General features: G+C 43.8%; 5 protein-coding genes and 1 long non-coding RNA gene across 8 annotated transcripts; 2 read left to right on the forward strand and 4 right to left on the reverse strand.

The window, feature by feature from the left end:
- Positions 1-2,574: 2,574 nt before the first annotated feature.
- Positions 2,575-8,096, reverse strand: RCHY1 (ring finger and CHY zinc finger domain containing 1). 2 transcript variants are annotated; one of them, XM_052813063.1, is made up of 9 exons: positions 7,976-8,096; positions 7,761-7,880; positions 7,499-7,614; positions 7,312-7,390; positions 6,757-6,801; positions 6,595-6,653; positions 5,580-5,606; positions 5,183-5,303; positions 2,575-4,123 (listed from the first exon to the last, which is right to left on the reverse strand). In XM_052813063.1, the coding sequence occupies exons 1-9, from the start codon at positions 8,033-8,035 to the stop codon at positions 4,118-4,120; spliced, it is 633 nt and encodes a 210-aa protein (XP_052669023.1). In that variant the 5' UTR covers positions 8,036-8,096; the 3' UTR covers positions 2,575-4,117. The 2 variants fall into 2 exon arrangements, with proteins under 2 accessions (XP_052669023.1, XP_052669015.1); XM_052813055.1 differs by having other exon boundaries at positions 2,575-4,175.
- A 1,042-nt stretch (positions 8,097-9,138) lies between these two features.
- Positions 9,139-25,761, reverse strand: CDKL2 (cyclin dependent kinase like 2). Its single transcript, XM_052813075.1, has 13 exons — positions 25,457-25,761; positions 20,523-20,717; positions 19,440-19,618; positions 18,423-18,535; positions 17,968-18,107; positions 16,832-16,920; positions 16,193-16,319; positions 15,022-15,296; positions 14,459-14,549; positions 12,994-13,105; positions 12,766-12,872; positions 11,937-12,029; positions 9,139-10,287 (listed from the first exon to the last, which is right to left on the reverse strand). Exons 1-12 carry the CDS (start codon positions 25,622-25,624, stop codon positions 11,970-11,972), a joined length of 1,656 nt encoding a protein of 551 aa, XP_052669035.1. The 5' UTR covers positions 25,625-25,761; the 3' UTR covers positions 9,139-10,287; positions 11,937-11,969.
- Positions 25,762-28,295: 2,534 nt separating this feature from the next.
- LOC128153627 (uncharacterized) lies at positions 28,296-30,100 on the reverse strand. Its single transcript, XR_008239031.1, has 2 exons — positions 29,921-30,100; positions 28,296-29,397 (listed from the first exon to the last, which is right to left on the reverse strand). It is a non-coding gene; the product is annotated as an uncharacterized LOC128153627 (long non-coding RNA).
- A 122-nt stretch (positions 30,101-30,222) lies between these two features.
- AP1AR (adaptor related protein complex 1 associated regulatory protein) lies at positions 30,223-50,170 on the forward strand. 2 transcript variants are annotated; one of them, XM_052813081.1, is made up of 10 exons: positions 30,223-30,435; positions 36,153-36,201; positions 37,717-37,743; positions 38,607-38,632; positions 39,515-39,611; positions 40,397-40,495; positions 43,716-43,777; positions 44,825-44,898; positions 45,894-46,022; positions 49,264-50,170. In XM_052813081.1, exons 1-10 carry the CDS (start codon positions 30,359-30,361, stop codon positions 49,527-49,529), a joined length of 906 nt encoding a protein of 301 aa, XP_052669041.1. In that variant the 5' UTR covers positions 30,223-30,358; the 3' UTR covers positions 49,530-50,170. The 2 variants fall into 2 exon arrangements, with proteins under 2 accessions (XP_052669041.1, XP_052669042.1); XM_052813082.1 differs by lacking the exon at positions 40,397-40,495.
- A 3,659-nt stretch (positions 50,171-53,829) lies between these two features.
- On the reverse strand, positions 53,830-58,537 carry TIFA (TRAF interacting protein with forkhead associated domain). Its single transcript, XM_052813095.1, has 2 exons — positions 58,278-58,537; positions 53,830-55,112 (listed from the first exon to the last, which is right to left on the reverse strand). Exon 2 carries the CDS (start codon positions 55,090-55,092, stop codon positions 54,529-54,531), a length of 564 nt encoding a protein of 187 aa, XP_052669055.1. The 5' UTR covers positions 55,093-55,112; positions 58,278-58,537; the 3' UTR covers positions 53,830-54,528.
- A 3,299-nt stretch (positions 58,538-61,836) lies between these two features.
- ALPK1 (alpha kinase 1) lies at positions 61,837-116,611 on the forward strand. Its single transcript, XM_052813108.1, has 14 exons — positions 61,837-61,944; positions 77,430-77,662; positions 82,452-82,606; positions 93,004-93,202; positions 95,230-95,289; positions 96,880-96,966; positions 97,680-97,756; positions 99,344-99,439; positions 99,965-100,069; positions 100,493-102,539; positions 103,329-103,482; positions 104,570-104,732; positions 111,359-111,545; positions 112,170-116,611. Exons 2-14 carry the CDS (start codon positions 77,542-77,544, stop codon positions 112,364-112,366), a joined length of 3,648 nt encoding a protein of 1,215 aa, XP_052669068.1. The 5' UTR covers positions 61,837-61,944; positions 77,430-77,541; the 3' UTR covers positions 112,367-116,611.
- The last annotated feature ends 819 nt before the right edge of the window (positions 116,612-117,430 follow it).

Raw genomic sequence — 117,430 nt, forward strand, 5'->3', positions numbered from 1 at the left:
CCCGCCAGCGCAAAACCTTAGAGACACGTAAAAGTCAAGTCACTGCCCACGTCCTCCACTTCCAGCAGCACTTTAGACGTACTCAACATCTCACCATCTTCTGAAGGCAACGGCTGCCAGGTGCTATGAAGCCAGGCTCGAGCCCCATCCACCCAGGGAGCACAGACAGTACCTACGACATCCCTGTGTCACACAAGACTTGCTTGTGAGGAACCCAAAAGAGTGTTTTATCACCGGGTTACAGAGCAGCAGAAGGTGGGGGCACCTCTGCCATCAAGCCAGAGCACTCGTCACCTAGCCGGGGATACTGCCACGCTCATCTGCAGAGACGGCCTGCCCTGGTTTCGGAGCCCACGACAACTAGACATAGCTCCCCAACCTTCTTCGGAGCATCCATTCGCTAGTGGCTTTTTAATAGAAAAAGGAATTTATCGTTTGTTCCTTTTCCTAGCTATGCTGTATGCCCTCCGCACATCTCCATGCCATCTCTGCTTCTCCAGCCACCGCCCAATTCCCAGCCCCTGTTACCAGCACTGCCTATGGAAACGGTGTCTAACCCAGTATTTGCCATCAGTGGGCTTCTCAAGCGTCAACTAACAGTGTGCTCAAGGGATTTTTTTCCTCTGCTTTGGGAGGAGAAGGACTAGAACTGCTTTAATAATACAGGAAAACAACATTCCTCAGATTCTTCTCAAAGACATCATTTGACATCACATTTTTATCCCATTTACAGTTCATTTAACCCTGCATGTCCTTTTAAAGCCAGAGGGAAGTCACTTCTCAAGCAGTAACACTCAAAGCAAAAAAAGCACCTCGAAAATATCAGGCATCACCTGAACTTTTCTTACCCTGCTTCTTGGCAGCCAAAACCACCCTGTCAAGCTGCTGGCAGTCACCACCGGGCTGGAGCTGTTTGGGCAACAGTAACCTCCGAGCAAGACCCAGTGCAGCAGCAGCAGCGGTGATGGTGGTGATGGGATGAGCTCTGCTGGCATCAGGTACCCAAATTCCCCTGCACGCCCAGAGCTGCTGCTTCCTCCCCATTAAAAAAAATACTCTGCATGGCCCCGTTGCCTGAGCTGGGTATGTCCCTACAAGACCACAAAGCTCTGAGATGACAACTCCTTCAGGCTGATACGAGCCCCACTGGCCCTCAGGGGCTTACCTGGGAGCAGGTCTCTGTCCAGGGAGGGTAGTGAAGCCACCAGGTGACAGCACACATTTGGAGGGTGCTCCAAAGCAGCAGGGAGTCTTGCTGGCAGCTTCAGCGGAGGAACCAAAAGCGTCATCCACAAGCAAGAGAAGAGACCTTCTTGCCATCTACAGAAACTTTAAAGTCAAGCAGGGATGTCAGCACCATGGGAACACCACACTCCGTAGGCTCGTGGCAGCAGGGATTCACGGTCCCATAGTCAAACCAGCCCTTTCCCCAGGCCGTGTCCCCTCGGAGAGACGCTCCCCAGGATGTCCATCTCCAAACCCCACTCATGCAAGCATGGGTGAACACAGCAAAAAGCCCAGACAAGCTTCTTCTGCACTTGAACTTCTGAAGACAACAAAGTCCCCCCAGGTTCACTCATTTAACAGCAGCCCCCAGGGGGAAACCACCACTTGGCACCCAGCACAGCCCACAACCCCCCTCCCCCCCAAAAACCCCCATCTTTTCTTAGAAGCACCCCCAAAGACAGGGAAATGCTCCAGCAGACTTACTTGCTCCCTCACCAAACACCCTACTCCCCCCCCCCACACAGCCCCCAGACTATTTAAGGGGTCTGGATGAGCTGATGCAGCCCACCTGGCCCCACACATGGTTCCCCACCATGGAACTCATCCCAATTACCATAGAGGGTGGAAAAAGCCAGCCTCAACCCACACCGCCCACTCTGCCAACCACGTCCCCCCATACCATAGTTCGGATGGGGCAGATCTGGGGTGGGAGAGCAGCGACATGGGCTGGGACCTGAAGAAACTGGTTTTGGCAGCTGTTCTGCTCACTGGGATAACACAAACCGCTCTGGTTTCACTTTTAATGGGGCCTCCCCTCCAGCACAGAGGCATGCTTAATTTGCTGGTCGCCCCTAAAACAGTGCTGTGAAGGAATAAGGAGACAAACAGCGTGGTGCTGCCCTGGGCTCTTGCCAGAGAGGTTCAGCAAGGCAGGAGGGGCTCTGCTATATCGGATTTAAGTATTTGTTCAAAAAAATTTAAAGCATCTCCCATCTCAAGGGTAGGTAGCATGACCTCCCTGCAGAGGGACGGGAGTGCGAGTAACCGCTGGTTGGTGTGACGCTGTGGCGGAGGTCAGGTCCAACCTGCTGCTCGCAGCCAGTCCCACCACAGCAGGCTACTGCCGCTGGAGTTTTGGCCACCTCGGAGGACAGCGAGAGGCTCCGGGCCTGATCCGGCACCTGACCACGCACACAGCAGAAACATTAGGACTGCTGTTTTCGTAATAGAGACCCGGGGGTCATGCATCCAGACATATAACCCGCCTCTTCCAGCACTGAATCATAAGTTTAAACTCAGCTGGGAATTTCCACAGAATACGTGTGTAAAAGGAAAGCACATCACACATAGCGTAATTTGTTTTAATAGAGACGTTATTTTACATTTTTTTATAGCAGTGAGAAAAGTGCTTCAGAAAAAGATACTCCCGTAAAGGCAAGCTACAGTAACGCTAGCATCCCAGTCCTCGTATTTCGTACATAGAGGGGCACAGTCAGATTAAGAAAAGCTGTTGTTTTACCATAGAACAAGGTAAAAACAAGTAATTGTACGGTGAAGAGTAACTGGGCTTTTTTTTTTTTACTTCATTATTGGAAACTATTTGCATGTTCTGAAATTCTCAGAACTAAGAACTTTCTGCAATATTTAGACTGCAAAACACTGTGGGCAGGCTATTACATGAAAAAGGGTGGGAAGGTTTGTTGGGTTGTGTTTTTTAAAAGCACTCCTCCATGCTCCCCCCCCAGTGAAATCAGATACTATTAAAAAAACCCCAAACCACAGAAAATTGGTCCCTGCACTACTCGAGTGCCTCTATGAACTGCTGTTACTTTAGCAAACATCTCAGGCTCAGCCCAACTAGTTGGCCCAATGTCAATCCTGACAAGACAATAGTATGTGCTTCACTTATGTGCTTAACCATCAAAACATCAAGCTACATATATGCCTAAAACCCTACAACACCTCGGCCTTTGTAAGCAAATAAAGCAAAATGAGGAAGAAATGGGTGTAAACATGACTGCAGCTGGCAAAGGAATCCGAGTGAAGAGACAGCACGTCAAATGGGTGTCCTGGGGAGAAGGGTGGCCTTGCGGCTTGAATTTTAGGCCGTTCATCGCACATATGCGAGCAGGCCAGCCTCGTTTCAAAGTGAATTCTGTACGGGTGCTGTGTGTGCGCACGTGTCGACAAATCAAGCCAAGGGATGCAATTTCTGCAAGCTCACCCTCTCCAGACACTTGCGCCGATGGCTCCGAGGCCCTAGAACAAACACATCATTTAAAAGGAACAAAATGTACTCGCACAAAACTTTGCGGATGTCAGCTTTATGTAAAGAGGCCACTCTCAAAGCTACCAATTTTCTCCAACAGCTGCAATCAGAACAGCTATACCTCCACCTCCTGTTATGCTCACAACCTTCAGCTGCCCCAAAACATCTTCTGCTGTGTCAGCTGCTTATAATTTCCATTGTGCATCTCATTAGTTATTCTTCTAGGCTGTCCCTTCTCTGACACAGTAAATGGCTCTTTTAAAGGGTGCCATTGTCTCTAGGAACTAACCTTCATCGGGCAGCACGCTGCTCGATGGGGACTACCCTGAAGGGCCTGACTGCGCTGTGCCCCAGATACTACGGAGGGGGGCACAATTAGCGAAACTCCTTTGCACCAGCATTAATTAAATCTTGTAACCATTTCACTGCTGCCATGACGACTTGGAATAAATTTTTACTGACAAGTGGTGGTTTGTTTTTTTTTTTTTAATAGATGGTCTCTTCCATGGCAGAGTCTTCCTCATCCAGCTGAATGCAGCACCTATCTTGGTCACTGCTCCTCCAAAGGCAGTCGGCATCTTCCATCTTGGGCAGTATTGTAGGAGTCACAGTTTTTGCACTTCATGCCTAGGAGATGGAACTGCACTGTAGACCGGGCATTGCAGTCATTGCAAAGGATCTACACACATAGACAAGAGAGAGAGAGTCTTTAGCATCAGCAGGACACTCAACAATGTACTACAACCATGCTTCTAGCAACCACAGAACTGGTTTGCAATCAGGGGACAAAGCAGAAAATATCTTCCTTTAAAAGACAGTGGGGTTAATTTAACTTTTCCATTTGTAACTACTCAGATCACGCTGTATAATCACAAAGAATTTACTGTTAGTATAGGAAGGTGACTCCTTGCATAAGTCAGCAATAGATACACTTTGGCTTCTTCTCCATGTAGGAAACTACCAGAGAAACCCTCAAGTGAAAACGAGAGCAGATTAACAGCAGCTAGCAACATTAACCAGTCTGCTGTGCAAGACAGGCAAGTAAGCCTTCCTCTCAAAATAGGCAGTAAAGAGATTTTTTCCAAGTATCCTGACTCCAAGAGTTGGTAGGATGGGTTGTCTAAACTGTAACAGATGCAACTAAAACATAAATGACCAGTGCCGTTGAATTCGGTGCTACCTGCAAATAGCAACCAGTTTCACAGTTCTGAGTTAATACAAAGAAACAGGAAGAAAACAGAAGTCTCTATGTGCTAGCCTTGCACAAATCAATAGCTGAATATTTTTGCAGAAAACCCACCATGGTTAGTCTGCAACATGAAGCTCCAAGCTGCTAAAAACCAAATGTTCCTGGTTTTCCCTATGACAGCACCTAACACTACTGGAGAAAGCAAGATATTTCCAAAGACCAAGCCATTTCTCTGTTGTGTGAAACTACAACACTAACAGGTTGTGGTTTTGGGGTTGGGTTTTTTCTGGAGTGCAGGTGGGGGGGTGTGCTTTTTTGGTGTGTTTATAAACCCAGCAGATGAATACTGTAAGCCTACACACGACGTTCCTTCCTCATTCCCTAACTGTCAGGTTGACTTCTGATCCAGGACAAGTTTCTAGTGCCCTCTACTGCCAGTAACGCAAAGGCACAGACCTGCCAAGAACAGAGACATGGGCTCAAGTCTCATCTCTTACCTCCACCATCATGTTCTGATACTCTGTGGGCATAGGAGTCTGTGCTACTTCATCATCCAGCTGACGCCAGTACCTTGTCATATCTAAAGCCGAGTGCATGCACAAAGGACACCTGTAACCTCTGGCAGAAAGGAAAAAAAAAGTCTAGATCAGAAGACGGAGTGGGGCCATGAAATGAGTCTACCCAAAAGGACAAGTTTCATAACATCCCAGTCAAAGAGAAAGACTACGAATCGAGGAGTTCTTGCATACAGAATTAGAAATTAAAAGCCCATTAACACTTTAGGAGTCGCCTTTAAGTTACTAAATACAGGATTGGCATCACATTCTTTGCCTCTTGAAGTAATCTGTTTGAACTACAACAATATTAAGAGAAGAGATGTTTAGAAATACTTACTCCTTTAGCATGTCCTCGTAACATGTTCTGAAAAGAAAACACAATGAGAAGTTTAGTAAGAAGAATGCAATTACTGACCGGTAACACACTTGGGCTGAACAAAGGGAAAAGGCACACAGCTATCCCCAAACCAAAGTTAAAAAATACCCTGAGTCCAAGTGAGAAAAAAACTTCCCAGCAAAATCAGTGAGTACTTAGGCAAAAATCTGGAAACAAAGCACATCTGGTTCTATTCTAAGGTCTTCTAACCTAACACAAGGGGACAGAGTCAATGCTGTGACAAGGAATGTGTGGTTCAAGTTTGCTGAAAAAATGGAGTGTGATGCATCACAAGGTAAGTTTAAGACAGACAAAAGTTGAACAAAGATTGAGTCTGGAGAGACCTATGTCAAACACAGAGACCGTTCTCTTAGCGCACAGAGACAACAGGGGAAAAAACAAGAGAGCCAACAGAGTAACAAAAAGCTGCATTTGTAACACCAGACACAAGCAGAAAGGGAAAATGGAAGGGAAACATGTAGTAATTATTCCTCCAAAGGCACCAATGCTATATATCACATCACTTTAAAATCCCAATAGAGCTAGCAGTTTTTGTAGCACAAGAGAGCACTCCATTGTCTTGGGGGCTCTCTTAAGGAAAAAAATCTAAAACTTAAATGATGAGCTGCCACCAACCTCTTAAAACCATTGTCCAACTGCTTTCTGCACCAAGGAGGGACTTCTCTACAAGATTCTTGAAATTTAAGTAGTAACAGATGGAAATTCAGCATGGGAAAATTTAGAATGAACAGTACGCAGGCCCCTCCGCCACCGCCAAAGTTTAGAGCGGAAGGAAGACAACCTTTCTAAAGAAAGTCTTTCCTGATGAAACAGAGACTATCCCCTACCGTGTGGGTCCCTTAGAAGCCATCTGTAAGTAGCTGATACAGACTAACCAGGCCCATAGTGACGCTGAATAAACGCCACACACAAGGCAGAAGCTATTCCCCTTTCTCAAGTATGTGCAATGCTTTACCTGTGAAGGAGGTGACCGCAGGGCAGAACATGAGCTCCAACACGAGAAGTATGAATATCCTGTTTTGAGGCAGGTATCAGACAAAAGACAAGAAAATTTAATTCAAACACAGTCAAAAATACAGACACACACAAACCCAAGAAATGAAAAGAAGCAGCTCACCTCCAAACATATTGGACAGTCCTGCCTGGAGACATTTTCAATGCACTTTGCAAAGACAAAATAAAAAAAAGTTATTCTACTGCACGGACATCTGCATTTTTCTAAATTCCAAAATTCCTTCAGAATGGTAAGATTTCCGAAACGTTACTGTTTACATTTAGTTTGAAGTTCTGAGAATTAACAGGTGGCTTAGCACCTTAAAAACCAAACAGCTTGAAAGCATACACAAGAAAAGGGCTCCCAGAACTCCCGCAGCGGCAAGCAGCCCAGCCTTTCCTATACTGCAGCCGGAACAGCAGCTCAAACTTACACACTGTTAGATCTGCAACCAACAGCTCCTTTTAAAAGGAGTGAAGGAGACCAAGATGTTTATTTCCTACAGCTTCAACTGCTAGCGAAGCCAGCCCTGAAGTGCTCTGTGTTGCTGTTAGGTGCACTTAGAGAACCTGCCGCTCCCCCTGTCCATATGGCCTGGGAGGGAGCCGAGGCACTATCAGCTTTCATTTGCAAGATGTTTTCTTTTTTAAGATAAGGAGTTAACCGGTGTATTCCTACCTTGTGCTTTCCTCGCAGACTCAAGCTTAGGCATAAGTTGCATTTCGAACAGTGGAAAAAATCCTCTTTTGGACCAATCCTGAGGAGAAAAGCGTCACCCCAAGGCCGGTTCCCTCCTCTCCGTTCCCCACCCGGGCGGGGTTAGGGGCAGGGCCCGGCCCGAGGGTCCCGCCCGCCCCTCACGTACCTGCAGATACCGCACTCGGCGCAGTGGTACTGCTTCTTGTCGCGGTCGAAGAGGTGGCAGATACCGCAGTAATACTCGCCGAAGAGGCTGTGGCAACCCTCGCAGCGCTGCTGGGCCTGCCGCCGCACCGGGGAGGAGAGGAGAACCGGGGAAAACGGCCGTTAGGTGCGGGACCGACCCCCCGCCCGCCTCAACATGGCGGCGGCGGCGGCGGCGCCACCCCCAAAATGGCGGCGCCCCCGGCCCACCCCACCGGACCCACCTTCTGCAGGAGGCGGCAGCGGGTGCACTGCACCTCGGCCACGCGGAACCGGTCCAGCCGGTGCCCCTCGGCGCCGTCGTGGCACAGCCGGCAGGCGTACAGCTTCCCGCAGCACGGCGCCTGCGAACGGTACGGTACGGCACGGCACACCCTCAGCGCCCGCTCCCGGCCACCCCCGCCGACTGACCCTCCGCTCTGCCCCGCCACCGCCTCACCTTCAGCAGGCAGCCCCGCCGGTAATGCTCGCAGCCCTCCTCCTCCCCGCCCGCCGCCATGGCCGCCCACACCTCGCCCGGCCCGGCCCTTTCGCTTCCGTTTCCGCCCCGCCGCTTCCACCGGCGCCACGCTGCCGTCCCCGGGCGGCGGAGGGACGGTTACCTGAGCGCCGGGACCGGTCGGGCCGCCTGCCTGCAGCCGCCGCAGCGTCTAACAGTGCGGCTCGGCGCTGTCAGCGTAGCTCCCCTCTACACTTAAGCCTTGCTTGCTCCCCCCGCCACCCCAAACCTTGCTCGCTTCCCCCTCCCTTAAGCCTTGATTGCTTTTCCCCCCTCCTCTCCCCTTAAAACCTTGCTTTTTTTCCCCCCTTCACCCCTTAAACCTTGCTTTCTCCCCCCCTTAACCTTGCTTGCTTTTTTCTCCCCCCTCCCCTTAAGCCTTGCTTCCTTCCCCCTCCCCAAACCTTCCTTTTTTCCCCCCATTCCCCTAAAACCTTTCTCCCCCCCCCAATAATAAACTCAGAAATCATCTGATGCGCCACCATAGGGGAAACCAGCCCACAGGTGGACAGCAGGGAGGTTTCCCCCGAATGTTTTCCAGGAGGAGTTGTTTGCTGTTTCTGAGACAAGGACCCACCACCCACGGGTGCTGAGGCTGAGCATCTCAGTGCTCGTGCCGGGAGAAGCACCCAGCCCCGGTCGGGGGCTGCTCCGTCCCCTGGGGCTTTGGTAAATTTCCCATCGGTCAATTTTAGGCAAGTAGCTTGGTTGCATTTGCCCACGGCTAGCTAAATGACTGCTGTGGCCAGCTGGGAATATTTGCTACGGGTACAACTGGGCTACCCCACAGCAGTTCGTAGCAGCAAAGAAAAAGCAGGGCGACGGGAACGTAACAGAGCTGTTGCCAGTAGGTCAGCCCAGCTGGAAAAGTAAAGGGCACACTGTATACGCAGTCAGCTAGGTGCTGTCCGGATGCTGCTGAGGGACATAAGGAACTTGTGCTTGTAAATGGCTGCAAGAAACTTGATGTCAACTGTTAAATAAAAACTGATTCAAAAGTCCTATTTCTAAATGCAGGCAATGCCATCAATATAAATGAGCAGAAATAACACCAAGTCCAGGGAAGACTAAGCAAGCACATCTCATTTGTAAGCACACACTAGTACCAAGAAATCTGGAATTTGATTATCCTTTTATTTACAAATTTTAACGTAAGTGTCAAAACACAGCATAGCCACAAAGTTCTAAATAAGATGACATTCATACTGTATTCTGCCACGGTAAATCGATGGTAAAGGCCATATTTTGTGTAAAGACAAGTTCCAAAATTAACTACACCGTACAGGGGTGTGAGCTGTGACAGCAGCCTCGAGCTGCCAGAAGAGAGAGTTGTGAGCAACGCAGGGACACCACAGAACTGACTACAGCCAGCTTGAGGGCAGATAAGCAAAAATGGTCTCATAACAGACCCAAGATAACGGCGATGCCATCTTTCTCCACAAGCCACTGTCAGTTTTACACTTGCATGTCCCGAGCCCCAAGGAACCTAAAGGACTGATGACTTAAGGGAGTAACTGAGCATTCATAGAAACCATTTCACATGCCACTTGCTACACAGCTCAGTATTTTACACTGTTATTCTTCCTTCACCATTAACAGCAGCCAGACATTCACCCAGCGTGGCCAGACAACAGGCCAAGTTAAACACCCTAAAAACAACCACCCAAAGACTGGGGCATGAAAGCATGGAGGGAAAAGGAACCTAACACAAGATCACACATGCTGCTGAGCCTTAGCAAGGGTTTCAAAGGAACAGTTGGGAACATTTACACATTTAAACATTGTATTTCTTGCACAAACATTTTCTTCACTCACATTTTTGTCAAGGCAAAGGTGCTTTCCAATACAGATCAGGTAGCCCACCAAAACATGGCAAATTCAGCAGCTATCTACTCTCTTCATTTAAAGAGAAACCCTCAAGAGGGCAGCAGTTAGACAAAAGAAAGCCCAGCTTCCTTCAAAATCCTCCAAACCAGCTTCTACCCTTGTCACACAATAACCACTGTTTTTCTCTGAGCAACCTCAGATAAGACCCGGCCCTAGGCCAGAAAGTCAACGTTTCGCGAGCTGTTTTGCATGCAAGAAATCCAGCAGCAATGGCAGCGTGAGCTCTGTCCTTGGACTGGACCTGAGCCTCTTCCCATGGCAGTCTGCTGGGCTAACGAGAGTAAGGGATCCTCCTCTCTCCTGCAGAGACCTTGCAGCTTTAGCACCCGGAAACTCAGGTGGATTGTTCCCACTGTTTCAGCCACCTGCATCGAGGAGAAAAAAAAATGATGTTATGGATGGGCTAACAAAACCAGAGGTAGTCCGTGACGATATGTTTCCTTTATTTTGGTTTATTACATGTCCTTACTTTGCTAAAGTTGTGCACTTACACATCTGTGCTTCACAGATGAGACAACTTTAGTAAGGTTTCTTTTTCCCCCACTTCTATTATCAGGATTGCTTCCCACCCCAATGGTTTTTCTTCTTTCTTCCTAGTAGCATTAAGCCATCGCATCACGCGAATGTAAGTGACAAATACACTCATATAGATAACGAGCACGTCCAGCATTGGTGCAGAGATTTCAGAGTCAGCAGCTGCTCCCTATCCTCAAAAAGGAAACACCAGAGCCCAAAAGAAAAAAACTAACGTGCACGGTATTGCCATGACACGCTCATGGCTATCTGTAACTAACACCGAGTAGGAGAGGAGGGAGGCTGTGGTGCCTGGTGGTCCCTGCGGCCACAGAGAGAATCCCCGGAGGGGCAGGTATGTGATCACATCCAGGCTGGCAGCACCAGTGTACCCAGAGCATTGAGTAAAGCCCACCTATGCAGGACACAAGGTTCCAATAGAGCCAGAGAGATTTTGGAGCACAGCCCTGAAGAACCTTCCAGAGCACCTTGTCTCCTTCCCTCTTTATTCTCCCCAATTTCTCCCTCTGGAAGGTACAGTCCCCGTGCCCAGCCTCAGTGAAAAAAGAGGGGTGATCATGAGAGTAAAAACCCTCAGCTAAGCACTGCATTTCTAGCTTTCAAGAGCACAAGACAAACTCCAATACATAGAGCAGACTCCCAGGAAGATGCTGAGCACAAGATGTAACAATACTCCAATAGAGAAAAGCAAAACAACAAACAAAACCACACATTTTTTTCTATGAGTTTTCTTTCAGACAAACCGAGTGACTGAAAGAACTGCATGTCTTTCAATGGACAAGATGAGAAACTATTAAAACATTAAAAGCCTCAGCTTAAAACAATCTGGAATGATAAGATACAATGCTACGTGAAAGTGCAAATAGAGTGGCACAATTCAAATTTAATACTTCAATCTTAAGACAAGTCAACCACAGAGCCAAGACTCCTTCTCTCCCAGACTCCTATCTCGTACTTGGAGAGCACTGAGGTATCACAGCTACCTTAAAATGCATGACATAGTTACTAAAAATTTTCCCTCATGTTAAGCTTGACAAGCCCCCCCAAATGCTTTTCTCCCTTCTTGCAAGAAGGTCCATTTTCTGTGATGCACTTGACAATGCTGTACATAAAACCCATTTCTTCCACTCCTCATGTGAAGGCAGCCAGTTTCCCCTTTTTGTTATTCTGTCAGCTTGCTCAACCCCCAACTTCCTGAGCTGCTCAATTTCCAATGCCAATGCCTAGCACCTCAGCTCAGGAAGATGATTTACCTGCCACAGCCAACTTCAGTATCTGTAAAGAAAACTGCACGCTGCTCACAGTAAGAAGTCTGTCATAGCTAGGTGTCCTAACTGAGAACGTGAAGCGCAAAAGATTTTCCCATTGCACCTCCCAAGTAGGTAAGTGTTCATGAAACTATCCATTTGAAAGACATGACAAGACCACACAGCAGAAATTAAAGCCACCAGAAGGCTGCACTGCAGAAATTGAAGCCTACCTTTTACAGGCAGGTGTGATCTTCTCCATAAGGCTAGTGCTCAACTCTGGGGAAGCTGGCTTCTGATGCATCGGGCATCAAGGTCCCTGACAGCTGTAAATTGGGAAAGAAAGAAAGAAAAAAAAAAAAAAGAGGGTCAATTTCCAAGCGTAGTATAAATAGAACAATCAGAAACCACCTTCTAGGGACATACGCGATGCCAACATGTAACTTAAAACAAATCTGTTCTTTGATAAAATCAGACTTTAAAAATGCTTCCCCCCTCGTCCCAATACAGTCTGCCAATTCTCAACTGGAAGCAAGGTAGCCAAAGTGACTGCCTATGGAATTACCTACCTCTCAAATGACATCTCCATGTCACTGAGAAACTAATCTTTAAGAGAGTTGCAAGTTTTCCCCTTCTCTCCCTAGGCCTGGCTTCTACGCTTTCTCCCTCCCTACTGCACTCAGCCCCTCAACATCTAACACAGCCAGAACAGTTCTCCTCAGAACACGTGTCCCTCCTGGTCTCTATTCAACTCCGGTAAATCAGGCCTACTTGCACCTTGATCCAGCCAGCTAAAATAGCAACAGTTCATGCTGTCTGTCTTAGCAGTGAGAGTCTAGTATTTAGCTAACCTCAGAGAGACAAATAGAGGCCCATGTTTCATCTGCCACCCTTCTCTCTTCCCCCAGCGTAAGGCCTCAGGTCCTTTTACTTAGACAGTTAAGAAACCAAGGCAAGTTCTGCTTCTGTTAAGAGTCACACTGGAAACGTGGGTCACGCTGTTCAGAAAGTCCCGGACCAAACAAATACAGAGCAGCACAAACTACTTTATTGCTTTGTTACCTGCTGTGAGGCCAGACTTGGATTATGGAGGTCAATAGCAGCAAGGGAGGGGACACGGGACTCTGAAACGATTTTATTTTCCTTTCTCAGAAATCTGGGATGCCACGCTGCAAAACATAACCAATGCATACAATGTTAAGGAAGCAAGAGCTGACTGTTGTAACGCACACCGCTTCCTGCCACTTATTTAGTATCCAGGTTTTATTTAGAGGACATCAAAGCTCATACCTTCCACTCCTCTCAGTTCAGGGAGATGATTTAGTTCTGGCAAACGCACATCTGTCTTGGAGAATTCCCATTTTTTCCTATTTGCCTGAAGGATGTTTTTTTCATTAGTCACCTGTAATCAAAAGGCATAAGTACCAGCTCATGAAAATGTAGAAAAACGAAAGCTATTTTCAAGCTTAAAAATGCACCAACACAGCAACGTTCGGCTATAGTTGGAACTTGCACAAGAATAAAAGAAAAGACTCTAATGCGTGTGAAGGAATCCATTCTGCTCAAGTGTCATTTATACATTATAAACAAAGGAACAGCCACAGCAAAAAAACCCAATGTCCTGGTTTCAGCTGGGATAGAGTTAACTGTCTTCCTAGTAGCTGGTACAGTGCTATGTTTTGAGTTCAGAGCGAAGAATGTTGATAACACTGATGTTTTCAGTTGTTGCTCAGTAGTGTTTAGACTAATGTCAAGGATTTTTCAGCTTCTCATGCCCAGCCAGTGAGAAAGCTGGAGGGGCACAAGAAGTTGGCACAGGACACAGCCAGGGCACCTGACCCAAACTGGCCAACGGTGTATTCCATACCATGGGACGTCCCATCCAGTACAGAAATGGGGAAGTGGGGGGCAGGGATTCGCCGCTCGGGGGACTGGCTGGGTGTCGGTCGGCGGGTGGTGAGCAATTGCACTGCGTATCATTTGTACATTCCAATCCTTTCATTATTGCTGTTGTCATTTTATTAGTGTTATCATTATCATTATTAGTTTCTTCTTTTCTGTTCTATTAAACCGTTCTTATCTCAACCCACGGGTTTTGCTTCTTCTCCCGATTTTCTCCCCCATCCCACTGGGTGGGGGGGAGTGAGTGAGCGGCTGCGTGGTGTTTAGTTGCTGGCTGGGGTTAAACCACGACACCCAATCATCTAAGCGAGACTGCTTTCAGAGAGACAAAATACAACACTTGGAGAACGGCTCGGATTAGTTATCTGTAAAAAGGCAAGTGTTCCTGCTGGCAAGGGAAGAATATTACCTAGGTAGTGAGTGCAGTGGAAAGCTTCCCATTTCACTTGTTTTAATTTTCAATTTTTAATGCATTTATGATATGACTAAACAAGGCCCTGACCATGTTACATCCAGATCTTCAATTCCGCTTCAGTAGCGCGGCACACAATGTCTACTTTTCCTGGCCAGACAGGAGGCTATGGATATATTCCAAGTCTCACAGATATCCTGTGTTGGACTGCTCCCCTCATTTAAAATTGTCCTCTGACACAAAATATGTTTCATGTAAGATAACTATTAGCAAAGCATAGCAGACAACACATCTATAGGTAAAAAAAGGGGTAAAGAAAATAATCTTTCTAGTTGGGAGTTATGGTGAAGGCTGCAACAGATGGGATTCTTGACAATAAAACACATACTTGAGTTCAGAATTTGTTTTTGCTTTGCCAAGGGGGAAAGACAGACGACTTACCAATGTCAAGCTTACACTGTAATGGCCTGCTGGAGAATGTTTCCGTTGCTTTAGAAATGGGTTCAAGTATTTTTTACTCTTTTCATCAACTCTGTAATCAAAAATGCCCCAAACTTTGTGTGAACCGGGGTAACATGGTGCATATACAAACAACAAAAGCAAGACATCCAGAAACACTATCATTAAATGCTTGGAAAGAAGGCTTACAGGGAGAATATCCTTTGTGAGCTCAGTTAACAGAGAAGTTTGGTCCAAAGAACAAGTCATGAGTCAAAGAAAGGCCAGTGTCACAGCAGTTGGCAAACTCTTGCTGTTCAGTAGAACTTTGCCAAATGCAGAAACACATGGGCCCCGTGCCTGCGCGGACACACACAGCTGCTCGAGGTGAAGCTGGGCCTTCTGATCCACGTACAATCCTCCACCCAAGAGCTGTTCCTAGCCGTGTCCTGTCCCAAACCCGCATGTCACATACCCACGTCATCACCCTGCACCTCTCTCAGGACATTACAGTTCCTCGGCAAGAGGGACGATGGATACGAGCTCTTCTAGCTCTGCTCCCATACCTGTAATTAAGGTTCCCAGGCACAGGACCCATCCCAACCGTGGTGGGAGAAAAGTTCTGGTTGATGGGAGGGATAACTATGCCTGCATTCTTGGCATAGTCCAAGCTGCTGCTGGAATCTTTTAGGCTGGTTTGAGGGCTTATTTTAAAGGGGTTGATCGCACTGTCGTAGAGGGAGCTCAGGTTGGAGGATCGGTCTGCTTTCTCTGCATCAGCTTTAGAGCGCTTCGCCTTTAATAGCTTTGCATCTCTGCTCTTTGGGTCAATGCTGAAATCCTGTTTGGGAAAATAAGCATCATCTTTCTCTTACAGTCATGTTTAAAAAGTAGCTTAGAGCAGTGCCTGCGGGGAAAAAACGGTCAAAAGCCTAAACCTGCATGATTCTGCAAGGAGCTGATGAGATGGATTTGTTTTTACTAGAAAACCTCTGTTTTCCATTAAGCAGGAGGAGACCCGTCAGGATTCCAGCACCCTCTACAAATAAGTCACCTTAAAATGGGATTGGAAATGATGGAGGAAGAACACCCTTATCCTGTGTCACTTCCAACGAAATGAAATAAGAACTGAGCCCAATGTCACCTCAAAGTCACTCTGAAGCCTCTGCTCCTTAATATCTGATTGAAAGCAAAATATATAATTTTGGAGACAGGGCTTTAACACAGGTAAACAGCAGCATACAAGCATGTTTTCATGATTCAAGATGACTTATGCTTCCCCATTGATTCTCCCTTCAGCTCTGTATTTACCAGTAACTGCATCACAATGTAGTTTACCTGCAAGGGACTGGCCAAATAGCCACTTGCAGACTGTTGAGCCAAGCACGAAAGCAACCCTGCAGCAGCCAAACAGCTAGAATCAAAGGCACAGAACTTCTACACAACAGCCTGCAGGCTGTATTGCACTGAGTGTCAGAGCTGTGCGGGCACAGGCCTAATGTACTGCCTTGAATCAGGCGACAGGGTCTTCAGCACTGTTTTAACTTACAGTGGCCTCCAAAGGTGAGCTTCTCTGGCACGTCACACTTACCTAGTCTTTATAAAAAAAAAATAAAATGGAAAACGATGCTTATATTTTTGCTATGAACTTAAACTGCTGCACATACTTATATAGTGATTTTAAAACATAAAACAAATAAGAAAAAATACAGGTTTGGAAAACAAAGATGGACCAACCTGGACACCAATAATTTTTCTTTCTTCTAAAACATCATCTTTGTCCCTTTTGGTGATTTTTGATTTTTTTTGCAATTGATGGTCTCTGGCATCTTTCTGAATCTTCAATTTAAGCTCCTGAGCAAATCTAAATTCCATATGGGGGGGGGGGGGGAAAGGGCTTCTGTTAATCTCAGTATCATCATCAGTTGGTGTTCAGCCGAGGCTCCTATAGCCTTTTAAGTAATCAAACAAACCATGCCTTTTTAACTGAGAAGCCAACCAAATATGATGTATCCATTAAAATAAATACAATCTTACAAGCACACGCTTTTCACATTACAGCAATAAAGATGTTTATGTCCCAGTCTGGTGCAGATGCAGACAGTGAATACAGTGTAAGACTATACTACCCAATACAGTGTGACACTGGGTGCGCACACTGATGAATTAATGTCATAACAAGGTAATGAGGCAAACATGCCGCTGCAATGTGTTTTCCCTTTCAACCGTTCTCCTACTTCCACGAAGGCTAAAACCAAACAAAATCAAGACATTCAGCAGCTGTCAGCTCTGCAAACCCCGCGTGCAATCTTCAAGCGGAACTGCTTAACTTACTTCTAATATGAGCCTGCTTTGAGCAAGAAATGAACCGTTTACCTTTCAGCAAATCCATCCTTGTTAAAGAAATCGCACTGCAAGAGTTCGGCACAGGATGGTCTTTTGTCTGGATCAATCTGCAAACACTTCTGTCAAATCAAAAGAAACATTAGAAGGCAAATACATTAGAAATGAAACAAAGGATTTAGCATTTCCGACTGAAGTCAAGAAAAAAGCTGCAAAACTTCCCCTTCTAGGGCCTGTTATATTGAGATGGGCCCAAGAGACACCAATACCGAAGAAGATTAATGTTTGCTGGCTGCTTCCATTCCAATCACTAATGCTCACAAAGACTCATTGCATAGGGAATACCTGTCATACAAACAGATCACTCTGCTCTCAGTAAACCTCCCTTGTTTTCAGTTACATTTGTTTGGCTAAGGCTTTAGAAACAGTTTTGATCATCAGACATTTCAAATACGACCATGTCGTTTTTAGGTTGTTTTAGTTACCCAACATATCGGTGCTCCAGACCACTGTGTCAAAGCACAAAAACACTCCCTGGAAGGATTCACCAGAATCTATTACAAAGTTGTAGGCTTCCTAATTCTCACATGGTAGACACATAGCTCCAAGAGCATGGCGCACGTTGGGATGACATCCCATCCAAGTCTACTTGCTTGCAGTACCTCCACCAGCAGGTAGAGGGAGGGTTGGCAGAAAACACTATCCACACAGCTCTGCTAGCAAGTAAGAAGTCGGGGGCTGTGTATCATCTACATAGCATCCACTTAGGTAGCAGACAAGGGGCAAAACTTGTTGGGAGACCTTCCAAAAGATCAACTGATGCAGTGAGTGTACGGAGGACACTTTCAACACACAAGCCCTTCTTCACCTTTCAAATCTCCTTGGAAAACTTAGTGGGGCACTACATACTACAAATCCTCCCTGGAGGATATAGAGTGATTATTTTGGCTCTGGAGATGACTAGCTTAGTCTCCCCTGCCACCCAGGATGGTGGCTGTTGTACCCTTGCAGTCCTCACTAAGCTACCAACCCAAACAATTGCTCATTGTACAGGTAATTGAGGGAAAGCCAGTTTAACAGCCCCAGCCCTTTCGTAGGCTGTATTCACTTCCCCAAGGCGAAGGACAAGTAAACAGAGAAATGTTCATAGTAAACGATCAGTTAATTACCTTGGCTAAATCTAGTACTGCAGCAGAGAGCTTGGGATATCGTTTGTCCAGAGATTCAGCCTCCTTCACTTCAGGCAACCTCATGCCAGCAAAAAGGGGATTTTTATAGAATAACTCTTGGTGTCTTGGAATTAAATTACCTGGAATCACACAAACAAAGCAACCACATGGAAGAACTACAGAACAGTCCCATGAAACATTTGAGAGGCTGAAATACTGGGTCAGCACTACTGTAAGAGCTACAGTCTGGGTCACTCTCTTTCCACCTGTGCGCCATGAATTGATGCTGTACTCGCAAGCTCCTAGCTCCCCCTTTATAAAAGGCGCTAAGAGTAGATGCTCTCAGAAATACACACACCACAGCCTTTCTCCTTGCACCTTACTTCCCCCTGTCAAAATGTATTTCACTCCTTCATTACTAAGCAGGCACTAGGGGCCCAACAGGCATTTCTTACCCAGGCACCTGGTGATATGGTAGAGCTGGTCAATGTCTGAATCTCCAGGGAAAAGGGGCTCTCCTGTAAGCATTTCTGTTATCAGAGAGCCAATAGCCCACACATCCACAGCCCTGGAAAAAAAAAAAACAAACAAACAACACCCCAGCTCAGCACAGCTTCATTCGTCTCTGATCTAAAGTCTGAGCCAGGCCAGCGCATAGTACATCTTCAGCAGGTTAGGAGCCCTGAGGGCAGCTCTGCTCCCCGAAACAGCAAGACAGCTGTTTTTCAAGCTTACAAGTGCTCTGAGGAATGGCAAGGATTCAGCTCTTGAAGCAGACAAATGCTAGCAGAAGCCTGACAGATGTAAAATCAGGTTCCAAAAACTAACGCTTTAAAAATACTAATACAACATAACACATTAGTAGATTCTTGCACTTCAGAGAGCACAAAGGTAAGCAGCTCCTCTTTCTGCAGGCATCCGCTCTTCAAGCATATTTGCTGAAAATTAAGTAATACAGGGACATACATAAACCCGCACAATTGTACTAACAGACCTGTGAATAACACAGTTTTAAGTTCTGACCAGGTTTTGTGGCACTGGGGATCCCATTAAGAAAAATCTCATTCATCCCACCTCCTCCCTCCTGAAATGTCCATCTAGAATTGTTGGAGGGACTTTTCTGTCTTCCCTCCATGACTCCAACTGCACAGGACTGAGGTCTGTCATAGCCTCCCCCAATACTACCACTGGCAACTGAAAAGCTCCTATAGACAACAGACCAGGAATGCTGAGGGCTCTCCTCACCTTTTCAGCCACGAAAGCCTAGCACTGGCAGTAGCTAGCTGCAGAGTGGGAAAGAGAAGAGGAAGGCTTAAAACTTTACAAGTGAATAACCAGGGAATGCTGAACAGCATCCCTTTAACCTGTTTGCCAAGCAATAGTCCCCTGCCTTCCCAAAAACCAGAGCATCCCCCCGCCCCATACTCCCCACAAGCCCACAACCCTTCTGCAGCCTTGCATGCCAGTCTTACTTGCCATATTTGATATCTCCCACCAGCAGCTCTGGAGCTCTGTACCATCGGGTTGCCACGTAATCTGTGTAAGCTTCCCCTGAAGCTGCTAAGGTACGGGCAAATCCAAAGTCACATAGTTTTACAACTCCTGACTGGGAAACTAGTATGTTCTCTGGCTTAATATCCCGATGTATTATCTGCACAGAGAAAAGAAAGTCAAGACAAATAAATTCCCCATTTCTACATAGTAAAGTGACTGGCTCACCAAAAATAGTAGCTTTCTCACATCCAGGTAGAAAACTACATTTTTGCAGGCGTGGGAAACATACAGAATCTGTAAAAGACAGCTATGTGCACACAGTCAATGAACAAGTGCCGACCCAAGTACACAGGTGAACACAGAACCTCTAATTTTTGCACACAGAAGCATTTATTTTATGTATTGCTCTGCATATGTTCTGCAGGTGTATTTAGTGTAGGTATTTTAACAGGCACACTTTATTATGCTTGACAATCTGTCCTTGACCACAAGTTTAAAAGCTGTAAGTATTACAAGGGCCATGGGCATGTCCTGCAGTTAAACTTGAAGAGTATTTTAGGAATTCGTAAGAGACACAGTTTCCCAAACATAAAAATAAATAAATAAATGCACGTGTGTTTATATATAGAGTTACACAACTATGATTAAATTGGCAAACCTGTTAGAATTCAGTCGGGAACAAAAACCTAAAAATACTGAAGAGAAAAAAGCAAGCCTACATGTTTACATAGACACTATCGGAGTCAAACTTTTTAAAGAGAAACTGGTTATCTCCCTCTGCAAGACAAGCCAACCTATAATAAGGTGCCACCAAGTATTGGATCCCCATGGACTTCTGGACCCTTCCTTTGAAACACACTCACAAATCAGAGATAGACTACTGGATTAGCTGACATCAAGCTCTGACATTTTACATGAAATTCAGTCCAGCCCTTCTGCCCTGCCTCTTCCTTTTTGGCAAAAGCTTTATTTTTCTAAGTTTTAATATATATGAAAAATATAGGCTTCTGTATCTATTCATTCAAGGTTAACTGCAGAGCTGACTTCTTATGCATACTTACATTATGACTGTGACAAAACGCTATTCCTCTCATAATCTGAAATAAGTATTTCCGAACCCTGCTGTAGTCTAGTCCGTTTGGAAAGGCCTCAAGGTCATCAAGCACCGTGTGATCCACAAATTCAAACACCAGATACCACCGTTTCTTCTTTTTACACACTTCCAGCAGGTTCACGAGATTCTCATGCCTGAGTTGCTGTTATAAAACAGGAAAATATTTTATGAGAGCTTGACAGCATATAATGGGTAAACTACAACCAGGTACTTTCAACCGCAACCCAGCCACTGCACTGCCCTGGCATGCTCTTCTTGTCATGGCACTCACATTCATTTATTCTTAAAATCAGCTCACTGATATTTTTGAACAGGTTTTATTTTACCAATTTTATTTCATTTTTTTTAACATTATCTGGAGGATTTCCACCACCTCATATATGCAGACACTTGTTTTTGTAACCTAAAAATAAATAAAACACTGACTAAGGACATTTCTTCTTAACGGGGATGCTGAAAACACACTGTTGTTTTGTTGGAAAAAATCTCATGCGTTCTGCTTCTCACAATATTCTCCTCACATAAGAGGTGACACTAACTCGTGCCCTGATCTTGACAAGCTTTAGAGCAAGCTTATGTTCCACATCAGAGAAGTCTTGAGGAAGTAAAAAAGAAATCTAGATGAACATTTGAGTGACAAATGAGGAAGACGTGAGAAACAGCAGGCACCTAACCACATCTCCCACAAAGACTTGCCATAGCAAAGGAAAACCCAGCGGTCCCTGAGCTAGCAGGAAAGACAAAGCAGGACGGTTTGTACTGGGAAGTTCAGCATTCTGCCAAGTATGTCTGACCGCTGCGAGAACAACAGGGCATTTAACCATGACTGGTGAGCTGCAGGGACTCCTTGCTAATTCCCTGGTTTTGCTTACAAACAGCTCAAGCAGCAATAAACACAGCTTGTTCCTGTAACATTGGGCTGTATCTGTGACTCAAACTCCTTTTAGAAGTATTCTTATCAAGGTGACCAAGTAACACTGTGCTATCCTGCCTATTCCCTCAGGGCAGGGCACAAGGAGCAAGGCTAGCTACCTCTTCAAGACAAGATTCAAAGGATTGCTGAAGACAGCTCTCAGCTTTCTGTTTTAAGAAAACTTTTTGCCTCTCCCAACAATCCAAAGCTGATTCGTCTCTTCTCTCCCACATTTCCAGGAAGTTTTACTACTCTTCTCTGTCATTCCTTTCTCTAGGTCCTCTTTTTTAAAATCTTTTACATCCCCATTTACAAGAAAACACAATCAGCTGCAATGCTTCTCTGTTCTACCTAGCTGCCAGTTCATCGCTGTAAAGGCAACTAGGCCTTAAGCCTCATTGTTTCTAAGACTATTCGTATCAGACATATAACTAATGATTAGAGATTGCTTTAGATGTGATTAATAGAATGCAGGTGCTTATAAAACAATATGGATAAACTGCTTATTTGTCCTATGTGTAATCCCCACCACGGCTGGCTAAAACCCCAGTCAAGCTGAATCAACACAGGAAGGATCATAGATCTTAGACCTAAGACATGAGACTAAGCGATTAACTTTAGAACAAGATAAATTAATAGAATAGCCTGAGTGATTTTCAGAAATTCAAAGGTGATCTTTGATGTGTAAGATGATAAGTGATTGTGGTGACCCAAGACCTTCTGCCTACGACCACCAACTTCAGCAGAACCGGGACACGAGAATTGATGAGATAAATTGATGAATGATAACGACATAGGAACCAAGATCAACTGGAAAATTACAAAGAGTTTGGACTGGGACAATGGGTGGTAAAAGGTATATAAGACTGAGAAATTTTTGGAAGTTTGCCCTTCACTGTGCTGGTGGCCCAACTCTCAGTTGTTAATAAAGCAAACCTAGAGAAACCCATGACTGAAAATCCTTTAACAATCGCCAACTACTCAGTGTATCTTAATTTTTTCTAATAAGGCTGATAGACTTTTAAGCTCCTACCATACCCAAAGCATTTCTGTTGGCACTGCCAGCTTATACACATTTACAATAACTAACGTGCCAGAATTCAAGCACATTGAATGGATAAAAGGAAAGTTCAGAATTCTTACCTATAATAGTATTAACAATTAAACAGCTTCTATTAAACTTTGTCTAGTGGATTCAGACTGACAATTGCCAAGGATTTGAGGAGGGTGTTTTTTTCCCAATATTATGCAGAGGGGGGGAAGCTGAAGACAGAAAAAAACCCTGCAACTTAAATGGAAAAATGAAAAAAAAAAAAAGCTACTGTATTTTCTAGCTATTTTGTCATCAAATTCTGACCAGCTGAGAATCTACCTCCAATTCGTTACACATTAGTAACACCGGTTTACCACACACCACTTGAACAAAACAGACCACGCTACAATGCGCAGTTATTTATTAGCTTGGAGCCTGGCAGGGAAACATCACTGGAGGCTGCCTAAAGGCAGGACCATAGCCCAGGGATCACGACCAAGGAAGATACAAAAGGACTGCATAGCACAGGGACTTGTAGGGGAAATGCTCTGCCAGTCCAGAGGGAGTGCCAGCCAACCTGCGCCTGGGTCTGGCATAGACGCAGATTTCTTAGAAGATCTGAAAAGTGAAGATTTTAAAAAACATGATCAATTAGAAAAAAAGCTATTTTCTCAAGAATAATTCCTTCCCAACAAAGGAGACCTAAAGAGGTTTTCCTGTTTTCAGCCACAATTAAATTTTTGCCCAAACTCGAGAACAAGAGGAAAAAAAAAATATTAAAAAATAAAAGAATTAGGTTCACAGGGAGCATGCAAGTGAAGAAACTACAGAAAGATTAAATCTCTAGGTATTTATTTTCACTGTGAGAGGCCACACTTATTGAGCTATAGATGGAAATGTTCCCCTTGCTAAGTTTCCATTTACCCAGGAAAACAAGTTAATTCCCAACACACCTGGGAGGTGGTACGTGCTTTGACTCAGTAACTAAGCCAGCCTGGCCAACAGATCGGGTACCATCCAAACTCACACCAGTCTGTTTACAGGAGTTTGAGGGGAAAACACTTGGAGCTGCTGGCTGCGTCTCAAGCTCCGACATGTACATTTCTATTAACTCTAAGGGTCTGTAGCTCTTGCAGCAGTGGCAGAGATCACCTTTTTTCCTACACAGCACAGGGACTATAGTCTGGCAGACTTGCAAAGAGACACTTGTGGCAGCCAAGAGGAGAGCAGACAGGCTTGCACGTATTCCCTCCTCCAAAACGCCTCGCATCAGAGGAAAAGCCTAGATGCACTCCAGCTACAATAAGACTTTCCTTCATTTCTTCACCAGACTGATCACCTGTGTCCCAACGTTTAAAACTACCACGTGTGCCCATGCAGAGACAAGCACTCTTCTGTGCATACCACCTGTGGCACAAGGGAAGAAAGAAAATGCTTGCAACTACTGCTGGAGGTTACAGTGGCAAACACAGGGGCTGAAGGCGGTCAAAACAGCAATCAGAACAACAGATGTATGACCTGGCACGGAACGTCACGCTGCAACCTTGGCATCCTATTCACAAAGCAACGCAGCAGAAAAAACTGACAGTGAAAGAGTTTAGGAACTTGCAAAAGCTTCTGTAGGAAGAACAAAGCCAAGAGAGGAAGCAGAAAGACCACATGACAAAACACTGAAGAGCACACACATAAAATCCTGTATATCTAAAGCTCTTGAGTGTTTTCCCAGAGTATCTACAGCCCAAATCATGCACTCAAACAGCAAAGGACATTATTCCAGGGGGCTTCAGCCTAGGGGCTAGCAGTTGATTGATAAGGTTCAGGGAATTTGATACCTGTTCTCCTCCAGCCTCTCGCTGGCAGTACAAACCTGCCGGAAAAGTGCCATTAATAAAATAAAATTAAGTAAAACTTTCCTCAAAGCATTTTTCTGTATCAAGTAACACCAGTACCCAGTCTGATTAGGCACACTGTCACACATTCAGGTCAACATTCACCTGCAGGTTTTAAAAGTTCAGCACTTCCTTACTTCGCAGCAAATTCACAGCAGCAGGGTACTCGAATTTGGTACACAACACAGGGGGACACAATTACCACCAGGAGGGAATGGAGACCTTATGACTCCCTTCCTCGTACCTTTCCCTGCTGAATACAGGACACATAAACAGACTAGATTCTAACGAAGCCAGGTTTAGCCAGACAAATCCAGCACAGCACTCAGCCAAAGGGAAAAGCTACTCTACAAGGCTACAACTCAAAAACTAATCTACCATGGCTTGGCTGCTCATGGAAATACAAACAGGGCCCAATCAAGTCTCTTTTGGTTTGGACTTTGTTAGTTATACTTTATAAATCATGGTCAGAAGCAACTGTGTTTCCCTTTCAAAACTGACCCAGTGGCTTAAATTTACACCTATCCCATAACTTCACTGGATAAACACCCCTTCTTAAAGGGCTATTAAGAAGTCTTAAGAGGCAGTTTCCTCCCAAGAACTCACCAACTCCCTACAGGTAGATCTCACTCCACCTTTACTGCAAGAAAAACTCAGACCACAGACATGAAGTTTCCTATTCTGCTCGAACAAGACATTTGCTCTCATGAAGGTATTTAAAACACCCGACTAAGATCCAAAATACGCCGTGAATAGGCACCTCACGCACGGCAGAGGCTGGACCCGCAGACCGCTGCTCTCCCTCCCCAGAGAACACCCACGCTGAGCTACACCGTTCCCCTCGCCTGCGGCAGGACAGGTTGTTACAGCAATAACTACAGGAGCTTCAAAGTAAAGAGATCACGGCGGGCGTCGTCCCGCGACTCCCAGCTGACGAATTTAAACACAAAGCCATCAAAAAAGCCATCGGTTTGGTCCGACTCTGCTGCAAAACGCGGGCCCGCTCCCCTCAGCTGCCCCCACAGCCCCTGCGGCTCCCTGCTCACCTTCAGCAGCTTGATTTCCCTCACGGCGATCTTCCTCACCACCGCGTCGTCCTCGCTTTCCAGGAACTTCTTGACGGCGACGATCTGCCCAGTCTCCTTGTTTCTGCACTTGGTCACCACCCCGTAGCTGCCTTCCCCCACGAGGCCCAGCACCTGGTACTTCTCCATGGCCGCAGCTTTCCCCCTGCGGAAGGCCGGGGACCGGAGAAACTCCGCTAAGCCGCGGCCGGGGTGGGTCGAAGGAACCGGGGCCTCAGGGCCCCGCTGAGAAACGGTGGCGGGCGCGGGCCCGGGCCCAACGCACCGTCACCAGGGCAACGGCCTGCCGTAAAGGCGCAGCCGCCGCGCGCGCAGCCCACCTGTCGCAACAGCCGCACCGGCTGTGAGGGATGGCGGGCTGCCCTGAGGGATGGCGGCCGCAACCGGCGGTACCGGGAAGCGGCCGGCAGCCCCCGCCCGCTGGCGGCGGGTGAAAGAGGGTGGGCTGGCCGCCGTGAGGGAGGCAGGGCGGAGGCGGGATCCTGAGGTACCGCCTGTCCCTGACCCGGCGAGGTTTATTCGTTTATTATTTGCTAACGGCCCCACCTCTGGTGTGTTTGTGTCAGCCCCCTGAGGGGGGGGTGATGTCAAACCTGACCGGGCGGGAACGCCACTCCTCTTGCTGGAGGATGTAACCCCGATATTTTACGCTTCTCTTATTAAAAAAATTTGTAACTTCTGTGGAGAAGTTCGATGGCTCTTCTCAGCTAAGGCCAACAGCAAGGTTCGGGTGTCAGCTACGCGAGATTCCTTGGCTATTAATAAATCATCAACATAACTGTATCAAAACAGATGTTAGTTTTTTTTTTTTAAACACAACATCCTGCAAATCTTTTACTAGAATTTTAGAAAACTAGCAGAGGACCCAGCGAAGCCCTGTCTGTTACCTGTCTTTCCCGAAATAAATGCAAAAAACCCATATTGAGAGCCCAGATGAATAGGTCTGCTGATTCAAGGCAAAAAAAAAAGCTGCCCCTGTATCTATTAGACAGGGGTAATTATGTTCATTAATTAAAAGGTTCAAGACCATATTCTCACCAGAAGAAGGGGAAAATATTTTGTTTTCAGTAGTGACTGCACCATAGGTCCTTTTTTGGTCGTACCCCTCTTCAGTGACCTGGTCATCCACGATAATTACAACAGTCTCCCATTCCTCGAGGCCCATCGCTCCTAAAATCCCCTCCTCTGCTTTTGCCTTGAAGACCTCCGTGTCCCCGTCCCCTCAGCCTAGGATCGCTATTCCATGTTGGGCCGAGGTACCCGGGGGACAGGAGCAGCCAGCAAACAAATTTGTGAGTTGATGGCACGGAAGATGCTGGGCTCCTTCCTAACAATGCCAGCTTAAGGGAGCGCCCAAGACGTGCTACTTGGCTATAACGAGTAAAAAGGCCTTATAAAACATTTTCCCTTGAGGTTCTTTTCTTAAAGCCATCAAGACACATAAAGAACAAATGATTAAGCAATCTTATATTGGCATGGAAATGCGCGGTGGGCAGAGCGCCAAGATAAAAAACCAGTATGAATTCACTTAATGAATATTCTGTGCCTGAGCAGCTGCGTGCTGTTGCAAGGCAGTTTATGTTGCTAAGAACGTGGTGATGATAAAGGTGGAATAATTGCTATCAAATCGATCTCTGTATCAGTGCCCTTGCTGTGCATTTTATTTTAAAAATGTGGCAGTTTCAGCACGTTACGTGCAACTTAACACCAGGCGTGAAGGTAACCTGTTTCCTTCAATAGGGGCTTCTTCTAGCAAAGTTGAAGCACGCGTGTGTGTTTACCGACCGAGGCTTAATCCAACCTACTCTTGCTCTTTCCACTGCACACCAGTGAAGGAGACAGCGACTGATGTAGCCACCCGTGACGGTGAGTCTTTCGCTCACGTCGACTTGTCTTGCTCCAGTCAGGAGTGGCATGGCAGGATGCGTGCCAGAGAAAGCAATCAGAAACTGAAACTACAGAAACAAAAACATTCTGTGTGGATATTCCCGAAATAAAGGTGCTGTGTTAGAGTTGGGGGGGGGGGGGGAAGAGATGAAAGCATCAGGGAGGAAGGAGTAGAGACCAGCTGTGTCTGTTCAAAGGACTGCAAAGCTGTGTAACTCCTACCCCATCACGTCGCTAGGAAAATGTCACACCCCACGGCCATTGTGCAAGGGCTGAGCCACTTTCCCTTTTCTGCTTTTACCAATCAATTCCTCGACATTTCTCTCCTCAGCTCGGTGGCCTATATTGCACAGCCTAGGGTACTGCAGAAGAAACGGTCTCCAATTGCTCTGGAGAAATTTATGAACACCTGTCAGGTTTGACTACTGCAACATTTCTCTTTGGGAGAGGAGCAGTATATACCTTGCCAAAACGCCAGTTCCCTGGAAAATACCATCATGAGGCATCATATATTCCAATAATACTTTCTGAAACCTTTGTCATATTTCTCAAGTCATGTTGATATGCGTCACCTTCTGTAATTCATTTCTGGTTGTTTTTATTTCTCCTTCCCTCTCACTCTCACTTCCTATATGCAATCACTGTAATGCACCTTTCAAGGCTGACCTCACAGTTCCAGAAAAAAAAAACAGAGCTCAGTTGGCATTAATTTATTATATTCCTCCCACCTTCTACTGCTTTTCATTATTGTAGGAAGTGCCTTCTCTGGGACCTGGCATCTGTTCAGCACTGCTAATAGATAGCTAACGTGGCAACCAATTAACTCTTCCACTGCTGAGATACCACTTTGGGCTTCATTAAATTAAAGGCCACAACCACAACCACACATGCATAGCAGACGTCAAGAACTCACTTTTGTCAGTGCAGATGGCTCTTCAGTTTAGTTTTATTTTTAACCATAGCAAACAATATGGAGAACCGGCTTTTCTCGCTTATGTACAGTGTCCAGTGTCAATGGGATCTCTATTAATCAGAGATTCCAGCTGCCTCGCTGCTGTGTGAGTAATGCTATTTTTTTCCATCAGCAACTAACTTAACGATGACAATGATTTCTTTTGGCTATAGGTTGCTTTGGGGTTTGTTTTTTGAGTGATCTTTATTTTTATATATGTAACATCACTGTTAACTTACGATGACGTGTGTCGGTGTGGTGCTATAATTTAAAGCCAAAGAGACTGAAGGTGGTGAAGAACAAGTGAGGTATCTTGCTAAGCCATATAGTACCCATGCTCCAGATATGTTTGACAGCCTGTTGGCATCTGAATGGCACTGACCGAGTTCAGTCTGTATAATTTGAGAGAAACCCTTTTTTTCTCTCATAATGTGATGCCTATAGCCAACAGAGGCCTTGAACTGGATTCCTCTCCTCAAAAGTGTAATTACTGGTGATGCTTTTTCATACTGGCCTTTGGAACCCTGAAATATTTTTCTTCATTTAAATGTAGGCTACTGTTAGCTCTTCTGATCTTGCATGACCACAGGAAAGGACATCCACCAGGTTAATAAAAAAGGGGCGGAAGAGTTTTAAAGTCAAGAGCTTGAAGAGCTTTCTTTTTCTGAGAATTAAATTGGTAGTCTTATAGTGAACACAGCCCTATATCTAAACCAATGAAAAACTGGATAGCTTCATTTTCTAAGTATCTACAGCATAAGTTAGATGTTTTCAGTATTCTGAGCTGAGTGCAACTGATATGTTTTCTGTCAATGTGGATTCTGGATCCTTTGAATGTGGGGCAATGGCATTTCTTTTATACATTGTTTACCTTTTTATACCAAATACCAAATGCTGTGTGCCTTCCACATTGTGTTTGTCTTGCTGTAGCTCTCAGAAATGTTCATCTAGAGAATGTCAATGCAGTCTCAGTTCTGATTTTGTTTTTCTATTTTGCTTGCCAGAAATCTTCAGAGATCATGGTCTCTGCCAGAATCATCCATCGTAGTTCTTGTAGTTAAACCTCAGGAAGACAAATAACAATAGTCCCTGTCGTTTAGATGCTGGGTTTTAGATGAGTCACACAAACAACTAGTTACTTAATATTTTTGATAACGAAGTATCCAACGACTTGAGGAAGTTAGGGATGAAGTAGTCTGGTGCCCCGAATGATCTTTTAGGGCTGAAATTACAATGGTGGGGTTTGTTCTTTTTTTAATTAAGGAATTTTTGTTCGCATACAAGCTGTAGTGAACACATGCCAAGGTAGAGAATTTCACAGTATTCCCTATTTCTCTTCACCGCACAAAATGGAGGGGAATAAAAAAAAAAAAAAATCACACCTGTGGCATGTGGTGGTGAGGACACAGTTGATCATGAGATGTTGCTGCCTTCTTTCCAAGGCATTTTTGTGGTAAACTGCCTTATTTTTTTTACCCATTCCGTTCTCCCAGACGACAGAACCTCAACACCAGCTTCGGTTTCACACAGGACCTCTCCCACCTAGTTTACACCCGCAGAAGACAACTCAGTCACCTCCACCTCACCTTCCCGTTACGTTTCCTCCCTTGACACGACCCCTGGAAGGGAAATAAATACCTTCGGCGACGGTCCTCAAGGAAAAGAGCCTTCAAAACTTCCAGGTTTGACGGGAGACGGTTTTTCCTCTCAGCAGTTTTTGGGCGGGCACCGCCTTTCTCCTCAGCGCCCGGGAAGGGGCGGGCCGCCGCCGCCGCCGGGGGCGGTGCCAGCGCTCGGGGCATGCGGCGTCCGCCTCTGCGCAGCGGCCGCGGCCATGAGGCTGTCGGCGCGGAGCCTCCGCCCGCCGCCCGGCCCTTTGTTTCTTAGGGTCAGCGGCTGTCCTTCTTCTCCGCCCTCCTCTCTCCTCCTCCTCCTCCTCCGCCGCCGCCCTTGACGGCAGGGGCGGTTTGAACCGCCTGAAGGGAGGAGGAGCAGCCGCCGCCGCCGTTGCCGCCCAGGATGCGATGGGGAACTGCTGGGCTCAGTGGTGCTGCGGGCTCTTCTTCCGGAGGGAAGCCGGCCGGCTCCAGCGAGGCGGAGGGTAAGCAGGCAGAGCGGCTATCCCTTTCCCCTCCCCGGGGCGGGGAGGTGCTGGGCCCGCCCGGCTCCGCCTTCCCGCCTTCCATCCCTCCTCCTCGGCGGGCGGTGAGGAGAGGCGGCCGAGCTTGGAGGGCCCTGAGGCGGCTGGTCCCCGTCCCCCGCCGGCAGCTTTCACAGCGGGACGTGGGTTGTTTTGTGGAAGGAGAGGGGGGTGACAAGGCCGGCGGGCTGCCGCGGTGCCCGGTGTGGGCTCGGCAAGGAAGGTGAGGTGGGTCAGTCAGTGAGGGGGACGGCCGCCACCTCATGCGGGGTCTGGGTACAGCCGGGCTGCAGGGCAGCCCCCTTCGCCGCCTCCCCTCAGGAGCAAGCAGCGCGATTAGATTGAAGGCGGGAGAGAGAAGGAAAACGCCTAGGTAGCCTCTGTCTTGACAGCTCGAACTGATGAAACGCCGTCGAAAGGTCGCTCGGCTTTGTGCGGCTGATGGTAATAGACCTCCAGGGATGGCTTAGGTTAACTGGCTGCGGGGATATTCTTACTCCTCAGTCCTTGTCCAGGGTTGTTTTTCCAGAAGCAGCAGCTTAGAAAGATTTCTCAGGTCAGTTGCCAAAATCTGTGCTGGTGGTTGTGTTTGTGCGAAGATGGAAAACCACCATCTTTTCTGGAATATGATCTTGTGGTGTTGTCTGTGAGTCAGAGGCTGAGAGACTGTTGGGATAAAGGGTGACTGCTACAGAAGATCTGGAGCAGAATGGTCCGAATAAACTTTCCTGTATCATGTAAATGTGTAATCCATGGTTTGTTCTGCAACAACCAGTTCAAGGAAAAGCAGTCTACAAACAGGGGAAGGATACGTTACCTGTACAAGAACTTGGTTTTCTTCTGTATGCTTACAAGTATTTGATGTTTCTATGTCACGTATTTTTGACTGATGTATTAGGATTGAAGTCGTTCTAGACAGATATGCTGAGGCTTTTACATGTTGCAAACTCATGGCCTCTTGTTTCACATCAGCTGTAGCAGGCAATGTTCTGCTTGTCCTGAAGACCTTTTAGGAATACTTTTCAGAGAAATGGGCAAAAGACCAGGACAGCATGTGTGGAGTATACCCGCTTGTATTTTTAATATTCTCTAGCTGAGGGTCTGAACACCTGAAATGCCTGGACAGCTGGCACTTAACTATCTGTTTCTTGTACCATACCTTGAGAAAAATAAGTAATACTTGAAAGGGTCTTGCTTCATGTGTGTTTTTTGCTGAGTCTCTGCTTATAGGCTAATACCCTTTTTTTAGCAGTCAAGGGAAATGACGATAAGTCTCTGGCAACGTGGACTTACTCTGTAAATTTTAGCTTTGGTTGTGTGGTCTCTTTGGTCTTTTTTTCCCACCCCCCCAACTACTTTTTATTGACTTATTAATTGACTTATGAGCACTGGATAGGAGACAGACTCCAAAAAGGCACACGGTTGTCTTGGCTATAACAGCAAATTCTAGCTACATGGTTATCTTTTATCTTTCCCTCTGGTCTAAAGGGACTATTAGCTATATTTTTTGTTTGTTTGTTTTTTTTTCCCTTGTATTCTTTTTTTTTTCTTGTATGTTTGCAATACTTTGTTACCCTTTTGTATATTAATTGGTGTTTGCGCTGTCATCTGTCCTAGTACTTGGTTTTGGTACCTGTTTGATTCGTGAAGCATCGTTTATGTTAGCTTCCTGCCGCACCATCTCATAGTCTCCAATTGGTTTTCAGCAGATGGTTGCTGAAGTTACTGGCTTACTCGCCAGACTTCATCGTGTGTTTTGGTGCCTTTCATGTAACTACTGGCTTACTACTTGCTTGGGTTTTAGAATGGCAAATATGAATGCTGATGCACAGAATTTTGAGAAATGCCATTCTCTTAAATGGCAGGAAATTAATGAAGAAATTTTTATGAGCATACTCTCAAAGGAGAAGTTTGTTTGCCATGATGGCTTAGCTACTCATATGTGCACGTATTGCTTCTGTTAGTCCAATATCAGACTGTCCTTACCAGTGAAATAAATATTCCTGTCTGTTGTTGTGATGTTAAACTGTTAGGTACGTTTCTTCAGGTGTTGCATAGCCTGTAGTGAAAGTCTTAGAAAAATGGAAAGATAGTACAGAAAACAGACTTTTCCAACTCAAGGGGCTGCAACCTGTTTGGATTGGCTTTTGAAGCCTGAACCTGGAGTATCGTATACAGGGATCAGTTTATGAAAAAAAGATCGGTGCTACCTCTTGCAGACATGTGCCAGCTATCTCAGATAATCTTTGTTTTCTGTGTATGCTGGTAGTTTACAGAATGGTATTGGAGTGTTGGGCAATTAAGGTATTTTCCTCTGCTGTGTGGTGGGAGAGGCAGGGATTTGTATTAAAAACAAAACTGTAAAATGTGTCTTATAAATTTTGTAAGTTTGCAAGTTAGATTGCCACCAAATTCTGCAGATTTGGCTACTTGTGGAACAGCATGATGTAATAATGTAGCTTATCAAGTTAATTGTGATTATTTGAATTATTCAGATTCTACCCCCCCCCCACCCAAACTAGTGCTGCAGTATTCTTAGATGCTCCAAGATTTAACTGTAAGAAATAAACTCTGAATTAAATAATTCAGTATACAGTTTTTTAGCAAGTGATTCCATATCCTGCAATATGGAATCCTCCATATCCTTTGCTTAGAGTTGTGCTTAAAATCTTGGAGATTTATGTATGAATTGCTGCAATGATTTTAGAGTTCATGTTGAGCATGTGTAGAGAGAAAAGCCAAAACCTTCTTTAGTGTAGTATAAGTTTAACTTTCTGTAAAAATACAAACATTTAGTTGGTGTTAAAGAATTTTCAAATGTGGGTTTATCTAGGTTTGCTTTATTAACAACTCGGAGTTAGGCTACCACCGCAGTGAATGGCACACTTCCAAAAGTTTCCAAACCTTATATACCCTTTTGCCACCCATTGTCCCAATCCGAAGTCTCTGTAATTTTCCAGCCGAAGTCTCTGTAATTTTCCAGCCGATTTTCCGTTCTCATATCGTTACCATTCATCGTCTTATCTCATCCCTTCTCCATTCTCATGTCTCGGTTCTTCTGAGATTGGTGGTTGTTGGCAGAAGGTCTCCGGTCACCATCATTACTTATAATCTTACACTTCAAAGGTACCTATGAATTTCTAAAAAAACTACTCAGGTTATTACATTAATTTATCTTGTTCTAAAGTTAATCACTTACTCCCATGTCTTAGGTTTAAGATGTATGATCCTTCCTCTGTTGATTCAGCTTGACTGGCTTTTAAGCCAGCCATGAAGAGGGAGTCTCATAGAACAATTAAGCAGCTCATAGATATTGTTTTATAAGCACCTGCATTCTATTAATCTTCTCTAAACCAATTTCTAATCATTAGCTATATGTCTAATACGAATAGTCTTAAAACAATAAGGCTTAAGGCCTAGTTCCTTTTACAGTTGGTAATTTTTTATTACTTTTTTTAGGGAGTGTCCTTATGCTTGGGCTGAAGTAGTTTTGCTCAAAGTACTACAAGCTGCAGACAGAATTAGAAAGTAGGTCACAGCTAGTTTGTCACTATATTCGACCATAAGTATTCCTCTTTACTCCTAGAGGAGTGTTTAAAAGAAGGGGGGGGGGGAGATAAGAACAAATATAACTTGTCTCTAGGTTATTTATTTGGTTAGTTTGGGAGGGGTTATCATGTAGCAAAATTGAAACAATCTTTTTTGTCACTAGTGTAGAAAAAGTAATTTTGACTCATGCACTGGTTTTAATAGATTAAGTGTTCATTTTTAGTGACTACTTTTTCCACACTTAATCTGTAAACATTGGTTGTTTATAAAAGATGATAACATGACTTTGCATAAAAGGAGAGTAAAGCATATATATGTATGGAGTGCTGAAAAGTTAGTCTGTTAAATAGCTTTAGATCTTTGAAGATTGATCTGATGGTCTCTGTAAGTCCTCTGGCCTGTTAGCTGAACTGTTTTCTTTAGTACTTATCAAGCCTATATGTTTCTCAAGTCTGTTTTAGAAAATAATGAAACAGTAGAGCTTAAAGGAGAACAATAAAAGCTATAAGCATTTTAGTAGGTTACTGTTTTATTTCCATTGAAGCTATTGTGTATGGGGGTGAAGCTGATGGGTCTTCTATTTCTGCCCATAATGACCTCAGTCTTCCATAGTTGCTCTGGGATTCAAGGGCTCAAACTCTGGCATAGAATTAGGTCCCCTGTTATTGAGTCCCTGTTCAGCAGGTAGCAAAAAGTGTAGATCTTCCTTGAAGTGTCATTGCTGTTGGACTATTTGTAATTACATGTAGTAAGCTTGCATTGTATTGCCTTAGTTTTCTATAGGTTCACTGTTCAATTCTTGCAACTAATCTGACTGCAGCTCATGCATTTATAAAGTTGAGCATAATTTAGTTAGCGCCTGATGCCGTAAGCTGCAATTATACTTTTGTTAACAACATAGATAGTCCTGAAACAATTTTCCTGTAGGAGTTCTATTAAATTAGATTCTTAATGGTATTGGCTCCTGCACACCACAATGTTACACAGAGGGGAAGCAGTGAAATTACTTTAAGTGTTCATGCCACCTGTCCCAATTATACTTGCGATGTAGTGCATGAATTAAAGTGGCCTTTCGCCTCTGGTTTCATAGCAATGAATCAACTTGAAACAATTTTTTAGTGGCAGCTACGCACTGCAAGATACACTGCTCTATAGAAGGAAAGGTTGTGCAACAAGTTGCCAGGGAGATGTACTCTAACTGACTTCTGAAGAAAGATAGGATGGAGATGTAACATGATAGGATTAAAATAATTCAGGCTTTGGCCGGTGTGTTGCTTTTAGTGTAGTAGAAGTAGGCGTTGGTTGCAACTACGGAATGATCTTTTGTGCAAGTATAGAAATGCCTGAGGCCCTGGGTTTATTCCTGATAGCAGTCAGGACTTGCAACTGGGAACTCTGGTTTTTAAAATAGTTCGATGACATGGATGTTGTGCTGAAGCACCAGTACATATTTGAAAGATCTTTTGGATGATAGCCAAACCTCTTTCACTATGTTAAAACGTATTCAGGTAACTTAATACGCTTGGTTTTTGTAGAGGACAGTGTTAAGAAAGTTAAAGAATCAAGGAGGAGACTGGTTCCCTGTATAAAATTTCAGACTGTAAATTATTTTTTATAGTTGAAAACTATTGTCTTGACCTCCTTGTAGACATTTTTCTCTGAGGTTCAACTTTCTAGCTGTGTCCAGCTGTCAAAATAAAATGTTTTGTTTAACACTGATGTTGTACAAGGTGCTATGTTGGTAAAGAGTTAAGTGCCATGATGAGCACCAGCGTTTTCAGAAATTGCCTGGAATAATGTTTTTTGAGAAAAATGTATTAAAGGTATTGCAGAACATGCTAAATATCTGTAAATGTTAAGTCCAGCATCCTGATAAGTGATTTCTTCTCACTTGAAGAAGGTGTTTGTCTTTTCTTCAGTTCTATAGAAGATGTTTACATGCTTTTGTCTCTTTCCGCTCTGGTAGCGATGCAGAGCACAGGTTAATGAATAAATGTGTTCAATACATGAAGATTTTAGGTTTATTTTATAGTTAACATAGTTCAAAAGCTATTTAAAATTATCAGGCTTGTTTTCCTTGTGCTGTGAATTGAAGACTGTCAAATGTAACTGTAGACTTATTTTTCCAGATCAAAGTATTTTAGAACATGTTCAACAGGAGAACATTTCACTATAGAGGTGAGTGCTTACGTTCTAATGATGTAAAAAAAAAAAAAAAAAAAAAAAAAAAAGGAAAAAGCTGAATTCTAGCAATGCCTTGAACACTTTTTGCAGTTTATGTACACTGAAATATTCTGGTTTTTATAGTACTTCAGAACATTAATGTATCATCTCACTTTAATCTGTCACTCGGAAAGAAGAGATCTGATACTCGGCACCCGAGCATTCTAGAGTCTGATTGTTGCACCTTTCATCACTGCTGTGTTGGGATTGATTTTCTTTTCTGCTTGTATAAGTGCAGGGTATTTAGTTCTTGGTTGCAGGATCATGAATCTGATTCTACAAAAAGCTACAATCTGATGTGGTTACTTTATAGTTGCATTTGTAGTCTGCTTTGTTCACTACAGAGGTCCTTTCTCGGCCACCGAGTATCACCCCTTTTTGCCAAGGGTAGTGTAAGGTTAATTTGTATAAGTTGAGATTCTCAGAATAACGTGGCTTACTTTCTCTGAGTGTTCCTTACAGTCTAGAAGTCCTAGACCTTTCAGACTGCCCCCATTACTGAGAATAACCTTAGTAAGTGTAATCACTGCTTTGGCTTTCAGAAAAGGGGGCAGATGTGGGGGAAATCTGTTTTAGCGCACAACTTCCAGTTGTGAGAGAGTGTTCCTGCAACAGAAATATGATAGGGAAAAAAGGTTCTGTCCTCCTCCCAAATTGTTATTCATATTCTGCTTGCAGCAATTAGTCAGTATACAGGTCAGTAAGGAGTCTTGCTGTAGGTACTGACCTCCGTGTGTGATGTACTGACTACATGTAAGATGACTGAAAATAGTATGGAGAATTTCCTGCTTTGTTTTTATGTGATAGTTGGAACTTCTGCTGGATGAGTTTGGGCTTTTTTTGGCTTCCTATCATTAAGCATTACATTGCCTTTATTGACCTTTAGTTTCTTACGTGTAAAGCTGGGACGGAGGTGGTTGTTGCTTGCTTGTTTTTAGACTTCTGGGTAGAGAGTAACTCTATTTTCTGTAAATTAAATACATCTTCAAATACTTTTTGATAAGCATCACAGTTGCCGTGCAAGGTAGAGGTTAATGCACTATACTCCTTACATTTTCTACATTTTTTAAATTGGGTGCTTTGGTGTATGTCAGAGCCATACCATTAGTTCCACTGCTTGTATTATAATGCTTCAGATATACAGAATTATTAGCAATCTTATAAGCTAATGAGATGTCATTTTTGTCAGGGCCCTTACATAAGTTGTAGTGAAATAGATGAATGGTTTTTAATTTTGACTCTTCTCCCTTTCGGAGAATGTAATGTTTAAGAAAAGAAGCATTGGTAAGAAGATAAGTCCTACTCTCATACTTTCTTTGAAAGTAGGGGCTTTCCTAGATGGTATTACAGTCCCACTGTCATCATTGGAGTAGTGTTTTACAAGACAGATTAAATATGTAACCTTATTTGCTCTATGTGTTTAGTGATTTCTTGTATTTAATTGTAAAGATTGTTTCTTTTTTTGTGCAGTTTGAGAACCTAGTGGAAAGCGATGAGGTAGGTACCTGGATCATAATGTGAAACCTGCTAGTACAACCCTTAAAAATGGTTCCAAGATCTGTCTCTTCCTCCCACTTTATGCTATGTTGTAGACTTAGATGGCAGGATTTTTTTACTTTGAGTTTTGCTTGCTCTAGGAATGAATATTTAACATTTTGGGAGAGGTGAAGACCTAAGAGAAGAGAACTGGTTGGGGGGGGAGTATGGGAAGTAACCCTTTCAGGAAGAGAGCACTATGGACATTAGGAAGGCAAAAAGAAAAGAAGAAAAAGAGGGGAAAAAAAAGTAGGGGGTGGTAAAGACTTGAAGGAGGATTTGCTCCTGGTATAACTCTTATATCAAACTCAGCAAATGCTTTTTATCTGAGAACATAAATGGACCTGGGTTGCTTTTGCTAAGGAAAGTTTTGGGAGTGCTCTGTCTTTACAATTATGGGTAAACTGGCTGAACACTACTTCAGAAAAATAGAAGTTGGCCTTAAAACCTCACTCTTACAAATTTAATACAGCTTGATAATGGGTGGGACAAACACCACATTTTCAATACCCTGCCTTGTATTTAAAAACATGAGGACTAATAGTTTGCTTCCTGAAATATACCACCGGAATATTTATTTTCAGTTGGAAGTACTTGTTTTACTTAGTCAGCCACTTCACTTGATTGCATAAGAAGATTTTTTTTTTTTAAATTCCAAATTAAACCAGGGGATTTCGGCCCCCACCCCCCATTGTAAAACCAATAGATGAGAGAAGCTATGATTTCATATTGGGTTTTTTTCCCCATCTTAAAATTGATTGATTGATTGATGGGATTCTCAAGAACTCAGACTTTCTCTTTTTTTTTTTTTTTTTTTTTAACAGGGGGAAAGCCCAGGAAGCAGTCACAGGTAAGACTTTGACTTTCAGGACCTCTCCTTCTCTCTGCTCTCCTACTGTGACTATTAAATTTTTCAGAGTTCCTGTCAAAACCCTTTCTGTCTTTTTAGAGTATGTGTCAAACTAACCTTACTGCTTAAGCACATCAAAACAGTTTAGATGATAATGCATCATGGAAAAACTACTCAAGACAGTTAAAACAGTATGTTGCAAAGAGAATCTTTATTCTTGTTCCCAGGGTCTGCATTTGAAGTTATACGGGTGTTAGTGCTACAATTCCAGTGAATTTTTTGTGAGCATGTTAATATTTATGTAAGCAGTAGAAACTTAGAAATGTGCTCTATGTGAAACATACAAAGGCACTGAAGTGTATGCTTTGGTTGTCTAATTCTAGACATGTTGTATTATTTAAATTTGATAGTTCCCAAAATGTTGTTCCTTGTCAATGGTCCCAAAGAAGCGATAGAGGAAACCTTATAATTATTATAATCCTTTTGCAGTCTTGTTTGTTAGATACATAAGAGTAGGCAACAGATGAAAGGGGAACAATTTACAATTAGGGGACCACAAGAAGTAAGGAAAAAGTGACATTAACACGACAATGATATTAACTATTCTATTCCAGTAGTTCTGTTAGCAAACAATGTTTTGAAAATATGCTTTCTATAAAGATACGAAAAATGCTTTGTAAGAGTAAGGAGAGACAGCATTGTCTTGACTAAACTGGAACTTTGGAACTCTGTCCTCAGGAGGAGGAGGCCAAAAGTACAGCTTGTTGAATTTGCATTGAAGGACCAGTCAAGAAAGACTATATGGATATGTTTAAGTGCAACTTAGGGTTGTCATGCATAAATAATAGATGGAGCCTTTTTGTGTTTCTCCCATGCTTTTAGACCTCTGACTGAGGAAGAAATAGCTGACTTGAAAGACAGACATTATGACTCCATTGCTGAAAAGCAGAGAGTTGTTGATATGAAACTTCAGTCAGAGGTAAGCAGTTAACAATGACTAGTATGGTATGGATAGTTTTTCTTTTAAAGTAGTTAAGATAACCATGAACACAAGGAGATTCCATTCACGTGAACGAAACAATTGGGTTTTGTTCATGAGTTGGTATTTTTTAGTCTACAAGATACACAAAGAGATTGCTGTGCATCAAAGTTAGCGTCAGAGATTGCTGCTTTTTAATAGCCTGTTAGGTGAAAAATTGAAAAATGAATAGGCTGGCTCTCTGACTGAGATCTGTTAAATTTGAAGTACTATTATTGTTTTTTTTTTTACGGAAGGCAAAATGGGGAGTATACTTGACTCAGCTTTTCTTGTGCCCAATTTTTCCAGAGCTTTTCTTAAGGAAAAAAAACCCATAATTTGTCGTTTTGTTTTAGTGTGTTGCAGCAATTAATGGAATGTGATGTGGAATACAACGTAGAAATTGAGACTGATTTTTAATAAAGTACCAATGAAATATGCAACTGAAAAGATTTAAGTCTTTCACTATGCAGTTCGTAATAGAATGCAATATGCATTTACAGCAATTCACTAGTAATGATGTTTATTCAATAGGGTAATGTTTAGTTATCTAAATTTCTTGGGATGTTTGGTGGGGGGAAGCTGTTAGATTCAGTTAATGAAGAAAAATGTTTTAGTATAGTCAATTTTATTTTATTTTTATTTTCTAGTAGCTCTTCTTTTGTTTTATTGAACTTATGGTTTTATTCATAGGAAGATAGATAGGTTCTGCTTTTGTTAACCATTACTATTTTGTTCATATACAGTTAGCCTTACAAGAGGAGAAGTTAAGACTAGAAGAAGAGGCTTTATATGCTGCACAACGTGAAGCAGCCAGGGCAGCAAAGCAGAAAAAGCTCTTGGAGGTGAGGGGAAAAAGACCCCAATATATATCAGAGCTTCTGTTCTGTTTCTATGTATGCAGACTTTCCTAACATCCTTTACATCTCAGGAAACATAATGAGGAAATTGCTTTGGCTTGTAAATTCCAGTAGAGAAAGAAATACATAATTTGAAAGTACAGCTGACTGGAACAGCTGAAAATGATCAGAATTGTTTGAAACAGCTTATGTTGCCGAGTATAGATTTTGAATGAGAGATGTATGATTTTAATCTATAATTAGCTTAATAGACTTCTTGCATTATATAGAAGTTACTGATCTTTAATGTAAAGTGTTCTGTGGTGGTTTCCTAGTTAAAAAAAATGAAATTAAGCACACATTATGACATCATTTAGGCTTGTAAAATGTCCTTTATATATTTGTGCACTTAATTGTTCCTTCTCTGTGGTTTGTGTTAACATGAAGATATATGTTTCCAAGTCACCTGAATTTACTGTTGACCCTGCTTTGAGCAGGAGGTTGGACTAGATGACCTCCTGAGGTCCCTTCCAACCTGAATTGTTCTATCATTTTGCGATTTGTATGTGTAGTAGCCAAAGTCCAGTAATGACTTAACAGTAGTCTTAATTTAATATATCTGTGCCTACTTTCACATGTCCGCTGTCCATGCTTTTGGAGCTTGGTCAAGCAAAACAAAAGCCACGTTATGTTTTCCTGCTTTTTTGAAAACAGATGCTGTTTTGTATCCTGATAACATTTATTACTGATGGTTTTCATGTTGCAGTTCAGAGAGTTACATATTATCAGTGCATTTAATATTTTTGCCATCTTAATAAGCTATTAAAGTACGTGTTCTCACACAAATTTCAGGTTGCCAGAAATGTGCATGTTAAAAAGAACTTTTTCACTTTTTGCTATCTGTTCATTTGTAAGGTGTATGGCTGCAGTTGTAGCATGGTCAAGGAAACAGTCCACTAGACATGTGATATGTGTTCAATTAGAAGTAAATTTTCAAAAGTTCAGATTTAGACTAACTGAAAAAGTCTGAAACCTACAATAGGTATAGGGGAGATCTGCAACGCTAGTGTATTGTCTATATTCAGAAGAGAGTGAATTGAAAATTGTTATTTCCAGACTGATAGCGATGACTGAGTTTTCATCTAATATTTATGTTGCTAAGTATAGGTCTCATTTCACGTTTCTCTTTCTATCCTCTTGTCATGTGGTATGGGAAGGTTAATTCTTTCTGACCTTTTTTGCTTGCTTTTTTTAACACATTTGGTCTATATAAAGTCAGCAAAAGTAAATTTTTTTATGGCTTTAATTGTTTTTTGTAGAAGTTCTGTGCAAAAAAAGCTATTTTTCTTGTCTTTCAGTATTTTTAATATGCACCTCTTTTAGTCAGGACCTGAGATAGAATGCATTATAGAGCTTTTAATTTCTTTCTCTTGTAAAATTAGTACCACTTATCTCATTTGCAAACAACTCTGCCCGTGCCCCCCCCCCCCCAACCCATAAGGATTGTAAGGATTTCTAAGGAAGCATTTTTGTATAGATACGCATCAAGCATTTAACCTTTCTAAATAAACTAGAAGCCATTTTTGAATACATAACTCATCTCTTTGCTGTTTGTGGGCAGAAGTCTTCTAAATGAGAAAATGGCTTTTTCATGGAAGTGTTGCATCTGTTTAAAACTAATTTGGGTTGCTGATGTTGCCCTACTAAATGTCAGGGTTTGTAACAGTGGAGAATTTTAATATATGTGTATCCTGGAAATTAGTGCTAGATATTTGCATGTGACCTGGCAAAATGGCTAGATAACTTAAATTGGATATTATGTGGGTATATACATCTTAAAAGACAATTGTTGCATATGTCAGTAATTGATTTTTACAGTCTTGTTAACTATGTTGGCACCAAATTCCTGTCTCTTTCTCCCTGCGTAATTAAGTCTTCTCACCTATAACCACCATTATGTGTGATATTTCTACTTCTACACTTCCCATTTCCTTACTGATTTGAATCTGCTTATTCTGATACTTATTTAAATACCTGAGGTGGAAAGCGTGCCAAGAAACGAAACCGTTGTCATCTTGGGATTGAAAAATAGTAGTTGATCCAATGCAGTTCTCTCGCAAGACTATTTACCCAGTGAAGAGCAGTTCTTAGATGAAGTTAAAGTTGACATGAAAAATTCTGGTTTTACCCCTGCTTTTCTTTTACAGGGACAGATCCGTTAAGGCTGAGAATAGATTTTTCAGAAAAATACAGTAGCTAGATACCTCAGACTTGTCTACAGAACTAGCTCGTTTGTTTTTATCTTAGTCCTTGTCAAAATCAGTGAACAATTACTGCTTCATAACTGATTTACCTTTACTCACATAGTTGATGTGCCCAGTTTTTATGCTCTCATTTTTTCAAGGCAGAGAAAAGAAACTTGAGGCAACTTAAGTTGTTTAAACCCTAAAACTTAAGCAGAACCCTACTTCCGCGACATCTGCTGTTCCTCTTGTAACTGCAAAATAAATGCCTTTATGGCTTGTGTCTTGCATTTTTCATTCTGTTTTTGCGTAGCGATACCATGAAAGCTTTCTACCTGAAGAGTGTAGAGGTATTAATACTTTTGGCCCAGCAAGGCAACAAAGCTTTTATCAATATAAGATAATATAAATGAAGCACTTAGTGCTGATACAGATGACCAGAGGAGATGGCAGTATTGCCATAAGTACGGGGATAAAAGGACCTGTAGGAAGTCTTTCTTTTTAAATGGTAGGCTGACTGTTCTGGTGCACAGAGCAAAACAAATCAAACATAACCCAGGTGTTAGTTGTGCATTGAAAATACCTGTGGCTTAAGACAAGACAATAGAGAAGAGGACAGGTGCAGTCATGAATGAGGTGGTGTTAACATGTTTCTAGACAAATTGATGCTTTTTTTTTTTTTTTTTTGTGGTGCATGAAATAGGTTAAAAAGTTGAGAGCTCTATTCACAAAGCTACTTTCTTTTAAATGGACAGATTTCTGAGATTAAAAACAATACCACTTGCATGTAATGGTCCCTTCAGTATCATAAAATTTGATCTTTATTTGAATGAAAGTCAGTCTTTTCCTGAGTTGTACTTAGGCTGCTCCAAGGACCAGGACAATGCTCCTCATGTCGTAATTAAGGGAATGTTTAGTGTATTGAGTATATTACTCCTGAGTGATTGCATTCAGCTTTTTCAACAATTTACTTCTTTCGATAGCAACGTAGACAGCAAAGGATAACACAGAGAGCACATGCTGTTAATAATGGAGAATATCAGAGGTAAGATATAAAATTTTATTAATGACAATTGAGAACCATGACTGTTTTTTACTCCTGTTCCTCATCTCCTATCATCCACCCCCCCCCCCCCCAAAACCCACATGTTTTTCAAACCTTACAAAAACAGCATTTCTAAGTCAGAGTTGTTTTTATTCATTGCAGTTTTCTTACGCCGAATAGTTACTGAATGCAAACTGGTTGCCATTAATATGCAAAATTAGTGGAGAGATTTTCATTCTAGTTTTCAATGTAGTTATTAGACTGATGCATACAAAATTGAACCTACGCCCAGCTACTAAGATACATACACACACACAAAAATTTCTAGTGTTTTATATTAAAAAGGTGTTTATATGTAAAATATTGGCTAATATAAAAATATTTTTATTATTAAGAACCCTGCTTTAAATGCCCAGTAAAAATACACACTAATCAAATGGGGCCATGAATGGTTTATATAGTCTGCATGTTTCTTCATTAATATTATTCATTTAATTCTCTTCACTCCCACCTTCTGTGTTCAGTGTTAGGGGGGAAAAAAGGGGGGGGGGGGAGGAACCACCAAAAAAACCCCAAAGAAATTTATTGTGGAATGGTATTTGAGTTTAGAAAAAAATCTAAAATCAAACACCTATTTTTGAATGGAAGAGAAGGGGGATAGGAGGGATTTTCAGTTAGGGAAGTACGATTAGAAAGGGAGCTGTGAAAACTGAGGTTTTATGGCATGAGTAGGAACTACACAGATTTTAGAAACGGACTGCAGTAGCAGGGTTTTAATTCATTAGTTAAAAAAGGAATTGAAGATTAAGGAGGCATTACCTAAAGTGACTGAAACTACTACTAAAAATTGAGCAGAAGCTCAGACTGGGAGAGGATGTGATAAGTAGGAATGGAAAGCCATTTTCTATGCTCATCTTTTATAAAGATTTTAGTTAAAGGTGTATGTACTTTGAAGCCTAGAACTGGGGGGCATGTGGATTAACATATCTCTTATGGCATCCTTAGAGGTTTATAAAGCTAAAAACAATACATGCATTGTTCTTACAGCTCTGTGGCAGAGGACGATATTGATTTTTTCTTAAGAAATACAAAATTCCAGTATGAAGCTTTTCGAAGTAGTAGTAAGTCTTCCTTTTCTAATGCATGTCTTTAAATGTCAAGTAACTCTGAGGAGCAGAGTGCTTTTTTTTTTTCTAGATAAACATAATTTATTTATATTATTATATACACACACACATATATATTAAATATGTATATATATATCTCGGTATAAAAAAAATCTGATAGAAACTTATTTTCTTTTCTAATCCCTGATGCTTCAAGTGTTTGAAAAACACAGCATATACAATTTGTGCTACAGCCATTCCAGTCCTCAAAAGCAAGTTCTCTAAGCAAACAAGTCCTGTGTGTGGATTTTATTTTACTAGGACTTTCCAGCCATGTTTGTGGAGGCAACATCAATACAGTGAACTTTTCTTGTAAAACTAGCTGCAAGATAAAGTTGCAAATGTCTGTGTATACTTTTTTACTTGTCTCTTAGGGACATAATTAGAATCATACTAAGGGTTGTTTTTTTTTTTTTTTTTTTTTTCTCCTAATGAAGTGCAAGAGAGGATTTGGCTGTCTATATTTAAAAATTCCACTAACGATTTAGAGGAAAACAATTTTATAAGCTTGTACTTTCATGAAAACTTATGGATATGTGATAGTCACTAAGAAGTTGGAGGACTGATGGTAATTCTTGGCAAACACTGCTTGTAGTTTGGGGTGGTTCTTGGGGTTTTTTGGGTTTTTTTGGTTTTGGGGGTTTTTTTTTGTTGTTGGTGTGGTTTTTTTTTTTTTTTTGGAAGTCTTCACACAAGTACAGCTTACTAAATTCCTCTATAGTTCTAATTAGACAGTATTGCTAAATGTCCTCTTGTAATATCTTAGTGATGTTGACTATTAAAAAGCTACTGTATACTCTTTGAAGTGATGGATGAAGTGCTTTTTCAAATGTTCTTGAGGTTTAAAGGCCACAAAGCACCATAAAAACTTCCTTTTGAAATTTAGATTTGCATATTGAACCTCAAATTCAAGTATGTTTACAAATGAAAAATACATTTTTTTTATGTAGGACTTTCATCTGATGCTACAGTGCTAACGCCCAACACAGAGAGCAGTTGTGACTTAATGACCAAAACAAAATCAACGAGTGGAAATGATGACAGCACTTCATTAGATTTAGAGTGGGAAGATGAAGAAGGTATTTATTCTGCCATTCAGTTTCATTCTGAACTTAGCAGTTAAAAATGCTGACAGTTTAAACTCTGTTGATTGTAAATTTGTCGTTTTCAAAAGGGAAGGTGATCTGAAACTTAATTCTGATGGAATTTCTGTTAAGGCTGTAATGATTAAACTGTATATTATTTTTACCTAGAAAATTGCTTATTTTGATAAATGTGGTTATCTGTCTAATAAATGAATTCGTTTCTTTGGATCCTTCAGTAAATGTCTTTTCCTGCATTTTGTGGAACTGACTTGCAAACTCACAACAAAACTAATGGTAAAGAAATGCTGCCCTCTTGTGAGCCAGTAGCAGAAGGAACAGCTTTGTTTTAAAATGTGGAAGTTGGTCAGGAGTCTTTGACTGAAGTATTTCGGAAAGCATTGTTTCTTTAAACCCTAATTGCTTTTATTGTAACTTCTACTGGAAACTTAGGTCTGCATTCTAGGTGAGTATCCCAACTATCCTAATTGCTGCTGCTGGTCGTTATAGATCTTTTTTGTTCTCTTTAGTAAATCTGCAAAAGCTCTTGTCTTTGTTTCAAAGTTAATCCAAAATTTTGAGAAATTAACTCTTGAAAAGCTGACCAAAAATAAGCTAGAATTTCTTTTAGCCAATGTGTAGCGGATTTTTTTTTTTGCTTTAATAGACTGTTTTTTAACAATCTGTGTGTAGTTTAAATGTTTAGCACTCTTGAGCACTAAAACGTCTAAGTCAGAAACCTGTTTTGAAAGACTTAACTTTCACAGATTTGCTCAGAAATACCCAGGATCTTTTTTTAGCTACTGTGAGCAAGAGCTATTAGCATTCTAGAGGGACTGAAGCTAGGGTAAGATCGTGTATGGTGAAATACACTGGATTTTACGTTGAGAGTAATTAGCACCAGTGCAGAAACAGTGTTTTGTAAACTCTATATTCTACACTGTGCTTAAGAAATAGGAAAATCACATTCTTTGCTTTTTTACAGTTTGAGTTGTCCTCCCATTCTTACGTGTTTGGTTAATGTAATAACTTTCTAAGTAACTACTGAAAACCAGATGAGAGCAAGATTCAGTCTTTACTAGGCATACTTGCATGCAGAATTACCTTGTTCATTTGACTGGCTGAGGATCTTGTTGCATACGGGCTTATATTATCCATGTTGTTGGAAAATTCTAATTCTGTACACAGAATTAACAATCTGCGATGTTTGATAGTCATTGTTCTCTTAGCACTGTCACATTGACTTAGCCGTAAGTATTCACCTGGTTTTGAGGTAACTAAATAGTAAGTGCTGAGAAGTGCCCCAAACTGCCTAAAAACAGAAAACAGAGTTACTGCAGAGTTCCGTTTCTGATTTCTACTAGCCTGTGCTCTACAGAGGGGAATAATTTTTAAGAGTTGGTCATTGTGATGGCAGTGCATCTCTTCTTGGTAGTCACCTTCAATCTTGAGCAGAAGAGATGGTGAGATAACCTATGGAGGATTGCTTATGCTTGAGAAGGTTACTTGTTTTCATGGCTGCAAAGGAAGCAATGTGGTCTTTTGAAAGAAGTACTAGTTAATATTGCAAGGACGTTGAGTAGTTTTTAGCTCATTCTGGGTAGATCTGGCCCAACTTAAGCGTATTAAAACCGTCTCCCTGAAGGGGTTGACTGCTTGCTTGGGATAAGAGGTTTAGTTACTGTGTGTGCTGTCAAAACCTACCATGGAGACTGAACAACTCCAAAAAAGTAAGTGTGTATGGGTTTCATGAACAGGGATCTTCATTTATGGCCTAGTCACACATTTTTATTGTTAGTAGACAAAGTTGTATGGGGGCTCAACCCAATGTAGAGAAGAACCAGTGTTTTGAAAGGGTATTAGCCTTTAAAAAAACAGCTACTAAGAACAGTAGCAAAAGACGACATTGCTTGACTGAAAAGTTGCCACATTAGGAGGTTCTTAACAGGGAATGCTTAGATCCTGAACTGGGCATGATTATGTGCTACTAATGGTAGTGTATAATCATTATGTAATGGTAGCACTGAAATGGGATTGTGGACTGGAGCTATCTGAGCACAGCAGATGCATAGTTTGTGCCCTGAAATGTTATAGTTTATCAAGAGTATTATACAGAAAGACAAAGGGTGTGAGGAGAAAATGGAAACGGTAACTGTCCTGGATTAAATACAGATTTTTGATACAGTGATTCTGTTTTCGTTCTTTGGTGTCATGTACAGATAACAGACAAGGAACTTGTAGTGCTAATGTTGTATTGGTACTTTAGGCAATGTATTTTGAAAGGGACAACAGCTTCAGTGAGCCATTGGTACCAAAGGAATAATCAAGTTGAAAGTAGTAACAAAAAAAATTCATCATTTAAGTCTGATGAAGGGAAAAATTTACCTCCTTAGATATTGTTTTTCTATGGCTCCCTCCCCCTCTGTACCCCCCCCCCCCCAAGAGTTGTGTGTTTCACTTGCAATATGTAACTTTTTAATTATAATTAATTAGTTAGCTAGTTACTCCAAAATTAAAAGGGGAGTTCAGTTAGGAATGTACGAGGAGTCCAGTGAATAAGAGTATTATAGTAAAACCTCCCCTTTTTCCTTTCCACTGATGTGGCAGGGTTTTGATACACCGTGAGAAGGTCTGTAATTACTGACAAAATAAATAGCATCTCTGATGTCTTTGTGCAGTTTTCTGACCAATGTTTTGCCTTATTTTGTGTGAAATTAAATATACCTTTTCAGACAAACAGAAGACCTTTCCTAGGCAAATGCACCCAATATCTATCTAAATTGTAGCTGCTGTTTTAAATGTTTCACATGATGATGTTTTATCTGTTTGTCAGAAAGTTACAGGAGTGTTACAAGATTCCACAGACATTTAGCTTTTCTTGAAACGGCACAGTACCGAAAATCTTCTAATATTTACATGCCCATAATGTAGGGCAGCAGGCTGCATATATAGGAGAAATAAACACTGCTGGTGAGTTGTTTCACTATGTTATCTGTCTTCCTTAGAAGTCTGTAAAATGACATCATTGGCTGTTGTGTTCATTTGGGCCAAAACTGACTGTAAACTATGGATTTAATGTGAACGCCATCAGCAGAAAAAAATACGGCGATGCTCAGGAGTGAAATTACCAGAGTCTGGATCTCTAAAGGATTCTTGTTGTTTCTTCTGATGTTTTAACACAAACGTAAAGGTACTTCCCTCAAAATTGTCTTTCTCATAAACATGTCTAAAATTGCAGGCATGAACAGAATGATTCCAATGAGAGAACGCTCCAAAACAGAAGAAGATATACTGCGGGCGGCACTGAAATTTAATAGCAAGAAGACAGGAAGTAATCCAGCTTCAGCCTCTGATGATTCTAATGGATTGGAGTGGGAGAATGACTTTGTTAGCGCTGAAATGGATGATAATGGCAATTCAGAATATGCCGGATTTGTAAATCCTGTATTAGATTTGTCTGCATCAGGTGTAAGGATATCTGATTCTGATCATCAAGACAGATAGTGAAACTGCGTGGCCCTTGTTTATGACCACATGTTGAAAAGTGAAATAGAATGTACAAAACCAATTTGCTCTTTTTTAACATGGTTCCCTTTTTCTTACAAATTGATCAGCAAGGAATGGGAATGACTTCCTATCTGAATTAATTCAGAATTAAGTGCAATTTTATCATCTACCTTCTAAGCTTTTATGAAAACTGGGATGATTCTATTCTGTATATTTCTGGATATCTGGATTTAATATAAAATTATCTGCACTAATTTAAGCTTCATAGCTTGACATATCTGTATTTTAACTAGCCTTTTTTTCTGGATGATGTTTCTACTGATTTTGGTTTTAAAATTCATCATTGGCCTAACATTTAACTCATAAACAATCTTATATAATTTATCTAATACTTGAATATAGAAAAATAATTTAAAAAAAATTTTATTTCCAATATGTGCTTTTTGACTTGTTCTTTAGTTATTTAGAGGGTGTACTTAGCCAGCTGCAAAACAAATTTCACACATGGTAAATTGCAGTTTTTCCCTGTCTAGCTTATAGTCTTCTTAGCCTTGTGTTGTCCTCTTCCCATTTATTTTATTTTTTTGTTACTTTATGCTAAGCACAGTTAACCTCAATAAACTTAGTATAAATAATCAGTTTAGGTAAGATACTGTCTTGTATAATATGCCGGACTTAGTAAGTGTGTGCTAGATAGAAAAACAACTATGGAAATTCTTTGTGTCAAACTGGAAATTTTAACCAGTATCTACTGGAGAACTGGGAGGACCAAAGTCTTGATTTCCCTGCCCTCACAAACAGACCAACATCTGTTACTACATGGTCCTTAAAATTCTGTAGTTGTGGAAAAACTTATAATTCAGCTCAACTGGAACAATTATCGAAAAGCAACATTCTCTGAGTGAGCTGGGGGAGGGATGATTGCTCTGCTGCTGGGGTGGGAAGAACAAGAACCTAAAGACTGAATTCCTATCGATACATTTTTAAAAAGAAAAAAAAAAAAAGTTCAAGTTACAAAACAGTGTGTTTAAGTGCTCTAGCTTTCCTGTGCCTCTAAACCGGATGGTTAATACTGCTAATAGCAGACTGAAATTCAAGGACGTGTGCAGTTATTGCAAATCTGGTGTAATGTATTATGTTAAATATTGGGGGACACCACACAAGTTACACTTTATAAAAAAAAAGAAAAAGCTCACTGAAGAGGACGTGCAAAACACTTGTAGATTTCAAGCTTTCCCCAAAGTTTCAGTAAAGCCATTCTATTCTACTGTTATTTTGTGTAGCTGTCTTGTCCCTGAAAAAAAAGGGAACAGGGTGTAACTTCACCATTGTGGAGTAAAAGCAACACGCTGTGTTAAGTAGTAAATCTGCATCATCATCAGAACTGAATTTGATGGTGAAAGTTGTGTCACTGTTAGATCATCTGAGCCTATACATAATATTAGGGTTACTGCAGTGTGGTCCTCTTCTTGAGAACTTGAACAAAAATAACTGCACACTTGGATTAAATATGTACAAATATCAACATTAATGAACAGGTAAATATTGGTGATAACATTCCATTTCTTAATTTAAATTGTAGCTATGTCATTGAAGCTATTTTATTGTTATTATCTACGTTTGCAATGCCTGTAATAAGCTTTAAAAATTTGTACACATCAAATGTATATTTTTGGTTTGGCATAAGCTACTACTGTGTAACTTCTCCTGAATGTTTATTTGTATACTATATTCCTAGGGAAACAAAGGCAACTTTCTCAACATGTAAATAACACGTTTTTTACCTGCTGAAACTGTAACTTACCCTGCAGTGGTCACTACTTTTTTCTGACCAGTGAACATGAGGTTAACTTGTCCTGACCATGCTTTGAGAAAGTAAACTAGCTGATAGTCCTGCTTGTAGAAGGAACAAGCACTTAGGAAAAAGGAAGCTGACTCCAGCTGAAGGCTTTTACTGTGATGGGCATGTCCTGTAGCCATGGTTAATAGCATTTTGCTTTTCAGAGCTCAGTGTGCCACACTGAGTGACTTAAGAAATTATGGTCAATACTTGGGGAAATTTAAGAAATTGAAAGATTATATAAACAGCTCATGTGAAACAATTCAACAGTACTGTAAAATGCGTATATGTACAAATTTAGAAGTGATTAAAATTTTCAGTCAGTCTTACGTTTGGCAATGTTTTATCTGTTGCTGGTTTTGTGGCTGCCATGTCATGCATGTCAGCAAACTAAGGAAGGTTTTAATAAATAATTAGCTGTGTTTCTAACTACTGAATTCCACAGCATCCCTTCTTGAGACCTGTTGCTTTGGAAGGGAAGCTCTGACAAGCTGCCATAATGGAGGACTTGAGGAGCATGGAGCCCTTCTTCTATCAGAAACAAGCAGCTGTACCCTCATAGTTCAAAGGTAAGATAACCTTCCTTGTGTAATGCAAGCAGCTTCCCTGTCTTCATGTCTGTCTGAGCTAGTGCACCATTTGAGTTGACTTAGCCAGTTGTGCCTGTATAGAGGAAATGCAGTGTTTTTAATAGGAGACTATTATTTTTAATTCCAGGGAAGTGTTTTACTGAGTTGTTCACCTACGGGTTATACATATATTTCTATGCTAAAGTTGAACCATTGTTGAATATAAAATCATTTGATGTGACTATTTGGGCAGTCTGTTCAGAGTTACTTGGTTAAGCATAAAATTGGTGTTTCAGCATTGTCTTTTAGTATTCCATGACTGTGAATACTAGGACAGTTGAACCAAGCAAAAACTACAAAAAAATGTTAGCTGCCTTTGTGTGTGTAGTATTTCTCACAATTAAGTTAGCAGTATATGACTAATGGCAAGTATATGACTATTCCCAAGGTTTTCTCCTGGTTCCTGTAGATGTGCCTAAGGAATCCGCCGCTCTAGATCTGCGGATATCTGTAGAGTCCCTCTGTACAGAGCGAGTACAAAATCTACTGAGACGCAGCACTCTGAACTCTGCAGACAGAAGACTTTTCTCAGGTAAGTACTCTATTTGTAGATGCTTCTGTTTATATATTGTACTTGAAAATTTGAGATTGGGGTTGTCACTTTTTCTTTAGATAATAGCCCAGAAGGTGTAAGCAATTGTTATGATCAGTGCCTAGGTTAATGTAACAGAGCCAGTGAATGGAAATTGGGTGACAATACTGCTTAGTGGTAGTATTGGCAACCTGTTTTTTAAACCCAAAGCAGTACAAAACAAGAACTTGCATGTCATCCGTAATAATGTAAGAGCACTAATAGGAAGAGAGCCATTTAGTGGGAATACAAAAGTAACGCTCCCTTCTCCCTCGCACACAAGCCAAATTAGCGAGCGTAAGAAATCCCATGCGTTTTATATGAGAGGCTGATTTAATGTAAAAGCTTTTATGCGTAAGAGCTTGTTTCAGATTATATTTGCATCTTGCTCTCTTTTTCTAGACAGCTTGCATCTGCAGGTATTGGCCACTCTGTCTAATTAAAGAGTCGGAAGACTCGGGTCAAAAGCATAGAAAAGCCGAGCATCCAACAACTACTGGAAATCTGCAACCAGTAGCACCATGTCTGGTGACACGATGATACCTGCTGGGGTTTGTTTTGTGAAGCTGCAGGGCTGGGTGTGTGCAGGCGTTTGTGCCGAGTTGGCAGCTGAACTGCGCATCTAGGGCCAAAGACTGTAAAGGTTAAGTACCAGAGCCTGGTTCAAAGAGTAGAAAACATGGCAACGAGGTATTTTTGGCAAGGGTGAGATGAATAGACAAATGAAATCCTACGTAAGCTTGTCTTTGAGTTTCCTTGCCTCTCCTGTGACTTTCTCTCACTTGTGGTTGTTTGCCTTAATCTCAGGTTATGTCGTGTAATTCAGCTGTCCTCCCCTCAGTTGTAATTCTGGTTTTCTTATAATTATTAATGCTGAAATGCACCCTAATGTTTAGAGATGATAAGATGGGTAACTCTTATGTATGCTCTGTTCTGATTCTTTCCAGTGTGTCTTTCAAGCAAACTAAAATACTTGACAAAACACAAGTGCCAATGAAAAGCTGAGCCCCTAGCAAAGAAAAACTTAACTGAAACAACCTTAGAAATACTTAAATGAAAACAAAATTGTAAGAGAGGTTAGGGCAGGGGGTAGAGGTGGAAAACTTGGTGAAAGTATTTTAGTCAACTCTTATTTTGGAGCAATGCCACTTTTAGCCCAGAATAGTGCCAGTGAAAATTTTTTATCTCGATTGTCGTGGAAATAATTTTGTTCACCATAAGTGCTTTTAGATTGTAGTTGTAGAAGACAGCAAATCCTTACTAGGCAACCAAATGCTTTTATTACAAATTTTTTTCTGGATTTTTACATACCATGATCACTGATGCTGCATGTTTGTTTACATTCACAAGCAAAAGGAGGTAACTTGCAAAAAATAGGTATTTTTAATTCATTTTAAAAATAGAAGAAAAATCTCGCCGCAAAGTTAATAAAAAAACATTAAAGGACTATGCTGACAAAGTGTTTCTAAGCTGCAAAAATCTGGGAAGTTACAACCTAGGCTTGAAAATACTGTTTGGAATTTCATGTCAAAAGCAAAGCACAAAGTATAACAAATGCAGTTAGACATTATGTCCCTACTTAGCTAACCAGTGTTGGGGCTAAAGCACTGTTCTGCGTGCTCTATATTAATGCCTGTTAAATACACCTTCAAGGCATGTGGTCACAGTTCTTGAATGGAATCTGCTGCAATGGATTGGAGTGGCCCTCCACGTCTCCCACATGTTTATGCAGCGAACAGTGGTGATCAGAGAGCACATACGCCCAGAAGACAGTGGCAGGAATCTGCTTCTGTTGAACAAGTATGTTCTGGTATGCCTATGCTGAAAACAAGAAGTAAGACGACTGATGTGCAGTGGTGAGAACCATCAAGAACAGCGGACTGAGATAACAGCCTTCAGTTTCAGAAGTTGTGTAGGTTTCAAATGATAAATCCTGATCCAGCCTCCTTCTCCCCACTAGCATGACTCATTTTCATCAGTCTCTGTGGGGCTTTTGCCTTGGGAAGGAAACAAGGAAGAAGAAATGCCTTTCTCCGGTATGGGTTGCAGTGATGGCAGGCATCTTTCTTGTAAGATTGGCACTTCAGCCAAGTGCAAGTAAGTCTCAAAATAATCCACGGACTCCCCTTCTTGAACCTCTGCTAAAATCTGGTAGTCCCCAAAACAGATGATGCACTTCCATGGCAGGTCTATTTTGTTTAAGTAACCCAGTTCTGTTTGGTCCACTATCAGTTTTGTTTTCTTGCTCATGTTCTTTATCTCAAAACAGAATTCTGAGCTGTTCAGTTTTCTGTAAAACTGCAGTGAAAACTGGATCCGAGAAACACGAGTATCCATTAAGTTATAACGGCAGACATTAGAATCGCGGCCAAACTTGGCCATTTCATCTGCCCTGACCTGTTCTCGCTTACAGAAGTTCAAGCAACGAAACATCATCTTGTCTTCTTGGCAAGGATGGTAGAAGGTCATGTGGAGACATGTTACTGTTTCTTCAGTTTCAGCTTCTTCAAAAGAGGTCATGACGAAATGAGTCCTCCCAACTACAAGGAAGAAGTAAAATGACAACATGAAATCACTGTAGTACCAAAAAAAATGACTGTAGCGTGGCATTAAAATACTTCATGTACTATTGTATAGCGAGTGTATGTAATTTATAGCAAATTGGCTGGCAGTAAATGTAATGAAACCACTGGAACAAAGAAGTGGGCGTTGAGCCTACCCGGTCCATGACAACCATCGTTCCCCACCATTTTGCCAGAGACTTGTTCGGTGACCACAGCTAAGTGACAGATTATTCTGTGCTGAATTCTTTCCAGCAGTCAATCTCGCATCTGTTGCAATGGCTGCGTAGCACTTCAGAACTCTGAAAAACACCCACGACTGTAAATTGCTGCCAACTAGTTCTTTCTGAGGATCTCACAGGTAGATTTATCTTTGGAAGAAATATGTCACTTAGCAGTGACAGTAAGGTTTACTTCATGGACTTAAAACGGAGCATTAGTAGTACTGTCTGGGCCTGCGTGCTCTTGTTTTACAGTGTAGTCCTTTGACTAGAAGGTATCAAACAACTTTTACAAATGCAGTCTGACTGTAGGCAGTAGTATTTCAAATGTGTATAAAGCATTCTTGGCTCTTTAGTCATAATCTACCTCTGGTATGAAACAAAATACTGTGTTTAGAAGTGACTGATGTGCCAGTATGTAAAGTGAATGCAAACGCGGGAATATCAGTGAGACCTAAAGGAGGAATTGTCACCAACTCTAGGTATTTCCCTGTTGCCTATCGGAAAATGCCAGTTATCTGCTGCAGAAGTACTTAACTAGGCACTAAAAATAACAAATAACTTCTGTTGGGTTTTAGTTTGGGGTTTTTTTTTTTTAAGCTTCTCACGTGCAGCACAGAGACGCTTGCTTGTGAACTAAGTTCTGTTCTAAAGTCTGAGCAACTGCAGTGCATCCAAATCTGATCTATGAGACGTCTCTAGAAACACTGTGATCTGGTCCTCTATACACGCAAGGCCAGTATTTTCCTGCGCTGAAAGTTAGTCTAAAGAAAGAAGAGGCTGGGTACTTAAAGTAGGAACCAGAGAATGAGTTCTCAGTCACTCACCAGAGAAACATGTGAGCAGTCAATTAACTGAAATAATATAGTACAGATGTTTGTCATGTTTTTCCTTCTAGATTGCAATAAGTTCCCAACATGTCACACACAGATCCTATGGCTTCTCACCAGCTCTAGTCAATGAATGACGCTGAAAAGCAGCTTAGAATTTAATCTGGTTTTTTATGGGTAGGTGAATCATAACTGCAGTTAAGTATTCTAACTTGTGGTTTTTTTAAGGCTAAATTATACCACTGTACATTAACTCCAAGCACAGTGAATGGTGGTATATCGGTGTGTCACTTTCTGTGCAAAACCTGAAAATCGCTTCCTTCTTGTATCTTTAACACAGTAAGAGTAATAGTTTAGCAACCTCAGCTTGTGTGCTTAGGTAGGCTGCACCAGTGCTTCTACCAAGCTTAGATGATTAGAGAAATAGAAAATTTCAAGTAGCTCTCAGAGCTCACTTTAAAACCAGGAAATACCATCTGTGCTTCTGACAGAAGTACAGAGAGACGCTCTGATGGCAGGTTATTCCTGTGGTGGCACCAGTATCCATCCATCCCTCTTCCTATTAGTATGCCTCAACTCTGGGGAGCTGGAATTGGCTCTGTGAGCAGCAGGATGGACTCTTTCTGTGCTTAGTTCTGCTCTTTGCTGTTTTGCACCAGCAGGAGGATGTGAGATGTTATTCGAGGTCAGCTTTGGTTAAAGGGGAAAACCAAGTCACTTCACTTATTTTGCAGATCAGCCTACAGGGACAGTTTTCTGTCTCAAGATTTGGGCTGAATTCGATACCAACTTAAACGCATGTTCTGCTTCTGTTAGTATCTTCCTTAATGGGTTTCTGAAATGGATCAGGACTGGGCAAAACAGAGGACTATAAAGAAATATATTTTGAGAAATCTGCAGTGTATACAACTGTGTATCAGATCAATGCACAATGTTGGCTTTATTCACATTTATGAATGTTACAAATGGCTATGTTTATTAATTAGGGAAGGGGAAGAACAGCCACTGATGGCTTCAGCAGCACCTATTGAACCTGGATCTCATCAGCTCCCACAGACCCCGCTATCTATTCATGATCTGCTTGTGTGCCACCTCGGGCATCCCCAGCTCAGCTGCTGAGTCCTGTGTTAAAGGTTTATTGAGGCTGGACTGAACATACTTTCATGTCAATACTGAAGGAGTGTCTATTTACTAGATTACTGTAGACAGGAGAAAAATTTCAGAGAACTCCCAACTGGAGATGGAAACTAGTCTATCGTTAAATCCAGACTTCTCCTGCAACTGCAAGGTCGCACGTTGCACTGCTGTTGTCTGTACCTTAATTTGAGTCAAGTGAATCGTGATCTTACCGCTTGCCCATTTTCCAACATTGTCTCCTTCAGCGTGTGTCATTATCCCCATTTTTAGAGACAGGAGAATGACACAGAGCATTAAGAGCAAGGATGCCTAACTTGAGAAGCATCGGGCTCCTACTTGAGTCTTTAACGATGTTTTCAAGAGCTATGACTCCCTCTATGACTTACTGCTCACAGAGCTCTGCCAGTTTGCTGTGCCAGATCTAAACATAAGTGTTCAACCTGTGTGTCAAGAAGAAGAATAACATCCGTGTTGTTGTTTGACTTTCATTTTAAATGACCGTGGACTTTGAGGCAGGGGCAGTGCAGAAGATGGTTTTCAAGCACATTACACAAGGACAGCTATCCTTTGCGTCTTCCTCAAAAGCGTATTTTTTGCCCCCCGCAAGAGATGACTGGCCACAGCTTGCGTTTCCAACTCTGCTCATCCCCGGGCCGGTTTGTCCCGTGTGCTGGTGCATGTGCGCTGCACGCAGCAAGCCAACGGTTCCTAGGCAAAGCTACTTCTGCCAGCTCCTACCGTGGGACCGCAGCCTCGGTTTTGTGAAAAATAACCATCGTTGCTGGCGTTTCACATGAGAGTACGCCCAACCTGTTGCCCTCCCGTGGACACCCCAAGCAGGACTCCGTGCCCCGCAGCCCCGGCCAGCAACTCATCGCACGGACGGCGGCAGGGCGAGGGGCAGGAGCTTCCCGAAAGCGTTCGCCGCCGAAGCCGCCACCTCCGTCGGAACTTACCGAAGAAATCCCGCGTCTCCCCCGTGCCCGTACCCGGCGACCCGGCACGCCCCCTTCCCCTGTCGGCGGGCGGGCGGGCGGGCGGCAGCGTCTCCCGCCTCTTTCCCGCCTCCGCGCCGCGGGGGACGCTCCTCAGGGCGCCTCACGGAGGGTCGGCCCCGGGCGGGCTGCGGCCGCCGACGGCTCCTCCACACCCACCTCCCCCCGGTACGCCGTGAGGGAAGGCGGGGAGCGGGCAAGGGTCGCGGCGCTGCGGGCCGCTCGACCGCCGGCAGAGCCTTCCCGCCAGCGGGGCGGGGGCTGGCTGTGAGGGAAGGAAGGCGGGGGCGGCGGGCCGCGTTCAGGGCGGGAGGTGCTGGGGCTGCCTTGGGACCGGGGGATGAACTTGAGGTAGTTTTCCAAAAAGCATACCGAGTTCTCCTTCTATTATAGTGTCTAAACCGAAAAAAAAAAAAAAAATTAGACTCGGTTCTGTCTGGGGTTTTATGTGGGCATCTGAAAATCTCGTGCTCGTGAGTAACTTACTCAAACCTGTAGTCACAGCGATGTCGAGGACATGATCCAGAGTTTGCAGGCTCGGGTTTTAGACAAAATAATTTCAGGTTCAACCCCCCCCCCACCCCGATTAACACTTTGAAAAGTAAAACACTTTAGTAAATAGAACGTTATAAGCATAACAGTCGACTGATAGTGTTCTTAAATGGAGTGTTTTCAAGTATTTGGTGGTTTGCCTTAAGCAGGAGTGGTTCGGCTTCATTGCACTGCCTTTAGGAAAAAGCCTGATCTTTCCTTGGCTGCTGATCGAAGCTGAGCTGAAAACTTTCCATTTTACTAGAAAACCTGAGGCAGCCCTGCCATCTGGTAGGGAAAAAATGAGCAACTCTCTCTCATTCGGCCGCTTCATTTTTCTTATTAAGCAAGATTACTCCCAAGCACAGAACAAGAGGCAGAATGTAGATAAAAACCTGTTTCATCTCGGTCTGAATCCTAGATATTCAGTGTTCTTCCTTACCTGTGCTTGTACAGCGTTGTGACTAGCAAGGTGTTGTGCCTTGATAAGTACTGTAGGTTTGATTGCTTTGGCACAGGCGGTGAAATACTCTGTTGGTTCATATAAACTATTTTTGATTTGCGGGTTCCTTTCATTTATTCCACAAACTAGTAAATTACTTGTGGGTTGATAAGTTCCTTTGTAATTCTTGTAGAACAGCTTTTATCTGTACACAGGCTAGTAATGTCTGCTGCTTATGCTCTCCCCTTACATCAGAAAAAAAGGGGTTAGACTGTGTTTTGCAAGAAGTCACGTTGAAAAGCAGAGAGGGAAAACAGATTCTTCCAAGTTTCTCCCTTAGCAGAATGCCTTTCCTGCAGCAGGCAGGGCTGGGCGTGTGTGCTCACACAAAAGCACTTTGCTGCTGTCTGGAAAAGCCAGAGTTGTGCAACCCTGGTATTTATTGCATTTGTTGATGGTTATAATTCTTGTCAGCCCTTCGGTTCCAGAAACAGCCTGCTTCCTGGGCCGCGAGAGAGCTTTTCTGATAGGTTTATTCCCATACTTGTACATATCGAAGTCTGTGAGTACTTTTCTATTTTTTTCCTAGGATTATCTAATCTCATATTAACCGCATGTTCCTTATTGGTTTGTGATACAAGTATAGCTCTGCGTCATTTTGTACAGGAGAGGACAGGAACTGGATTTATTGCTCATCTCTTCCTAAAGTTTCTAACTGGTTGAAATGCTGCCAGCTTCAGGAACACAACTCCAGGTTTGCCCCGTGTGAGAAAAAAAATTCAGGCACTCTGTGCTTGTGGGTTTTTTGGGTGATCTTCCTGCTGAAACGGTTACGTGGTTTACTAGAGTTCATTCCTGTGTTACAGTAACTTCTTTTTTTTATTGATATTTCTTTGGTCAAAAGCAAAACTGCAAATAAATGTGTAAAGCTTTATAGGCTTGAGCTGCACTGTGTGGTGAGCAAGCTGCTGGGACTTGGGCCAGGGGAGCTGATATCAACGTTAACCTAGTTGCTCTTGCTGCCGTCCTGTTTTTTGTTGTTTGCACAAACCCTTCCGCCCTTGGGGTTGTGATTTTCCCCAGATGTGCTTTCCTTTCCGGAGCATGAATCTGCTCTGGCATCTCTGGAGTTATCCAACGGATAATCGAGGTGATGGAAATTTGAGCCTTTCCCCATCGGATTGCAAAGCTGGTGCCACATGCATTCCCCTGGATTACAAAGACAGCGTGGGATATGAAAATAAAGGTGGAGCAGAACCATGCTGTCCTTTCAAGTTGTCTTCTAGCTGGCTGGTTTTCAGACGCCTGTATTCATTGCTTTGCCAATCCCTAGAGAGTAGGAAGGCCTAGGAAAAATCATGCTCATTACTTTAAATGGATGTTTCCTGCTTATGTTATGCCTGGTGTGGCTTCTCTGTGTAATTATTGGTGGCACATTATCGATGCTAGCTATTTGGGCTAGTTAAGTATTTGTAATGTATAGGCTGAAAGACTGAGGTGGTTTTGACTTGGCAGTGGTGGTGTATTGTTTTTCTAACGACTGATTTGTAAGGCTTTAGATAACTCCAGAGTCTAAATAGGTAAATCGGGAAAATGGAAAAATACTAGGAGCTCTTATCCTTGCTTTCACTCATGATCGGCTTTGAAAATCTGAGAGTTAGTGAGAGCAAATATGTTTCTTACTCTTTCTGGGAAGTTCATAGTAGGTCAGAAGAGTTACAGAAAGTGTATTGCGGGTTAGTGAGGGGAAGGACTGGTTTTGGATATCTGTGTTGCAGCTAATTTTTTCTGAATGACTCAACATGAAACCTTCCTTCCCGAGCTTCCTCCCTATGCTTTAACACACCATAAGAAACCTTACCAGAACACCCCTGGTGTTTTCTTGAGTGCTCTGCCACATGGTGCGGTTGGCATGGCTGTTAATGGTCTGCCTGGCCAGTCACGAGTTGGGAACGCTGTGATAATGTTTCTCAGAGACTCGGGAATCGTGTCCTTTATAGTTCTGTCTCTCTTGCTGTGTAAAAGCCATTCTGCGGACATTTGAGGCAAGAGATAAGACCATTAGTAGCCTGGACCAGTCTGAAACTTCCTATTTCTCTCCGCTATTTAAATTAACATGATGAAAGTCTCCTTATCGTGTTGAATTGACAAGAAGTCTGGCCTGATTTCAGTGGTGCTGAGATTTCACCACAGCTGGGTCCTTCCCTCCTAAGGCCAGGTTTTACATGTGATTATCAAAACTGCCAATGTAGTGCTTAGGTTTGCCAGCTGTGTGACAGGACGGGTGTAGGTGTAAAGGGGTGATTGCTCTTGTAAATGTTGTGTAAGTATGATTTCCGTGGTTTTCTGGTGGCTCTTTTTTTGGTTACTGGCTTTCCCACTCAGTGGTGTCATCGTGTGAATACTGAGGCAGATGCAGTGACCTAGTGAGACCTCTTATGTCAAACCTTGCATTAGAAATGCTTACAGTGGATTTGAATGCATTGGGGTTTGGTTTTAAGGCAAATATGTAGAGATGCCGTTTTTCTGCAGGGTGGGCCTCCTGCCACAAGGGGACATCAGCAACGCGCTCGTGTTTTGATGTCATGCGTGTGAAAGATGTGAAGTGCAGCCTCTGTAGTGAGGTTAGCAGAAAGCCTGCAAAGAGCGCAATAGGTGAGCAAGGTACCCCCCAGCTCTCTCTGTATTCCCCTGGTTTGTGCAGCCCCTCGGGCACATCTCCTGAGGGACACGTGCTCTGTTTGCCGACTTTGCCCAGAATTAAATGCCTCGCTCTTGTCTTGCTGTGGCAGGCGCCTGTCTCGTGGGCCTGGGCTTGCTGGGTGGCAGGGGGCATGCTGCCGTTGTGCCTCCCTTGTCCCAGGGCTTGTTGTTCTGGGGTGGCACAGGGGTGACCTGAAATAGTCCTTCGCTCGTTCAGGGATGTAGAGAGACACAGAGGAGGAGGTTGGTGAGAGCTGATTGCTGCTTTAGAGCCATAAAATCCAGGCCGGTGGATGTGTCTGCTTGTGCTTAGACGATGCTAGGGTATAATAATATTCACAGCCTACGCCTGTAACACGTGTGTTGGGTTCATATACCAACCTGTGCCCTCCTGCCGCTCTTCCGCTCTGCTTCACAGCCTGTTTCTTGATCCAAACCATCTTAGTGCTGTGGAGGGTACAGGGACAGGGGCCGGTAGGTGGCAATGTGTGACCAGACATGGGGAGCCACCATTTGTTTGGGGGGTTTTGGTGTTTTGTGGTTTGGGTTGTGTTTGTGGGGTTTTTTTAAGTCAGAAACTTCATTGTGATATTGCAAGAGCTGTTGTAGTACTTGTAGGTTAACGGTAATATTGGCAGTGGTAACTTCCAAGAGTTTGTTTGGGAAAGGCATAACAGAGTACACAGTGACCTATAGTTAGGTTCTGCAATGAGTTATTGCTACTGTACAGCAGCCAAGGACCTCATAGAATCATAGAATCATTTCGGTTGGAAAAGACCTTCAAGATCATCAAGTCCAACCATTAACCATGCCCCCCATGTTCAAACAGGAAAGAAATAGGCCCTTCTCAAAGACATGCGTATTCCAAAAATAAAGCAAGATATCTAGCTGGATCTCAGCGTGAGAGGGAGGAGAGATGCATGGGAAGGAGGTGCATTCACTGAACTTTCAGATCCCAGTGCCAAGAACAGCTCCACTCCATGAAGCAGAGGGGAGGTCTTGCAAAGGAAGAAGAGAGCGCACAGTTCCCTCTATGTTTATTTACTTCTTTGCTCCTTGTTTACTCAGGAAAAAGAACTCTTCCACTTCCCGTATCACCTGACCTGAGTAAACAGATGAGGAAGCTCGTGCTGACTACTGAAGAGAACTATTTCTTACAAGATAGACTTTGTTTATGGCACTCTCCAAGTTCTCATTTTCTTTCTCTTTCTACATCGTGGTCTGCCCTTGGTCCTCCTCCTGAGCCCCTTTGGCTTCTCCCCTTTGCTTCTTTCTCGCCTGTCTGCTATCTCAGTTTCTCTTCCATCTTCCTGCCCCTCTTGCTGTCTGTTGTTCTTCCCTCTCACCATCCTCCTGATTGTTTTTCTGACCCCCTCTGTTGCTCCCTCCACCCGTTGTTTGTTTTTTCTTTGGGGCCTTTCTCCCTCTGTCTGGATTGTCTCCCATTCATCCATCCCACCGCCCTTATTTCTGCTTTCTCCCCAGTCTGCTTTTCCTGCTCTGTGCTAGACACCTGTGGAGTGATTTACAGGACAAGAAAAACCATGCAGTCATGGGGCAGCAAGTAAACAAACACGGGGAAGAGCCTGGGAGGTGGAACAGACTGATCTGTCTGTTGGCGTCATGCAGCAAGACCCAGCAGTGGGTCCTCAGCATTTCCCTCCTTATTCTCTTGAAAGGATGGCTGCCCTCTCTATGAATAACTGGTAGAAGTCAAGGGCCAGAAAAAGAAAGCACAGCAGGGACACTGTGGAAAGAGGTGGAGGTATTCCTTGGGACTTGGAGCCCCTTCTTTATTGGCGGCGATGTCTTTGGAGGAAGGTTCGTGCAGCTTGGTGGGAGGGAAGCTCCTGTAATTCCAACTTTCTTGGGACAAGAGGCAGAAAAAGAAGAGTAAGGGAGGTTCTATGCCATAGAGCAGGTGCTTGCTTCTTGCTCAAAATTCTAAGTAAATGATCTTTAAGCCCTGATACAGAAGAAAAATTGTCAGCTATTCCCTATTGTCTTTTTTTTGAAGTTGGAACAAAGCCTGGAGTCTTAATCGTGTTGGAGCATCACATTTCTCAGAGAAGAGTGCCTTAATGAATTTCAGTAGACCTCAAAATGAAAAAATAATTTGCGCAACCTAGAAACATGTCGGGGATGAGTAGTCCGTGCACAGCTGCTGATAGTAACTGGGCTCGCAGGATTCCCCTGTGTATTCTAATAATAGTTAGAAAGCTGTGGGGTTTTTGTTGGTGAGCCCTGCTGGAGTTCTCTTTGTCTACCAATAACCGTGAGTTCAGCTTTCAGTTATTTAGCCATCATCTCCCATTTTTGTATGTGGAGGTGATTTACCAGTTGAAGTTCTGCTCCCCTAGTTGTATGTCACTACAGTTCTAGCTGGCATATACATCTCCCTACATTTGTTATTTTGTGGAACTTCTCTCAAACTAGAAAGAGAAAATACTTGGCATACAGATAAGGCTTTTCCTTCTGTAATTGCTTCCAAGAAGTATGCGATTCATGTGTGATGTTTTTTTTCCCCTCCAGTTACCCTGTGAACTTAGTACATATGACCTATGATATCTTCCTGATATGTCAGTTTTTGACCTTGTCAGATTCACAAGCTGTATGAGACTGGACCTTATCAAGCCTTGCATAAGAGAAGTCTGTGTTGCTGCGGGTAGCCCAGCACGCAGTGTGACACCTTGACTTGAGTTCTGTGCCACAGAGGGCATGCCAGCAAGTGGAAGCTCCATCTTTCACATCAGATCTCACATTGAAGATCTGAACAGGAGAGGGCTTGAACTGGTATATTACAATCATTGAGTGAGGGTTTATCAACCTTTAGTATCTCACTGATCAACTGTGACTATTAAGAGACTGACAGCAGTTCTTTGCAAGAACTGGAACAACAGGTTTCCTACAAAGTTTACAGTAGAGGTAAGTATGTTCTCCCAAGGTCGTAATCCTTGCGTTTCAGTTTGGTGTTCCTTGCTCTTTGCTATTTCCTCTTCTAGAGAGCTAAACTGAGGAAATTGCACTTTCTCAAAGTAGCCAGATACCAGCAGTAATCAAAGGCATCACAATGCATAGTTTGGCTAGTGGCAAGTACTTCAAATACTGTATTGGGAATTGATAAGGTTCTAACAATAAAATTTATTTGCTACATTAAAAAAATCTGTTTCCTCTTGCTCTGAAGCAAATCCACTGGAGTGTAAAAACTGTGACAATTGATGTAGACTCCAGGGAAATGGTTTGACTGAAAGCAGAAGCTTCACGACTCCAGCACACTTTGGAGTAGCCTCCAGAACACCATCTCTGTACTTCTTTATATTCGCCACATGAGGGGTGATGTGGTCTTGTCTCCAAGGTATATAATAGCAATTCTAAATGTTGGATTGTCAACATTTTGAATGAGATAGTATTTTGATAGCAAGGTGCTTAAACATTGCCTTTACCGGGACCGAGATTTTACCATAGAGACTGCATCTGCTCACTCTTTCTGGTTTGACACCATTTAAACGGAGATAATATCATGTGTACAGTGCAGACTGAGCAGAACCAACATTTCCAGCTCCCTTCAAAAGCAGTGATTGAACAAAGTAAGTTATTTTGAAGAGTTTAAGCACTAAAATAAACTCTTTTCCTGATACATAGCAGGACCAGGGAATATAGCGCTTCTTCCCCCCTCTGTTGAATTTGTATAGATGTTAAGGTGTTAAAGATTCTACATTCTGTGCTGTGTGGCAATAAAAACTCTATTCCATTATCTCAGTTTATAGTATTTAAGGGCACCCAGCTGTGAGAGATGCAGCCTGCCTTGGAGGTACATCACCTTTTTTTTTTTTTTCCTTTTTTTTCTTTTAGAGATGCATATGATCATGTCCCGAGCTAGTCTACCTGCGATGTCTTTGTTGTGGAGCTTACTCGCACAATACAACACTATCCATTTTCTTTGGATGTAGGCTTTAATTGTAGTTTCTAGTGAATCAGTTTGGGATTGCTTTCGCTTTCTAGCTGGCATCCTAAAACTAAGTGACAAAAAAATAGAGCTTAAATAAATGTGAACCTTGCTGAAATAAATGTGAGCCTTTCCACAGAAAGGGATCTAAGGTAGAATAGAGGCAGAAAGAGAAGACAAGAGGGAACCCAGTTTCAATAAATATTCTCATTTTGGCATCCTCTGTCTCACTGTGGGTTATATTGGCTGTTGCCCTTTCAGATTGAGCCGTTGTAACCTGCTGTATTTCAGAAGCCTTGCTGGACTGTTAGAGAGAGGATTTGCCCAAGGAAGCAGGTGCCTGGTTCATCTTTACCTTTTATTGTTCTTGTAACCCTCCCTTGGAGCAGTTGCGGTCTGATGACGTTTAGAAACAAGGCATTTGTATTACTGTAGGCACATAGGCTCTGGTTATAAATTGGCATTGAGAGGTGATGAAGGCAGCCGTGTATCTCTCCTCTCTTGTGCAGCCCCTTGCTTGGGACTAGGGAGGGTCTGTCCCTTACAGAAACTCTTGGTGATGAAAACAGTAGGATTTCACAGCACAGGGAGCATTGGTTTATGGCTCTGTATATAGTCTCACAAGGGAACACTGTTCAATAGGCTTCAAAGTGATTCAGCCATGGCATAACCGAGGCTGTGGCCACATGTAATATAGCCTGTAGCTCTTTAAAGAGGATTAGCCTTAGATCAGGGACAGCATTCATTGCTGGATTTCATGTAAAGTAGAATATGCTAATGAAATGGAAATGTCTACAGCAAACATTGCATAATATTGTAAACCTCAAAACTGAGCATTGTGTCTTGATATCACTGCTGGAAGTCAAACTTTCTGTTTGTTACTTGGAGAAAAACTGAAGTTTGTAATATTACCACAAGCTCTCTGTAGTAAATTAAGATTTAGTTTGCGGTTTTACAAGCAAAGTTAAAAAGATAACAACAAACATTTGAAGGTAACTTTTCAAATGCTGTTGAATGCTTTAATGCTGTCCTTGCTCTCCAATAGAGACAAAATCCACCACATCTTAAAATATCTTCATTTGGGTTTTCTGCAACAGGCATAGGCTTGGTTCGATCCTGTGTTCTCTCCCCGTCTGCCCTTCTGTTGCTTTAAACACCATGTTTGGGCTTAAAAGAGTTTCAGCATCAGTCCTGCAGAGATGCAGTATTTCTGACATGCATTTCTGAGACGTTTAATCTTTTTAAGGCACTTTCTGTCTGTACATCAGCCTCAACTGGCAGTCCAGTAGGCTTGATTTGGCTCTCCTATTTCAGTTTTATGCCAGTCTTTTGAATGCTTGAAGTTTAATATTGTATATATGTTAAAAAAGCTCCCAAACTTCAAGGGGACCCGTGATTCAAACTGTCTGACTTGAGATGTTGTGAAGGATTTTATTTGCAGAAGGTCATGAATGTCTCTCAGAAAATTGTTTCAGTAAGAGCGCTGGGAAATCACTGGCCACTTCTGAAAGCCTCGGTTGTATTGTTGGATGTAGAGGAACCCATTCTTGCTGTTTTAATGCGCTGTATGTAGTTTATTAAACCTAGAATCATCTTTATTTTTAATGTCATCTATTTCTAAGCTTCACAGGAGATTTGTTGCCCTGATACGAAGCTGACTCAGTGACTGGATTTCAAACTTTTGCTTGTGGAAGAATTTAGACCCGCTATGGGTGCTTTCCTCCTCGCACAAGTAAGCAGGCATTCATGTGAGGCTCTGTCTTACCAGCCCAGCGGTGTGTATTCGTGGCCTGGGGTTTGATGCCCATGCAGCACATTAAGACAAATGCTAGATATAAAATACAGCGATAGACATTATATACCCCGATGGGCCATTTTGCTTCTGTGTACTTAAAAGTGGTGACTTGAAGTGCGTCATTCCAGTCTGCTGGGGAATAAAAGTCCAAAGAAAGCCTTTGGGAAGAAGATCCTTCTGGCTCCGTTTCCAAAACGTGAGCTTTCATTACTTAGTAGTTTTTTCTGTCTGCACAGCTCCATATCTTAGGATTTTGTTGTTCTGGGCTTTATTTTTTATGGTGGTGGATAGGTTGTTTTTTGGGTTTTTTTGTGTTTGTTTGTTTTTTTTTTTTATTTTGCGATTTGGATGGGTTTTTTTCTGTAGACGTGGAGGGTGGTGATACATATTCATGAAAGAGAAGTCTTTCCAGCCCCTGCTTGCATTGACAAAGACTTAGCTGTTTCACACACCAAGCTGACTGGAATTGTGTGGGGCCTGCCTGACCAGATTAGAGCAAACAGCAAGCTTATTCCTCCAGTCGTCGGGCCTCCCCTTCCTAACAATTTCCCCAATTGTCATTTTGACAAGGCTGTCATTAGGTGATGGCTTCTTTTGGCCATTTTCAGATAAAGATAATTTCCTTAACTTCCATTTTATTTGACAACAAGTAGTTTGGGAGAGAAAGGAAGTGCTTCAGTAGTTTATGGATTAAGCGTTTGTCACTTCAAAGGCATCTTTGATCTAAAAATATGTGCTGTACCAAATTCATTATGTCTTTTTTTTTTTTTTCAGAACTTCTTAATTTATTGATCTGCCCCTCAATTATTCCCTTTTTTGCATCCCCTAGTAGTACATGAGATAGCAATGGTGAGGGGAAAGTGCCCAAATGGCCTCTCTAAAAAGTCATGACCAGGGCAAAACAACAGGTGCTTTTGTTCGGCACCCAGCGCCGGCTCCGTCGCAGATCTGGTTTTAGACAGAGGTCCTGCCTGCTCCTGCCATGGGAGGGATGTGTGGCTGGGTGTAGAGCTCGGGTGAAAACTGGGAGACAGAGAATATGTTTTGTAAGAGATGGCTTATTGCACATTTGTATTTGTCTGGGCCGCTCCTCTGGTACAACTAAACGGCCTAAAAACATGGATCTCAGGCAGCGAGCATTTAGCAAACTGGAGTTTGTGTAGTTTAGTGATCAGTTTTGACTCCCTGGTACCCGCTTCTGCCAGCTCCATGCAGTGGGCAGTTGCCTTGCGGTTTTGGCTTATACAGCTTTCTGTGGGTGATTGCCCCCCCCCCCCCCCATGCCACCCCCCTGAGACCCTAGACCCTGACTGCTGCTACAAAAGTGCTGGCAAATGACCTTCTCTGATTCAGGGTAGCTTTGAAGTCAAGTTCTGGAGCTCCTTTTTTTTTTTCTTTTTTAATAGCAGTAACTTTAGTGAAGCTCCATTTTGTGTATGTGCTGCACTAAGAAATCCCAAACCTCATTCTAACAAACAAAACCAGAGAAGCTCTTTTCCTGGTCTGTTTGTAACTTAAATACTCTTCCAAAGCTTAAGCTCAGCTTTGGAGCAGGCAGGTGCAGCAGCCATTGAGTATGTTGCTTACCTGACACCATCCACCCGAGGAGGTACACTCGGAACTGGACTTGATGATCCTTATGGGTCCCTTCCAACTCGAGATCTTCTGTGATTCCAAAGTGCAGGTCTGCATGGGCAGTATTTCTCTTCGGCTACTTGGTTCGCACTGCTGCAGGGAGAGCGGGATGTGGTGGAGGTTTGAGTATGGATCAAGAGCCAGGCTTTTGTAACGCCTGCCTTAGCTGTGTCAGGTACCAGGCTTCTCTTTGACCCCTCCTCTGTTTTTTAGGACTGAGAAAACTCTGTTCTTTGCTGTAGCAGTGTAAATCTATTGTGGTAACCCATTACACTAGCCTTATGCAGGCTTAGCTGAGGCTGGGATTTGTTCTGTGTTAATATTAATATCTGTTCTACCTAATTACTTCAGCTTTTTCTGTAATGTTACCTCCGTATTATACCCAGCCAGCTAACTACCTCCTTGCTGCTGGAGGCTGTTCTTGATCCCATTTCTAAACAGAAGCACTTCTGCTTCAGCTCTGGCTGGGGTAGCTGTGCAGAGGCTGGCTTTTTTTTTTTTCCTTTTGCCTGCTAATTGGCTGAGACCACCAGAATTTGGAGGACACAGATGTCACTGATAGTTTGCCTAGGGAGCACATTCATGCCCATCTGTTGCAGTCTAGAAGGCTGTTCATATATCCACAAGGCCTTCATTTAATTCTTGTCAGAAAGTAATGTAAATCCAGTTTACCTCAGAGGTCACAGCCAAGATTTATGCCAATGAGCCCCCTGCAATTTACACACACTGTAGTTGTATAGGATGAAAAGAAAGCCTTTCATGTTGGTGCATATTAACAAGAAAGCTTGCCTTAGGAGAGGCTTTTTGATTGAGATTCTTCCTTATTTTAATACAGCCAATGCTAGTTGGTATATCCAGCTTTACCAAAAGAAAACATCTAATCTTTAAGCCAGAGAAGTAAACTAAATAAATAAATAAATAAACCCCTTAGGAAATCGATCTTTTTTTTTTTTTTTTTTTAAACCATCTTTTCTCTTTCATGTGGCAAAGCCTGTGTGTACTGAAAGGAAAGGTGAATGCTCTAGGAAAACACAAGCATGTGTGCATTGAAATAGTCAGGAAACTGAGTTTGCTTTCTGTGGAAGATATCAACTGAATAACTGAAACCTTTGCTAAATTATTGTAAGCATGTTTTCTTTTTCTGTGGTTTTTTTTTTTTTTTCTCGAGCTGCCAAATCTGAAAATAAAGTTGAGCCTGTTATTTTTGACACACGTAATGAGAAGGACTCCAGAAGGCTTGTGCGCAAATCCACAGGAGGCAGAGCAGATGAGGGTGCCATATGATGTGCATGCTTCCTGTTACCTGCTGAAGGAGAAAACACCAGCCTCAGTGTTCAATTGCTCTTCTAGGGACAATCTTTTGCATTTTTTTCAGTCTCCCTACAGAAAGCAAGGGGAGACAAAATATCATGATAGGGCGTGAAGATGGGACCGTAACTCAATCAGCTGCAGGAGGGGGTGCAGCTAGAATAGATCCAGCACTGCCTCTGTGTCGTGATTTCACCCCTGTCCTCCTTATTTAGCAAGAGACTATACCAGCTTAAGAAGCTCCCTCAAAAATTAGTGTAGCTTCATTGACCTTAGTGAAGCTATGTGTAGATAGGCCATGGCACACCGCGAGCTGCTGTGTGCAGTCTTCGTGTTAGGCAGTTAATTACTTGATTAGAACAAGGAAACTGGATTTCACAGAGTCGGAGGCAAGGATTCCTACCCCAGCACGCGCGAAAAATGCTGTCCCGCCATGTGGTGTTGGCATGGCTAAAGTGCACGGGAAATCCAGTTGAATTAGACCGGAGGGAAAGGCTAGAAGTGCAAGTGGTACAGATACTTGAATTGAAAAACAGCTGTTAAAAAAGAAACACTCTTAAGTACTTTGATTATTAAAATTGCTCGTAAGAGCAGGCAGAGAAAAGTAGCACGCAAAGATGGATCAGGGTGTGCCAACAGGATTACAAGGGGGTTTCAGAGTTGGGCATCTCTGCTTCTTTAGGCCCAGCGTAGTTTGAGGGTGTTCCTTTCATTTATACTGGCTCCGCTCTGAGGTATCTTCTTCCCTTTTCCTCCTTCCTTTTCCCTAGTTTGTCCAGCTAGTGGATTTTACCTTGGCAAACACGTTCAAATGTAATAGGCGTGAAAATCAGTATCATTTGCATGGTATCATAATGACCGGAGTGGTTTGGGATTAGGAGGGAGGAGAGCAAGGCATCGAAATGAAAACAGGGCTCAGATTCTAAGTTCCAGTGTAGCACTTAAAATAATTAAAATGTTTATTTGAAAGTCAAAACAGCCTCAGTCATAAATAACTATCCATTTCTCGATTGATTGTGTCGAGTCCCAACCGAGAGCTCTGGGAATAAGGTTTATTTGCTCCCTGTTGGGATTAATCCATAAATGTAGTCTCCACATGGAACTCATCAGGTCTTTGCTTCCTCTTCATTAGTCTCCCTGGAACTGGAGGGTAGCCTGAATAAGATGAAAATTAGGATAATATATTTTCAGAGAGAAAAGGTCTGGCGATCTCTAATTTGTGTTTCAGGACCATAATGCTGTGGAAAATTTCCCAAATGATGTTGTCTGAGAAACCAATGCTTGTTACGCTTGCCGTATTTGAAGTTTGAATGCGGCAATTACATCTTCTTTTTCTTAAAGCCTCCAAAGCTAATTGCGGTCTTAAACTAGCGAGATTGACTCCCAGGCTTCCTTCTATCCACAGTAGAACTTAAAATTCCTTTCTCTTGACAGATCTTTTGGTCTTCTAGCCCAAGGGCTCTGAAATGTCACAGTATGGCCCATTTCTTATTAAAGAGATCATTTCACTGTAGCCCACCCAATTTCTCCCTCCCTCCTTCCCTCCCTCCTTCCCTCCTTCTGAACCCCAGCTCCGATTAGAGGGCAACCACAGAAATACACTTTCTCATCCCCAGAGACCTTTGTAAGTTTTTTTTTTCATCATATTTGATGCAAGAAGTTATTTTAATCCAGGCTCTAACCAGAAATGGCACAGATTTTTTTTCATCATTTCTGTTTTAAAGTGTCTAACAATTACATCAACCATTTAAAAACACTCTGTGCCCAAAGCTGGAGCGACGGAGCTTTCCTGTCACCAGAACATGCCTAAGTCCTCAATCTGATGCAAAATTGGTTTATTATGTGTTTTTGAAGTGGTAGCTACAGCATTTGTTAGTGTGTTTTTAGACAGCATTTTTGTCTGCACAGTTGTGCAGCATATCAAGCTGCAATTTTTATCACTTCAAAACTGTAGTCTCCCTAAAGTACTGGTTCTTAGGATTTAACAGTACTTTAAGAAAGCTAATTAGTAAGCATCGAGAGGGTTCTAAAGGCCTCTAGAAGTTTTAGCTGGTTCTGCTGTTCGGCTTTAGTCTCAGGTCCTGCATTTGCCCCAGGTCCATAAGCTGTGTGCTTGGTTATTTTCACGTCCCAGCTGTCATTCAGTGCTACAGCTGTCACAAAACACAACTTACAAAGTGGCATCTGTGTAAAGGATGCTGCTATAGTTTAAAGCTCTTTGGTGCATTTTAAGCTGATTTTATGATGCGAGTCATTGCCCCTAGTAATGGGTCTCAAAAGGCTATCTTCCTTCTGAGTACTAATGTACAGTTTATTGTACTTTTCTGTGTGGTTCCAGCACTTCGTTGTCGCTGCTGTTGTAAGTCATTATTTATTACTCTAAGTGTCCTTGCTGTTTGTTCAGTTCTTTGGAAAAACGTACTTGAAGAAAAATTTCTCGCTTGCTGATATTCATATATCACTGTTAGAGATCTGGCAGTTTCCCAGTGAGTTAAATCTTTACAATCCTAGGAAGCCAAGTGCTGTACTTCTACACTCATTTAAGCTTCCCCGCTAAGCCCCATCAGCTCTTTGTGAGACTGGCAGTCTGTGTGGCTCACAAAGCCACGGGGCCCTCCTGCTTACAGTACAGACCCAATGTGATCTTCCAGGCTGCAGCACTGCAGCCCTCCAGCCTCTCCTCAAGCTGGGTTTAAAAGACTAATTTTGGGCTCTGGACTGCAGCATAGATAGATAAGTTGGAGCATATCTGTAAGATCCCTTGGATGCTCTTAATGCCGTGTTATTTTTTGTAAAGGCAAGTATCCCAGCACTTGTTTGCTTTAGTGCACCTTCATAGAAAATTGTGTTTATGAACATATATTTACCAGGGCTGCAAGGTGGCGGTTGAATGCAGGCTTTCACCAACATGCTTCTGCATGCTCTTGAAGCAGTCTTCTCCGCCCAGTCGGACTAATGTTCACAGCGGACCTGAGATACGTGTTTATGTGCTCGGCGATTACTGGAGAGGACTCCCTAGAAAACAAGATTTTTGAGAAATCAATTACACAAAGGAATGGAGTCAGGGCCAGATGGCAGGGATGCTTCATCCCAACCTGGGAGGTACTCATGGGACAGCCGCGCACTCGTTACCACAGGGCTGGGTAATCAGATAAATCAATTAGCGGATGTCAGTGCAGTTAACAGAGCAAGCAACACTAGCATAGGTGTGTTACTGTGATCACAGCAGAGGGGGCTGCTTTTCTTTTCCCCGGTGGCTAACCAGCAACTGGATCAGCTTTTCTAGACCTGGCAGGGCAGAAAGAGGGGACTCTGCTTTTCCCGAGAGTCTGCTTTCTGGGTGTTGTCACCAGGTTCAGGTGTCTGTCCTTGCCGACCTGGAGGTGCTTAGGGAGAGGGGGGCCTTTCTGAACTAGGATGTGGACTAGGACCTTGTGCTGAGAGCAAATCCCATCGGTGTGGTGGCCTTTTTCTAGAATGACCTTTGTCAGTGGCAGATAGTTCAGCCCCGTCTCCTGGGTGGACTTTGGACCATGCTGTAGCTGTGTCTCCAGCCCTGCCTCTGGCCCCGTCTCCTTTTGCTCTTGGCGGGAGCCCCTAAATGGGCCCTGTGCCCAATCCATCCCTTTGCTGTGCAGGGGATGATCCCAGCACCCCGTTACCAGCACCCAGCTGTGCTCACCTGGCTCAAAACCTGTGGGACGGTGCCCTGCGTGGGGTAGCCCTGCTCCGTCTTACATGGAGCTTAAAAAGATGGAGAACCCTTTATGGATTTTCCGTCTGCTTTGTGTCTTAATGTCCTGTACCAGGATGGGGAGAGAAGCGCTAGGAGAGGCCTTCAGCTATAAATTCTCTATTTGTGGTTTTCTTTTAACTTTGCCGTGCTTAGGAGTTGTGTTCTTGGACTATGTTGATACCTGCATGTGCACCTGTTTTCGGAAAACACTCTAAATCCTCTCCCAGGAAGGCATTTATAATACAAAAGCAACTGGAGAAAAGGAACGTAGAAATATGAACTTGGGCAGAGCTATGAAAGGGAAGGGAAAACAGCAGAAATCCCATCTCAGTATTTTGTTGGAGGGATGGGAACTGAACCTGAGTGCGAACTTTAACCTGTTCTCATTATCAGAACTCTGACCTGTATTGTATGTTTTATTTGATTTATTTTCCTGGTGGGTTAATTTTTTAACAGCTTTCTGAGCACAGAGTTGGTTGGCTGAGAGTCACAACCACAGCAATGAAACCTGTGCTGTTCCTCAGAGCACTTTTTCACCATATGGGCTTTCTATTCATTCATACGGTAGACATCTCGCAGACCCTGACAAGCTCGACTTCACAGCACCCAAGGTTTCTAGATGTGCATTGAGAGGCCCAGCAAACAGGCCTGATCTCAGATGGCATCTCTGTTCCTCTCTCGTGTATGTGACAAGGAGAAACGAGGCACAGTGTATGTGACTTGACATCACCAGGACATCAACAGCAGACCTAAGAACTGAAGCTAGCACCTCTGTATCTCAGTCTGACACTGTACTCTTGAGACTCCCTACATAGGGAGTTGGACTCAATGATCCTTAGGGGTCCCTTCCAGCTCGAGATGTTCTGTGATTCTCATTCTTACTGGAGGATGGTTTGTACCCTCCGGAATGTGAAGACTACAGTCTGCTTTTGCAGCTGGTTGAATATTGTGCCAGGACCTTCTCATGCCATGATCCCGAGTGCAGCTGGAGCAGGAGGAAGCCCTGCCGAGGTGCTCCGTGGTGTGGGTTGCACAGAAAGAGTTGACACCAGAAAAACACCACTGTGATCACAAAGCCAAGCCTCAGATGCTGGGAAATGTTGAGCGTTTGACAGTGTTAGTCTTGCCTAATTTTTTATCCGTGGCTCTGCATCTAGCTGATCTTTTGCTTGTCCACCGTGTTCTCCAGTTGATCCTATGTGCCTGTGCTCCTGCCCTCAGTCTCCCTTTTACAGCTACTTTTTAAATTTCTTCTTTCTCTGACATTTGTCTGCAGTCAGTCACAGCCTCACTGACTAGCTCCTGCCTCCGGGCTCTTTGCTGATGAATCCCATCTTTTGCCCTGCTCCACCTGGCCTTCCATGGCAGGCTTTCTGATCCTCTCTGCTTTCGCATGAGTGCATCTCTTTTGCCCTCTGCTTTTCAATCTGGCAGCTTGCTCTTACTTGGTGCCTTTGAGAACACAGGCTATCTGCCACCAGCTCCGGGATTCAGCGATCCCAGAGCTGCAACAGAAAGGAAAAAAACTGTCTGGAAATTTAGCTGCTAAAATGTAAGCCGTTTCTAGTCAGCAGAGCAAACTGTGCCTCTCTGTGTTCCTTTGCACTCCCCTTCCTCCTTCATAGCCTTACTATTTCCCCAATTTTAGAAATGTTTTCACAGAGGCTGTTTCTGACTACATTATTTCAAACTGTGGGAGTAGTTTTCTAAGTGAAAGCATCACCAAATTGGTGGGGAAAAAACACGCAAAGTATTTCTTTTGTGTTTCATTTTTGAAAGCCACTTGACTGTTTTGGCAGATGCTGAGCCAGATACCTGGGATGGAAATTGTGGGGGGGTTTCTGCATCGCTGTTGGCAGTGGCCTAAGCACCTGAAGGTCTTGCAGTGGAAAAGTTACAGCAGGCCAGCCTGGCCTTGGATAGAAGCAGTCTAAGCAGACGCTCTCAGACCTCTGCTACTAGGGACTTTGCCCAAAATTATTGCAGTAACTGGAAGGGGTTTGGCATTGGTACCCTGCAGATCACGTGTGAGTTGCTCTACTGTGTATCCAGAGCCTGTGCCTGGCTGCTACCAGCTGACGTCCTCAGCCCTGAGCCGTGGGTGCTCGTGGGTGCCCGTGGCCCCTGCCCCGACGGACGCTCAGCAGCACCCAGGCAATGCTGGTGCCAGGAGTGCTTCCCGAGGGTGGGGGCAATGGGGTGGGCAGCCTGGGGAGCCAGAGGGATGGCATCGGTGCGGGAGGTGGGAAGGAGGGGGTTATCAGGTTTGGAAAGGCTCCTGAGAGCTGGTCGGATTGTGGAGACCCGGCTGTGACAAAAACGAGCCTTGTGTATGTTTTTTTTCAACTGGGTCGAAAGCCCCAGTCCTTTCTGTCTGTCACAGAGCTGGTGGAGCTGTGATCAACTCCAGCGCTCATCTTGAAGGCCTGTGGCTTTGTGCTAGGTGAGCTCCTGCTGCGTGCTGCAGCATCAGCAAAAAGACTTTTCATTCTGGTGGGCTTCTTCAAAGACCATTTTTGCTCCGCTGCCTCAACCGAACTGTGGTAGGACGCCGTGTTATGTGGGAGGAACGGGGCTAGTGTGAGAGGAGGTGAGCGAGCAATGTGGTCCCAGGCCCCAGGGTAGAAGAGACGTCCCCCGGGGTCTGGTAAACGCACACAACATTCTCCGTGAGTTCAGACCGCGCACGGCTCTGCCATTCAATCCCAGCTAACAGCGTGCGACAGCCTGAGCCTCCCAGGTGCAAAGGGCTTCGGCACAGCCTGGCTAGTCACTTCCCTGCTTGGGGTTTCACAGCTCCATTGAAGAGCCCGTCCTTTCTCCCTGGCACCTCGGAGATGTTCGCCTCGCACAGTTTGTCACTGAGACCCTGCAGTAATTTCACACACTCCTCTAATAAAGTCCTCCGAGGCTGTCATGTATTTTCATGTATTTCCCCTATTATTTCTCTCTGCTTGAGCCTTTCAGATAATTGATGATACTTTAGTTAATCATTTTCCCCGTCCTTTGTTCGCCAGGTACCTCAGCCTTGAAGGGATCCTTTTCATTTAGAATCCGTGTCTTCTCTTAAGTAATTGATCACCGTGCACCCGGGGACACCCAATTCACAGCCGAGTGGGATCAGCCTTCATGAATAATCAAAACGCCGTGGCCATGCTGCTGCAGGAGTGCAAGCAAGCTCTGGACGCGCTCCTGTCAGCAAAGGCTGACACGGGCGAGGAAGACGAGCGAGAATACCAGCGGTGCCAAGGTGAGGTCCCCAGGAGAGGCGGCAGGACCACGGCAGCAGCCGCCGGTCCTCAGCCCTGCCCTATTTTTCTTCTCTTGGCAGATGAGTGTCTAGAGATGCCTGGATTTTGAGGCCATGAATGGGATGCAGGCTACAGGCAGGCAGGGAAAGAAGTCCACTTTGTTGCAGTGAATTGCTGTCAGTTCTAATTTTAGGCTTCAGTAAACATGAGGCTGTAAGGAACAGTTTAGTTTGGGAAGACAATGCCCACAAGTTTGCTGATGCACATAAATTTCAGTTATTAAAAAAAAAAAAAGAAAAAGAAGGATGCAACTTCTGAATAAGGGCACATATTTCCTCTCCTTTCATAAGAACTGGGGGAGGGCCTTTTCTGTTTGTCAGCTTCTCCTGATATATTAAAGAGCTCATTGCCTGAATCTTTATCTTGTAAAATGTGTGTGACCTCTATTAAGTGGTGTCCAAAGAAAAAAAACTTGCAATATGCCTCTTGAAAAGAAAATCCATGCTGGCTAATGGCTGGAATAAATAACCAGGAAAGGAAGCAGTATTTAACGAGAGAGCTGTAATAGAAGGGTTCTTCATTTGTTTTAATGCTGGCATTACCTGCTGGAAACCAGCATTTATTTTGGTATTGCCGTGGTGCTTTGAGAGTGGTTTGTAAAAAATTTATTATTTCTTAATTGCAGTGGAAATCCAGTTCATGTCAATCATGAAAGGATGTAATACACTCGGTTCAGTTTTCTCTAGGTTCAGACTTTCAGAGGGCTACATAACTTGATTGCCACAGCTTTTTTTATTCATGAAATAAAAGCCATGTTTGAATTGCTGAACTTGTTTGAATTACACCTTTTTGGTACAGGGTAGGGAGGTTATGTACCCCTTTCTGCCACACAGAAAAATAACTTCAGCAACTACGGAAGAATATAGTAAAGGATGAAGGTGAAATTTCTGGGGGAAAAACAAAGGCATTAGCAAAAAACCACAAAAAGTCTGTTTATGTGCAGGTTTGCCTTTGCATGACTCATCTGCAGTACCGTCCGTTTTCCAGTTTAGTGTTAATAGTGTTTAGTTTTGCTTTGCATGAATGACTCGGCCATAACATTAATTTGATCTTTAAAATCCTTTGTTTGTCTCGGAGCGCAGAGCCGTTGAGAATATGGTTTTCCAATCATCCTGGTTCTTGCTGGGAGGTCAGCTGTCTTTTTCTGAAGCACCTAAGTCTGTTTGCGGTGAAGGGTGGCGTATAGGTTTCTGTTATGGATACTGGAAGATTTTTCTTTTCGTTTTTGTTTTCAACAAAGGGTACTTTGTTTCCTCATCAGAAATTCTTTTAAGTTTTATTATGGCTCCTTAGAATAGGCTCTTGAACTCCTAATCAGGTAGCGCTTTTTTCCCTCATCCTCCTCCCTCCTTTTCTCCTATTAAATACCACAAAGTATGAGAAATAATCACTTTAGTTCCAGATAAGGTAAATCAGTGCCCTTATAATCACTCGATTAGACATGGTCCTTCAGGTAAACTGCTTCAGGAAATGGGCGATCAGAGCCCTGAAGTGATGCTCGGGTTTTCGGAGGACCGTGTTCCCATCAGCTGAAAGAAAATTACCCAGCAGCGGGGCGGTGACAGCGACATTAATAACTGCTGGGGCTCTCTGCCCGGGGAAGGCAGGGCCTCGCAGGTTGGTGGCTCTCGGCTTCAGGGGGACCCTCCTAGTGCAGAGGCGGAGGGGGTTTCTTCGACCCCCTCTCCCCCCGGGGCTGCCTTTGTTTGCCCTGGCTTTCTCAGACCAGGCGCAAGAGGAACTGAAAGCCAAATCCATATAAATGGGGCGGGGGAGAGGGGAGAGGAGGAGCACATCCTTATCTTGCTTTAGTTGAGGGGGCAGAACGGTTGTTAGATGGGTCTGGATTGCTTTTTTATTTCTTTTTAGGCTAGAGATCATTCCAATCAACTTCTGTGCCAGTTCAACCTTCGTTAATTAATGAATTTATATTGCCTGCGGTGAGACCAGCTATCTGTTAACAAGAGTCAGCTCTTGTCCTGGGAGTTGGATTTTTGCTGAAAACTGCAGGACTGTTTACACGAGCTCCCCAACTGGTTGGTGTGGTTCTAGTGGATGTTATTGCGATACAACATGTTTTATTGTCATTGATACACTAATTGTGTTTATTTCCATGTGGTGACAACTAGACGTCACAGCAAGGCTCGAAGCAGTATCCTGCTAGGCTTACTCGAATGTCCAACCCCAAAGATGACTGAAGGCTCCTAAATGGCCAAATTCTTCTCAAAATGTTACCCTGGTTTCCTTTTCTAACCAGCTCGGCAGTAGTGACTGCTGGGGATGCCTCTTTAAAAATCAAAGTTCAATATTAAAGAATTTGGCCATATTCTTTGTTCTTTAGTGCATCAAGTAGGAGGAGGATTGAGGTTTAATTAAAGATAGCATGGAAAACAGGAATAAGAGGACAGCAGTAATACCTTATGCTTTAGAGAGAATACCAATGTCCACATTATCCCACTGATTATTTTCATAGTTGCTGACACTATTATTTTTTCCTGTTTCAGTGTGATTTTGGTAAGCATGAGTTTGTGTGGGGAAGACAGGAGAAGATAGAGAAGGAAACAGAAAGGCTGTCTGTGTAAGCATCCTATTTCTCTTTCTGTAGGTCCCTCCCCAAAATGTCAGTCCTCTGGGATCACATGGTGAAACACGTGCTTGCTGTGACTGCCTTCTCGCCCCCGCCATCTTCCTTTGGAAAAGATTTTGGGACGCTCAGTCTTCCTCCTTTTGTATGGGGGGATAAAACCTTCTGTCCGTCATTTTGCGTTCCTTGTGATAGGATGGGTATCCCTGCTCCTGCATTGATTTTTGCAGTGAGAGGTGTGAGGATGGGAGCACGACCTCCTCTCCCCTCCAGCTCTGCCGCTTGGCCACCTTGCCATGGCTTGGAGGGCTGAGCCCCTCCAGACAGCACTTCAGAGATGAAGGGAAACGTGGCTGCACATGAAGCTGGGATGTGTAATGGAAAGCGTATCCAGAGCTGCAGCAAAAAGTGAGAAAATATGGCTTGGAAAAAGTGGTATCTTTTTAAAGGTGACTTTTTGGGAAAAAGGCCCTAAATATCTGACTTCCCACTTTTTCCTAGGAAAAACGTACCGGTGAACGCACCGTAATATGAGCACGAATTAAACTTTTTATGTACTGTGTTTCCTACAGTCATCTGTAAAGGACTGATTAAAAAATATGTAGTAATACATTTATTGCATTGCCTCGTTAAAGCAATGATGGTCTCTGAGCTGGGCTTTTTCTGAGGATTAATGGCCAGAAGGGGCTAGATCTGCAGCTGATGATCACCGTTAACCCCATCTGGTCAATAATCCTTGTTAATCCACTTTTATTGGCCAGAGAGTCTGCCCGGCCAAGCGGTTAGCACAGCACAGCACACTCAGGCTGCAGCTTCACCCCAGTTTCAAGGAAAATTAAAATGTGGGCTGCAGCTGAAAGGAAGGGACAAATCCAAGCCCAGATCTCTAGCTGTGTGTGGCTACTAGCAACTGCATCTTTAGTTGGGTCAGGCTGGAGATCCAACCGAAGCCGATGGTTACATGGGAGGCGAAGAGCCAGCCCGGGGAGGGAGCAGGGCATGGGCATGGGCCAAACTGCGCTGTTGCCTTGCGAGCTCTGGCACGTTGCTGGAGGATCGGGCCAGGTGTGGGAGTTGGGAGTGCTTTGCCTTCATCCAAGAAAAAAATCTCTTTTGACTCCTTTGTGCTTGGCCTTTCCAGTTGGGAGGGAAGCTGTGCTTTGGGTAGGATTTGGAAACCCTCGCATGAAAGGCATGAGGACTGGGGTTTCCGTGTGGCTCCGTGTTGGCTGTGCCTGGATGGGAGCATGCCTGGACCAAGGGTACTTTCTCCTCTTCTTTTTAGCTGCTGTTGCAAACTGCAAGAGAAATGCAGAAGCTCAGGCCACCTCCTCAGCTAGTGTAAATTACTTGGCTAGGGCAGCTTCAAAGAAGATGCATCAGCTTCAAACGGGGAATCTCATGGCAAGGCTTCAGCTGGTATCTGCCACACGTCTGTGGGCACTGCCATGTTAACAGTGGTTCCCAGGCACGTGGGTTAAACCATTTTGTCTTGCTATAGCAGTGAGCTCTCTTGTGCTGAGGGAGAGTGTGTCCTGTAGTCTATAGCTACTGCTTTGAGAGCAGGTTGAGTAACTTAGGCCAACAACTTTTTTTTACCGAATTATCAGTCAAATAATTATTCTCAAGAGCGTATGCTTGTTATTCATTATATCCCTTTAGATCTTTGTCTAATTGCTTTATATGGTCTGGGTTTATCTCCCAGTTGGGATGTGGCTTTTCAAGCTGGCTCTGCCCCTGTCACCAGCAAGCCCTGAGCAAGGGGGACAGGTCTTCTGTGCTGTTGGCTCCGTTTGCTCTGCCAGAAGTCCTCTCCTCATATGGGTAAACAGGTTTCCTCCTGTCTGTCTTGGGGCAGCTCTTCACGCCCAGCCAGCCACCAGCCAGCGAGACTTCCTGCTAAAAGCCTTTTTAATGGCTGATAGCTCCCATTTACCTGGAGGGCAGAGCAGCCAAGGGTAACAGATGACAGGCGAGCTCACCTTCCCTCCGAATGAGGCTGGTGGCAAGAGCTAAGAGCTGGTAGCAACTGGGAGAAGGTCTGAAAGGGAGAGGAGGTATGCTTTTTGCAGGGTAGGTGCTCTGTCGTAAGTGTTGTGGCTGAACCTGCTGCAATATCTTTACCTGCTCTTTGACCTTTTCAGCTTTGCTTCCCAAGGACTTGAGAACCCTTCTGGAGGAGGCAAAGGAAATGAAGTGGCCCTTTGTACCGGAGAAGTGGCAATACAAACAAGACCTTGGCCCAGAAGACAAAACAAACCTGCAAGATATGATCAGCGCGAGGCTCCCGGATTTGCTGGTATGAAGTTCAACACACCTGTGGCGTAAAATGTCCCACTGAGGTGCTTGAGAGTATGCAGAGCCCTGGTGGGTTCAGAGGCTTGTTTTTTTGCACAGTGGCAGCAGCAGGTGAGGAACTGCTTGGCAGGCAGAGGCGAGCAAGTCTGTGTTGCGATGGGGCTGCTCACAAAGGCCAAAGGGCCAAAATAGAGATGTGACTTGTATTTGTTTCAGTCTTCAGACAAGAGAGGGACCCTGAAGCTACGCATAGTTTCCGATTTTTTTCGTTAAAGTTGCTATGAAGCAACATGTGTGAATCATGGTTTCCTCCTCCTCGTGAGACAGCTCATCTCCATGTCACCACTGCGTATTCCAAGAGAATGAAGGTCCTGCTCTCTGCTGCCACTGCAACCAAGCCAAGGTTGTGAGATCAGTGGGAGCTCTGCCTCGGGGTTAGGCTTCTGGTCTGTTGGCTGTGTAGCTCGCGGCAGATGGCTGCGCAACACCACGCAAGGTTGTTGGTTTGAGGTCTTACTGGTACCTGCAGTTTTATGTGCTCTCCCAGTGCAGGGAGGATAAAATGGATTCAAGTGATAAAGTTTTGAGCGTGTCCAGGCATTTGGCTGCTGCTGTGCAAGTAAAAAAGTGCCTAGATAGTAACGACAAAGACATTGCAGAGCGGAGGGCGCTCGCTCTGCCTTGTCTAGAAGTGATCCCAGAGGTATATAGGGATTGTGCGTGCATTGAGCACCTTGCAGAACAGCAGCCTCGTTCACTGAAACATGCAGCGATGGCTTTGACTGCATTTATGCTGTTTCTGCTCACTTTCATGCTCAGCCCACAGGGCAGTTCTCTTTCTGTTTCCAGTAAAGTAATGTTTACCTCTTCCCTGAAGAACTGGCATTATAATAAAACCAAAATGCTGAATGTTTACATAAAGTTTTTAAAAAAAATATGAACTTGAAAAAAAAGCTGTGCCTTGTTTAGTTCAGCACTGCTCAGAGGCAATGAGGATTACTCACTTTAGTAGGCTTGCACAATTCATGACCTGCTTTTCTTTTTTCAAGGGAATTACTTGACAGGATCCCTTTGAGGACCAGAGCTGACCAAAACCTAGGCAGGAAAGGCAAGAGTTTAATGTGACTTCTCTTGTGAGTAAAGGATACTTGGCTGTGTAGAGTTGCAGGATCCAAATGGTGCTTGGGGATCCCATCCTGTAAGGTGGTGATTTTGAGCGTAAAGATTAGAAAGCGGCAAGAAATGTGGATTGCTTTTTGCTTTTCCGATTTTGTCGGAGGCATGTTAGACATGACTTGAAGCAAATAGAGGATTCCCTTTTCAATGGTAAACGTAGTATCCAGGCTAATGACTATCCCTTTGGCAGGACAGACATAAAGTACAGATGAGGTTTGTGAGGTTTTTGCGTTTTTTTGCTTACTGTGGTTAATGTCTGAAGCAAGCACAGTCCCTTTCCTTGTGGGAAGGGGCAGTCTGGCCTGAAAATCTGGGGGGTTCTGGACAGGGAGGTCTGGCCCTGCTGAAATCCCAGCTGCAAAACTGCTGTTAACTCCAAGGTGGCCAGGAGGTTTCACCTGCTTCAGAGAGAGCCCTGCCCAAGTAAGGCCAGCAAGTTTTGTTTGAGGATGACGATTACTTTGAATAGCACTGAGCAATGAGAAGCTCAGAAAAACCAACTGCAGAGCTGGGAAGTGTCAGCCCCAGCATCCCCTCGCCAGCATCCCCCATTGCAGGGATCCTAAATTTGCTTGCGGGGGGGGGTGGGCAGGGAGCGGCTGCTGCTTGGGTATTTTTTTTCTTTTTCTCTTTGGTGTGTGTGGCCTTAGACAGAAATTTATGGCAGAGGTTGACCTCCTTTACAATCCCCGCGCAGCTCTCTAACTTTGGAGCGTTTGTCTGCTCTCTCCCAGGATAAACACCTGCAGTAAACTCCCTGAGAGACCTGGCTAGATGGGAGATTAATGTGGCTGTAATAGTGGAGCAGTGTTTGCAGCATTATGCCTTCTCCCCAGGTAGATGGATCTTTTCTGAGATGATACCAATTATTTATTGCTGAAACATCTGTTGATAACTGCAGCTGCCCTTGTTAAACAAAGCATATCATGGGGTCATAGACTATAGGGACCTAAAATCCTACCGCATGCTAGTTTTGGACTATTCACCAACACCCCCTGAAGTCCATTGGTTACCGTTGTCTTCAATGTTTCATCCTGCGGTTGAAAATACTTTGTAAACGTTGTGCTGCCTTTCCCCATGTGCTTTGAAGTATTATTTCATCTTCATCGGTAATTTATATTCCAGTGCCATTGTACCATGGGAAAAAGGGAAAACCTTTTTTGTTTTCCATTTAATTGTAGATAGACTGACATTTTGACCTGTATTATTAGTATTAGTCAGGAAAAGGGATTTTTTTTCCCCTTCATCCATTCCTTCCCCCCCCTCCTCCCTTTTTTTTTTAAATAAAATTTCAAGGCAGAGCAAAGGCTGCTTCAGTTCTTTGAATAAAAAGCTGGGGGGGGAAATGAAGCTGAAGAGAAGTGATTACAGTGTGATGAGGAAAGATAAAAGTCTGAGCAACTTTTTTCTTCTTTGGTTGTTTTTTTTTTTTTTTTTTTTTTTTGGCATGAGGGACAGAAGGATAATTTAATTCCCTGGAGGAAAAAAAGATAAGTCTTTGTCAATTTATTGTTCAGAAAAACCTTTAAAATTTTTCATCACTATTTATTTTAATTTGCCATGCTTAGAATAAGCTCATAAACCGTAATTCATTACATTTAAAAAGTGCTTTGAGATCCCTGAATGAAAGGCACTTCATTACCATAACACACTGGTGGTGTTACGAGGAGGCAGAGCTGGCTACCAGGGCTCACCATGAGGATGTTTTACTCTGTGAGTAGGCTAAAAAGCTCCATGAGACCAGCACAGTGAGTAAGCCGATTAGGCTTTGGCTTCAAGGGTTTGCCTTAGTGTTGCACTTTAAAAAGTGGGATACCCGTTGCTGGCGGCTGCATGCTAGTTTGACGTATCAAGAAGGCAAAGCCACCTGCACCTGCAGCCTTTTAAAGTGCTCTTCTTTGCCTTTGCTGCGGGATGCTCATTACTTCAGCACGCTGGCTGAAGCAGTAGGAAGACATGGCAAAACCAGCTTGGGGGGGACAGGGGGTAGCGGCAAGCCAGGCTTTCCTCGGCACTCTCTCGCTGCAGCCTTGGTTCAATGGGAGACATGCTGCTTCTGGACCAGGGCTCAGGGCAGATTTTGGCAATGTACGCAAACTTTTTTTTCCCCTCTCTCTTCAGTATGTGAAATTACTGAATTTCCCTAGGGAATTTAAGGCAACAGATTTACTGTAATCCTTGAGGCAAACCAGGTTTTACAAAATCTTTGCATCTTATCGAAGGTAGGGTTTTTTTTGGTTTGGCTTTTTTTTTTTTTCTTTTCCCTGCCAGGGATTTGCCAACTAATACAAAGGCCACCCCAGTTCAACAAGCTCAACATACTGTTTTCCACATTTTCCTAGCAGGTTTTAAGAGGGCCTCCCTAACAGCGGCCATCGGCTAGCAACCCAAACCCATCCTGCAGCCCCCATCCCAGCCTGAACACCCCTTCGGTGGGAATCTGCACTAAGGCTTGAAGGGCGATAACCAACATCTGCATCGAAAGCAAAAACTTTTGTTTTTAACAAATGAAAGCCAAATCAAAATTGCAACAGCATCCTTGCTGACAAGTATAAATAAGGAGGGATTACTTTTTCTCTCTGAATACCACATGCGCTGTGGGGTTCATACTGGGGCTGCAGATCCAGAAGGGAGGCTGCCAGGGGTTAGTTACCCTTCCTGCAGATCTTCGCTATCCCAAGGGATGGAAATAGCCTTACTCTCGGTGACCAGCCAATAGAGGGCAACATGCCCATGTACACGTGTTTGATCCCACAAACCCTGTTGTGGGTTTCATTGAAGGACACCTCTGTACACACAAGTAGTTCTCTTGTGAGATGATTCATGCCACATTAATATTTTTATTATTTTTTTGCAAGATCGGAGCCCGTTTTCAAATCCATTCTGATGATGTGGGGCTTTACTTCATTTTTATCGTATGTATCAATAGTTTCTGCATCCAGGCTCAGGCATTCAGCCATGGACCAGGATCTGCTGGGATAGGTACAGTGCAAATACAAAAGGAAAAGCCCCCAAGAGTAGGGCTCCTGCAGGTCCCTCTGCACCCGCTGCAGGGAGCTGTGCAGGCTGACCCCATGCTCCCTGCCGTGGATGGGGGAGCGTGGATCCTGGCCCTGCTGGCGCAGAATTTCACGGGAGTTAATGGGAATATTGAAAACAGTAGAAAATAAGGCCCCATAGCCCTTGCCTGGGCCTTGGCTAATTACGTGGTGATGGATTGCCATTAGGGAGACCATTCTGAGGGACATGCCCTAACTACCCTTAGGTGTGTGTGTGGCACTTAGGAGCTGGAAGCCTTTGAAAAAGAGCTAAACAGGGGGCTGAGGATTTAGTTTTCTCCTCCTTCTAACTGTTGGTGTGGTAACAGGAGAATTAAAGCCCTAAATCGTAGCCCTAGGATCTTGGTTGTTCAGGCTGACCTTTTGCTACCTGCCTCATAAGAGCTCTTCTTGGGTGATCCCAGTGAAACGGAGAGTGACGTAAGGGAGAGCTGTGGCTGTGGGCTGAATTCAGCCCGAGAGGGAATCCATGGCACCCCAGCCTCCCTTACGCTGCGCAATCCTTGATGCTTTGTAAATGAGAAGTATCAGAGATCAGGCGCAGGGAGGAGAGCTTCAGCTGCCCAGGGTGACTGCCCTGATGCTGCCAGCATGCAACGCTGCGAAGCACTCCGTCTTCTGCTGCCTGTGTGGGAAAACAACAGCAGAATTTATGTTGGAGCACCAAATAAAAAAATGGGAAGCCTGATCCTGGGTACCTGTAGGGCAGTCAGTTCACTTTGCTCATGGCTAGGATTTCCTCTTCTCAGATGCAGCTTTATGGAGTATTTCCTCCCTGGAAAAGACTTTAAATGTTGTATTACTGAGATTGCTATGTTGTGTTTTCCTTCCGAATTAAAGTACTTCTCAAATGGATTGATGTTTTGAGGACACAGATTTAGGAAAGAGACTCTTGGATTTTGAGCTGATTGTAATGGTCTCGATGCTGCCCTCTCAGGGGGGTTCTGTCTCTGGCACTCAGCTATTTTTAAGTATTAAAATATCCCCTTCAACATAGTATTTTAATGTACCACAGGGTATTGCCACAACAGTTTATAAATAGTCTAGAGCTTGAGCCCAGCAGGACAAATCTGGGCCACAAAATGATTGTTGCACCTATCCTTGTTAATAAGTACGAACAGGTACTCCTGCAGATGACTGCGGTCCCCCAAACCCCTGCTGCCTTGTTGGATACACGAGGCTTCCAGGAACTCCCCCTCAAGGAGCTTCCTTGGCACTTTAAAGGGTTCTGCTTCTGTCCTCACCCCGAAATGCTGCTGTTCAGCAGCCTGAGCCGCCTGCTGCTTTCCTCCCTCCTGAGACCGCTCAGGTTCATCACACAGATGGTTCTCCCACTTGCCCCCACGGGTAGGTGCACTCCCTTCGTTACGGCTACCCAGCGCTGAGAGCTACGCAGGCCAACAGCAGCTTGATCAGGGATATGGTGCCTTCTCTGCTTTGTGTTTGATGGGCTGTGGGAGGTCCTCTCCATCCTGCAAGGGACGGAGCTGGTCCTGCCAGCGGGACTCTCCAGGCGCTGCTCTGCCGGAGCTTTGCTTCCTGCAAACAACAATGGCTCTCAACTAGAGAGTGGAAGCCGAGAGCAGCACGTGGAACATCGCAACAGCAGTAAAATGAAATCAGTGGCAAGTTAAATTGCAAAAAAAGGGGGGCTTTTGAGAAAAGCGTGAGTTATTCTCGCTCTAGCACTTTCTCAGTTGGTGAAGCAAGATGTGGTTGGTTGTAAAAAACTGACCCGTTCTGTGGTGTTTTGAGCTGCTAATAATGGACCTAACGCTGCTCCCATTGAATAAACACCCACCTCTCCATTGCCTTCAGGACAAATAACTTGAGCTAATTAACAGCTTCAGAAGCTCAAGCCTTTAAATGGGGTTCTCCACTGCTCTGAGCACAGAGGAAAGTGTCCAGGAGCTTCTTATTCCTCAGTCTGCAGCTATTTACTGTGTGACTTGACCATCCCGTGTTTCAAGCGTATCCGTCTGCACCTCGCAGACGTGCTTTCTTCTGCCCATCACAGAGGTGGTAGGAGGCTTAATTCCTTGTTATTTGTCGAGTGGGCTCTGATTGCCAGCTGAAAGGCAGAGATTGATAGAGAAGTCCCGTGCAGTGACAGCAGCTTTGGTCTCTTGGAAAGACAGGCTTTGCTAACAGCGCGTGGGGTAAAAAGGTGAAAGACTTCAGCCAAATCCATTGGTGTTGTGACTCCGTGTTTAATCTGACAGGGGACGAACGTAGGGGGAAAGAAAACCGGGCAATTTGTTAGGGTTCAGTGAAGTGCTAACTAGGAACAGCTCTTGGGAGAGAACTAAAGCACCTGGAAGTATGTCCCGCTGAAACTCCTGCCTTGTGCACAGAATTAGAAATTCTTTGTTGACTGCTCTTGGTTTTGGGTTTCTTTTAAGATTTTAAACCTCAACTGCAGTTATAAATGAAACAAAGACTGAAACAGTCTGAGACGAATGGATATAAGCAAACACAGAAATCCAGAGCCCCTGCAAAACTGCGGGGACACTCTGAAAATGAAATGATTCCTGCCCCTGCTTTCGAACCTCGCCGCTTACAGGGGCGTTTTTCCAAAGGGGACCCTCCCGAGCCCACAGGCTGGGGTGGGGGGGTGTTGCCTCCGGGATCTTCACTTTATAAAGAGGGCAGAGAGAGTGGATTAAATCAATATTTCATTTATTTGGGCTTGTAATTCCTCTTACATCAGCTGCCACATAAAGATTTTCCCCTATTTTCTTCCCCTCCTCCTCATCCTCATTTACTATGCACCAATAATTTCCCTTTGACGCTTTCCTGCCAGTCCTAGTGCCAGATGGCTCCGGTTCTGAGCTTCTCCCCTCTCTCGGGAGCGGCTCCCATTGTCAATGCAAAGGAGGCGTCGTGGCTTTGAACCCAAAGCTGGGACCCAAACTTCAGCCCCGGCGTGAGGAGGAGCTAACCCACTAATGCAGGAAACCATGCAAACAGCACACCCTCCCACTCATCGCCATTAAGGAAAAAAACCCTTCACTAAAGGCTGTTTTGCATTTTCCCCAATGGTCCATGTATAGAAATCTGGTGCAAATTTAATTCTCTCACCACCTGATTCCACTTCCCAGCCACGAGGTTCCCTTTGTGTCATAAACTCAATTAGACATATGCATTTCACATCATGGACACAGATGTGAAAACAAAGTGCGCACGTACCTCGCTCTTTCTCTCTCTCTCTCTCTCTCTCTCTCTCTGTGTGTAGATGTGCCTACATTGGCTTTAAAGCGATAAAGAAAGCGAGTAAATCTGTTTAGGGCACTAGCCCGCTATGCAGAACAAAGTGTCCGGCTGCAGCGAGCGGCACTGAGTTTCTGATTGTGGTGGGGTAGGCTGTGACATCTTGGAAGTCAATAGGGTTTCCCTGGGTCTGGGCAGGGTGACAGGGAGCCGCTGCCCCGTTTCATTTCGGAGTGGCATGGGGAGGGTCTTTGTGCATGGTTTGGGTGCATGCCCAGCACGCCGGTGCATTAGCTGTAGGTGCTGAGGAATTTTCCAGCCACACGAGTTGGCAGGGAATGAAAGGAGCGGGTATTAGTTTCTCGGTGTACTGCTCGGAACAGGGGGGACATAATTACAAAGATTGACATCGAACCGTGTTTCTGTGTGCCACACAGCATGCAGCCCTGCCTTTTAAAAAAAAATAGCCGAGTTTCTCTCCCTGGCTTGACTTTTCTACATTTTGTGTCCATTTGGGTTTGGAGAGGGACACAAGAGGTTTCGGCATTGAGCGGAGAGTTAAATTATGCAGCTGCAAGACTGCCAAGCCCTTCAGAATAGGATGCTTCGTTTAGATTTTCCACAATGCTATTGAAGTGCTTATTTTCCTCCTGAAGAGACACAAACAGATGCAAACTTCTGTAAACACTTTAGAAATGAATTCAGTGAGTTTGGCCTCTCAGCAGTGCTCAATAGCTGACAGAAAAATGTCTAATTAGTGCAAGTGGAAATAATAGGGCCACTTGGATTCCTTCCATCCTCCTCCAAGTCTACTTTTCCTAGGAACTCAAAGGCTCTTTTGTTTGGTAGGTCACCCTCTCTCAGGCTTTTGTGCTCCGATCTATTAAAGGAAGAAGGGGAGGAAAAAAAAATAGATTAGGCGATGCTCTGTGCTTAAATATATGGCCTGTTGATGAGCATTTCGAATGGCTGGTTTGCAGTGTCAGTTTACAGGTGCTTGGAGAGGGGGATTCCTCCATTGTTGGCCAGCACAAGCGGAGTTGTGCGTGCCCGGCTCCAGGAATCCTTTTCAAGTGCCATCCTCTTAGAAAATCCAACTCAGGCTCAGGAAAAAAAAGGAAATTTGTACAAATCCGCCTCGCCAAAGTGCAAACAAGCTAGCAAATGCTTGCAACAGATCGGTGCTGCAAGCCGGCCTTCATGCTGTATACCGTAGGCTCTTCTACAAATGGTTTGACATGGGCTTTCTCCTGCAGACCTCAGATGGTGGTTACGCTGCTCAAAATCAAGAACGAGTCTTGCTGTCAGATTGTGGGGCTCTGAACTAAAAGCAAAAAGAATAGAAATGAAGGTGGGGATGAGTCCAAGGAGCCTGCGTGGTGTTTAAAGCAGTTCGTGGACATTGCTGTCTCTCTGGCTCTGCCTGTGCGTTTCCAGAAGAAAGGCAAAGGAAGGAGACTGGAGCTCAGACAAAAATGGGAGATAGCTGCCAAATTTGATGTTCTAGTAGGGATTTGGACAAAGTTTTCTTGGCAGTCTCTCATCCTCTGATAGTGCTGTGGGGCCTGATCCTCCCTCCCCTGTGTTGCTTTTACTCTGTCAGGAGCAGAGCTACTTGCTGACATGAATGAGAGGAGAAACGCATCCTTTTTTCTGAGGAGCCTTTGTATGGTTTAAGGTGTTTTCCGTTTTTTCTTTCCTCTTGTGATTGACTACACCGCACAGCGGTACTCAACCATTGCCAGCTCCCAGGTGTTGGAGCCAGGCTGGGCAGTAGGAAGCCGGGCTCCTCGTTGGCAGCGTGAGGCTGCAGAACAGCTGGTGGCCCTGAAGACCGGACAGGTCAGGGCACCCGTGAGGCTCCACAGCTGAAGAGATGGGTCTTTCCTTACAGCCGATGGTTGTATTTCAGGCAGATGTTCCAGTGAAACAATGACTGCGTACCACCCTGTGTGACAAACCCGTAAAAAGGGAATCGCCTGGATTTCAGCGTGTGGAGCCACCTCCTCGCTCCGCCGGGCAAGAGTGCCAACCCCAGCCCACCATGGGAAGGGGTCGGTTTTTGGTAGATGTCCCCAGGTCCACGTGGACTTCTGCAGCTGCGATGAGGCTGTGTGCCTCCTCGTGGCTGTCTTTGCTGGCCTCCTGTCCTCTTAACAGCATGCTATCTCAGGAGCTCGGGCTGATTCCTCGTGTCGGTCCCAACCGCTGTGGGAATCCAAGAGAGTTCATACAGACTTAGTAGTCAGTAAAAATGACCTGTAGGGGAAAAACATCAGACTCCTGGCCCGTTTGCTTGTTTGTGGTGTACAAAGGAGTGGATGGCTTGAGCTCCATCTGGGACAATGGCTGTAGTGACCATTTCCAGTCTTTCCAGACTCACGCCCTCCTTTTAAACTAATTGTTATTACTGCTAGTAATCTGTCGGGCGTGATTTAAATTCATTAATAGACCACCAGATTATGCAGTTCCAAATACTAAACAACAATTAGAAAGACCAAAAAAAATTCAGGAATGATATCTATGGCTCAAACAAAATAAACAGCTGGAACCTTCCTATCTTAAAATGAAAATGTGATTAGGACTAGTCATAATTATAGGTTATAATAAATCCTATCTGATCACTGCCACAAAGGCTTATTTTTATATAAATATATATTATATAAATGCCTAGGAACATAGAGATTATCAGATGAGTAGAAACTTTGAGGCAGCCTTTTAATTGCTAGTGAATATTTGCTTCTCGTATTGTGCAGTACTTCACTTGCTGCAAAAACTGTGTAGCCACCTTATAGCAAATAACTAAGGATATCCGATCTGTTTTGAAATGGCATATAGGCACCATGGTTAGGCAGAGGGTTACTAAAGCTGAATATTTTCTGTAGCCAGTTCAGTGAGCCTTTGCGAGGTGAGTTTCTCCAAGGCTGCCCCATGGCCCTGGTGTTCTTTTCAGGTTTATTTGAAAGCCTCCATCATGGTCAAGGACTGCGTAACGGCAACTGCTATTGTGTTCCTGATTGACCGGTTCCTGTATTGGATTGATGCCTCCAGCAAACTTCTTCGGATTGCCAAGGGTCTGCACAGGCTGCAGCCCACCACGCCAATCGGTCCTCAGGTGCTCATCCGCCAGGCTCGTCTCTCCGTCAACACAGGTACCGCTCTGTTTTCTCAGCTCAAGCCCAATTAGAACTACTTGACTTTGAAGAAGATACTTTGTCCCGTGCTGGGGATGACATGCTTACGGCCCCGGTGCCATCTTTTCAAACGCACAGCCCACTCCCAGCCCCCTTGAGCCCTCCCAGCTCCTCTCACTAGCACAAAGGGGCTGGTATAAAGGGTTTCAGAGCCAAAAGCAGGAGAGAAAATTGTGAAAGGGTGTGGAAAATACTAATTGGAGCTTTTGTTCCTTAACAAATCTTCCCTGCTGGTTTCAAACAGGGATATCTGAATTGCTATACTTCTGACCAAGGGCCTTTAAAAAGTAAATTAGAATCCCGGCATTTTCTCTGTACTGTCCCAGCTGCTTTTTTTTTTTTTTTTTTTTCTTCAGTGGGACCACTTGACTATGCAAACAATGCAGCTTACAATCCCTCGAGGATAAACTGATTAAAACCAAAATAAATTCCACCATTCCTATCGTGTGGGCAACACCTGAAGGATTTTTAATGTATCTTCCCACTGTCACATCAGGGAGAAGAAAACAAAGCCAGACAAACCTGCTCTGAAAAACCCAGCTAAGGAATATTTTATTTGCAGAAAAGAGAGCTATAAGTTCCCTGCATAGCCATTTTTATCTGTGGCTGTGGGCTTCTCATGCTCCCATTGCCATGGTGTCTGGGTACTGGCACACTCCAATTGATGGGCTAGTTCAGCCAACACTTAACGCTGCTTCACTGGCTGGAGCAGCCTTCTTGAATTCAGCTGGACAATTGAGACAAAAAGCAGGGTTCAACATGAATCAAGCCGATCAAATTAGACCTTAAGGCGTCTCCTGCAGCCCATCAAGCCTGCCACGGGAGACTCCGGCCATGCGACAAAACCTCTGAGCCACATGACAGGAGGCTGAAAGGCAGAATCCCCACTTTGCGTTGCAGGCTGCATCCTTTCTATATATTTTTTGGCTATATGCTCGGTACTTAAGATGGTTCTTAAAAGCTAGGTAGAGGGTGACAGGGAGGCAGCGTAGCCTGCGGCTACTCTTTCTGTGCTGGGATGTCAAGTCAGCTGGCTTTGAGGTGCATCTGCAGAGCTTCCCCTCCTGGTGAACTCCCCAGTGAGACCAAAATGGGTTTCCAAAACCCTTGTTTCCTTGGGACGGAAACCAGCAGCTCTGTTGCTGAAGGAAGCAGGCTAGACTACTTTCTTCTGGAAGAGAAATAAGAGCAGGGAATCCCAGCCAGGGGTGGGCAGCAGCTCAGTGCCTGCCCCAGTCTTGTTGCCACCTTCCGTGCTCTGAATCCTGCAGCAGCCCAAGGCATGGGAAGGAGCAGAGTCAGAAAAGAGTGCCTGGAGCCACCGGCCTACACCGCGGGGTTCGGGTTTACTCTAAAACCAACCCACAGCCTCAGCCTTCCCCATAAAGGAGAGGTATCTGTTGTTTTATCCTTGCGGTTGGTTTACTGAAGCCGCGCTGTAGAACGTAGACAGCGTGCACAGAAATTCTGCAGAAATACCAGAGCTTGACTCGAGGAAGACTTTCTCACATTTTAAGATTAAGCACTCTTCCAGGAATGTATAGTGTGTTAAGTAAAACGGATATATACATAATTTCATCTTACTGTGCAACCACATATTACAAAATGTAGCGCATGTACATTTATGACTATTGACAGCAACAAATCTATGCGCAGGAGATATCGGGAAGTATCAGGTTAAATATCATACAGCTTCTCAATGAGATTTTCTGAAGCAAGTGTCTGGCTAGAAGCAGTTGCCTCATCAGCATTTTCTGCAATATTTGTTGTATATGTGAAATAGCCTATGTCAAAGAGATTTCTGAGCATGAGGTAGCATCTGTGGTGCATACTTAATTAGAAAGTTTAGTCTAAGTGTGGACACACTGACAGTGCTGGGAAGAAGAGTACAATTTGCAGGGGTTTCACTGATTAATATTTTTGTTCACTTCATGCCACATGATACATTTTTATATTCATTTTCTATCTTTTATTTTTTTAATCAGGTAAACTTTTAAAAGCTGAGTATATCCTAAGCAGCCTTATTAGTGACAATGGAGCAACAGGTACGTATATATTTCTTTTCCAGTTGCATACTTGCTATTTTGGTGGGATTTTTGATACTAATTTTAACAGTCACACAAGCTTCAAATACAACCAGTCTGACCTCAGTAATGACTCCTTACATCACGTTTCTCTTTTCTTCACCATTCTTTGCTAAAATGTGGAAAATGCAACTTCATTTTGAAACTTCCATAATTCATCCTTGAATATCTTCAATTGGGTGGGAAAATATTCTGGACTGACAGCCTTCCTAGAAATTTCTTTGCCTAGAGAATTTTAAAATGTGGACCAATTTCAAGCAATTGACTGATCTAGAAAACTAAGACAATTCCCTACCCCCCAAAAATCCGGATTGTTAGAGTAATGCTTATCCTCCAAATTCTCACTGAACCTATGAACTAAATGAATACTTTATTCTAGACCTGTAGCAGACTGCAGTGTAATTATTTAGTTTCTTTTGGGGTTAAGAAAAAGAGAAAGTGAATCCTGGTTCTTACAGCGGTTTCTTCTATTGCTGGATAGACGTGCAAAACTGTAAAAATGGGACCATTCCTTAATGCATGATTATGTTTGTAGAAATTACTTTTTTTTTTTTTCCTTTCTGTCACATGATTATACTGCTGGTCATGTGGCTTGTTTCAGATCTAGAGGGATGTGAGTATTTCTAATGGTAAGAATTCATTAATTTTGACAGACATCCATAATTATTATTTAGTTACGTTTTTGAGACAGTATATTTTAGGGTTTTATATCTGTTCTCCATTTTCTTAGCCTTCAGGGTTTATTTAGTCAATACATTCAGGTTTCTCTACAACCATGAAACTTAGAAATTTAAGAAGCCTGTTCTGGGTTTTGTTGGTTTGTTTTTCATGTGAAACTGAATTTCTCGTACAAGAAGGGCCTTCACGCAGAGGGCTTTTAACAAAATACCAGCTATCACTATTAAAGTAGAACTGGCTGTGCAAAACACTGCATTTCATCTCTCTTGGGATTATGCTTTTCTTGAAGATTATTTTCATAATATTCAGTGATAGTACTTCTTTGTTCAGCATTGAAGATGTGTTGTTGAACAGATACTTTGTGCTGAGAATTGCGGTGAAATGTTCACAATACTTAGGAAAGCTTAGTGATTTTATTTCATATTCTATTCTGAAATCCAGTACAGATTTGATAACAAAAGACTTCGTGTAAGTAATCATACTGTGTTAACAAGAAAACTTTTGTTTTCATCTTCATGAGATACTGATATCTGAAAAGAAAACATGTTTTGCGAATGGTTAAAAGTATTTTGCTCTGCTGTATATACTGGTGACAACAAAGATATTCCATATTAATCCTTTTGACTGGTTTTTAGTGGAACTCTGTACAATGTTGATACACAATGACTTTTTGTTACTTCACAGAATAGAGGTACTTTTCACTTTTTAGATTGTTTTTATGCTCTATATAGCTGTCACTCAAGCTGCATACCCATATAGCTGTCTACTTATATTCTTTAACGCACTGTTGCTTTGTCATCTATCTGACTCAAACCGGCTGAATTCAATGGGGAGAATCCTGTCAATTTACTGGTTTTTCCACTCTTTCTGCAGGTACCTGGCGATATGCTAAGGAAAGCGATAGGATTCTCGTTCAGTCAGTTTGCTTGCAAATCAGAGGACAGATTCTGCAAAAGCTTGGTAAGGCTTTTTTCTATAAATGTATGCTCAAGATTTTCCCCTATTTTTTTTTTCTTTGCAGTCAAGCTTTAAAATGGTACATTTGGCATATGTCAGAGTTTTAGCTTGTGTAGAAGACCTGCCTGATGCCCGTAACACAGCCACGGAAGATGAGCTGTACACACATCTGTTTGCAGCAAGGACCTAGAGCCATGTACCAGGCAAACACGTTTTAGAAATTAGCATTTTATTACTAATCTTACCAGAAGTCGAGGAGCATTCTGAAACGTTGTTCCCTTTTTTCCCGGTGCTACTCCATGTTCGCTAACGCTTTTCCCAAATTCGTTATTCCCAAAGACGTGCAGTAGTTTATCATAGGTACATCACAGCAATTTCCTCTCTCAAGACAAGAAAATCCTTGGTTTTCAGCACGATGGGCTTCTGTATTCAGAGCTTGGTACTTGAGGCCAACAGCCTAATTTTATGCTTTTGATGTGACCTTTAGTCTTCCATGACTGTTGAGCTGAAGTCCTTTATGAGCATAAAACCTGTGTTTATGCACAGCCAAAAGCTAAAGGAAACCAATAAATGTTCAGTGTCACCAAAGCAAAAAACGCCATGCTATGGTTTTATACTGTTTTGAGGGCTGCTGACTCAAGGAGGTGTAAAATAAACTATTGAAAGCCATCTGTAGCAGTAATCTGCTTAGTGACTGTGTTTCTGATTTATTTCAGGGATGTGGTATGAGGCAGCAGAGTTGATTTGGGCTTCAGTTGTGGGATATTTCAAACTTCCTCAACCAGATAAAAAGGTAGTATTTCCTTTTCACCCTGGATATCCTTGCCAATCTAATAATCATTCCAGATAAGCTTTTGTTTACTTCAGAAAAGTCTTTTAGCAATAATGTTTCAATTACGCACCTGAGACAAGGTTAACGTGCAGGACAAATATTCTAGCCAAAGTCTGTATTGCACATTGTTTCCGCATGCATACACAGACTTAAGGACACCTTTTTTCCTGCAGGGGAAGAAAAGTAATAGTTTTCATTAAGCAGAATCATCTGAAGTGAACCATCACCTAGGACGTCACAGGTGCCTCTGACAAGGACAGACTAATTCCAGAATGCAGCCATAGATTTTATTTATTTATTAGGACTAAGGCTAATTTTTTTTTTTTTCTATTAACCAAGCATGTTTATTTGCTGAGCTGTGCTACACTATCTGTTGTGGGTGATGGGTGTTCCCCGGCACTGCAGTATCTGAACACCTTGCAGCAGCTATCGTATCTGTCTTTAACACCTTTGTGAGGCTTGGCCACGCTAATCTTCCCACTGTAGATGAAGCAACAGTCACGCCGTGTGTCCGTAGCTAAACAGGAATGTGAACCTAAGTCTTGCGAGTCCTAGGGTGATGCTTTAAGAAGTTTTGTTATTGTACCCCAGCATAAGATATACCACAAAACCAGACCTCGTCACCTCTCCTCTGCCATACCTTAAAGCTTGACCTCAAGCTCAGAACATTTCTATGGGAGCAAAGATGTGTAGTGAATTTTGTGGATAGCATCTAAATAATTCCTGGCGTTCTTAACTGTTTAGCTGGGCAGACCCTTAGCTAGCATGTATCGATCAAATCTTCCAGAGAGAGACACAATTAACAAGTTCATAGGTCTATATGCTACATGTTCATGTCTTATTTTCTAATTGATTCTGTAGAACCAATTACAAATTACCAGAAAAACCCCAATTATATCAACACCAAGAACTCTTGACTTCTGTCCAACTCTGTTTATTTGTTTTTTAAACTGCAGTAGGCTAGGGAAGTGTGTTTAAAAAGATGCTTGTTTTCTTGGGCTATGCGTGATGAGCATTTATTACATCTATCATCTCTCTAGACACCTTCACCCTAGATTTTTTAGAAAGACTGGGATCAAGTGGCCAGTTCTTAAACATAATTTTTGGTTTTCTGTGGTCTTTTCTGAAAAACAGCAGTAAAACAGATTGAGTCTTATTTCAGATCTGATTAGCCAAGGGCTTAATGCAGCTTTTGGTGATATTACGAGAATTCACTTTCATTGTCACAAATAGCAGCTTGGGAAAATGCAGTGCTAAGGAAAGTGCAATGCTGTTTAAGTTGAAACCTAGAGTTAGCGGTAATAGGGAGAGCTGCCACTCATGGAAACTCATATGTATCCACCAGGCTATGCTTTCTGCAAGTTGAAATTAATAAAACCCTACCAAGATGACGTCTCTGAATTTCTTAGCAGTGCTTCTCTGTGGATCTTGTTTGTTTGGTTTGATTTTTTTTCCCCTGTGTTCTACACAGAACCTACTTTATTGTAAGCAGTAAAATTCAAAATACAAGGAGAAAAACACTACGATAATTTTCCATTTCTCTTTCAGGGAATTGCTACTTCCTTGGGTATTATGGCAGACATCTTTGCTTCTATGAACGAGAAGGATTACATACGTTTTAAAACCAATGCTGAGATTGACCTGGTAAGACTTGGTTTGGTATTTGTGTGTGTAGATTCTTCATATGGACTGTATGTTGTTGTCCCAAATTCACCCACACTTTGTTCTTCCTCCAGTTCCTTTCCTGTGCTGAGAGGGCTGAAGAAACTTCCATTCATTCCTGGTAAAAAATTTCATTAGCACCTAGATGGAAGGATGCCTTGCTTCAGGAAAAAAGAAGCATTAACAGTATTTACAGAGTGTGTATGTCTGTGTCTGTGTAATATATAGAATATTTATAGGGTCAAAAAGTGACACATCAATGGTAAACCTGAGCAAAAAGTCTCCTGCAGAAACAGACCTGGCTGTTGTTGTTTAAGATATAATGTCCCATTCTGTCAAGACTCAAAGGTCTCGGAGAGCTCAGGGAACCTACAACAAACAAGAAATAAATCCCAAGCTGCCTTGCTTCAATCTAACAGGGTTGCTTACCAGGTAGACCCACCTCTTTGGAAAGAAAGCCTTTGAGATGAGGTTTTCCCTCTTGTTTTTTTTTTTTTGTTTCGCTAGAACCTTCTCCGAGAGTTCAGTCATCGCTTATTATCAGCTGCTGAGGCCTGCAAACTAGCAGCAGCCTACAGCCAGTACACCCCGTTGTTTGTCCTCACAGCAGTGGTAAGTATTAGTCTTCATTCTGAAAGTGTTATTTGAAGAGTCCAGGCTATTAAATTTGGCTCTAACCTGGCTTTCAAACATTGCATCATACAGGCTGTTGTGTCTGTGTTGTGGGTATGATGCTATATGTTGCTCTGAACTCCAATCAGAAGCCAAGCAGATGGGTGGAAAGCAGTATTTGTCCACAGAGCAAGGATGGGCTTTCAAGCCCATCTGAAAATGCTGCTTCTCCTTTAACTGTAGCTATATTTCAAAGGAAAAAGAGCAAGGTTATTTCCTCCAGGAAGCACAGCAGCAGGCAGTTAGAGCTGACGTTTCCTTCTAATTGTATAAGGGAAAGAAACGTATTTTTTCCGCCCTTTATTTATCTCTGACAGAGGTCCAGGTTTTTAACTCCTTCACTCCTCTTTCATCCCCTCCCAGAACATCCGTGGGGTGTGTTTGCTGTCCTATAGTCACTCCGAGGACTGTCCCCCAGAAAAGAGAAAGTTCTACTTGTCCGAAGCCAAAGAATCCTTTGAGATCGGCCTCCTCACCAAGAACAATAAGAGTCCCGTCACCAGCAAGCAGGAGCTCCACAGTTTTATTAAAGCTGCTTTCTGCCTCACAACCGTGCATCGATGGCTCTATGGGGAGAGTGAGAAACTCCATGAGGTGAGTCAACTATGTAGAGAAGCCATGGGAAAACTGCATTCATACAGCACTTCATTTACAGAAGAGGAGGAGAAAGGAATGCTTGCCAAAGAGATCATGTCTCTGATCACATCCGTGAAGAAGCGCCTGCAAGTGGAAAGCTTCCCTAATTCTGATGCCAGGTCTTATGTTCCAGACAGTTATAAAGGCATAGTAGAAAAACCTATCCTGCAAGGGGAAGCCAACTTTGAGAAAATCCTTGCCATGCATTCTCAGCATCATCTGTCAGTGTGTCAAGTGTTTGAAAATACTTGCAGGATTCATAAAACCACACCAGGAGAAACCCAAGTGGGAGCTTGTATCACAACCTTAAGAACAGAAACCAAAAACATAGACACTGTGTGTACTACTGAAGAAATAGTGTACCAGAGGAAAGGCGCTGCGAAAATGCTGACTTCACCAAAAGCAGGGAGTGGCTCAGAGAGTCTCAGTGGCCAGAGAAATAAATACATTGGCTCTGATGTGATGAAAATTTCCTTCAATGAAGAAATTGAGCCATTAGAAACAGAAACAAATGATGAAAGCGGAGTTTTTGGCAGATGGCAAAACAGGAGTCAGACCACTACTTCAGACAGCTCTTGGTGCAAGCTGTCAAAATCAAGTTACTCATCCAGCTGGGAGGAACTAAACTCTAATAGCTGCAAAGGGTGTCCCAGGGAAGAGCAGCAGCAGGAAAAGGGCTCAGCGGAGGAGCAATGTTGCACAACAGAATCTGATGAAAATGGTCAAGCTGCATACTTGCGCTCATTGCTTCCCAGAGCCTGGCATCCTTCTCCTCGAGAGCCTGGACGTAGCTGTCGGAGATCTCCTCAGCCTTCCTTAGAGGCAGATGCACCTCTAGCTGGGAGGCCGGTAGAGAAGGTGTCTCTTTGCAGAGAAGAGCTGCAGCAGGGAAGACACCGTGGAAAGAGCTCTTCAGAAAAGAAAGCAGGGGAGGCGAACAACATGGTTCCTTCCTTCTCCACCCCTTACTCTGTTCCTACCAGGCTGGAGGAGGAGGAGGAGGAGAAGTCTTCCTCCCGGGCAGAGCTGGGCTGCAGGACCAAGGACAGTGGCAGGGAGGGCAGCGGTGGCCCCCCGGCGTCCCGGCGCCAGAGCCAGGTTGCGTGGGTCCAGCCAGGAGGAGAAACTGCAGATAGCACAGAGGATCCATCCTTTGAGGCACATCCCCCCACAAATGGGGCTGCTTCTGTACTATCAACGAGCATTGAGCCGAAAATGGCCAGCGACTCCTCTGCGTGTGACCGGCTGAGGAAATCTGCTGTGGTGGGAAACGGATCTCTCAAAGTGCCTGAAGTTGCCGCCCAAGGAGAAACAATAGATGACACTGAATTTGAACTCATCAGTATTGGAGACTTAGTAAACAATAATCCTACGGCATCTGTTCCAAAGCATCAGTCGACTCCCAGTGCACCAACAGCTTTCCCGCTGGGTGGAAAGATACCCACAACCAAGCACTTTGATTGTGCCACTACTGAAGAAGAGGAAGAAAAGTCTCAGGACATGGTGAGCAGCAAGAGACAATCCAGTTCATCTCTGAGTTCATGGTACAAATCAGCACAGATGCCCAAGAGTTCCCCTGAAGGTCCATTTCTGAACCCAAGGGGAAGTGGTTTTGTCTTCATGCCTGGGAGAACGAAGGAAGAAATCCTTGACGCTCGATTTCTGAGGGACGATGATTACATGCAGCTTCTGGCAGGAGTAGAACATAATTGGCTTGTCCAGAGACTGATGCCTACTGGAATTTTTAAGTCTAAACAGCTTCGTAATGCATACTGTAAGTTTCCACACAGCGATGGGCATTTTCACGCAGCAATAGGTACTCCCACAGAGAACAGTCCCGACTCGGGCTTTTTAACACAACATTTTAGTCATCATTTATTAGGACTTAATTTTTTGTTGTTTTATGAGGTTTTGGATGAAAATTTTAGCAATGGCGGAACACTCCCTTGAACCATTTTCTCCTATTCCTTTGTACCCATTTGCACATCAGTCACAGCTTCATGGAAATGGGCTCCATCTCCGAGCCCACTCAGTCCCTCCTGCTTCAATCGCTTCATGCAAGAGGTAACTTAGTCTGCTTGAACTCCCTGTGCCAGTTCATCAATCCCTTTCTACCCCATTACTTGAGTCTCTGGTTTTGTCGCCCATTTAGATTCCTCATTTCATCCCTGCAAACTGTGTATTTAGGATAATGATTATTAAGTTAATCATAAATAACAGCCATACCTTAGTATGCAGACACTTGATCAATACACTCAGAAATACAGAAGCTAAGAGCAACACCACTATAGGCTGCTTCACTGAGCTCATTAAGTAAAACCCACTTAGGGCTCATCCCATCTTGCATGTCACAAGCCCGTTCAGCAATTTTTTGTCCTTCATGTAAAATATCCAATTCTGCACCTAAATACCTCTTACCATATATTTTATAGCCCTGTACTTTGCTTTTGGAGAAGTCTGGATATCTTATCTCCTGGGTGCTGGTTATTTCATACCTCAGCAAAGGCTTAGAGCAGTCCTGTGGAGTTCTGTCCATTCTATTTGTGGTGTTTTGTTTTTGTAGCTGCTCTTCTATTAAAATACTCAAAGAAATCAGGCCTCTGGACAGGCCAAGAAACGGCTGTATTCATTGGGGACTACCTGAACGTGGCAAAGGAAGGCAAACAGAGAAATGCATTTTGGATACACTTCCTGCACCAAGAAGAAAGCCTGGGAAGGTATTGACCAAACCAATTTCTGAAACAAAATGTTTATCAGTGCTACTTCTGTGTAAATGTGAATGAAAACTGTCTGGTAAGATTAGTCTTACACTTACACCTAAGATTCAGCTAGTCCAGTGCCTTGTTAGACAGTAGCTTTTATCAAGTATTTTCAGAAGACAGTACAAGTTTTTACTTGGACAGCTACAGAAATCATAGTCACAGTGGGAGAAGATTGTTTCTTTAGTCTGTTTCAACCTAGTTTACATTTGGTTAGATTTTGACTGATAGTCTGTAGCAAGAATGTTTTATGGCTTTCCCAAATCTCTTGGGCATTTTGGCAATCTTTCCCATTGCTCCATGTAACTCTCTACTTCTTAATTTCTGGGAAGAAAAAGCTACTTCACTGTTGTCTTCTAACAGCCACGTTAGTGTTCATTTGCTCATGACAACTCTTAGGCCTGATTTCACCTTTGTCTGTGCTGGGATAATCTCATGGGAGCTTAAATGTTGCTTCCTTTTTATTTGACTTCTAGCTTTGCATGAGAGCATTAGCAATATAGATAGATAGATAGATCGATCGATCACAATACCTATAGGCAAAAAGGTGTTGCAGTTGCTTTTCTTTAATTTTAGCAGCAGGTTTATGCAATGGATGCATCTGCTCTGAAAGCAGGATTAAAATCACCTCCTTGCCTCATAAAGGCCTCTGCACCAGGAGAACTCTGCTAACTGCTAGTTGCAGATTTAGGATTGTTATTTGAAATAGCTTATGAATTATTATGGGTTAAGAACAGTATTTTAAGTACCTCTGAGTCGGGTCTCCCTTCAGAGTCAAGAAGAGTTGGCTTTAAACACTGTGGTGTTATGAAACCCCCATCCTAGGATTTGATTGATCAGTACAGCATTTTATGCCTGTAAGAGCTATAAAAGAAAAAAAACCCCAACTTTAATCACTACCATTTTAAATGCAGCACCGACAGCTGGCTTTGCTTCTGAACAGCCAAGCTCTGCTTTGTAGTGATGTTTCTGTATCATAAGTAGGACTTCCCAAGTGCAGTCTGCTGCAAATCTGACTACACCAAACACTTTTCTTCTTGTTTAGGTATGTTGGGAAAGAATATAAAGAAGAAAAAGGACTTCTTCATCATTTCAGTGATGTGGAACGGCAAATGACTGCCCAGTACTACGTGACGGAATTCAACAAAAGGCTGTATGAGCAAAAGGTCCCTACCCAAATCTTTTATATCCCATCTGCAGTACTCCTGGTAAGAACTGTCTTTAAGCAATACAAAGGAATTGATGGGAAGAGTGTCTTAAGTCAATTTTTATTTTAAAACACTAGCAGTTAGGCTACCTCTAGATGACATGGTATCATTCATGTGATCTTACCTGGCAGCTGCAGTTGTTCATTTCAGGACAGAAGACACCTACCTGCAGAGCTACAAGTTTGTGGGTGCACTGGCAGAAAACATGCCATGTACTGCTAGAAGTCAGAAATGTAAATAAAGCCCAGGAGTTTCCCAGCCTTTTATATCATCTAACAGTATATGGACATCTGTTTTCAGGGGTAGTTATGAAATCTGAACAGCAAAGTGACCCATTTTAAGCACCACAAAAACATCTAAACCTCACTAGAACCCAGCAAGTGAGGTTCTTGCAGGCAAGTTGATTTGCTGCAGCACAACTTTGAGGCCTTTTCTGCACGATGCTGAATTTCAGGAACACAGGACTGGAAAGGACCTCCTCGTGACTCCACGAGGTCCATCAGGTCCAGTGCCCTGATACCACAGGCAACACCACTGCATAATCCCTTTTTATACTCTGTAAGCCCTATCTTAAAAGCAGTTGTGTAGTGTTTTGTGTTTTAACCTTCATTGCTTCCAATAAGAAATCATTCTAGAGCTGCTTTCTTGATGTCTGGAAACTTTCTGCTATTTTCTAACCTAAAAGTAGTGAATTTATATTTATTGTCTTTCTCACAACTTCTTTGAGGCCTCGGCTTAAGGAAGGAGTAGCAAAAACATCCCCTCGTAGCCTGTGTTCTCTAGGCTGGGGAAGCCAAGCTTGTTTTCTTGTCACATCAAGATAGAATCATAGAATCATTTCGGTTGGAAAAGACCTTCAAGATCATCAAGTCCAACCATTAACCATGCCCCCTAAACCATGCCCTGGAGTACCCTATCCGCTCGCTTTTTGAATACCTCCAGGGATGGTGACTCAACCACTTCCCTGGGCAGCCCATTCCAATGTTTGACAACCCTCTCAGTAAAGAAATTTTTCCTAATATCTAACCTAAATCTCCCTTGCCTCAACTTGAGGCCATTTCCTCTTGTCCTATCTCCAGACACCTGACAGAAGAGACCAGCACCCACCTCACTACAACCCCCTTTCAGGTAGTTGTAGAGAGCGATAAGGTCTCCCCTCAGCCTCCTCTTTTCTAGACTGAACAACCCCAGATCCCTCAGCCGCTCCTCATAAGACTTGTGCTCAAGGCCCCTCACCAACTTGGTTGCCCTTCTCTGGACACGCTCAAGCAGCTCAATGTCTTTCCTGTAGTGAGGGGCCCAAAACTGAACACAGTACTCGAGGTGCGGCCTCACCAGTGCCGAGTACAGGGGAACAACCACCTCCCTGTTCCTGCTGGCCACACTGTTCCTGATACAGGCCAGGATGCGATTGGCCTTCTTGGCCACCTGGGCACACTGCTGGCTCATATTCAGCCGGCCGTCAACCAGCACGCCCAGGTCTTTCTCTGCCGGGCAGCTTTCCAGCCACTCTTCCCCAAGCCTGTAGCGCTGCATGGGGTTGCCGTGACCGAAGTGCAGGACCCGGCACTTGGCCTTGTTAAACTTCATACAATTGGCCTCAGCCCATCGATCCAGCCTGTCCAGATCTCTTTGTAGAGCCTCCCTACCCTCAAGCAGATCGACCCTGCCTCCCAGCTTGGTGTCGTCTGCAAACTTGCTGAGGGTGCACTCGATCCCCTCATCCAAATCATCAATAAAGATATTAAACAGAACAGGGCCCAACACCGAGCCCTGGGGAACACCACTCGTGACCCGCCGCCAACTGGATTTCACCCCATTCACCACGACCCTCTGGGCTCGGCCATCCAGCCAGTTTTTCACCCAGTGAATAGTGCACTTATCCAGGCCACAAGACGCCAGCTTCTCCAGGAGTATGCCATGAGAGACAGTATCAAAGGCCTTGCTGAAGTCTAGGAAAATAACATCGACAGCCTTTCCCTCATCCACTAGGTGGGTCACCCGGTCATAGAAGGAGATCAGGTTGGTCAAGCAGGACCTGCCTTTCGTAAACCCATGCTGACTGGGCCTGATCCCCCTCTTATCCTGGAGCTGCCGTGTGAGTGCTCTCAAGACAAACTGTTCCATAATCTTTCCCGGTACCGAGGTCAGGCTGACAGGCCTGTAGTTCCCCGGATCCTCCCTCTGACCCTTCTTATAAATGGGAGTCACATTGGCAAGCCTCCAGTCCTCTGGGACCTCCCCTGTTGACCAGGAACGCTGATAGATGATAGAGAGTGGCTTGGCAAGGACCTCAGCCAGTTCCCTCAGTACTCTTGGATGGATCCCATCAGGTCCCATAGATTTGTGAGTGTCCAGATGGCGTAACAGGTCCCTAACTAATTCCTCCTGGATTAAGGGGGGTATGTTATGCTCTTCATCCTTACCTTCCAGCTCATGAGGTGGAGTACCCTGAGGATGACTGGACTCACTATTAAAGACTGAGGCAAAGAAGGCATTAAGTACCTCGGCCTTTTCCTCATCACTGGTTGCTACGTTCCCTTCTGTATCCATTAAAGGATAGATATTCTCCTTGGGATTCTTTTTACTGTTAACATATTTGTAAAAACATTTTTTGTTGTCCCTTACACTAGTGGCCAGATTTAGTTCCAGCTGAGCTTTCGCCTTTCTAATTTTCTCTCTGTATGATCTAACAAGATCCCTGTACTCCTCCCAAGTTGCCCGCCTTTTCCTCCAGAGATGATAAACTCTCCTTTTTTTCTTAAGTCCTAGCAAAAGCTCCCCATTCAGCCAGGCCGGTCGTTTTCCTCGGCGGTTTGACTTGCGGCACATGGGAATAGCCTGGTCCTGATCCATTAAGATTTCCTTTTTAAAGAATGTCCATCCCTCCTGGACCCCTTTGCCCTTCAGGACCGTCTCCCAAGGGACTCTCGCAACCAGTGCCTTGAAGAGGCCAAAGTTAGCCCTCCGGAAGTCCATAGTGGTGGTTTTGCTGACCACCTTCTTTGCCTCACCAAGAATTGAAAATTCTATCTTTTCATGGTCACTAAGCCCAAGACGGCCTCCGACCATCACACCTCCCACCAGTCCTTCCCAGTTCGTAAACAACAGGTCTAGCAAGGCTCCTCCCCTGGTTGGCTCACCCACCAGCTGTGTCAAGAAGTTATCTTCCACACACTCCAGGAACCTCCTAGATTGTTTACTCACTGCTGTGTTGTATTTCCAGCAGATGTCTGGAAAGTTAAAGTCCCCCACAAGGACAAGGGCACACGATTCTGAGACTACTGCCAGCCACTTGTAGAATGATTCATCCGTCTCTTCAACCTGGTCAGGCGGTCTATAACAGACTCCCAGCACAATATCTGTCTTATTGGCTTTCCCTCTCATCCTCACCCATAAGCACTCCACCTTGTCATCAGAATCGTGTAGCTCTGAACAGTCAAAACATTCCCTAACATAGAGAGCCACCCCACCACCTCTTCTACCTTGCCTGTCCCTTCTGAAGAGCTTGTAGCCATCCATTGCAGCACTCCAGTCATGGGAGTCATCCCACCATGTTTCCGTGATGGCGACTAAGTCATATCTATCCTGCTGCACGATGGCTTCCAGCTCCTCCTGTTTATTGCCCATGCTGCGTGCGTTGGCGTAGATGCATTTGAGCTGGGTCATCGAATCCACCCCTAACATCGGCATGCTGCTCCCAGGCTCATCTCTGGTGCACCTAGTTTTATCCCTTGCCCCCTTCGAACCTAGTTTAAAGCCCTTTCTATGAGCCCTGCCATCTCATGAGCAAGGATTCTCTTACCCCTATGAGACAGCTGGACACCATCTGTCGCTAGCAAGCCCGGTGCTGTGTAAGTCTCCCCATGATCAAAAAACCCAAAATTCCACCGATGGCACCAGCCTCTGAGCCACGTATTGACCAGGTGTGTTTTCCTGTTCCTTTCAGTGTATTTCCCTGCCACTGAAGGGATTGAGGAAGACACTACCTGTGCTCCCGATCTTCCTTCTAATTGTCCCAGTGCCCTGAAATCCCTTTTGATTGCCTGTGGATTCCTCTCTGCAATCTCATCACTGCCAACCTGCACAACTAGCAATGGGTAATAATCAGAGGTCCGAACCAGACCAGGGAGTTTCCTGGTAATGTCTTTTACCCGGGCCCCAGGCAGGCAGCAGACTTCCCGGTGGGATGGGTCAGGTCTGCATATCGGGCCCTCTGTCCCCCTTAAGAGGGAGTCGCCTACAACAATTACCCTCCTTTTTCTTTTTTCTGAGGATGTGAGAATGCGTGGGGATGCCCGACTGGGCTTAGGCACCTCCCTAGATAGGGCTTCATCTACACCCTGATCTTCACTGGCCTGGTCCTCAAGTTCCAGAGCCCCATACCTGTTGCGTAGGGGCAACTGGGAAGGTGAGGGAGACCGGGAGGGGATTTGCCTGCCTCCCCGAGCAGGGACCTGTATCCATTCCCCTCCATCTCTTAGGTCCCCTCCTGCCTGGTGGCAGGAGGGCAGGGGAACCTCCGCTTCTTGCGGAGCCTCCGTCTGCTGCGTCTGCCTCAGGGACGGTAGGGTGTGGGTCCACCAATCTATCTCCCTCTCACACTCCCTGATACTCCTCAACCTTTCCACTTCCTCCTTCAGCTCTACCACCAGGCTGAGCAAATCACTCACCTGGTCACACCTCACACAAGAGGTGTCCCCGCTGACCTCCATCATTTCTGATAGACTCAGGCACTCCCTGCAGCCAGAGACCTGGACAGCTGCATGTTTACGTGGGACCTCTATCTGCGTTGCCATATTTTTCCTAAAAATACAGGTCTCTTGCAGATACGGGTCTCTTCCCCTGTTCACCTGTGAAGCCCTGAGCCTGCTCTACTTTGATCCCATTTCTTAAATACTGATGATCAGAACTGTACAGTGTTCCCCTGAGACTCCTCCACGCCTTTTGCAGACGTAATAGGAATCCTTACCCTTAGTGAGACCGGCATTTTTCATGGCCATATCACACTGGCGGCTCGGTCATCCTTCAAATGGCTATCACAAAAAATTCTTTTCCTGAATAACAACCCCTTAGCATACAATAGGACACCTTTAGACCACGGACACCTTTAAACCACAGTTCAATTAACTTGTTGACACAACCTCACCTTCTGACCCAATGCCCTACAGCCTGCTCCTTTTCCGCTTGTCCCTGAGAGCACAATCAGTATCTATGTCTCCACCTGTGTGGGCTGTACTTAGTCATGAGAAGGAAATGCCTGTGCCTTCCCTGCAGCCGAGCGTACGTGGACGGGTGAAGAAAGGCTGGTGGAATTGGCAGGGCCATGAGCTTCAGCGAGGCCACGGTTCCATCAGCCGCCTCTCAATGAGACACATTTCTGTCCCTCCAACCCGATGGTCCAGCCTCAGAGATGGCCTGCTGAGAGCCACAAGAACCAAGTGGCTGAGAGCTGGCTGGGATGTAGAGTTATCTGAAAGAACCTGGGAGGAAGGGCCAGCAAAGTCACCAGAATGACTCTGTTTCTTGAGCGGGTTGCAAAAAAAAAAATAAAAAAAAGGAGCTTGAAGCTAAAAGTTTCAAGAAAAAGCACTTTGGGGTTAGTCTTTTTAAACAACAAAACCACCCACAACTCAACCAAAGCAACAGCCGCTTTTGGTCATGGGAGGTGCTTGTTTGCCCACTCAGTTCCAAACACATGGAGTCTGAGGAAGCTGCATTAGACATGCCCTCAAGTCTTAACGCACAGATCACGCTGGCCTTATGTGTTTCACGTAACTGTAGCCAGGACAGCTCTTGCTTCTACCCTCTTTCTTCTGCACGATGGTTGTGAGGACAGCGTGCAAAGCCACAAGGCAAATGGTCCTGCTGTGCCAGCACCCAGCCTGATTGTTAGAGGCAGGAGCCTCATCTGGGTGACCTGGCACAGAGGTTAAAGCTGTCATCCAGCCCCCAGCGGGAAAGTAAAGGATCTTTTCTGTATTCGTATGCTTAACTTTCAATTTGACTTGTGTTTCAAATATGGAGAGCTACCCTCTACAGTACAGAGCTGAATTCACTGTTTTGTTATGAGTACATATATGATAGCATGCTGTGCATATCGCTATTTCTGTTAGCCATTCTGGCACCAGATCTGGCTCTATGCCACTCGCTAATAAGACCTAATGAGAGTCTGGCATGAGTACTTACAAGTCTCTGAACATAGAAATGACTAAAACAGCTCTCAAAACCTCCCACTGGTTATTTACACACTGAAGAAGGACCAGGTGCAGGTTTAGCCAAATTCTTTCTAGCTTTCTAGCTTATTCTTTAGACATAGTCTCCTGAAAGAAGCTTCCTATTTGCTGGACAAACTAGACAGTTGTAGAATTCGTTGCTCGTGGAGTTTGTCCTGTCAGGCTGATTTAGTGTTGGATCTTGTTCCACCTTTTGTTCTAGTTAAATGTGAGCTCCTCATCTAAACAGCCTGTGTTTTGAATCAGCCGTGGGTTAACATGGAGACTCTTTCCATCCATCTTATGATGGAAAGTTCTAGGAGGAAAAAACAAGACTTCAGTTAGAGGAGCTTTAGCATCCTTGTTTTCACATTTCTGCTCACATGACTGTCGTTAACACTCTCTTTTCAGATACTGGAAGACAGAACTATAAAAGGATGTGTGAGTGTGGAGCCCTACATCCTTGGGGAGTTTGTGAAGCTGTCCAATAACACGAAGGTAGTGAAGAATGAGTACAAAGCCACAGAGTACGGTCTGGCCTACGGCCATTTCTCCTATGAGTTCTCCAACGGAACAGACGTCGTTGTTGATCTGCAAGGTTTGTATTACAGCGAACTTCATTTCTTGTGTGTCCCCTCATGTTGCAGAATATGCTATATAAAGGGCATACTGTCTCTAAATGACGTAAAGTGAGGGAGGGATGTGCAGGTATGTTTTTGCCTTGAGCAGTGCTCTTGTTCTCCACTGAATCACAGCAGAAGCACGTAAGCCGCACGCTCCCAAGTGCGACACAGCTTCATGCCATGGAGTGGCCTGCGTGCAATTAGGCTAAAGCCAGTCTGCAAGGATGTGTCTTCTGGAACCATCTAAAGGAGAATCATCAAAAGAGGCAGCGGGGTTTTGTCATGCTTCCTCCTTCCTAAAATTGGCAAGCCTGAAAAAAGGTCCCCTGTTCAGCTAATGGAGAATTGATCTCTTTGGTTAAGAGCCAAGGATAAAACCTTTCAGACTCAAACTTTAGCACACAGGTATCTTTGGGATATTCATTTCATTAAATATTCATTATGTACCTCTTCGGGGTCTGCTTTTGCTGACTTAGGTGGAAACTGAGAATCACTGAAGGGACATTCACAATGTGTGGGCTGTGCCAGGCAGACAGTCCTGAGCACGATAATACAAAAGCTGTGATGTTCGATAGCAAGATGTATCTTTTCTTCTACAGGTTGGGTGACAGGTAACGGGAAAGGCCTCATCTACCTCACAGACCCCCAGATTCATTCTCTTAATAACAAAGATGTTTCACACTCCAACTTCGGTAAGAAAGGAATTTATTACTTCTTTAATAATCAACATGTGGAGTGCAATGATATCTGTCGCTGCCTTTCTTTAACAAGACCCTCAGTAGAGCTGCCTATGTAGACTTGCACAAGACAGTCATGCAAAGAATGACCCATAAGCTGGACAGTAACTTTACACTACACACCTTTAGGAGCATATTGTCTTTGTGAGAGCCGCTGAGCTGCTGAAACAATACCCACGTGAGTCGGGTCAGTCGTTACCTGCACGAGTTCGGCAAGTTCTGGTCTTTGCGTCCAGGCTGGTAATACCATGTTACCATCTTGTGTACCGTCTGAACCTCATCTTGTTACAACCATCTGTAAGAATTAACAGCACAACATAAGAAGAGTAAGAAGACAGCCTCCCAAATTCAGCTAGAGGTGTACCACAAGACTGTATAAACTTCTAATCCATTCAGACCCAATAAGGGCAATGGGCACCATCTGCTCTTTGGAAATGAAATGTGAAATAGAGTGAGACAGAAGCAGAGAGTTGTATTTCAGCCATCTGTAAAATTTTCTAAAACTTGTATAAATGCTTCAGGGAACAAATGGTAATGTTTTGATTTGCTTAAAAAGTAACAAAGTTTTTTTCAGAGGTGTGTATGTGCATACGCGACCACACAATATCTAAACAGATGGAAATATGGTTTTGCCTGTAACAGCCAAGAGAGCTCTGCAAGGAAAAAATAGTGTTCTTGAACCAAGATTTGCTTTACATGAATAATTGAGGACTGCTGCACTTGACAAACTCTCAGAAGACTTTCCCAAGAGAAGAACAGTTCTAACTTAAGGACGGCACATCTCTTCTGCCTGTAATGAAACTGTGAGCACCGCAGATGTGGTGACCAATTCCGTAACTAATTCCCACAGATGATCTCACTGGACATGAGTGTAGCCGCTTGTACAAAGGAGCGGTTCTGGGGGGAGTCTAGCATCTGATAAGCACAGAGTAAGCAGCCTCAGTGCCAGTTTTGGTTCCAACTAGGCAGGCAAAGCACACCCTCCCTTTGAGCCTCTCTCACCAGCCTCACAGACCTGTGAGGTGGAAGGCGTTTGGGAATGAGAGGCGCCTTCCTCAGCCGGGTCCCTGACAGAAGCAGACAGAAGGAGGCTTGCAGTTTGCTGCCAGCAGCAAGGATGATGCGTCCGATGGGTTGTGCCTCAGTGCTGGTGGAGGTACAGCCTGCAGAGCTGCCAACCTGCTGCTTTTCTGGCACATCCCAGAGAATACATTTACGAAAGTAAAACAGACGTCCGATAATACTTAAGTGATATATTAACACCCTGCCTCTACCAACAACCCACACCTAGACCCTGCTCCTCGCACCCCACTCCACTCGTACAGGCAAAGACTAAACTTGTACCTACACGATGCGGGGGTTTCTTGACAACTCCGCCTGTGCTAGGAACACGCTTTACTATCACACATGCAAAGAGCTGCAACTTAGGTCTTTAACTCCAACGTTTCAGCAGTATTTTTGTTATTGTTTGTGGTTGTTATTGAGCATATTCAGAGAGCCTCTGATTTTTAACACCAGGACTGAACAGCCCGTGGCATGTACGCTGGCCACATGCTTCAGTAGCGCCTGCCTGGGTTAGAGGCAGCTGCAGCCTTTTACTTTTTATGAAACAATCTTTTGTGGGGTTTTTGTTGTTGTTGTTTGGGTTTTTTTAAACTAAAGCTTGCAATTAATTCATGTGACCTCCTTGGACACCTACAGCAATTCACATACTCATAAGCGCTCACACACCTCCAAGAGACCCAACTGCTAGAGTTATTCTGTCACAGCAAATTTCAGAAGCATGTAGAGGAAAGCAGCGCCCTCCCAACTTCATGAATTCTAGCTGAACAGCTGAAATCTTTTTTTCTTTTTCTCCTGCACAGGCTGGTTAGCTGAAAAGAGTCAAACCTGCTGGCATGATCAGATAATGTATACATGCGCTGTAAAGAAAACAGCCGTAAAAAACGGGATGGAAGCTCCTCACACAAAACGCTGCACCCCTTCAATGCTGAATTAAGCCAACTGGAGTGTCTGGTTGAAAAAACAAAACAAACCAAAAAACTATTGGCAGTATTACCCAAATTCAGGCTATGATGAAACAAGCATTTTCAAATCAAGTAGGCTGACTAATGCATTTTAGTTCTAAAAAGTTCAGCTGTCCGTTTTACATCTACTGCGGACAGACTTTTGATGAGTTACCTGGCCAGGATGAGTGGGCTTCAACCTTCATTTCCAATGGGCGATTAACCTGCATGGGCTTCCAGGAGGATGCTTGTTTCAGCCTCTGTCAGGGATGCATTGCAAATTTTGATTAAAAGCAGAGGGCGTATCTTTGCATCTACAGCTTGCAGCTGATTTTCTGTTCCACAGGAGAAGGAGAGTGATCTTATATTCTTCCAGCACATCTTTCCTGGTGTTACTAGCCTAACTGGCAGGCAGAAAAGCTACTTCTGGGAAAGTTGAAGCAACAGTTATACCTATTCCCCTCAACGGTGCCACATACTACTGGAATAAGACACAGGACTGGAGCTAACGTTTGTTGCTGCCTCTCCAGCCAAAAGAAACTACGATGAAACCTAGATTTTACTCTTGCAAGACCATGCCAGCACCTCCAGAGTATGTGTGTGCGCACACATATGCATGTGCACTCCCACGTGTGTTACAGGGCTTTTCATTTGAAAAATGGTAGGTAGCTTTCCCGCTCCATCAGCAGTGAAAAGCTGCCTTCATTTCAAATTCTCCTCTTCTCCTCCACAGCCTTGATGTCCCACTGCCCCCGAGCTGAAAGGCTGGGATCGTTTCTTTGGGAAGATTTTCCTGATGAGAAAGGGAACACAGCATCAAACTTCCATGAAAAGATGGGTCGCCAACAGAGAGTTAGCTTTAACAAAACCATCCGCTTTTGTTTCTGCAGCCAGCAGAGATTTTGAGGCTTTTGTTCCCACTTTTTAGCAATGCTATTGTTTTCTAGGTGATGTTTGTGCCGAGTTGTTTGGAAAGATGCCCCATCACTGCACTGACCGATTAGAACTAGGTGTAAAGAGGGAGAAGCAAGAGAAGAAAAAAAAAAAATTAAATCTCTTTATTATGGTGCATAAACCTTCAGTGTTGGGGAGCTGGGCAGCTGCGCAGGAAGAAAAATGCATTCAAAAATATAATGCTAGTGTGAATAATCCTTTCTCGAATGCTGCTTGCAGACTGCTTCAGCTTTGTCAGGTGAACTTGAACTGGGCCATCAGATTTGCTGCCGTTCCCATTGCACACTGTCTATCACCCCGGGGCATTCACCATCTTGACTGTTGTTAAAAGCGAGCAAACAATCCATCATTGAGCCCGGGAGTCACTCGCTCATAGAAAAGTAAAATCGGCATGTGACGGTACACTCGGCCCCAGTGTTTCGCAGATTAAAGTGATACATGAAAACTCACGTGTTACTGGGAAGATTAAGTCCGTTATCTCGTTCTGCAGCCAATAAAGGACGGCCTTGTCTGCAGCAGTAGGGAAATGCTGGCTTTAACCAAGTGACAAACGCTGCGCATACATAGCTTCGTGCTCCGGCAAAAGAGAGCGCCGAGCTCTAAAGAGGAAACAAAGCTAGTTAGCAAGATCTCGGGGAATTAATAGGCAGCAGAGATGCTGTGTTAAAGCCTCTCTGCAGAGGCTTTCCCTTCTCTATAGAGACAATTAAAAGCAAAACAAAACCTCCCAGACAATCTCTGCAGAACAAAGTGTCCTAATACGCTGCCAACAGCCGGCCCCGCGATGTCTGCTGTAATAGCACATGCAGTTTTGAGACCCCTGAAAAGTAATGCCTTTTCCAGCTTATGCCTCTTGTTCAAAGAAAGAAAAAAAGAACACATTTAGATATGCTCCTGAATAGATCGATCTGTGGGAAATGTTAATATTTTGATTTCTTCCTGACATTTGCATTTAGCAGCTGATTTCTTTCGTCAGTTTGTAGCACACATTTTACCATCTCAGCCAAAGTTACAGCTACTCACAGTTAAAAGTTAGTATTGAGTATCAGCTTGTCCAGTTCCCTGTTAAAACAGACATCATCGTATTTAACTCTGCAGCTTCTACTGGTCTTACTCTTTACAGGCTTGGGCACAAATTCAGAGGTATCAGTCCTTCACATATGCAGGCACTCTGTCTTCATCCAGGGCTTGGATACTGGAAATCCTGGACTAATGTCCTCTGTAACCTTGTCGCCTGAAGAACTTAGGCACACACATGGCCCAGAACACACAGAACTTAAATTATTGTTTCATATTTGTGGTATAAATAGGTCATTATTGGGGGAAGTAAATAGTTGACTTAGACTGAGATGATGGAGCATTTAATATCTGGCTGGAAGTTTCATCTTAGAGCCACTGACCAACAAAATTGCTGTTCTGCTATTTCCTCTGGTTTCAGAAGAAAGTAATTTGAACTGACCAAGACTTAGAGAATACTTTTTTGGGTGTTGGGGGTTTTTTTGTAGAAATGCAGTGGATTATATTAAGTAACTTGCCACCAAGGGTGCTTTTTGCACTTGATTAATTATAACACACTCCAAAGTCCAACGTAAGAGTTCGGTATGACGATTAAGAGCCAGTCACCCTGTGGTCTCTACAAAATGAGCAAAACTGTGTTGTGCTGGTACAGTGAAATATTATTATTAATTGTGGGGACATAAAGCCTGAAGAAACGTTTCCTCCTCTCAGCTAAAGCAGCCAGCTCAGGGACTTGAGTTTACACCCAATGAAAGTGCTATAGTAAGTCAGGTACAGAAACGTCCTGCTCTTGACAAGGTGGTGACATACTTTCCTGTCCTTCAGGGAAGGTATTTGGTTAAAGAGGTTTTGCCCGCTTACCTGTCCGCAGTGTTGTGTACTCATGCATAAAAGTTAGTAAATTTGATATCAAGAGGGAACAAGCTGATGCAACCAAAGCTGATTAACCACAGGGAGAATGATTTTCTCATTCTTTTGCCAATACCTAATGTCACTACAAGGCACTTTGGGGAACTTCTGTTACAAAAGATGCGGCGTCGGTTATTCCGACAACAGAAGGCTGAGCCAGGCTTGCCTCCGTCCCTCTCCCTCCGAGTCAGCAGCATCCTGGGCCGTTAAGGCCAGCGGAGAGCGGGCACGGGGTGA

This window comes from Harpia harpyja, chromosome 2 (genome assembly GCF_026419915.1).
Source record: "Harpia harpyja isolate bHarHar1 chromosome 2, bHarHar1 primary haplotype, whole genome shotgun sequence".
Lineage (NCBI taxonomy): Eukaryota > Metazoa > Chordata > Aves > Accipitriformes > Accipitridae > Harpia > Harpia harpyja.

Excerpts from the sequence above, each read along its gene's own strand:
- RCHY1 (XM_052813055.1), bottom strand. The coding sequence starts at position 8,035 with ATGGCGGCGGGCGGGGAGGAGGAGGGCTGCGAGCATTACCGGCGGGGC. Across the intron at positions 7,615-7,760 it reads GCTGCCGCCTCCTGCAGAAG|GCCCAGCAGCGCTGCGAGGG; the intron begins GTGGGTCCGGTG and ends GTGCGGCGGCAG. Across the intron at positions 7,391-7,498 it reads GCCGAGTGCGGTATCTGCAG|GATTGGTCCAAAAGAGGATT; the intron begins GTACGTGAGGGG and ends TTTTCTCCTCAG.
- CDKL2 (XM_052813075.1), bottom strand. The coding sequence starts at position 25,624 with ATGGAGAAGTACCAGGTGCTGGGCCTCGTGGGGGAAGGCAGCTACGGG. Across the intron at positions 20,718-25,456 it reads GGGAAATCAAGCTGCTGAAG|CAACTCAGGCATGAGAATCT; the intron begins GTGAGCAGGGAG and ends GTTTTATAACAG. Across the intron at positions 14,550-15,021 it reads CCTGGGAACCTTAATTACAG|AGTTGATGAAAAGAGTAAAA; the intron begins GTATGGGAGCAG and ends TTTTGATTACAG.
- AP1AR (XM_052813081.1), top strand. The coding sequence starts at position 30,359 with ATGGGGAACTGCTGGGCTCAGTGGTGCTGCGGGCTCTTCTTCCGGAGG. Across the intron at positions 38,633-39,514 it reads AGCCCAGGAAGCAGTCACAG|ACCTCTGACTGAGGAAGAAA; the intron begins GTAAGACTTTGA and ends CCATGCTTTTAG. Across the intron at positions 39,612-40,396 it reads ATATGAAACTTCAGTCAGAG|TTAGCCTTACAAGAGGAGAA; the intron begins GTAAGCAGTTAA and ends GTTCATATACAG.
- TIFA (XM_052813095.1), bottom strand. The coding sequence starts at position 55,092 with ATGACCTCTTTTGAAGAAGCTGAAACTGAAGAAACAGTAACATGTCTC.
- ALPK1 (XM_052813108.1), top strand. The coding sequence starts at position 77,542 with ATGAATAATCAAAACGCCGTGGCCATGCTGCTGCAGGAGTGCAAGCAA. Across the intron at positions 95,290-96,879 it reads TAGTGACAATGGAGCAACAG|GTACCTGGCGATATGCTAAG; the intron begins GTACGTATATAT and ends CTCTTTCTGCAG. Across the intron at positions 97,757-99,343 it reads TTCCTCAACCAGATAAAAAG|GGAATTGCTACTTCCTTGGG; the intron begins GTAGTATTTCCT and ends TTTCTCTTTCAG.